This window comes from Balaenoptera acutorostrata, chromosome 4, assembly GCF_949987535.1.
Source record: "Balaenoptera acutorostrata chromosome 4, mBalAcu1.1, whole genome shotgun sequence".
NCBI classification, from domain to species: domain Eukaryota; kingdom Metazoa; phylum Chordata; class Mammalia; order Artiodactyla; family Balaenopteridae; genus Balaenoptera; species Balaenoptera acutorostrata.
Window position 1 is genome coordinate 145557070 of NC_080067.1, and position 134846 is coordinate 145691915.

The window sequence follows — 134846 nt, forward strand, 5'->3', positions numbered from 1 at the left end:
ACCCAATGGGTAGATGGGAGGCAGGATTAAAACCACTAACGTCGGAACTTCCCTGCCGGTCCAGTGGTTCAGACTTCGCCTTCCAATGCAGGGGGTGTGGGTTTGATCCCTGGTCCGGGAGCTAAGATCCCACATGCCTCGCAGCCAAAAAACCAAAACAGGAAACAGAAGCAATATTGTAACAAATTCAGTAAAGACTTTAAAAAAAAAATGGTCCACATCAAACAAATCTTTTAAAGAAAAAAAAAAAAACAACAACATCCAGAGCCTGCCCCGACAAATCAAATCAGAATCCCTTGGACGGGTTTTCCTAGAGGTTGTATTGTGTGCTCAACCGACTGACACCAAATTAGATGAGAGCTCAGCTCAACCAGCAGCTGTCGGCCCAAGGCTCACTCGTCACCCTGGTGTGAGCGTCAGGACTCCTTGGGGCATGTAGGCATCTACGCGCATTGAATCACATTTTTTATTCAGTTCAGCCTAAGACACATTTCTTGCCTCCAAACAGGGCTGGCGTCATGGCCACAGGTCCCTGCCCCCAGGCGGGCCCACTCCTGTTTTAATGCTCTGCAGTCACCATCTTGAAATGCTGAGTTTTTTTTTTTTTTTTTTTAACGTCTTTATTGGAGTATAATTGCTTTACAATGGTGTGTTAGTCTCTGCTTTATAACAAAGTGAATCAGTTATACACATACATATGTTCCCATATCTCTTCCCTCTTGCATCTCCCTCCCTCCCACCCTCCCTATCCCACCCCTCTAGGTGGTCACAAAGCACCGAGCTGATCTCCCTGTGCTATGCGGTATCCATCCCTCTCTAAACAGTGCGCTGTTTCACCTGCTGGTTGTGACACGGCAGCAGAGCCACCACGGGTGTGCAGAGACACACAAGTCTCATCAGCCCCACGCCGTCCACTTTTATCCATTAACCGTGTGGACAGAGTCCTGGCCGGGAGGGCAGCCTGGGAGGGAATGGACACCCCAGGTAGTGTATATATGGTATATGGTAGTGTATATATGTCCTTTGTCATTCACTATAATACACTCTATGGACGCTTTTAGTTTTATTTATCTTTGCTATTGTTTCCTTCAGTTGTTTTTCATTTATTTCTGATCTGATCTTTATGATTTCTTTCCTTCTGCTAACTTTGGGGGGTTTTTGTTCTTCTTTCTCTAATTGCTTTAGGCGCAAGGTTAGGTTGTTTATTCGAGATGTTTCCTGTTTCTTGAGGTAGGCTTGTATTGCTGAGCTGTTTTGAACGTGGAGCCCGTTTTTCCTTTTGCTTTGGGTCCTGCTCCTTGTGTGTCCAGTTCTGCCTGCAAGGCCGGATCCTGTTCTAGGCCTACCCAGGAAGTTAGAGCTGAAAGTGGGGTGTCCACGAGCAGGGCGGCCACCGTCTGTAGAAGGAAAGGCCGGCCCTGCCAGGACCTCCTATCCACCACCAGCAACTGACCGTGTGAGCCAGGGAGCCGGGCACAGAGCTGCCTGCGGAGGAGGGAGGGAAGCAGCCCTGGCCATGGGATCATCCTGAACAAGCTCATGACTAATAATAAGTAACAAATACAGGGAGCGGTGACATAAAACATGGCTGTACTTTAGGCTGTAGAGCAAGGCTAGCTGTATATAGAACAGGCATCCAAGAAGTGGAGGGTCCCAGAGCTCTGAGCTCCGGGCGTGGTGGGCCTGTGCTAATTCTGCTTCTGGCTTTCACTGGACATTCAGCAGCTGAAGCACTGACCCCACAGCTCCTGCAGCTTCCAAGCTAAGACATGGCCAGATACTCAACCAGCAGTAGCCAGCGTTCACTGAAGGCTTCCTTCATTCCAGGACAGTGCTGCATGTTTTAAATAAATTCTTGCAGTTAGTTCCCGTCATGGCTCCATGAGTTGGCTATGAACTGACCCATTTTACAGATGAGGAAATGGAGGCTCGGAGAAGCTAAGGAACTTTCCCAAGGTTATGTAGCCAGTCAGCGGGTGATCGAATGTGAACTTGGGTCTTCGGCTTTGGAGTCTGTAACTTTGTCATTCACTATAATACACTCTACGGTTGTTTTGAACCATAAACAATTGACATATGGCCACACACTGTCAATGTCCTCAGGCAACGTGCGACCCAGCGCAAACTGAGCCCATCCACAGGGGCTGTAGAAGGTCAGTAGACCCACAGATAAATCTAGACCGTTCTCCTTCCTGCAGATCCTTGTGCTGGGCGAACAGCTCTCTTAAGGAGAGAAATGAGGAGAAAAAAGAACAAAAGAGTGGCAGCTCTGTAAGAACAGCATGAGTGGGCGTGTTGAATGAAAGCTCTTGCCTTTCTCCCTCAGCCGGCTTGCTTAGCAGGTCAGGTGGCCAGTTTGTTGGAAGCACCTTTTTAAAAGAAAGGTGAGTGTGGACAGCTGCTCTCCAGATAATTCAACTGAGCGGGGCTATTGCTATTAAAGCCACACCATAGATAATGCCGCTTTTCTCAGGAATCAATTTGGGGGCAGGGTCAACTGAAAATGTGTAATCTCAGATAATAGATCATAAACATTCTGTTCTGGAGCTTCTAAATTAAGGCCCTGCACCTGCTGGAGGGCTCCAGTGTTAGCACCAGGCCTGCAGATGGCTTTGTCTACCGGCCATCCCTGGATTTCCCCAATAAGATCCCACTCTCGACTTTGCCATCTGTTTCTCCCTCTTTCTTGGTGGAAATCTACCGCCTCCTTCAACCAGTGCATGGAAAAGTACACGGTCAGTGCCACACGCAGGGCTATAGAAGCACACATATCCCACGGTGATTTCACACCCTCCAGCCTTTCATCATTTAAAAAAAAAAAAGTCTGTGGGCAAGGAGGCAGGAAGAATTGTGAGCCCCAAAGTTGATGACTCATTTCAGAGAGAACTGGCAAGGCCATTTCTGAGCAGGTGGGTTGACAGGACACTGGCCGATGCCGCTCTGCGGTCACTCCTGCAGGCTCACGTTCATTCGTTCAGCCCATATGACCGAGCACTCACTGAGCCCCAGGGTGGGTTGAGGGCACTGGGGAAGTAGCAGCAGCACGAGAAGCAAAGCCCCAAATTCGCTCTCCCCTGAGAGCGTCCACTCAATGCGGGTCAGAGAGGCAACTGTTAGCAAAACCCTATCACGTGGTAATGAGTTACGGGATAAAGAAAGCTGGGGAGAAGGGCCTGGGGTAGGCGCTACAACTGCGATTAGGGGCAGCCTCCGGGGAAGGTGGCAAAGCGCTAAAGGAGGTGCAGAGGAGACACGAGGTTGTCTGGCGACAGCGGTCCCAGCAGGAGGAGGGAGCAGCGTGGTTAGAGCTGGGCGAACAGGCCAGCAGCAGGGAGGGGACGGGGGTCCACGGAGGGCCCGGTGGCCTCCACGAGTGACGTGGCAGCCGCTGCTTTGTGCAAAGAAGGCATGGGCTTTCTTTCTAGCAGGCTCACTCTGGCTGCTGGGTGGAGCTGGCTGAGGAGGTGGCCAGCTGGGAGGAGGAGAGAGAGGAAAACGTCACAAAGATGGGGTACAGGGGCATGGAGAGGAGAGCAGGGTCTCGCTGGGTGTGGACGGGATGTGATGGATAGAGAGACTGTAGCGACCCCTCCAGACTGTGCATTCCTCTCCGCACCCCCGGACGGTATCCCGACCTGGGAGTCTCAGCAGGAAGTCTTTCCGGGGTGGCCCGGGGGTGGCAGAGTCCCCATCTGTGTCTGTGGCCTGTGGTGACTGGCGCCCAGAGCTGTGGCAATGTGCTTCCCGGCAGCCCCAGGATTAGGTCATGATCTCTGTTTACTAACAGGAAAGAACACTTGGATGGAGGATTCAGCTAGCTGGAAATGGGAGCCATGGTCGCACTTTTGCCTCTCCCCGTGAGGCCACCCTGAGCCCCGGGGAGAAGAGCCAGGTACAGACCACAGCTCGTAACCCGATTCTCGTTTGCACTAAAGACGGGCTGTTTTTTAAGATCATGATTAGAAATGAGTAAACGGTAAGTTCCAAGGCCTTCGGGGGTTTATCGTGCAGGGCTTATCAAAATAAAATAGAAACCGTTCACGTGGAGAAAATGTTTCCCTCCTCATCCTCAGACTTCCAGGCTTGCAAGCATTTCTTTTAAACAAGCAATGTGTTGATCGCCTGAGATGAAGAAGCAATTGAGCTCAAACCCCAAATGCAAACCAGTTCAAAGCACACATCTTGGCAGGTGCTACGTGAGTTAACCTGGTGGGTTTTGCATCTAGTCCTTGAACTGTTTTCCAATTAACAGAACACAATTCCGTGTCATGTTTCGGAAGACGCTGCTCTTCTTCACTGGAGGTCTTTCAGGCATGACTCATATTAAAATGAGGTTGAGAAGTTTGCTTAGTAAAACCTAGTAAAATGCCTGGGATGCCCTGAGCTGTCGTGTGAAGGGGGGTGGAGATGTTAACCACAGCTGCCACTAGCCAGGCAGTCGGAGTGGCTGGAGCAAACGGTGGACCCCAAAGCTGTCTCTACATCTTAACCCTCAGACTTTGTAAATGTGACCTTATTTGGAAAAGGGAGCTTTGCAGATGTGATTAAGTTCAGGATATCAAAATGAGATCAGCCTAGATTGAGGGTGGGTCCTAAATCCAGCACCAAGTATCCTTATAAGAGACGGAAGACACAGGTGGAGGCAGAGACGGGAGTGATGCAGCCGCAGGCCAAGGGATGCCTGGAGCCACTAGTAGCCAAAGGAGTCAAGGAAGGATTCTCCCCGAGAGGGGGCATCACCCTGCTGACACTTTGATCTCGGACTCTGGCCTCTGAAACTGTGAGAGCATAAATTTCTGTTGTTTTAAGCCACCTAGTTTGTGGTGCTTTGTCACAGCATCACTGGGAAATGGATACAGTTTCCAAAAGGGAACACAGCCCTTCCAGTACCTTGATTTTGGACTTGTGCGGCCCCAGGCAGAGGACCAGCTTAGTCATGGTGAGCCTCAACTTCTACCTGCAGAACTGGGAGGTAATAAGTGGGTGTTATTTTAAGCCACTAAATTTGCAGTCATTTGTTACAGCAGCAACAAGACCCTCACATGGTAGGATGTCGTGTGAGTGACCAGAGGGGCACTGGCCTCACTGGAGGGTCAGGGAGGCCTCCTTGAATGGGTGGCTTCAGGCTGAAAATGAAGCAGTGGGTCTTGGAGAAAGTCATGCATGGGGGTCTCAGGGACCCGCGGGCATTGAGCACAGAACTGACAGCCTCCGTTTCCATTTATAAGCACAATCCCAGGGCAGGAGAAGCTGCCTAGGGTCCCGAAAAGCAGAGAATAGAGAACTCAAAGGTCCGGGGTGAGATGGCAGCCTCGACGGATACTGAAGGCAGCCGTGACCTGAGAGGCTCTGCAAACTGTCTCGCCAGCCCAGAGGTCGAAGGCGTTTGGGCCACGGCGTTTTACGTGGTACTTATGGTGACAGCCCAGGAAGCCCAGTGACTGACAGCTCCTGATGTAACCCCAACATTTCTTGGGTGAAGTCAACCGTGGCCAATGGCACTTTCCTGCGGGATCCCGCCTCCCTGGAGACTTTCTGGGTGAGTACAAGGCAGGATGCTGGCTTTGAAATTTCTCAGCAGCAACTAATTCCCCAAGAAAACCATATTGCCCCAGATTCTTTCCAAATGAAATTCAAGTCTGCCTGAACGCCTGTTCCAAAGCATGTTATTTAGACGCCGGTGGCATTAAGCGAACTGGCAGCTCTCGAAATACTTTGGTAGCTGGCTGGAGCTGCGTGTTTTATGGCCACCATCACACTAATCCACAGCATTTGCATAGGGCCTAAACCAGTTCCTAGAGGCTTCCCCCGGAGCCAGGTCCGTGGACCACCAAGGGGACCCCACCTCCCACAGTCAGTGAGGTCTTGTCAATATTCTGAATAAGTTGGGGGGTTTTAAAAATTTATTTTTATTGAAGTATAGTTGATTTACAATGCTGTGTTAATTTTTGCTGTACAGCAAAGTGATTCACCTATGCATATACATATACTCTTTTTCATATTCTTTTCCATTATGGTTTATCGCAAGATATTGAATACTGTTCCCTGTGCTCTACGGTAGGACCTTGTTGTTCATCCATAAAATATATAATAGTTTGCATCTGCAAATCCCAAACTCCATGTTGGGTTTTTTTTAATATGTTTGAGTAACATCTTTTTCTAAAACCAAACAGATCACTACGTAAACTGCAAAATCTTCATTACATCGTTCCAGCCACAACGAGGCGTTCTTGGTGACGGTTAAACTCAAATATTAGCAGTGTTATTCTGTCCTGAAGAATGGGTCCAAGAGAGGGGTCAGGTCCAAGCTGAGGTTTGCTCCTGCTGTGATGTGAGAACTTTTTCCATCATCTTTGACCTTCCCCCGCTCACCCTCCTTTCCTAGGTCTCCATCAACATGCACGCGGAGAATGCGGGTTGGAGTTTGGCTGAAATCACAGCCCCTGAGACCTGAGGGCCTGGTGGGTATTTGTCTGCTGAGTACAGCTGGAGTGAGCTTTTTCAGGAGGAGCAGGAAGAGAGTTTGCAAGCCAAAGAAAATTTAACTTGGGTGTGTGATTGACAGTGGCTAGTCTAACACCTGCTACTGCTTCCAAGGTTATATTCTGTTCGTCCAGAGAAAAAGTCACAACAAATCAAGCAGCCGCGTCACTGGTGCTTCTCTGACTCTGTCTCTGGTTGGGGAGCTGGCAGTGGACTTCAGTGCCCCCGACCCCCTACCGCACCCTCACCCCCGACCCCCTTGCCGAATTCTTCTCATCGGCCAACGTAACTCGTGCTTGTAAGAGACATGTGGGCCCCTGAAATATCCCTTAGATTCATTTTGGTATTTCTTGGTGGGATTTAGTTATATGATCTTTCTTCTCTCCACCTTGATTAGTTTCCTAATGCGGCTGTAACGAACGACTACAAATGTAGTGGCTTAAAACAAGCCAAATTTATTAACTTATAGTTATGGAGGTCAGAAGCTCAAAAATTCACTTCACTGGGCTAAAACCGAGGTGCTGGCGAGAGCTGGTTTCTTCTTGAGGCTTTAGGGGTGACTCGTCTTTGCCTTCTTCAGCTTCTAAAGGCCGCTGCACTTCTAGCCCCTTCCTCCAACTTCAAAGTCAGCAGCAAGACCAGAGGTTCCTCCAAGCTCTGTCTCTTTGCTTCCATGGCCCCATCACCTTTTGCTAATTCTTACCTGGCTGCCTCACTGTTATAAGGACCCTTGTGATCACATCAAGCCCAGACAAATAATCCAGAATCGTCTCCCCATCTCAACATCTTTAACTTATTCACGTCTGTAAAGTCTCTTTTGCCATGAAAGGTGACACATTCACAGTCCTTAGGGATTGGGAATCCACGTCCCCCAAACAACCCAGGGTCCCAGCCACAGCACACGGGGCCTCGCATGTCAGGGGGCACTAGGAGGGAGGGAGCAGCTGTGGGCTCCTGGTCTGGCATCCCGGCATGACAGCACTTACGGTCCAGCTCTCCAGAAAATCCACACACCGCCACCACCCTATAAGTGTCCTTTCTCCTGCCCAGCTCAGTGTACTGATCTGGTGTTAAGAAAATGTGGTCACTAGAAACCCTGTGCTGTGGATGTCATCCCAGGAAACAAACACCCACTAGAAAGCTCTATGACACCTGCAGATGCCACCTGCCACATCCGCATTCTCTAACCCACATCCTTGTGGGCTGTAAGCTAATGCTCTGCATATCTGGGCAGCTGTCAACAAAACTTATTCTAAATCCATCCCCTCTCTCTGGCCACCGCTCCCCCTGGTCCAAGCTGCCATAGTCTCTCGCCAGGACAATGGCAGCAGCCCCTCAAACCATCCTTCCACTCCCCCACATGGCCCTGTATGCCACTGCCCCACGCAGCAGCCAGAGTGTGTCCCCAAAATGCACATCCGTCGTGTCATTTGTTGCTTAGAAACTCCCAGTAGCTTCTCACCACACATAGCGTGAAAGTCAGCAGCTTCAAGCGGCCTCAAAGCCCCATGACCCGGCCAACCCTATCCCACGCCGCCCCCTAACTCAACCCCTGCAGCCCCAAGGTTTCCTTTCTGTTCCTCAAATAACACTCACTCCTGCATTAGATCTTTGGCCCCAGTGGTTCCCTCTGAGCTGAATCTGCCCCCCAACAGCTGCCCCTTGGCCTGTGGTAGAGTGTAGACCTTCCCCATCTCCAGTCCGTTCGACTTTGAGGTCTTCTTCCTACAGAAGCTGAGTGCTGTGGACACAACCGTGTCCCCCAAAGTCATATGCGGAAGTCCTGACCCCGAGAACCTCAGAATGTGACTTTGTTGGGGAATAATATCCTTACAGATGTAGTCAGTTAAGATGAAGTCATTAAGGTGGGTCTTAATCCAATATGACAAACGTCCTTATAAAGAGGGAAATTTGGACACAGAGACAGGAACACAAGGGACAACATGATGTGACGATGAAGGCAGAGAAGGTGTGATGCCAGCAAACCCCTGGAAGCTGGGGTGGGGGGGCGGGGGGCGGTGAGCCAGGAACACGTCCTCCCTCACAGCCCTCAGGAGGACCCAACTCCGCTGACACCTCGGTCTCAGACGTCCAGCCCCTGGTGTTGTGAGACAACACCTATCTATTGTTCAAGCCACCCAGTGTGTGGTGCTTCCTCACAACAGCCCTAGGAGCGCTGCAGTGGGAAGCCAACCACCACCTTTCCCAACCCCCAGGGCTGGGATTCCATGCACTTGCAGGAGAAGGGGAGGGGGAAGGGGGGAGGGGAGGGGAGGGGGAGGGGAGGGGGAGGGGAGGGGGAGGGGAGGGGGAGGGGGGACTGGAGCTGTCCTGCAGCACAGTGATGGCAGCACGGGGACCGGAGTGGGAGTCCTGCCCAGCCTCCAAGGCTTCTCTCTGGGAGCAGTGGCCAGACCCAGCTTTGGGGGCCTCCAGGGGCATTTCCAGGAGCTTCCAGATCCCTGGATGCAGCCTCCGACGACTTCCTGAGCCAGGCTCCCCTCACCGGCTGCTGGGTCCCCACCTTCCTGGTAGCGGCAGTATGTACAGCTCCTGGTAGGCCATCTGGGTGGCCCAGGGCCTTCAAAGGGTTCTGAAAGCACCTAATTCCCCGCATGAAATCCCGTTCTGCTTAACATGACCAGAATGGCCGCCTTTCTGAAACTGAACCAACCCGTAGCCTCCACTTAGACTCAAATGCCACTCTCCTTAAAGACTCAACTCCACTCTCGCTTAGTCTGCTTTTTGGTTGCCCTCAGTGACGTCTAACAGGTCGTGCTTCCGTGTCTCTTGCCTGAATGGTGCAAACACGGACCTTGCCTGTCTCACTGTGCCATGTCCCCTCGTCTAGCACAGGGCTCGGCTCACTGGGGCGCTCCCTGGGTATTTAGGGAAGCAGCGGGTGAGGGTAGCAGAAGATGCCACCCCTGAAGGCAATCTCTTTGGCGGAGGATTATTTTGAGCTGGTTATTTTTGAGAAACTACAGACAGAGGAAAAGCTCTGAAAACAGAGTAGAGGTTATCCTTGTGCAAGGAAAATTTACATGTATAAAGGAAATCTCCATTTACAAGGGTGCCTCTCTCTTTACCTGGAAGAGAAGGCTGATTCACTTTGCTGTGCGCCTGAAACTAACACAATATTGTAAATCAACTATACCGCAATAGACATTTAAGTAAATAAATGAAGAAATCCATTCATGAAATATTGGGAGAAGCTATGTATAGTATTGATAATAATAAAAGTTATCAACTTAAATAAATACTAAATAAATTACAAGAAGCTCTTGTAAATGGAGAAAGCCCGACTTAAACCTGCAGAACAATCTGCCCTTGTAGGACACTTTTCCCATCACCTCCTGTAACCGGCCTCCCCTCTCCCCAACCGCATCTTTCTTTGTCTGTAGCTGAAGATGGTTTAGAAGGTGGTGGCTTGGGCCATCCCGGGGGGGTTTACTCATTTTCCTTGGTATCTCCCGTGTATACAGGCGGTATACATCTTAATACACTTCTCTTCCTTTTCCTCTTGTAAATCTCTTCTATTACTCTGGTTTCAGCCAGAACTCAGAAGGGCAGAGGGAACATTACAGGAGGGGAAGAAGCAATTTCTAAGTTCAGCTTCTCCTTTAAGAAACTTCCAAAGGCATTTTTAGAACACTTGAAATATTTGAAAATACATAGGTCATAGGTGAAATAAATTATGCTTGAGAAGGCACTGCAGAAACGCGCCAAGTGTCCGTGGGCGGTGGAGTGAAGAAGGGCCCCGCGGTCCGGGCGCCGGCGGCGAGCGGGGCTCCTTGGCGTCCCGGGCGGCGCCGCTTCGGGGAGGTAGTCGGGGCGGCGCCAGGCAGGACCCAGCGGCGGCCGGGTTCCCGCTCCTGAGAGCGGACGGTCACTGCCCGGCGGGGAGGGCGATGGGCCCGCTCTTCCGTGGGTCGCGGGCGCCCGCGGGCTCGGGGCAGGGGCTCCGCTGTCGCCCCCGCTCTCGCCGCGGACCTCGCTCTGGGCCATGGCCAGATATGACGGGTGATTACCAGGTCCCTGTATAAATTAATTCTTGTCAACTCCATGCGATTTGAAGAGAAAATGCCTGCTGTCATACCTAGTGAAAGTAACGGGCTTTCAAGAGGTAGTCCATCAAAAACAAAAAACAAACAAAAAAAAACCCCAGACTTTCCTTGAAGCTTTTTCAGAAAAAGGAAACCAAGAGAGCCTTGGATTTCACAGATTCTCGAGAAGAGGAAGAAAAACCTTCTGAACGTACAGGATCTGAAATCAATCGAGTTGTTCCTGCAGCACTCCTCACCTATCAACTGTGAGAAGAGAGAAAACTTGTTACCCTTTGTGGGACTGAATAACCTCGGCAATACTTGCTATCTTAATAGTACACTTCAGGTATTATATTTTTGTCCTGGTTTTAAATCTGGAGTGAAGCACGTATTTAGTATTATTTCAAGGAAGAAGGAAGCCCTAAAAGATGAAGCCAGTCCAAAAGATAAGGGAAATTGCAAAGAAGATTCTCCGGCAAGTTATGAACTAATATGTAGCTTACAGTCCTTGATCATTTCAGTTGAACAGCTTCAGGCTAGTTTTCTCTTAAATCCAGAGAAATATACTGATGAACTTGCTTCTCAGCCAAGGTCACTACTTAACACACTCAGGGAACTCAGCCCTATGTGTGAAGGATATCTACAGCATGATGCACAGGGAGTATTACAGCGCATGTTGGGAAACATTCAAGAAACATGCCAACCCCTAAAAAAAGAAGTAAAAAATGTGGAAGAGTTACCTACTAAGGTAGAAGAAAAACATCAGAAAGAGGAAATGAGTGGTAATAACAACATGGAGATGGACAGTATGAGGCATTCTGAAGACTATAAAGAAAAATTGCCAAAAGTAAATGGGAAAAGGAAAAGTGACACTGAATTTGGTAACATGAAGAAAAAAGTTAAAGTCTTTAAAGAACGCCAATCTTTGGAAGAAAACCAGAGACAAGCCAGATCAAAAAGAAAAGCTACAGTTGATTCATTAGATGTTCCTCCTAAAATAATCCCCAAGTACATTTCTGAAAATGAGAGTGCGAGACCCTCACAAAAGAAATCAAGAGTTATAAAGTGGTTAAAGTCTGCAGCTAAGTAACCCAGCGTTATTTCTAAATTCTGTAGTTTGGGTAAAATAACAACAAACCAAGAATCCAAAGGACAATCTAAAGAAAATGAATATGATCTTGAAGAGGACTTGGGGACGTGTGAAAATGATAATACAACTAATGGTTGTAGACTTGAATCTCCAGGGAATAATGTTATGCCTGTAAATGAAGTTAAGCCCATAAACAAAGGTGCAGAGCAAATTGGTTTTGAGCTAGTGGAGAAATTATTTCAAGGTCAGCTGGTATTAAGGACTCATTGCTTAGAATGTGAAAGTTTAACAGAAAGAGAAGATTTTCAAGACATCAGTGTACCAGTGCAAGAAGATGAACTTTCCAAAGTAGAGGAGAGTTCTGAAATTTCTCCAGAGCCAAAAACAGAAATGAAGACCCTGAGATGGGCAATTTCACAGTTTGCTTCAGTGGAGAGGATTGTTGGAGAAGATAAATATTTCTGTGAAAATTGCCATCATTATACTGAAGCTGAACGAAGTCTTTTGTTTGACAAAATGCCTGAAGTTATAACTATTCATTTGAAGTGCTTTGCTGCTAGTGGCTTGGAGTTTGATTGTTATGGTGGTGGACTTTCCAAGATCAACACTCCTTTACTGGCACCTCTTAAACTGTCACTAGAAGAATGGAGTACAGAGCCAACCGATGACAGCTATGGATTATTTGTAGTTGTGATGCACAGTGGCATTACAGTTAGTAGTGGGCATTATACTGCTTCTGTTAAAGTCACTGACCTTAACAGTTTAGAACTAGATAAGGAAAATTTTGTGTTCGACCAAACGTGTGAAATAGGTGAGCCAGAACCATTGAATGAGGAGGAAGCAAGGGGTGTGGTCGAAAATTATGACGATGAAGAAGTGTCGATTAGAGTCAGTGGAAATACCCAACCAAGTAAAGTTTTGAACAAAAAAAAATGTAGACGCTGTTGGACTTCTTGGAGGACAAAAGAGCAAAGCAGATTATGAGTCATACAACAAAGCATCTAATCCTGATAAAATTGCCAGTACAGCATTTGCTGAAAATAGAAACTCTGAGACTAACAATACTAATGGGACCCATGAATCTGATAGAAACAAGGAATCCAGTGACCAAACAGGCATTAACATGAGTGGCACTGAAAACAAAATTTCATATGTAGTGCAAAGCTTAAACGAGTATGAGGGGAACTGGTTGCTTTTTGATGATTCTGAAGTGAAAGTTACTGAAGAGAAGGACTTTCTGAATTCTCTTTCCCCTTCTACATCGCCTACATCTACTCCTTACTTGCTGTTTTATAAGAAATTATAGAGTGAGTGTATTTTCCTTGTGTATATATTAAACAGACCTGGACAAACATCGGTAAATTGATTACATCAAAGAAGTCTTTAGCTTATCTTTTGAAGCTTTTGGATATTATTGGTCTCTCTACGTTTTTATATAAATAGTGAAATTTGAATTATTGAAAACCATGTTAATTTTTAGAATTCATTTTCCTTAGTGGAGACTAGTGATTGATGCATTAGCTTCTGGGAACAAACTTGTATAGGTTCTTAATTGAATTATTCAAAATGGAAGCATTTAAACACTTTGAATTTACACCTACCTTTCGTGTTTGCTTTTTCAAATAAAGTGCTTGTATTTGTATCTCCATATTTTGGAATAATTATCTACATGATGTTTATAGGTCCTGTGGTTTTTCAGCTAAGAAGCAGAATCTCATTTCAGTACATTTAGTTTTGTAAGTCATGAAGCCAAATCTTTGATGGGCTGTATTAGAGGCACATGATGGGCTGTATTAGAGGCACTTGTATGTATTCACAATAGTGCACATTTTGTGCCTTGAATCACTTTGAAAAGTGTCTCAGAAAACCTGAAGAGTCAGTCCTCTTCTATCTTCACAAGAATTTTATATGTATTTATGAAAATGATTATGTATTCTAGTAAATCTTTTCCAGCCTGGACTAATTTGTATCTCTTTGTAGTCATGCTCTGCATGATCTGTATTTAGTGCATCAAACTTAGAGATGTGACCTTAAATTTAATTTTTTTAAAAAAAACCAGGAGGTCAATAAAATTTAAACTGCTTAACAACTAAAAAAAAAAAAAAAAAAGAAGGCACTGCAAGAAACTAAAAAGAGAATTGCCATATGACCCAGCAATCCCACTCCTGGGTGTATATCTGGACAAAACTAGAATTCAAAAACATGCATGCACCCCTATGTTCATAGCAGCACGATTTACAATAGCCAAGACACCCTAAATGGAAACAACTTAAATGTCCATCAACAGATGAATGGATAAAGAAGGTGTGCTGTATATACAAAATGGAATACTACTCAGCCATAAAAAAGAACAAAATAATGCCATTTGCAGCAACATGGATGGACCTAGAGATGAACATACTAAGTGAAGTAAGTCAGAAAGAGAAAGACAAATACCATATGATATCACTTATATGTGGAGTCTAAAATATGACACAAATGAACCTATCTATAAAACAAAAAAAGACTCACAGACATAGAGAACAGACCTGTGGTTGCCAAGGGGGAGGGGATGGGTGAGGGAAGGGCTGGGAGTGTGGGATTAGCATATGCAAACGATTATATAGAGAATGGATCAACAACAAGGTCCTACTGTGTATCACAGGGAACTATATTCAATATCCTATGATAAATCATAATGGAAAAGAATATGAAAAAGAATGTGTATATATGTTTAACTGAATCACTTCATTGTACAGCAGAAATTAACACATTGTAAATCAACTATACTTCATAAAATAAATTTTAAAAAAAAGAAGACACTGCAGCTGCTATCTTTTCTCCTCTGCTTTAAAATGTCATGTTTTGCCACTTCAAATAAGAAACTAACAGTTCCAGAACAGTGAGGGAGTTTCCTTCTCTTGAAAAAGTCGTAGGAATAACTGAGGTCCTTTAAGAATCTGTGGGTCAAGGGTAGAAACTTGACATCTCGACATCCAGGTTACTGAAATCCTGACTGTGGTCATTTCTGACACATTCACACACCTCTCACTTTGTCTAACTCCTCGTAGGAGCCCTACCCCTCTGACAAATGAGAAGCTTCACTTGGAATATTATGTTTTTATTAAAAACTCAACTGGGGCTTTCTAAGGGATGATCTTACCCTAAACCAGGCTGAGCAAACTATGGCCCACCTGTTTTTGTAAAGAAAGTTTTATTGGAACACAGCCACGTCCATTTGTTGACACATTGTCTATGGCTGTTTTCCAAAGATGAGCAGTTGGGACAAAGACTCGATGGCCACAAAGCTTAAAATATTTACTCTCTGGCCCTTTAGAAAATGTTTGTGGACTCCTGCTCTCAACACACCTCACTGGCCAAAGGGCCTCTGGCCCAGCTTGTGGTTTCTGGGAGCGGTGGAGGCCAGCTGTGCTCGCTCGCATCCCATCCCCCCACCTTGCTGGGGAGATGGGAGCCCGCCCTTCCCAGCCTGTGCGACCCGTTCTGGCCCATGAAATACAAATAGAAGTGATATCTGTCACTTCCAGGCTGGGGCAGTGACAAGCCCTGTGCAATTCTCCACTCTCTTCCTTCCCCTGTCACGTCAATCAGCAAACTTCCAGCGAGTGAGGCCAGGGACCCTGAGTGACAATGTAGAGCAGAGTTCCCACCGCTGCTGACCTAAGATGGGCTTGCAATGAGCAAGAAATAAACTTTTACATATTATGCCACTGAAATTTTGGGGCTGTTTGTTGCAGCAGCGTAAGCCTAGGTTGTCCTGACTATTACAGTGGTCTTTGGGGAAAATAATTTATTTGCATTTTTCAATGATTAAAAGAGTGTGTTTGCCCCAAATCTCAAATGGGCATTTATTTATGAACTTGCCCAGAGAACAACTAAGCTCAACAGTCTTTTTTTCCAGCAAAGATGGCAATTCATTAGTACCTCTAGGCAAATTAAAGACTCCCCAAGACTCTGGCCTCTCCTGCAGGCCACTGGGCCGGTAAGAGCACATAAATGGACACCTATTAGTATGACTACAACTTCTACTCCTAATAATAACTGTGCGATGAGAACATTTGAAATATGCCAGGCACTGTGGCAACTGCTTTCCCAGCATTACCTTATTTAATCTGCACAGTGTCCTACGAGGTAGGGATTATCCTGGTCCCCATTTTATGGATGAAGAATCTGAGGCGTAGAGAGGGAAAGTGACTTGTTGAAGGTCACCCACGGCTATCAAATGATAGGACTTGGATATAAACCCAGGTTACTTTTGCAGAGTCAGAGAAAAAGCAGAAAATGCAGGAAGTAAGGGACACTACTTCACATCGTGTCCTTGCAAAGGGGGGCAGGCTGAGAGACACAAAGATGGCCATCTGGGGGAAGCCTTTCCCCGACTGCAGGAGGGAAGTGGCCGGCTACCTGCAGTTGTCCAGCCAAGAAGGCCTTGGGGACATGCACATCAGGCTCTGCTTTTCTTTCCATCGGCAACCTCAGTGCCACCCCCTTGAAAAAAATGAGAATATGAAAATAACACTATTTGATTTAGAGTTGATTTTCTTAATCTTTTAAAAATGTGGCCAAAACCCTCTTGCTCCTTTTATTGATCTGAAACATGATGTCTAAGTAGGAGTTTGTCAACTTGATGTGCAAACTTAACCTTTTCCTTCAACCAGATTATGTCCCCAAGCCTCTCCTTGGGAGAAATTCTGGAACCTACACTGCTGCCCAGCCCATCTGTGACCACACCTGAATCACGGCGCAGGTATGGGGGGCAGGGCAAGCCTGAAGGGTACATCCTCACAGTAACGAGCAATCCCTGGCTCCTCCTAATTTCTGGGATAGAAATCTCCTCTCTTCTGGCCCTTGACATCACGACCACCACCTTTCCTACTGTAGACACTTGTTTTTCATGTTTCAGTGATTTTGTTCTGGTTTTGAGATTTTGGGGGGAAGTTTCATGACATTATTAAATAACCAGGAGGTCCTGTTACCTGACAGGTCCTCTATAGAAAATCATCACCCTGGGGAGAAGGAATGAAGGCAGCTAAGGCATCTTTCCTCATGAACTGGAATCGCAGTACCTCCCCTACCCCAAAGTGACCAGACCAAGAATCGAAGGGTGGTTCTTATTATACCTTATGGCATTGTAATCCAGACTCGGTCATTTTGGGGATCATAGTTCTTAGCACTCTGGCTTGTGTTTTGTGATTATGAAAACATCCACTTGAGTCCTGGATGGGTCATGATGCCCTTAAGCCTCTAGGTCCCATGTCTTGAAGCCACATGAAAGTTCGAATGTTCTGGTCCAGAGCAGAGAACATCAAGAGGCCAGACACATTGCACAATATCTTACAATGCACAGGACAGCCCCCATGACAAAGAACAACCGGGCCCAGAATGTCAGCAGCACCGAGGCTGAGAACCCCGGGGCTAGCTTAGTGTGTTCAATAAAGAAATGAGAGCCACGATTGATTCTGGAATTCTAAACCCTTAGGAGAGCCAAACGCCAGTTTCCACCCTGCTGGGCAATTACGCCTGGGCAAAGAGAGCTAGCAATCTCATAAAACTAGCCCTCAAATTGTTGTGGTTAACAGGCTCAGACCTCAGGCTGAGCAGGAGAAAAGGAGAGCAGCGCCCACAGAAGCCAGACAGGGCACCTTCGCAAGGAGCAAGGACAGAGGGCAGGGAAAGTGCAGCTGGGCTCAGCCCCACGGTTCCCGCTGGGTTTGCGGAGAATACAATCTCCTGGGCCATCCATAAGCATGACATCATGTTCAGGAGAAAACAAGTGAAGCTGAGCTGGCGATTTAAATAGGCTCAGTCATCCACCAAAATCGGAAGACGAGTGTTATTTTATTCCAGTAAAAACCCAGTGACGTATGGCTATGTTACTCTCCATGGTGACTACCTCTTTTGGCTGATGAGGTTTGGGGAGGTCCAATGACACGTGAGAGGTTGCCCAACCCCCAGAGACAGCCCCAGGCAGCCCCAAGTCTGCCTTCTGGAACATTGGCCAGTCCACACACCTACTTCAAAGCCAAGGGGGAGGAAGGATAGCACAGACTCAGCTGTTTCAAACCCTTTCTGTCCCGGGAGGCAAGGTGAAGCTCTCATCTGACCTCATACTGGGCATCTTCAGAGTGGGCTTTGTATGGAGTCAGCCTTGACCTTGACTCACATAGAGGACAGAGCCTTGGAACAGCCTTTAACAAACAGGCCATGTGTCTAGACCTGGAGGCTCCTGGTTAGGGCCAGTGATGGATTTGGGTACCAAGGGGTCCACTTCATTTGAACCAAAGAGGTCGTGTCAATTTCAGAGCCGTTCGCTCTTAAATCACGCATGCTAATGTCCTTCTATGTCTCTCTGGGAGGATCATCTGAATGGGAAATGGGATCAGAGCTTTGATCCTGGATTTTTTTGTCATTTATTCTCCCAGTTCCTATCAATGTTTTTGCCATAGTCTCTTCTCAGGTCCTATGAAACAAGAGCTGGATTGACACAAACCTGTTTTCAAACAGAAATGAAGAAACAACATTAAATGTTAAAGATTCTGTCTTACCCAAAGGCGTCCTTGCTTACCATGGAAATGGCACTAACAGCTCCTATACCTGTTTTGTGGACACAGAAACGGAAAGCTGCTCTCTAGATAGGATCCTGCACTCTCTTTACCTGTAAACCCCATGGCAGCCCCACTCTTGAGACTCACACCTCACAGGGCTGACATTAACCACCCTTTGGAGACCATCCTTTGTGTCAGGGCCTGGGCTACAGAGAGTCTCCACAGACGCTGAGAAAATGAAATGAACGATGTTAGCTCCATACCTGGTACTGCTTACCTGGTGGGCGCTCACCTTACAAAAGGGGGTGTGGCAAAGAGGTGAGGGTATCCATTAGAGCTGGATTGCTGGGATTAAACCCCAGCTCCACCCCTTAGAACCACGTGACCTTGTGCCTCAGCCTCTACTTTTGTTGAAAGGAGATAATAACCAAGCCTGCTCCTGGGGTCAGTGTGGGGATTTGCTGGGTCAGCAGGTGTGAAAGGCTCAGCCTGGGGCTGGCCCAGGGGAGCCTCAGAAACAGCAGCTGTTACCGTTCATCTTCATAATGGCCCTGCAAGAGGATATTCGGGGGCCTCATTACAGAATAAGAACCAGAGGCTCAGAAAATGTATGTGACTCGCTCAAGGTCACACAGCTAGTAAGTGGCAAATGGGTGCAACCCCAAAACCAAACACACTTCCCCAAACTCAGCCAGTGAGGGGGTCAGCATGGTGGGTGACCAGCTGGGAGGAGGGGCTCCCTTTGCTTTTGGCAGCTGTACAAAAAGTGTGTTTTTGTTGTGACTCTAATTTGCTTTTAATGGAAATCTAATTTTTTGAGTCTAAAGGAGATGATGTGATACCAGGCAGCGCCTTTGCTTTTTTGGGGGGGGGCAAAAGCCTAAAGCATCAGGATGCAGCACTGCCTTGCAGTGGGTGTACAAGAGTATTTGTGGGCTTGACTTGAAAATCTCTCACAGGAAGGGTTAGGACTCAGTTAAATTCCCCATTGAAATGCTGGGGTAGCAGATTTATTAGAGAGAACGCTGGGGAGAGACCCCAGTGGCTGCTGATTGCTTCACTTCCTTATGTCTGGCGGTGTCACTGCATCTGAATCTGCCCTCATAGACAAGTGGCCAGCTGAGTGCAATCCCGCCCACCCCATGGTCGGGGGTGGGTCTGACATCAGGAGAGGGGGTGGGAGTCTGGAAAGGCAAAACCAACACCCCCTCCAAGGGTAGAGGACTGGCCATCCTCTGGACCCAAGACTCATTACCCTCTCCTCCCGCTGAACCTCCTAATCTCCCCATGGCAACCAGACTACACCACTGTATGGCCCTAGTCCCCATCTTCCTAAGATTGCCTTTATTGGTGGGCAGTTCTCATCAGGGCTAAGAGAGTAAGTGATGTGTTCTCTCAGCCTGGCGACAAATGTTGAATGGCTGAAAAAAGGAAGGAAGGAAGGATGACCTGGTCTGACATCTTTCTGCTCAAACAATAAAAAGTCATTGCTTTCATCAGGCTGCTGTCACCAAGCCCACTTTCCTGCCCTCAACTCCAGGAAGCCAGACTTCAGCTGAATCCTGACCTCACCCAAAGGCCAAGCCAGCAGACCTTTTTTATGTTGTTGCTGTCCTTGCCAACCTGAGCATTGGGGTCGCTGAACAAGGAGAATCAGTGGTTTAGAAGAGCCCATGCCTGGCCGGTCTCAGGCAGTCTGTGAGGACAGAGCAGAGGAGTGTCCTGCTGGGAACAGTGAACACAGCCCTTGCCGCCTGAGGTGTGTGCACACACACCTGCACTCAGGTTCCCCACAGCCTGGCCCCAGGCTAAGCTCCGTTCCTTTTACTTGGTGCACTGGAGACCTTAGCATCTTAATCATGGCTGTTTTAAATTCCCGCTCTGATGATTCCATCAGAGCGGAATCATCTCCCATATCTAAGTCAAGATCTGATGCTTGTTCTGTGTCTTCAAACTCCTTTTTGTCTTTTAGTGTGTCTTGTAATTTTTTATTGAAAGCCAGACATCTTGCGCTGGGTAAAAGGACCCAATACTCATTTCAGGGAGGTTTCTGCTCATGCATTTCTGCTCCCAGGTTCTCTGTATCTGGTTGTTGACTTTCAGTTTGTTAAGTGTTTCTCTTGTTGTGTGGGTGAGAGGGATGACCCCCAAGCTCCCCACGTGCTGGACAAGAAACTGGAAGTCTAACCATCGCTTTCACGGCCAACACAGCCTCTGAAATCTGTTATGGCACTGCCTCTGAGCCTTGGATGATACTGTGAACTCCACCTGGGGGTCCTGTCCCCTCCCTTCCCTCCAGTTCTCCATTTCCAACATGCTTGAGGTCTGGCTGAAGGCTTGTTCCTGCAGCAAAGTCTTCCCTGACTCCCCCGCTGGAACTTTCAGCAGCACTGCTCCACCTCCCTCTGGGCACAGCAGATGCTCTGCTTCAGGTAGTAACGCTGCTCACTAGGACTGTCTCTCTTATGAGCCTGAAAGCTCCTGGAGCACAGAGAGTCCTTCCGCCCCCAAGAGTGGATGTGTGATAGATACTGATCAGACAAATAAACGTGACTTTAAATTCCCATCCTACAGCCAACCCGTGTCATAGGCATCTCCAAAAATGTACTATCTTAAGTTTATCAGAATAGACCACCTCACACCGGTCAGAATGGCCATCGTGAACAAGTCTACAAATAACACATGCTGGAGAGGGCATGGAGAAAAGGAACCCTCCTGCACTGTTGGTGGGGATGTAAATGGGTGCAGCCACTGTGGAGAACAGTATGGAGGGTCCTCAGAAAACTAAAAATAGAGTTGCCATAGGATCCTGTAATCCCACTCCTGGGAATATATCCAGAAAAAAACTCTAATTCAAAAAGATGCATGCACCCCTATATTCATAGCAGCACGATTTACAATAGGCAAGACATGGAAACAACCTAAATGTCCATCAACAGATGAATGGACAAAGAAGATGTGGTCTATATATATACACAATGGAATACTACTCAGCCATAAAAAAGAATGAAATAATGCCATTTGCAGCAACATGGATGGACCTAGAGATGATCAAACTAAACAAAGTAAGTCAGAAAGAGAAAGACAAATACCATATGGTATCACTTATATGTGGAATCCAAAATATGACACAAATGAACTTATCTGCAAAACAGACTCACAGACATAGAGAACAGACTTGTGGGAGGGGCGTGGGGGAGGGATGGATTGGGAGTTTGGGGTTGGCAGATGCAAACTATTATATATAGGCCGGATAAACAATGAGGTCCAACCGTATAGCACAGGGAACTATATTCAATATCCTGTAATACATCATAGTGGAAAAGAAAAAAATAATAAAAATAAAAAATTTAGGTTACCAGGGTATCTTTTAGGGAAGCGGCTGTCTCTGTTTATCCAAACATCTCAATCCAGCTGCTCGGGGTAGAAATTGAGAACCTAAGGACATGGGTTAGTGTAAAAGAAGGAGGTAAATTGCAGCACTGGGGGTTATCTGAGGAATTTGGGAAGGAGAAAGAGCCAGGAAGGGCTTTTTCAAGGAAGGGGAGATGGTGAAGGAGCCGAAAACCACAAGGAGGAGGTGAGTTGCAGCTGAGCAAATGGCCCTGAGCAGAGGGGGACTGTTTTGGGCACAGAAATAGTTCTTTCCAAAGTCATTGGTGTTGCTGGAGCGTAAGTGCTCCAGCTCCCCAAGCCACTGGCCAAATCACACAACGCTTTGCTGAGTTATTTGTAGAGGAAAGATCTGGAACTCCATGTCTGGCCACCCAGCGTGCACACCCACCACAGTGAGAAACGGGGATGGCAGAAGAAGCTGATGAGATGGTCCCTGAAGGGAAGCAACTCAGCTGAAGCAGAAGCTCAGAGAAATTGGACTTCCCACAACCTGCAGAATGGGTTTGTTGCAGCCTAGAACTTCAGAGGCTGGGTGACCACAGTTGACATCTTCGGCACAGACCCCCACACCAACAATGAGCAGAGGTGCTTTGAACAGTCGCCCTGCAGAGGGAACCCGCGGGTGTGGGCTCTGACCGTGAGTGAGGGTCAGGACTGGCCTCGGGATGGAGCATGGAGGAAAATACCACCCACACCACAGAAAAGCCATGTAGAGGAAAGAGGCCTCTGCCGGTTTGCTTTATTCCACTGTATTTTGCAAAGCAGACACAGCAGTGACTTCATCTGACCCAGGGAGAGGACCAGGAGGGATTTGCAGCTGTGGTCTGTCAGCGAAAAGCAAGGCAGCCAATCAAGTCAAGGGCAAAATACTCAAGCCACTGTGTTCATCAGCCGGCCTCTCCTGGTGTGGGTCTGGTCAGGGGACCCACAGTGACCCGCCATCCCTGAGAGGCAGAGCCTGGGCTCAGGGCTGACCCAAGGGTGGGTGCTGCCCTAGGATGGTTGGCCTGGATGTAAAGAGTCTCTCTCTCTCATCTCTATTATTTGTCCCTGGAGCCCAGGTTCTGAGAAACCTGCACCCACAGATTCCATCTGTAAATCTTGTAGCCAGACTCCCCCCAGTAATCTCATTGTCCAATGCAGGGAAGAAAGGAAAGACAATCCCCAAACACATAATGCACGTTAATTAATTTCAGGGAGACATCCCCAGAGATTGCATGGAAACTCTACAAAAGCAAAACAAATCCAAACCAAAAAAAATCCCTCGACCAGAGGCCAAAGTGCTGAAGTCAGTTGTGATACAACGTGAGTAATTTTTCTTGGGAAAACAAAGAGTCATATAACACAAGCTTTTAAAGAAAGTTACTGAATGTCCTCAAGCAGCTTCAACAACAGAGCTCGGTGGATTAAAATCTGTAACTGTACCTGCAGGTGTATATCAAGTTCAGACATCTGATTCCAGTTATCAGGCCCTGGCAAGGCTGGCAGGCTCAGTATTAGACATAACCATTCTGCTTAATGCTGTTTTCAAAGTCCATGCAATGCACTGCTGGGGTTGGATTTCATGTTTAGGTTGCCTGGCTTTCTTTGTTCTTAAGAAAACAACCAACCCATACCAGCGGGCCAAACATTTTAAGAATTGTGAAATCATAGAATGTCAACCCTGGGAGGCAGCTCAGAAATCCGGGCGCCAGTCCCTCTAGTTTTCAGACAAGGTAACTGGGAAAGCAAGTGGCCTCTTGGGCCAGAGGAGGAAAGAGTCTACAGGAGAGACAGGATAACCCTCGGCAAAGAACCAAATTCCAGAGCTTACACGAAATGGTGCCTCCAAATTTCACACCACCTGGACTGAACAATAATAACACCTACTACTTGTATGATTTTTTTCCAGTTCATAAAGAGCTCTCAATTGGAATCTCTTTTGACGTTCAAAATAGGCATCTAAATGCATGTATTACGATTCCCATTTTATCGAGTAGAAAACTAAGACTTAGAGAAATTCAGGGATTTGCCCAAGATCTTAAGACTTGGGGCTTACGCTGAAGTTAATAGTATCTTTTACTAGTTTTGAGAGTTGAAGGGTCACTAGTATGAGCCATGACTGCCCCAGGCAAACCAGGGGACCAGGTCACCCCATCTATGACATCAGACCATGCCAGTCCCATTGGGCTACATTGCTCCCAATCCCACCATCCACTGCATTAGACCTTATACTTTTCAAAGGACGTTTATGGTTCTCTGGAGCTAAGTGACCCTGTGAGTTAGGCAGGGTAGGCGTGTGGGTCTTTTCCACAAGAGGAAAGAAAGCATCCAGAACTGGGTTTTTCAAGGCCATGTGGACTTTAAGCATTACGGCCCAGGTGCAAAGCCAGTGTCTCTCACTCCTGCTCTGGAATCCTCTTCCCCACATGTACTTCCTCCACCCATGAAAGTGCGGAAGTAAAAGGATGTATTAACAGACTGTTAACATATGAAACCAAAACAGATTCTTAAGAAAGAGGGAGAGCGGCTGGGGAGGGAAGAGACACCTCCCTGGAATCAGGCCTCCAGGCGAATTCCCGGAAGGCCAGCCCGTGTGTGTGTGTGTGTGTGTGTGTGTGTGTGTGTGTGTGTGTGTGTGTGGGTTCTGGGACAGCAGGCCCACCCATTGAACCTGGGGAGATTAGAAGGGTCCTAATTCCCCACAGACCATGAAGCCCACGGCCAACAGTCCCCTGAGAAGAAAGTGTCAGCCTGGTTATGTTGGCCTTGGGGCCAAATCACATCCTGGCTTGATGGAGGCCCTGAATCTGGCTGCCCATAGGAGTAGCCTGGAAGAGGAGGCCCCTGGGATCTAGGAATCAGAGGCTGGTTTTAACCAGATCTCCAGGTGGTCCCAATGGGCAGCCAGGTGGAAACCAAGGGTTTGAACTAGATTCAACTGGTATTACAATATATGTAATAATAACTTCTGAAATCTTCCTTTTATTTCAAATGAGATAATGAACGGAAAACCATTGAATCCATTTAAAAATAAATAATATAATTATTATTTTTACAAGACAATTTTAGGCTATTTGGGTAAAGCATGGATTTGAACAGCAGAAGGACCCAAGTTGAGGTGCTGGCTCTGACCCTAACGAGCTGTGGGATCTCAGGTAAGTCATTCGATTTACCCCAACCCTGGTCATCCCAACAGGACAATGATGATGATGATGGTAATTATGGTGATGGTGATGATGACGGCGATGATGATGATAATGGTGTTGGTGATGGTGATAATGATGATACTGATGGTGGTGATGGTGATGATGGTGATGATGATGGTGGTGATGATGATAATGGTGATGGTGATGGTGACAGTGATGATGATGATAATGGTGATGGTGATGGTGATGATACTGATGGTGGTGATGGTGATGGTGGTGATGATGACAGTGGTGATGGTGATGGTGACGGTGATGATGATGATACTAATGGTGGTGATGGTGATGATGGTGATGATGATGGTGGTGATGATGACAGTGGTGATGGTGATGGTGATGATGATGATACTAATGGTGGTGATGGTGATGATGGTGGTGGTGATGATGACAGTGGTGATGGTGATGGTGACGGTGATGATGATGATACTGATGGTGGTGATGGTGGTGATGGTGATGATGATAATGGTGATGGTGATGATGATGGTGGTGATGATGATAATGGTGATGGTGATGGTGACGGTGATGATGATGATACTGATGGTGGTGATGGTGATGATGGTGGTGATGGTGGTGATGGTGATGATGATGGTGGTGATGATGATAATGGTGATGGTGACAGTGATGATGATGATACTGACGGTGATGATGATGATACTGATGGTGGTGATGGTGATGATGGTGATGATGATAATGGTGATGGTGATGATGATGGTGGTGATGATGATAATGGTGATGGTGATGGTGACGATGATGATGATGATACTGATGGTGGTGATGGTGATGATGGTGGTGATGGTGATGATGATGATACTGATGGTGGTGATGATGATTGGCTGAGCACTGCAGAGCTATTGTAAGAGTCAATTATAACATGTATATAAATTGCCTGGTGCATTGGGGGCATTTAAAGAATCGTAGCTTTTAGAAATATTGTTTTGTTATTATTATCCTTGGTAATTTGGGCAGTTCACACTGTAAAGTGCGGGATTTTTACTTCTCTCACTGTGTCACCATATTTGCCACCCAGTTTAAGCCAACACATGTAACTGTATTTTGCCATGCACTCTGCACCCAGCCAGGCCGTCTGCAGCAGCATTTTGCTGTCCTGCGACCAAGGCAATCGAAAGAGGATGGGGTAGTCCTTCTACTGAGTGTTTTCCCAGGTCAGGTTCAGACCCAGACCTTCTGGGGGAGGTGAGGGAGTTCAGTGAAATCCCTTCCCATGAGTCAAGTAGGAGAATCACCATGACAACCAAACCTAAAACAGGGTAAGCATTTGAAGGGCGCAATAGGAGTTCAAAGGTGTGATTGGGAAAGTCTGATGGAGATGGAGGCATCTTAGCTAGACTTTGATGGACAGGTGAGATTCATGCAGGGAGGGGTGTCTGGAAGTGCTCTCTGGGCGAGGGGAACAGCAGGGTAAGAGCTCAGAGGACAGGCAGGTGGCCCCAAGCCTGGGCAGTCGGGAGAGCTTCCAGGCCTGATCAGTGGTGCGTCCACACTTGGGAGAGAAGAGAGGGTGGAGAGGGTGGGGAGGGCGTGAGGCCAGCCCTTCCCATGCCACTCAGCCTCCCCAGCAGATGGGGCTGCCAGGAAGCCAGGGTGGGGCCCAGCTCCTAATCCCCTAAGGAGGGGCTGACCCTCAACCAACCCTTTGCACAATGGCGCATCAGACTTTGTCCTTACTGCTTCTGGTCTTTACTTATGCTGCCTACATTCAGAGCCAAGGATGTCCCAATGGCCATGGCTTTGACTTTGCAATTCAACCACAACCAGCCCCGACTCTGAATATCCAGAGGCATTTACACCAAGAGTCATCAGAGTTAGACTAGTGGGTACCTGGATGCTGGAAGGTGTTATGGAGGCACTGGACAGACTGGCCCAGGTGAGAAGCTAGCAGGAGGTAAAGGTGACATCCCAGCCATGGTACGTCTGGTGCTCAGCACTGGAGTCATGATTGGATTGGCCAAAACTGGGAGTTGGTTTTCAGAATGACAGTCCACAGCCTTCCTAACTTCTTTTAAGACACACTGCACCTTGGTTTAGCACTCAGGCCAGGGCAGGGGTGGGGAGTTTCCTTCGGGAGCCCAGCTTCTGCAGCATCGCCCCTCATCCCGCTAGACAGGGACTTGCGTTGAGTTCCTGAGTGGCTTTGGCATTGAACACATTGCTTGGCCATCAGAAGCCCTGCATTTCAAGACCATGAACTTCAAGAGTCATAGTAAATGTTGAGTGGTCCTTTCTCGGCAAGAGATTGGGTGTCTCAGTTGAAGAGAGAGGAAGGACGTGTGGAAAGGAAAGCAAAGCAATGGGTGTTTGGGGTCTGATCCCATTCCCTGGACCTCAGGCTTCCTAAGGGCAGGCCTGGGGTCTGGTCCTGCTCCCTCCTTGTTCCCCCATGCCTGGCACTTGGAATTTCTCAGTGAATCATGATTTAATGATTGGGGGTGGCGGCTTGTGTAAGTTCAGGGCTCCCACCTCACCCATCTGAGTGTCTAGCATTTACTGGCATTTTGGCAAATCCCCATTTGGCTCATTGCTAACTCCCTTTCCCTGGATGCTTCCTTCCCAGGGCTGGGAGGGAGTGTTTACAGAGAGGAATCTGAGAGACCCCAGACCTCTGACATCTCTGCTGTGCCTGGGTTAGAGGGACCAGGCACATCCCCACATTTTCAGGAAAACACAGAAGTCACAAACAGGCTATTGACCTGCTTTTTCATAAATGAGTCAAGACAACGGAGGGGAACGATGTCCCCAGACACTGGAAGCCCCCAGCCCTTCCCAGGAGCGGTGGGACCCCAGATCGACCCTGCCCTTGCAGTTTGGTTTGTGGCAAACTGTAAATGCAGAAGCAGCAGCTTCTCCGTGAGGAAGCCACCCAGGGGTGCAAAAAGGAACCCAGACTTCATGAGCATAAGGAGAGGGCCCACAATCGCCCCCAGCCCCCAGCTGCCTCGTGACTCTGGGACACACCCCCGGCAGGATCCCTGGCTGGACGCCAGTAGACCTTCCATCCTCTGACTTGTGTGCTCACCCACTGACCAGTCCTGGGCCTTGATCACACACTCCCTCAGTTTCCCCAGCTATCAGAGAACACGAGAAAGGGTTTTCCATCCTTATCTGGACCAAGGATGCGCAATGATGATTACCGTGGCTTCTAAAACTTGCCTACAGCTTGAACCTGCCCCTCCTACAAAGGGCAAAGTTCATGAAAGCAACAGCGCCACCTCCCCACCCCATCCCTGTCAAGCCCCATCCCCAGCCAAAGGTGCTAAGCTACCCTGAGCAGAGCCCACTGCACTATCTCCTTTCAGGTGTGCCGGCCATGAACTCCTCTGGCCACTGGTGTCCACTGTAGCCCCTCCACACCCCCGTCTCTTCCAGCGCCAGCTGCCACCTCACCCAGGACCCCAACAAGGTCTGCTCAAGCTGTCATCATTGGAGCGTGAACTTCTGCCTCCGTTTTGAATGTATTTTCACTGGCGTCATTATAAAACCAAGGTGGATATTAAAGAAATCCCCCAACTGCAAGAAAATGGCAGAATTGGTTGGTCCAATGGCCAACAGGTCCTCTTCCCTCCAATCTGGGAACACGGATGAAACTCGGTCAAGTGGAATGCCCCCAAAATAAGAAGTTTAAGTTCATTTTACTGGCTAGTTCAAGGAGACCTTCGCAAAAGCTGGGCATTTGTGGAATAAGCCCGGTCTACCTTCTTGCCCTAGTCAGTGCAATGGAGTGGATATAATTTACTCTTGCTTTTTTGAATGAGGACGGCCGCCCGGAGGTCAGGGGTCCATGATGACCCCATGGGACTCCTAGGTGGAGCTACACTTGGCCACTCTCCCGGGATTACTCAGAATGTGGTTGGATTTTTTAAATCTCTCTTCCATTTGTCTGCCTCTCATTTTCTTCTTACTCCACAAAATTATTTGTTGAAAAAACTGTCTGGTTAATTGAGGATTCTGGTTAGTTGTCATGCCATTGATATAGGTAGTATTATAAGATAAATATAAACATTGGTCTAGAGCAGTACCACCCAGTAGAGCTTTCTGTGCTGAGAGAAACGTTCTCTGTTTCTGTGTTGTCCAATATGGTAGCTACTTCCCTCCATTGCCATGGAGGAACTGGATTTTAGATTTTATTTAGATTTAATAATTTTAAATTCAAATAGTCACATGTAGTAAGGGTCTAGTATCCTGGATGACACAGGAAGGTCTTGCAGGTCAGCTGATGAGAGCACCGGGAATGAAGCTATCTGGATTCACTCCCGGACTGATTTGTGGATGAGAGCAAGTTAATCTCTCTGAGCCTCCATTTGCTCACCTGTAAAATGGGAATACAACAGCCCTATACAACCTCCACGTGGTTGTGAGGACTTAGTGAGACGATTCACAGGAGCTCCAGGCTCCATGTCAGGCACAGTGCAGTTTCTCCAGGAAGCCCGGCTTTGTGGTTCTGCGGCAGCCCAGTGAGGGGCGGCAAGATGAGGAGACTTTTAGTTTCTCCACTCTCCTGGTTTCTACACTGCATCACTCCTATAGACAATTTCTGATTCGGGTGTTTTAGTGAGCTGAATTGTACCCTCAGAAAAGATGCCCAGGGAAGAGGCCACATGAACAGAGCCAGAGATGGGAGTGATGCAGCCACAAACCAAGGACTGCCTGAAGCCACCAAGAGCTGGAAGAGGCAGGAAGGATCCCCTCCTGGGCCTTCAGAGAGCTTGGCGCTGCTGACTCCTTGATCTGGGGCTTCTGGCCTCCAGAACTGTGGGAGAACAGCTTTCTATTGTTTTGGGCCACTTTGTTACAGCAGACACAAGAAAAAGCCCAGGTGCAGGTAGGTTGCCTTGCTGAAAACCAGGCTTCATATTCGATGTCTTGTTTCTTTGGAAAAACTCCTTCAAATGGAGTGGACCCATTATACGGGCTTAGACCCGTATAAAAAGAACCAACTCACTCGATTGGGTTTGACTCCTTGGAAGGGGGTAAATTTCTAGCCTCATCACGAGGACCCAGTTCAACCAAGAGACCTTAGGGAAGATAAGCCAGGACTCAGAAATGGCAGGAGGTCAAAGGTCATCAGAGCCGCAAGGCCAAGCAAGGATCTGCACACAGGAGAGCAGGGGCAAGGCAGCGTCCACATGTGTCTGGAGCCGTCACCACCGGGGCACAGAACACAGGGGCTTACCTGAGTTAGAAGTCCAGCCGTCTATAAACTTGGATGGGAAAGAAATTTTACTGTTATTTTCACTGACCTCCAGCAGAATGTAGCATTTCCCTGCTTCAGAAGCACAGGCAACGAAGCCCACAGGCTCTGCCACGCCTGTGACCACCGAACCCACAGATATTTTCATATTGCATTGCTGCCGTTGCAAGAATCTTACATACCTTCCATGCTTCTCTCTCCTTTGAAATGATGGTAGTTATTCGACAGACCGCTCGATCTTGTTTTTAATGTATTAATAAAGAAGCACATGGATTACCATTTCACAGTTCTGGTTTTTTGTAATATTTTGTGAACTGTGTTTCAGCATAATGGTTTCCTTGGTAACCCTATATAATTAAGTCCTTATTCTGAGAAGCCATCCTAGGCTTCTCCAGGCTGCTGAAGGAATCCTAAGGAGTCTTAAGCACAAAGTAGGTTAAGAACTCCAGATTTAGACCTGAGAAACCTACACAAGTGCTGTTGTGTCTCTTTCAACATAAGCTCTGTGCGGCTGGAATTTTTAAAGATTCACTGTCACATGAAGAAGACAGGTGATCTTCTTCTTCACTAACCAGAAGCAAAGAGATGTCTCTCCATCTTTGTAGAACAATGCAATTGATATATAGCCAATAATCTCCACCAGATCGACACCAGTCCACTGCCTCAATGGAAAAGGCATATTCATCTTCGTGAATTGTTGTATTGTGACACTGTCTCATTTCCGGGAATCAGAGGGTAAAAATGATATGTGTTTGTGGTTTAACATTTGGAACTTTGCTCTGGCTTTGCCGGTGACAGCCAACATCTGCAAATTATTATGTGCTTAAAAAAAAAATCAACTGCTACCACAAGCTGCAACCACGGTCCCTGGGGCGGCGGGGGGGGGGGGGGGGGGGAAGGTCTCCTGCAGGCCCACAGGGAAAGTTCTGGGGCCAGGAGGTGGCTGGGTCAGGACCCCGGAATGCCTAGGAAGCCCTTGAAGACATTTGTGAGTACAGCTGGCTGCACCCTACGTGCGTGAGTCTCTTGGTTCCCAGGTCGTGGCTCACTGGTCATTCATTCATCTGTGAGAAAAAAGGGAAAAAAAACTGTGGCTGCCCAAAATAAAAATTACTCAGCGTATTCACATCAATGTCAAGAGTCATTTGGTCCCTAGACCCATTTTTGCCCCAGGCCACCAGAACATGTGAGCACAGTATCCTGGGGGCTTATTTCTAAATGCAACCACAGAGGCTCTGCCAGTCAGGGATGATGGGTCACACAGTTTGAGAGGCCCAGGCCGGGTGCCTAGAACTTGGCAGGACCCAGCACCTCACCCAAGAACCCATCCCTTTGCTAGTCTGAGCCGGCTGGCTCTCATGACAGACTTGGAACAACAGAGCAGATGTTTGTGTGGGAAGGAAACCACACCTGACATCTGTCCTGCAGTGGGGAGATCACTGCAGTGTGGGTTCACAGATAGCGCTGGAGTTCCCTGGGGGGGTGGGGCGGGCAATTAGCTGGCTGCATCACAAGTAACCTAATTATGGGGGAAATGGGATAAAACCCCGAGTGATAAGCAGGGCGACTGCTCCAGGTGGCTCTGCAATTTTTCCTGTTAATTTTCTCCCTAACTCACACGAATGTCATAAAGGTTATTTAAGAAGAGCACAGGTGGACTCATGTCACGTGTGAATGGACAAAAAGGCGTTGAGTGTCGGCTCATGCATGGAAGGGGAGGAGGGAGGAGTGGCCCATTGGGCGTAGAGTGAAATTTGAGGACTCTGAAAAGAGACCAAAAAGGGTTTTGGTGGAATCAGACACACATTGCAAAGCAGTGTATCACTGTGACCCCAACTATGGTATATTTATTTAGATGGATTATATAAACGATGAGGATGTAAGGCAAAGGAGGGATTCCAGGAATCCTTCCTGGAAGAGGCGAGCTCTTAAAAGAGATGATGTGCACAGTTGGGGGACAGACATAGGGAAAAGAAAGGGCACTAAAGCCAAGGAAAGAGTAGGAACAGAATTGAAAAACCCAAAACCAAATGGCTGAAAGACAAGAAACCCGACTCAAGGATGAGTGTCCTTCAGAGATGATGCCCAGTGGGGGGACAGGGTGGGGAGGGTAGAGGATGTTCACCCCTGGCTGTAAGCAAAGGTCTGACAGACCCCCAACCTTAATTTGTAACCCATGTCAAAACAATCGAGCCTTCCATTAATGTCACCCAGAGTCCCTATGACGCCAAATGTATAGACACCTGTATACCCGGTACACCTAAGCCTGGTGACACCTAGGATTTCCACATAGTGGGCAATGAATAAACACTTCTGTCTAATTTAAGAACTTTGATCTTAAACTCATCACCTCTTTTTGCTTGTGGATGAGCTGAATGAAGTAGAGTTGAACGATTGAGATTGGGAGTTATCCTAAGTGATGGGGAACATACCTGATTTTTATTTGAATGCATATAAGATCACACTAAACTCACTTTGTAGTTTCAGAATATACAGCAACTGATGGAGTTGGAGGGTGGAACAGAACACACGTCACCCTTGAGCAGAGTGTATGTGAAAGACACATTTCCTAAGAGGGTGGAGGCTCCTCTGACCTAGATATTAGACTGACATTGGCATCTTGACTGTCCTGATCTACTCACCTTGATGACAGAATCTCAAGCAATTATTTTAATTTGAGACTTCATAATGACAATCAAGAGTATGACCCCTCCCGGGGAAGGCATTGTATACAGAGTGCAGTCAATATATACTATATATTATATACAGAGTGCAGTCAATATATAGTATATATTATATACAGAGTGCAGTCAATATATAGTATATATTATATACAGAGCACAGTCAATATATACTATATATTATATACAGAATGCAGTCAATATATATTATATATTATAGACGGAGTGCAGTCAACAGATAATGTAACGGAGTTTTTATCTACACACACTGACACACACATAGGTTAGGAATACCTGAAATGTATTTCTGGTGTCACCAAGCCTATGGTGGGTGGCGGAAATAGCTCCCTCCTGGGTCTGGCCAGGTACTCTTCTTATTTTTGTGTCTAGAGTCACTAATCCTGGTGAACCATCTCTGTTTTTTGTATCCCACTCCGCTGGTTGTTGGAATAGCCTCTTTCTTGAATTCAGGACTTGAAATTATTGCAGACCACCCTCAGTCTTTTTGCTGACCATCAAATGACGGCCACTCTGTTAGTTTCCTGGGGCTGCTGTGACGAAGCATCACAGACTGGGTGGCTTAAACAACAGGAATTTACCTCTCAGTTTGGAGTCCAGAAGTTCAAGATCAAGGTGTCAACAGGGTTGGTTCCTCCTCAGGGAGGTGAGGGAGAGAGAATCCGCTCCCCACCTCTCTTTTAGCTTCTGGCGTTGCCAACAACCCTCGGCATTCCTTGGCTGGTAGACAAATCACTCCCATCTCTGCCACTGTCATCACATGGCATCTCCCCGTGTGTCCTGTGTTACTGCTTCTCTTCTTATAAGGACACCAGTCATATTGGATAGGACCCATCTTAAGCCACTATGAGTGACCTCATCTTAACCAGTTATATCTGCAAAGACCCCATTTCCAAAGCAGGACACGTTCTGAGGTATCAGAGGTTAGGACTCCGACCTATCTTTTGGCGGGGGGACACAATTCAACCCATAGCAGTCCTGCGAGTGGATGGTCCTCAGTAACTGCGTATAGAGACCTACTCCCTGCTGTTTCTAACGGATGCACTCTTCTGTCTGAGGCTGAAAATTAAGGAGACCCCCTCTCTGCCGAGGTATCCCACCCACAAGTCATTGCTGTAGCTGCTCGCTGCTATAAGATTCTTTCACTCTCTACAGTCCTGCAACAAAGGGTTGCATTTTGTGTCTTCACACACACACCCATACATAGACACCAGGGCTTTTGGCAGGAAGGGAATAACACCTCAGCTAAGTCTATTTGAAAGAGTCTCCCTGCACCATATTTAGCAAAACCAAAAGTTAAATTTGAATTTCAGATAAACAATGAATTACTTTTTTAGTATAAGTATATCCCAAGCAGTATTTGGAACATACTTATATTGTAAAAATAATGAAATCTCAATGTAACTGGGTGTCCAGTATTTTATGAGGCCACCCTCCCCCCACCACCATGTGACAATGGTTGATGTGGGCCATGTGGTCATCCCCCACCCCATCCTCTGTCCTCTCCCCATCTTCCTTGTAGCCTGGGGGCAAGGGTGCTACAATATGTGAGCAGTGGCAAAGGGGACCCAGGTGGAATTTAAAACGTGTAGCAGATAATCCCCAAAATAAGTAGTTCACGTGGGTGGGCATTTCCAGTTTTACATAAAATCGTTTCAGAATAACACACGTGATGGTTTTCAAAGTCGATTTTCATTTGCAAATCGCTCTGACAACTCTCTCCAAGAACTCGCCAAGATAATCCTCCTCCTCAAACCCTTTCTTCTTATCCAAACCTGGTCAGAATGATGTTCTTGGTCTGGGAAGCCTTTCTCCTCTCCTGCCCCGAGCAGTTAATGCAGCTGGAGATGGTTTCTCGGCGGCAGCATGAGCCAGGAGCTGCCCTGAGGAAAATCAGCTTGCCTTCTCGTCCCTTGCCTCTCCCCTCCAATGCCCATCCCCACCCTCACCCCCACCCCAGGGCTCTCCACCTTCATGGTCTCCACCAATGGCTCTTCTAGACACATTTGGGATCGACCCACCGAGTAGCGATAGGAAGAGTTTTCAGTCTGGTTCTGACCACAAGTCCGCTTTGGAGCTCTAATCCTTCACATGCACTATTTCTGCCCCTCTGTTGCTCCATCTTAAAAATGAGAATAGAGCAGGACAGGAATAAAGACACAGACGTAAAGAATGGACTTGAGGACACGGGGAGGGGGAAGGGTAAGCTGGGACGAAGTGAGAGAGTGGCATGGACATATATACACTGCCAAATGTAAAATAGATAGCTAGTGGGAAGCAGCTGCATAGCACAGGGAGATCAGCTCGGTGCTTTGTGACCACCTAGAGGGGTGGGATAGGGAGGGTGGGAGGGAGACGCAAGAGGGAGGGGATATGGGGCTATATGTATATGTATAACTGATTCACTTTGTTATACAGCAGAAACTAACACACCATTGTAAAGCAATTATACTCCAATAAAGATGTTAAAAAAAAAAATGAGAATAGAAATGTCCCTTAAAAATAAGGCTTTTTTTAACTGTGAGAAAGCATATAATTTTCTAAAACCGCTGACCTAAAATCTGATTGCTAATTTCCAGGATAGTACTGTATGTATTCCTGACTTTCCTGTCTGTACCTTCTTCAGGCCACACCCATCCACTGCTCTACTGTTGTCTCTCTCTAGGCTCGAAGAACTAACCACTGAGATATACTGGAAAGGTACCACCACCCTCCCCACTGGGCTGGTGGCGGCCCTTTGGTTTATACCTGAACATCACTGGCAGTTTGGAATCCGACAACCCTCCCTTACCCACCCCTGGTCATGGGTAAGCTTTGCATCGCTTCTGACTTTTTGCAGGAATGTCCCAAAGCACAAAGAAAATTGTAGGTGCCCAAGACCATGGATGCAGGTACAGGTACAGTCTAGGTGTCCAAAGCTGTGCTGGGTGGAAGAGACAGTGAGTAGGGGGGATGGATGAGCACTTAGAGGTAGTAAATATGAGAGAGGTAGGCAGCAATACACATGGAAATTGGTCCACCAGGTGAGTGGGTCTGCCTTGCTATCTGTCGAATAGATGTCCTTAGAGGTGGGAAAACTGTTCTTCCGACTGGTTGCCTGGAACTAGGCTGAGCCTGGAAGCAGAGGCCTGGGTCTCCACCCGCAGAAGAATCGGAGGGTCCTTATCTGAGGTCCTTGCTATGACCCCTGACACCCTCTCTAGCCATCATTTTCCTCTCAGGATTACCGGTCCCTCTAACAACAACAAAAAAAAAAGTGATGAAGGTGACAAGTAATAAGTGAAAGGTTATTCTTTCTCAACTAGAAAATCTGTATCAGCATCTCTCCCCGCGAGCCTGGGCAGATGAGGCTAAGGAATGGTTGAGTGGATTATCCCTTTTAACAGCATCCCGTGGTGGTCACTGTGGTCTGAACACCAGGCTGGTGTCAGGCTGGTGATGTCGGGAAAACAAAAACTGCAAGAACATGAGCGTAAGATTAGCACCTGCAGGGGATTTGTTTGTTCACATCAGGGTCACGTGCCCTTTTCACGTCCTGCTCTAAGAAATTCCCACACCGAGGCTCAGAGGGAGGGGGCGTCAGCAGCGTCTAGGTGGCTGTCCATCCCCTCCAGAATGTTTCTCCTGCACTTCCTGATGGATGCCGTGGGAGTCTGGCCCTTTCCCGGGAGTGTTTCTATGGAGCAAAAATGCACAGACTAATCGTTGGGTCACCTGCCCTCTTTGCATCTTCTAGGGAACCTTTGCATCAGCCTGTACCCGGAAGGACTTTTTCTGCTCATTTTCTTCTTGACTTCTTTCCCCCAAATCCACTGAAAACACTTAAAACCACTATTTCACTGACTTTTTTTCTGAATCATTGGAGAAAGATCCCTTTGCCGAGAGCTCTGCCAGTGAAAGACACGGAGCTGGAATCAAAACCTGGAATCAAGGAGCCGGACAATTGGTCTAGGCTGGAGACCACAGCCACAAAGGAAGAACGCAGCCCCTGTACCTCCCGGGGTCCCCTGTAAACAGAGGGGCTCTGTCTGCAATGAAGTGACCAAAATGCGGCTGGAAATTGCACTTTGGAAACCAGAAGTAGAGGGCTGACTAAGCCCATCCTGGCTCTGCGTGCGCCAGACCTCAACGGAGGGAGAGCCGCCTTTCCGAGAGGGGGTGGCCTGTCCAATTCCTTCCACAGGTTTTCTTCACCTGGCAGCCAGTAAACGCCCTGATCGACTGATACAGGGCTCCTCAGAGAAGCCCACCTCTATTCCCACCTCCCCACACACAAACCTCTTTGCCAGCTTGCAAAAGTGCGTGCCAACACAACAGTGTGTGCACGTGTGTCTGTGCATGTTTAATAAAACACGGCCTGTTTACAGTCGGCCGAAGGCTTCGGAAATCAAACGTGGCTTTGAACTTCTCACTGCAGAGAGTCCACTTTGAGGAGAGGCCTTGATTGACCAGAACATGGGACCGGGAGCCTGGAATGTGGACCATCCAAACCTGGCCCCAGCCCTGAGGCACGGATCACATGGAGTATTTCATTTCTCTGTGTTTGTTTTTTCTTGCATCAACAAAAATGTAGATGTAGAAGGGAGAAGAATATGAGACCAGAAAGGCTCATTATTACCTGAACAAGAGGGTCATTGGGATTGACTAAAGTCATAGCAATGCTTTGAAGATTAATGGGCCCATATAAACGTTAATTTGCTATGAGGTTTCTCCTAAGAAATTAAACAGAGCACAGAAGGCTTGCATATAAAACACAGAATGGAGTCCTCAGCTATAATTAGTGTCTATAAAGTTCTCTTTATCGGATTTAGTTGATGCCATTGCAGGAGGGGTGGTGAAGAGCTATGCCAGCACTCTTTCTTTCAGGCGAGAAAGTGGAACTTCGGGTCGCTAAGTTCATCTGAAACCGCATGGGAAGCAAAAACACCAGGGTGAGGGGTTAATGACAGTCCCAGAAAGGGGAATCAAATGGAGCCCCTTGGGGAGGACTCAGGGCCCTTGAGGGGACCTAGTAGTTGTCCAAATACTACTCAGCCATAAAAAAGAAGGAAATTTTGCCATTTGTGGCAACATGAATGGACTTGAGGGCATTAAGCTAAGTGAAATAAGTCAGACAGAGAAAGACAAGTGCTGTATGATATCACTTATATATGGAATCTAAAAAAATACAACAAACTAGTGAATAAAACAAAAAAGAAGCAGACTCAGATATAGAGAACAAACCAGTAGTTACCAGTGGGGCGAGGGAAGTGGGGAGGGTCAATACAGGGTGGGGAGGAAAAAAAGGGGGTTATTATGGGATTATATGAAGTCATATGTGTGAAAGCTTTGAAAATTGTAAAGCTCTATAGAATGTAAGGAATCTTTCATTCAATAAAAATAATAATAAGGTAAAAAAAAAGCTATGATTATTCACCATCAACCATAGCATGCTTGCTCTGTCCCATCTGCTTTAATGAGGACGCAACCCAAGGTGGTCCAGTAACCACAGTCCTTTCAAGGGGACCCTAACTAAGGACCCAAGAGCCGGGAAATCCCACCTCCCCGCGAAGTCAGGGTGCTTCTTGTGGGGACACATCTGACACTGATTGACAGTGAAAGGGGTTCAGCTGACCTTGAAAATCCTCTCAGGGAAATAAAAACTAAAGCAAATGAGCAGAAGTTTACATCAAGCTCAGTTTCACCAACCAGTAAACAGCACAGCCTAACTGTGGTCCGAGGGTCCCTGCGACCCAGAAGGGTCTGACCTCACGACATCTTCTCACGCCTCCTGGACACTTGCCCTCTGTGCTGGAATGTGGCCATAGAGGTGGCTGAGGTTTGAAACCCAATGGGGAACAAGGGGGAAAATCAAGAATAGGTGAGTAAAGGGTGACAAATTTCAGGGTATTTAGGTGACATTTACATACTCTACGGAGGTGCGCAAGCATTACACAAATGACGCACATAGTGTGTGCCTTAGCTACTGTTGTGTTGAATTGCATTGCATCCCCCTACAAATTCCTATGTTGAAGCCCTTACCCCCAGCACCCCAGACTGTGACTGTATTTGGAGATCGGGTCTTTACAGAGGTGACTAAAGTAAAATGAAGCCATTAGGGTGGGGCCTTAATCCAATCTGACTGGCGTCCTCGTAAGAAGAGAAAATCTGGACATAGAGACACCAGGGAGGCTTGGACACAGAGGGATGGACACGTGAGGACACAGGGAGAAGGCAGTTGTCCACAAGCCAAGGAGAGAGGCCTCAGGAGAAACCAGCCCAGCCAACACCTTGATCTGGAACATTCAGCCTCCAGAACGATGAGGAAGTAAATGTTGTTTAAGCCACTCAGTTTCAGGTATTTGGCTATGGCAGCCCTAGCTGACTAATACAGCCACCATCAGAGAGCCAGAGGCCACAGGGCTCCCACCAGCCTGGACACCTTGGGCACCAAACTCCCACCTGCGGTCCTGGGAGCCCTGCCGCCACCCCCGGCTCCAGAGCACAGCCCAAGGCCACAGTTCCATGGTTCCAGGAACCTAGTGGGCAGCACAAGGCAGTAAGGAGAACACTCATCTAAGGCGTCACCTCCTCTAGGCGGCTTTCCCTGATTGCTGCCCCTCCCCGGGGCTGGGCATCCTGCATCCATCCTTCAGCCTCTCCAAGAACACTAGAATCCCATGCAGAGGACCACTTTCGGCGCCAGGTTGTAATTCTCTGATTCCCTCAGCCCAGCCCCAGGAAGCCCCGGTCCTGTGCCTTTTTCTCATCCCTGTGTCCTGGCACCTTGCTCAGCACCTGGCATTAGGTGCGCAGGGCTCTTTATTCCAACAGCTACCAACTGACCGTGACGTGCAGGCCCTGGGGAGAGAGCGGTGTCACACATGTCTGGTCCCCGCAGAGCTGACATACTAGGGTAGGAGGTGGCCGAGCCCAGAGGCCGACCCACGTGGTCCAGCCTTTGTCATCAGGGAATGTGTGAGGCATGTGGGACCACAGGATCAAGCCCCTGATCTGTTTAGGATGGCCAAGGATGACACCCCCAGGGGTGCCCCACGGAAGCTGAAACCTGCTGGAGGAGTAGGACATGGCCAGGCTGGGGGAGGGAAGAGTGTATCAGCAAACGGAACCACATGTGTGACAGCCCAGAGGTGGGCAAGCGCAGTTCCAGTAGCTGGAAGAAGTTCAGGATGGCTATGGGGCAAAGCTACGCGAGCTAGAGAGAGAGCTTGGATGGGGCTGGACAGGTTAGTAAGGCAAGGCTTGAAGCCCCTTTGTCAACCAGGGTCAGGGTTGTGAGAACCTACTGAGAAAGGAATGGCCGCAGGGGAGCAGCCCCCGGGGGTTTTCTGCTGGTTCCCAGCCCTCTGGTCCCACCGGCCAGCGGTCTACAAATACCATGACTCCAGTTCATGGCATTCTGCCCTGAAGGACATCCACGGATGTCCCAGGTTATCCATCATCACTGGATGAGGCTTCAGCGGCACGAAGCCTAGCAGAGCCCCCTGCAGGGCTCTTCACAGAGGTGGGGGGTGGGGTCCAAGGCAGAGGCCATAGGCTGACACTGACCCTCAGGGCTTGCAGGCAGGCTAGGAAGGGCAGGAGCTCATCTGATCTGGGGTACAAAGCCCTGTCCCCTCCTCTCGGAGGCCTCATTCCACTCCCCCTCCTCCACCCCCCCGAAGTAAGAGGGTCAGATGGGAACATTAGTCACATCAGCAGTCAGACACCAGCCCTGTGCTCCAAATGAAAGAAGCACTAGGGACCCGGGGCACTTTATCACAAAACGGCCAATCTGGTCTTTGCTCTGGGAGGACTCCAGCCTGTGGCTCATGGAGATGAAGATAAGCTTCTGCCCAAGTGGCAAGTAACGGCACAGTCTGGTCCCCAGGGTATGAACTTAGCTGGCTTTCTGGAAAGGGAAAAATATCACACTGCTAGATTGTGCTTGGCTGCAAAGAATAGCCGGTCATAGGGGGTGATTCATTCAAGAGTCAGGCTGAGCTGGGACAAGGATACCAGAAGCTTTCCAAACAAAAGAAGGAAAAGGCCAGGATAAGGGTTTGGGACATTCCGCCAAAAAATATAGAGGAAACGATCATTTCCAAACTGCTCTTGAACCTGCATTTCCCCAGTATTTGTAAGAACTCAAGCCTGTTCCCTCCTTCTACAAACTGTGCCAACCTGATCGGGGGAGAGTCATAGTTTACAGAATTTAGTGTGTGTGGATGTCATCTCTCCTACAGTTACATCAATAGCACCATATTTTGTTGATATTTTGACATGAAAACACAATGGTTGGCTTTAGGAATGTTTTTTAATCAAGTGACGTAAAAATATTGAAATAACGTGCCAAGGATTATTTAGAGTTCTTCTAGGATGCTGAAGAGATGGGAAAAATCATTTCTAGAATAAAATTATTCCACAAAAGTGTTTAACATTTTGGCAAAATTAGCACCATATGATGCATGTAGTGAGAGGGTGATATCTCTCCGTTGCTTGACTGAATCAGTGAATCAATAAATCACAGGCACTCAAGAAATATTTGTTCAATGGTTAAGTGAGTGAAAGAATGAATTCAGGGGCTAGGAATGGCATATTCAAATTCACATAATAAGGAACCCTCATAATAAGTGTCAGTAGTTGCACAATTTATTGTTGACACCCTAAATTCTGAAATGTAGTACATTCTACATTTTCTTCTTATTTCCTTTTCTGAGTTTCTAACAAATAAAACAAGACATTCTTGGGTACAAATAATCCCTGGCAACCCACCCTCGCATACATTCTTTTTCTTTGTTATTCTCTCTGAGCATCTTTTCTTGGCCTCCGCTCGTCCCCAGATCATGTCCAGACAGCTACAGGTTCAAACTGCCCTGAAGGAGTCTACTAATCCAGCCGTCCACAACATGCCCCGCATCTGGGTAGACCCGTTACCTTCTTCAAAGAGGCTTTCATTTTATTTTAATAACCAAATGTGCTAATTCAGGCATCCTCTCTCTCTCATACACACACATACATGTGTACATGCATGCACAAGCCTGCACACACACGAACACCCACCCAAGCACGTGCACACATGTGCACACCTGCACACATGGACCCCAACCATGGAAACCATGGTCCTCGCCTCCGAGAGAGGAACAGGTGAGTCTGAGGACCTGCCAATGACGGCCAACACCTGAACTGGCTCAAGATTTTCTCCCCAGTCCAGAGCTCTCCCATCTCCTGTGCTGGGCGGCCACCCGTGTGTTCCGAAGAAACAGGCTCCAACTCAACTTTCCCATTCCCTGACCCTAGGTCAGTCCTGATTCTCTCTGTGATGAAGTTAAGACATTTGGAAAACAGTCAACATGAATGCAGGCCCCGTCCTGAGGCCTGGAGGGCCGTATCTCAGATGAGCAAAAAAAACCCCAAGAGGCTTCTGAGGAAATGTGGCGCGTAAGTACAAAGAGACCTCACGTTCTGGCTGAGTCTGGCAGTTTCTTTTTCCTTCCAGAAAAACTTATTCATCACATTTGCCAAATGCCAATATCCTGACAATTGATAGGATTAGATCATGTTACATGAAGAGGAAGGAAGTCTGTTAAACTTCATACACATGTGTTGTCTCTCTCTCTCTTTCCCTATGTCTCTTTTTCTCTCTGTGTGTCTCTCTCAATCTCTCTGTCTCTGTTTCTGTCTCTGTCTCTTTCTCTCTCTCTCTCTCACACACACACACACACACACACAGCACTGCACGTCTGATTCACTCACACACCAGCCTCCTGCCACCTCCTGGCACCTCCCTTGGACCGGCCCACCCACAGCTGACACTATGAAGTGACGAAGTGTTCACGCTCGGAACACCTCCCCTCACCACCTACCCCAGCCCAGGCTCCAGCTCGGAGAAGGCGTGGAGAGCATCCCCATGTGGCCGAGTGCAAGGCCATGGCCGCAGACAGAGAGGATTAGATGTGTCAGACAGCCAGGAGAGGCTGCGGCCGGAATGGTTCTGGAGTCCCTGGCTGCAGACACCCTTGGGTCTCAGTGCTACTCATCAAAGCGATGACCAGAGGAGATGCTGGTCTGCAGAGACCAAGACCAATGAGTGCAGTGTGGGGCATTTGGGCTTAAGAGGTGATCAGAGAAGGAAACCAGCAAAGATTATTAGAAAGGAGAGATTTGGAAAACCTTCCATTCAACAAACTTTTGCCCCAACAGAGCACTTTCTATTTATCAGGTGATGATTTAGTCCCTGGGGCTTCAGCACCGAACAAAATAGACAGAAATCACACCTTTATGGGGTTGACACGGGGATGAAGGGGGCTTTGGGACAGACAAAGGACAAGATAAATAAAACATGGTATCCCAGATGGTAATAAAGCCTAAAGAGAAAAATCAGGCAAGGAAAGAGGAAAAAGTGTTGGGGGAAGTTGCAGCTCTAGGTATTGTCCTGGTTCAGGCTACTGTAACAAAGCACCACAGACCAGGCTGATTCAACAACAGAAGTTTAATGTCTCATAGTTCCAGAGGCTGGTAATCCAAGATCAAGGTGCAGGCAGGGCTGGTTTCTTCTGAGACCTCTTGGCTTATAGACCATCATCTTCTCCCTGTCTTCTTACATGGTCTTCCCTCTGTGTGTGTCTGTGTCCTAATCTCTTTTCTTATAAGGACACCAGTCAGATTGGATTAGGGCCCACCCTAGTGACCTCATTTTACCTTAATTATCTCTTTAAAGACTTGATCTTCAAACAAGGTCACATTCTGAGGTACTGGGGGTTAGGACTTCAGCATATGGATTTGGGGGGGACATAATTCAGCCCATATCAGGTACGGCAGTGGCCGCATGCTTGTGTTTGCCCCTGTAGATTCACTCTCCCCGCTTTTCCACTCTGCACTTTGCCACAGGATCCTGGGGATGAAACGCATCAGTGGCCCCCGCCTGCCAGCCTCTGTTGGGAGCACATCAGAAGATCACAGAGAGGAGGGTATTGTGGTATTTATTCCCCCCCCCCCGCAACCTTCCCTGCTGGGTTGCTTCAGAGATGCACTTCCTTGAGCTCTCTCTCCAGGTTCTGTCAATGATAAAACCGCTCCCCCCACTTTCGGCCTTCGGACCAAGAGTCAGCAAGGGCTCCCCACTATTGCTGGTCCTGGGGTGCTGCACCACCCTGCCTCCAAGCTGGTAAATTGTCCGTTTATTAAGTTCTCCTCAAACTAGCCCCCTTCAGTGGGCCGCCTAACCAATACAGCGAGCCAGGGCAGGCTTCCCTGAGAGTCAGAGGAATAAAAGGCAAATCAAGAAAAAATGGTATCCCAGAAGCCAAGACAACTTCAAGAAGGCGGCTGTGATCTATGGTAAGAGCTACAGAGAGTAAGAACCCGCCAAGAGGCGATGAATAGAGAAAGACCCAGGCCCCCTCAGCCGCAGTGGTGGGGGACAATAGAGTCAGGACGCTCCTCAAAGCCAAAGAAACTCTTGGTTAAGGAGAAGGGGAGTGAATTTCATAGTAAGCACACACACCAAAAGCCTTATCTACCCTGCGATCCAGACACAGTGAATGAGAAGCTGTTGCCTTGGAACGTTCAGCCTCCCCAGCTTTGCACGCAGCACACATGTACGGGCGTTGCACGTATGTGTGCATGCGTGCGTACAAACATGCACCAGCAAATGAATGAACTGTCCTTGGGGCCTACCACCACAGATGTTATTCCTTTAGTAAAGATGTGTATCTCCCACTTCAAGCCAAACAATAGATATCAATCTAGCTTTGAAGATAAAGCCTTAGTTATTCAAGCTACGCCTCTCAGAAGATGTGCTTTGTATTACCGCTTAATTTATGATACGATCTCTGTAGGTTTGGTGCTGACGTGGTAGGAGATCTCCTTTTCAAAAGTCCTTTCTTTCTTAATAGACTTTATTTAGAGCAAAATTGACTGGCAAATACAGAGTTCCCATAAGCTCCCTGCCTCCACACCTGCACAGCCCCCTTACTATCAACCATCCCGAACAATTATGTCCATTTTTTAAATATGTTTTAATCCATTTAACCAACCATAGAGTTTTTCCAAAATCTTTCTGACAATAAACAGCATTAATATGTGCCTATTGGCTAAGAATAACAAAAAGATTAAAGACTTTCTTACAAATAGTTCTCAAAGCCAAGAGTTAGGCATAGGATAGAGCATCAAGCCTCCCCACTCTGCCTTGGCCATTCCGCCCTGTTAACCACAGCTGATACTTTCAGTGGTTTCAGCCACTTGCTTTCTGGGGCCTCACAAAAATCTTCCTTTTTGCTCCAGTTCTAAGAAGGAGTGTTGGCTTCAGCAAATCACAAACTCTCTGGGCACACCGGGGAGGCAAGGAACCAGCAAGAGGTGAAGGCCCTGCCTCCCCCTAGAGACAGAAGAAATATGGTACAGAAACATTTTTGCCTAAGTATAACATTGCCCAGCCAATTACAGAAACAAGTTTCTTTCCTTCAAAGAAAATTCTAAAAGAAAATCTTTTTTAAAACATTGGCATCTTATAGCTCAACTAGCCAGCCTTCCAACTGCAGGTAAAATCAGAGACCAGCTTCAAAAATGGATAAAGAACTTGAACAGGCATTTCTCCAAAGAAGATACATAGGAAATTCCCCAGTGGTCCAGTGGTTAGGACTCTGCCCTTCCACTTCAGAGGGTTCGGGTTTGATCCCTGGTCAGGGAACTAAGATCCCATATGCGGCACAGCCAAAAAAAAAAAAAAAAAGATATACAGATGGCCAATAGCACATGAAAAGACAGGCAGCATCGCTAATGATTAGGGAAATGCAAATCCCACCATGCAATACCACTTTACACCCATTAGGGTGGCTCCTATTAAAAAAAATCAGAAAATAACAAATTTGGTGAGGATGTGGGGAAACTGGAACCCTTGCGCATGGCTGGTACGAATGTAAAATGGTGCAGCTGCTATGGAAAATAGTATGGCCGGTCCTCAAAAAATTAAACGACATTACCATATGACCCAGCAACTCCACTTCTGGATATATACCCAAAAGAATTGAAAGCAAGGACTCAAACAGATATTTGTACGCTATTTATAATAGCCAAAGGTAGAAACAACCCAAGGGTCCATCAGTGGATGAATGGATAAAGAAAATGTGGTCTATCCATACGTACAATAGAAGAGTATTCAGCCTTAAAAAGGAAGGAAATTCTGACGCCTGCTACAGCATGGGTGGGCCTGGAGGACATTATGCTCAGTGAAAGAAGCCAGACACAGAAGGATAAATTCTGTCTGATCCATTTCTGTGAGTAGTCAAATCCATAGAGACAAAAAGTAGACTAGAGGTGACCAGGGGCTGAGGCAGGTAACAGGGGGAGTGAGTGTTTCATGGCATGATGAATGAAAAGTTCTGGAGATTTTCAGTTCGTGATGAATGAAAAGTTCTGGAGATGGATGGTGGTGATGATTGCACAACAATGTGAAAATACTTAATGTCACTGAATGGTATGTGCAAAAAAGGGTTAAAATGGTCAATGTTATATGTGTTCTCCCACAATAAAAAAAAAATTCAACTCTTTTAAAAAAGGTCAGCAGCCTTTTTTACGCCAAGTCTTTCCTTAGTCCATCCCATCAGAGCAGGGCGGGGGCAAGGAGGCTCCTGGGTCACCGTGGCCTCAGGTGGGGCGGGCTCTGGCCGGGAGCTGCTGCCTCCTTCCCCCTCTCCTTCCTCTTACCTGTGCTCACACAGGTAAGTGGTGGAGCCGGCACCCAACCCAGAGCCCCGGCCCTCACTCTACCCGCCTCGTCCCTGCCACCGCCCGATCACCACTCCTCCTGACCGTCTGCTCAGGCCTGGCACAGAGCAGCATTGGTACCCACCTCCTCGTTCTTTAGGTGCCGGCCTTTGTTTCGGGTGTCTTTGATTTTTCTGCGCTAGTAAAAGGAATACCTGAGAAAGGTATTGACAGCCGACAGTAGGGAAAATAAGAAGTGTCCTTTTCCAATTGGAAAGCAAAGTGAAAGACCTCATGGGTGATGCACTTTTTATAGAAACCCATCACATCACAGCATGATTATATTCTCACCCCAGACCTCTTTGGCCCCGAGCAGCACGGCCCGCTAGAGCCACGGTCCACCCTCAGATGGAGCTGCACGTGACATGGGTGAACAGGGGTGTGGCGGGGCCAGCAGCATCCATAGTTCTATTTGACGTCATCATAGGTTCCCACCGCAGCCCTGATGGAGGTCTGCATTTGTAAGAAAAGCCTCATTCTCAATCCCACCAAGTCCTCCGTGGAATGTTCTAGACAGAAATGAAGCTGGCAGTAAGATCGCAGACACTCTGAATGGTTCAGGACCATACAAGGTCATGAAGTCCATTTTCCCGCCCCCAGGCGGGCTCATCATGGATGGCAGTCACCCTGCTTTTACAGATATCCAGAGTGGGGGAGTCAACATCACACCCTGGACGTCGCATCCCGAAAGAGGTCCTGTTTCCGTCCCATCTGAATCCCTCATGCTGCGGGGGGAGGGGGGGTCTTGCTCTCACCTGGCTTCCACCTACTGGGACGGGGGTGATACTCACTCATTGTCCCCCGACTCTCCTGCAGGACAGACGATTTCACCTTGAATCACCTGAGTGACTCTCCTCTGAAGCCTTAAGCCCCACCAGAGCCTGTCACAATGGCAATTGCCAAGTGTCAGATCTGTGAAGATGTGGCATCGGCCATGGGGCAGGACTGGACGGGAGAAGGACGGAGAGGGGTGACGGAGAGAGAGGAAGGCAATAGGATGTGGTTCTCCAAGCTGAGGGACATCGGCATCCCCTGGAGGGCTTGGGAAACTCAGATGTCTGGGCGGCATCTCAGTGCTTCTGATTCAGGAGCTCTGGGTTGGGCCAGAGAATCTGCTCTGCCAACGGCTGGGAGGGGCTGCCGGCACCGTGATGGATAAGGACACCCTCTCAGGAGAAACACACAAAAAACCCCACTGGCCGTCCAGCTTCCCGTGCCAACCTGGCATCAGCATGCTGAGGAATGAATGCCTGACAAACCAAAACCTATCCCAGTATCGCAGGTTTCTCTCCCGTGCCTCCTGCCCACACTGAGAGAGGGGTGGCCGTCCTCTCTGTGCTGTGGCCACGCCCCCCCGTGGTGACCTGTCATCCTCCCACTTCGTTGCAGCATTTGAACAGGGAACCCTAAAACCCATCCCATCAGATCCATCCAGTCACCCCGACTTCCTCCCAGGGGTGCATCCAACTCACCTTCTCAAAGCTGATCCCCAGGGACCCAGGGCATCTCCAGCAGGGACCCAGATGCCCCCAGCAGACCTGCACCTCCTCTGCCCTGGGATAGGCCCTCATGCCCCCCCACCAACCTCGCCCAGGTACCCGCTGTGGGTTCGGTCCTTCCATCAGCCCATCTGACTCCTGCTGCTGGAACCAGGCCCCGTTACTCCTGGGTGTTTCACTGTTTTGCTCCAAATCTCTGCAAGTTGCCCAGGGCCTGCATCCTTGGGGAGGCCCTAACCTCCCTAATTTACCTTCCCTTTGCCCCTTGTGAAATCCTCTACTACAGCCCAGCTGACAGAGTCAGATCCCCTCAGCTGCCCAATACATCTTCCCTCTGGTCCCTGACCATCCTGATCTCCTATCTCCATGGGTCCAACCCCCTCCTGCCCTCCAAGGCCCAGCCTCAAGTCCTCCAAGCATGCCTCCCCCTCGAAGACTTTCCAGCCCCCAAGTATAAAAATCACCCCTCCTCCTCTGGTACCCATAAAGCAGGAACTGTTCCCCAACTATGATTTCTTGTGAGCAACACGTAAAATTAGATAGATGATAGACAGATAGGTAGGTAGATAGGTAGATAGATAGATAGATGATAGATAGACGATAGATAGATAGATAGATAATAGATAGATATACACCATATTGTATTGTTATTTGAATGTATGCTTTCCCAAACTAATCTTCCCCACCCTACCCCTACTGCCCTCACCTGCCAACCCAGGTCCAGAACACCTACTTCCCCTAGACAAACACTCTGAGCTGTTGGAATAACTCATCTATATAATATTAAAATGACTGTTTATAGGTATCAATATATCAGCTCAAGTTTATATCATATTGTAGTTACTACTTACGTGTATATATATTTCTGGCAGGCAGAATAATGCTCCCCCCTCCCCAGATTATGCCGACGTCCTAATCCCTGGAAACTGTGACTTTGTTACATTACATGGCAAAGGGCCTTGGCAGGTGTGCTTGGGTGCAGACCCGGTGGGTATCCTGGGTGACCCAGTTGGGCCCAATCTAATCACAGGTGTCCTGTGATTAGCAGAGGGCCTGTCCCAGCTGTGGTCACAGAGAGACATAACGGCGAGGAAGAAGAGTCAGAGATGGACGGAGGGACCACCAGCCGAGGAGCCACTAGAAGCTGGAAAATGCAAGAAAACAGAATCTCCAGAAAGAAACGCACCCGGTGTTGACACCTTGCTTTCAGACCAAGGAGCCCTGGGTCAGACTTGTGACTACCAGGAAGTAAGAGAAGAAACTTGTGTCGTTTTAAGCCACTAAATTTGTGGTAAATTGTTACTACAATAACAGAATTACTGCAACATTATATTGTGTATATGTGTGTGTGTGTGTGTGTGTGTGTGTGTACGTGCACACGTATCCTTGCTATGCCAGAGGTCTCAAGGACAAGATGATGTCTGATTTGCCTTTGTGTCCCTTACAGAACCCAGAAAGTACCATCATATGGTGGACACTTCATATGTACTTGTGTAATTCCCCCTACCTATGAGTAATTTTTTGAATGATACAGAATATATTGGGGCCAATGCTCATTTCTAGGCTCAGAAAAATGGGAACGGGATGCAATGGGGGGACCTGCTGTCCTCAGGGTAGCCAACATTTCTCAGCTAGTAAGAGGCTTTCTGGGAGGAGCTGTGGCCCAAATCACGAGAATGGCCTTTCTGGCCTGTAATTATTTCACTAGATAATGACAACCTGAAACTCACGCTGCTGCCAGAGTGAGCCCTGGGGCTGCTGTGTCTTGTTCTCGGGCCTTCACCTCCCACTGACCCCACACACAGGCCATAAGCAGCAGCAGAGGCTGAGTAGCTGCAGGGCATCGGAGACAGAGGGAGGGCCCTACCCCGCCCCTACCAGACTGAGTCAGTGGTCAGAGGGACGGGAAGGCCCCGGCAGGTGCTGGGTACCAGGATGCTGGAGGGAAGCCCTGGGTGGGGAGTGGAGGGTGTCCCAGGGAGGAGATACCTGCTGGGAAGCCCTGACACCCACCTAATGGGCAGGACGTGGGGCTCCCTGCTGAGTCTAAAAGCCTGGTCATGGACACAGCATCTGAAGGCCCAGGCCAAACCCGTCGGTCCAGGATGACACTGCAGTTCTACTGATCCCACAGCTGATCAAAAGCGACCTCAGGTCAGGGATAAAGAAACACCAAGACAATAAATATAGAGAAAAGCTCTCATGCTGATTAGGCCAAGGCGATAAGGTGTGCGGATAGTTTCTTGCAGAATCCTTGAAATGTCCGAGACTGCCTTCATCTGATTAATCAATCATGCCTGCAGAGTTAGCACGGCCAGGCAGCAAGGCCTCAGAGGTGACACTTCCAGTCTTGAAGGAGGAAGAATAGATAAGGCCTCTTGGGAATAAAATCTGACAGGTGCTTTACACACATCACGCAATTAATCTTCACAGCAGCTGATGAGGTATCTGCCAGGATGCCCATTTTACAGAAGAATACACTGAGTCTTGGGGCGGTTCAGTAATTTACCCAGGGTCAGAGGTTAAGTGCTCAACCCCGCGTCCTACAGCGGGTGAGCTGCAGGGCCAAGCGTCAGCCCCACCCCAAGCAGCATCCCTCCCATTTCCTTGTGCGGCGGGATCGCCCAGGCAGCTTGATTTCGGGTATGGGGGGGCAGGAGGATATTGTGTTAAGAACTGGAGCTCCAGAACCACACTGCCTCGCTCCCGATTATTTTTCCTCTCTGCCTCAGTGTCCTCAGCTGTAAAATGGGGATGAAGCCTGTATCACGGAGGTCGCGAAGAGTCACCAAACTCGTGCACGGAGGTCACTGAGCGAGGACTGGGTCACAGCACGGGCTCAGCACACGTGAGCTCTTTGATTGACATTCTCTTGGTCGCGGCTTTGGTGCTAAGTAGGCTTGTGACCTTGAGTAACTTACTTTCTTTGCAACCCAACATGAAAGAAGATGACCATCCTTCAGGGAGCCGATTGCGCGGTTGGCAAGTACCCAACTTCCGAGAAAGCAGATCCCCAAAGGAAGAGATGACTCTGCACCCCTGCCCAGGAGAGTCACATGCTCGGAATCCTAATTTCAGACATTGGTCTTTGGTTTCTCAGTCGTTCAAAAGGGCCAATACTGTGAAAATATTCCATCGCTCCCTCCCCATGGCTCAGAAGGTCTTGTCAGGAGATAGTATCTTATAGAGGAAGGAGTCATTTTCTAAAAGTTCCAAGTCCCAGAAACCTTTTTTAAAAACAAAGGTGAAAGGTCGGTGTGGCTCCCTGGGATGGTCACACGCATCTGTCACCCTGTCCACGTCACCATAGCACAGGGCATGACGGCGTGATTCAGGGTACGTGTGTGTGCGTGTGTGATGCCCTCGGAGCAGCCTCGTGCCTGGAGGCACAAATTCACCTGCATTGAAGACAACCCTGGGGGGTGAGAACGGGATCAGCGACACCCAGGTCAAGTACCACAGCTCGGTTGTTGGCTGGGAATTTGCCAAACAGCAACATCTGTTACCAAGGCAACCGTGGTGTCACTACCAATTGAAAGCACTTGACAGACGAGACAATAGTCTCACACCTGCACTCAGTCACTTTATCCTCACCCAGAATGCACGTCTGTGCAAGTCATTAGCCCATTTCTCAGCTGAGGAAACTGAGGCAGCTCAGAGTCATGTCCTGCTGGAGGTCACGTAATGAGAGGCAGAGCTGCGACAGCACAGGTCTCTGACTCTGATCACCCGGCAAAGGCCATTCCGGGCATTGGCATCAAGGAGACACCACTGGGTCACTATTTCTGGCAGTAATTCCATCACTGTCCTCTGCGCTGAAGTCCCCTCCCCCCGACTTCCTCCCTGCCCCTTATCTCTTAAACACAAGCAGCTACCACTACCGGGCGCAAAGGAAAAGAACCAGCCCAACACACCAAGATTTACACATAGCTTGTGACGTGGCCCAGCCAGGTCTCCCGCCTGCCTGCCCGCCCGCACCCGCGAAGGCTTAGCCCGGAGAAAACTAGTGAGGAGGGAGGGAAGGGGAGACCCGGGCCTCTTCCCGACCGTCACAGGAATGTGTTTATTTTTATGCGTTTGGACACCCAAGTCCCTGGAAAAAAGGCTTCCCTGCTGTATTCATATCCTAGGGCCACACAGCAAAGGGACTTTGAACAGCTCTAGAGCCAGAAGTCCCGACATCATGGTGTCAGAGGCCTCAGCCCTCTGAAGGCTCCAGGGGAGGACGCTTCCTGCCTCCTCCAGCCCCTCCAGCCCCTCCAGCCTCTGGTGGCTGTCGGCACTCCTCGGTGGCTCCCGGCTCATGGCCGCATTGCCCCGACCCTTGTCTCCATCCTCGCGCGCCTTCATCCCTGTGGGTCTCTGTGTCCCCTCCTCTTCTCATAAGGACACCGGTCATTGGATGTAGAGTGCACCCTAATCCAGCATGACCTCATCCCCACTTCACAAATTATACCTGCAAAGACCCTATTTCCAAATAAGGCCACAATCTGAGGTTCTGGGTGGACGTGAATTTGGGGGATGGATGTGAATTTGGGGGGTGGGCATGAATTTGGGGGGTGGACGTGAATTTGGGGGGTGGATGTGAATTTGGGGGGTGGACGTGAATTTGGGGGTGGACATGAATTTGGAGGGTGAACGTGAATTTGAGGGGTGGACACAACAGCTTATCAGTGCCCCAGCCTCACCCCACTACACCTCCTCTGAAAAATGGAGCTGGAGAAGACCACCCAGAGGAGCATCAAATCAGCATTCCAGCTCCTGGCAGAGACGAGTCACTCCATCATCAGGAAGGCCAGAGAAGGGGGCTGGGGTCCCAGCACCCCACTTCCTGCCACCTTTCGGCCCTTCTAGTGCTAACGTTTGTATCCATAGATACAAATAGCCAAGAACCTTCCATTTGTGTAACACGCCATCTCCTTCCACAGCTAAAGAACTCTTGGGGTAGTAGAATATGGATGACTTTCCATTTTTTTCCCATGTATTCAGACATGACACAGCACTCCAAAATTTCCAAAGGATATGGATTCGGGGGGGTGGAGGAGGGTGGGATGTTGGCTCATCCAGTTTGACTTACAGAACATTATGGGCGGCCGATCACTTGGAAGAAACACTGCTTGTTGTGTGGTCAAGAGATTCAAGGTTTAGATCAAAAGAAGTGTTTAAAGTATGAAGTATCCAGGGAATCACTCTAACCTTCAGTGAGTGACACCTGATGCAAAAAAAAAAGAATACAGAATTAACCCAAGCAGTGTGAATCTCCACGGCATAGCCAGCTGTCCCTGGGGAACTCTTGACTTTGAGCTTGAAATGTATGTCTTATTTTAACCTAAACTAAACGGAGGAGCTCGCCAGCAGCACAGAACGATGGGAAAGCTCACCCCAGGGCCCTGGCACCTCCCACACTATCCCACCCAGCTTCCCACCCACTCCTTCCTCAGCTGAGAACCCTGCCAGCCTGACCAGGCCCACGGAAGGTTCTGTATTGCCCACCTGCAGCCAGCAAGATCCAGAGCCTCACGTGGACACACACCCCACACAGCGCTTCACATCCAAGGACCGAGGCCCCCGGACACAGCCCAAAGCCACTCAGCGAGGAGAGGGGCTCAAGGTTCAAATCAGCCACTCCTTGCCCCCTCCCTACCCCTCCTTCCTCACTACTCTTAAGGGTATGTGAAGAATTAGCAATGTTTCTGTTGTGGAGTAATGTTTCTAAGGTTGTATTCAGTGGGCTGCGTCTTTTCCAGAAAAATGTTTCAATTTTATGTTTTCATTTCAGTGATAATATAAATGTAAAAAATGATTTTACTTTCACAAATTCACAGTTGAAGGACAGATTCATAGAATAAGACTAACTCAGTGTTTTACAAATGAGAGAATCCTTGATTTTTCCTCCTTTAAGTGGGATCTGAGCATTACTCAGATTTGGAGGGATAAAAAATAAGTGTCAGGATACAATCCATAATCCAGTGGTTCTCAAGGTGTGTTTTCCCATCCAGAAGCATCAGCATCCCCGGGGAGCTTGTTAGAAATGCAAACTCTCGGACCTCACCTCAGAGGTGAGTTTTCTGAACCAGAAACTGAAATCTGGGTTTTAACAAGCCCTCCGGGAGATTCTGCCCCTAAGGAAAGCCTGAGAAAATGATGAATATTCAAACTATTATGCTAGAAACTGGAATTCGAGCAGATCTTGCAGCATTTGATTGAACCAAGGGCAATTTCTGCACATATTTTCACCTGCTGCCTATGTCATTTTGCAACGTGTCCCTTTTGACCAATCACATAACACACAACTCCTGATGCTGCTCTGTGCTGGAGAGCTCACGTCATTCACTGAGCACTTAATCCTCCTAACAAACCCGGTGATTAAAAAAAAAAAACAACTTATTAACTGCATTTCACAGATGAGAAAAACTAGGGCCCAGAGAGGTTAAGCAACTTGCCCAAAGTCACACAGCTGATCGGGACAAAGTTAGAGATGGCATCCATATTGCCTGATCCCCACTCTCACAAGTCATCAACTCTACAGGAAAGAATCATTCGGAGATGGTTTCTAGAATAGAAGAGACACCTATCCTGCAAGGGACTTCAGAGGCAATCAAGTCCAACCCTGAAGGCCCAGGGTCCCCAAGCAGAGCCAGGACAAACCCTGATGCCTGCGACTTCTCGGCTGGCATCCTCCTCCCGAACCATAGTGCACTTTGCACTCAGAAAGGCAATTGGCCCTGGACAGCACGGGAGGGGAGGGCTCTGAGGCCAGGGGTCCGTGGGCACTTCCAAAGCTTCCATGGTTCACAAAACGTAAGAACTAGAGGCCCAACCTAACGTGAACAAGAGAATTTCTGAATGCCAATGGATAATGGGCCAAACAGCTATCTTCTTTGGAGAAGAACGTTTTATCAGCAGTAGGTCTAGTTGTCATAATTCAGCCTTTTCTGAGGAGGTCATGACTCTTCCCGACACCCTGTAGCCTGCTTCCGTTTCCGTCCCACCTGGATGCGGAGCTGTCCCAATGTAACCCTCCTTTTTCTCTTTTTTCTTCCCTGTCACTCTGTCACCTTTGTTTTCAGAACTACTGCCCCCACCCCACTCCCATACCCCACCGCAGTCTCTGCAAGTCTTCTGCTCTACGAAGGGTGAGTTTCCCTTTTTTTTTTATTCTGGAAGGTTCTAACACAATTGGCTCTCTCCTTTATCCCTGGGCTGCAGGACGGAATTTCGAGCTCTGACCAATTTCCTGGCCGTGCCCATTTTTTCTTTAAAAATGTACCTCTAGATGCCCTTATTTGTGTCCACCTCTGCATCCTGAATGACTGTTTCTTCTTGTGTGACCACAATGTAGGGGTTTTTTTAATAGTTGATTTACAATGCTGTTCCAATTTCTGCTGTACAGCAAAGTGACTCAGTTATACACATATTTACATTCTCTTTTTTATATTCTTTTCCATTAAGGTTTATCACAGGATACTGAGTATAGTTCTCTGTGCTATACAGTAGCACCTTGTTGTTTATCCATTCTATATATGTAATAGTTTGCATCTACCAACCCCAAATTCCCAGTCCATCCCTCTCCCTCCCCCTGCCCCTTAGCAACCACAAGTCTGAGCTCTACGTCCATGAGTCTGTTTCCATTTCGTAGATAGATTCATTTGTGTCGTATTTCAGAGTCCACATATAAGTGATATCATATGGTATTTGTCTTTCTCTTTCTGACTTACTTCACTTAGTATGATCATCTCTAGGTCCATCCATGTTGCTGCAAATGACATTATTTCATTCTTTCTTATGACTGAGTAGTGTTCTATCACAATGTAGGTTTTCATCAGAGATTTGTTTTCCCCCAAACACTTGGTCTCAGCACCTGGCCCTTCTGGTCCTGCTACCATGTCATCTTAACAACATGCCTGCGTTTTGCACCTTCGCTACACAAGGCACCTGCCGCCTGACATCATTCCTGCCCCCCAAGAAGGCTTACAAAGCCCCCCAGGAAGACAGGACATATATTCACCCAACAACAAATTCAGGAACATGGTGAGCTCACCCAGTAGCTTATGTAACACCCCTGCTGAGTGAGCCACAGGCCTGGGCTTAGAAAGCACAGAATTATGACAAGGGGGCTATGGGTACAGAGGTCAATCAAGCACTGTCTGAAAACTCAACAAGTACAATGAACTGTTTTTTGATAACATGTAAGGATTAGGATTGTTGGGATTGACGAAACCCACCTTCCTTGAAAGAGTTAGGAATTTACAACACCTTTTTGACAATCGACACCTTTTCTCAATCAACAAATGCCAAGATCCTATGGGTCTTCAAGATGTGCTGAATCACAAGGACCCTCACTTTCCAAAGACCTGGGAGACCCTGGTCTGGGCAGTAGGTGTGTTGGGAGGTTGAGGTCTGAGAGGGGTGGGGACAGGCTCTCCAGGGGAAGGGACTTCTTGGCTTTTGTTTTAACCCCATCCCCCCAACCCGCCGTGCATTTGCTTGTTTGCATATGAAGATCAGAAAGCACTTTTGTTCGGGGCAGCCATTCGCCTGGGCAAGCTTGGCCTCTCAGGACACGGCTCCCCGTGACATCCTCCAACACCTCCAGACCTTGCTCGCTCCCCACCCGGCCAGACAAGATGGGTTGATGGAAAATGCAGCCCCTGGAGCCAGAAGCCTCCCCTGGGGACGCAGGCAGAGCTGGCGGGTGTCCTACACTTGGGTGCAAGGTGCCAACCGTGGGTTCTACCCTGTCCTGTCAAGCCCCCTCTCCCACTGAGGAACACGGATTTGCTCTTTGGAGCTTCCGCAGTGTTTTGGGGTGGGAGGCGGAGAAAGGAAGTGGAATCACCTCAAATGCCCACAGACGACTGATCTGCACAAATGGTAACGTGCTGGGGAGGTAGAGTAGTTCTCGTTGCTCTGGAAGCACGTGAATTGTATAAATAAAAGAGCCGATCGCCAACTTCCAAGATGGGGAAAAGGAGCTGAGGGGCCAACCCCACACACACCCCCAAATAGAAACATTCGTTTTGAATATTCAGACCTGGAGGTTCACCCTCAAGCGTCCTAAGGAGGCCAGGCTAGGATGGAAAGCCGCCCCAAGCTACTCCAGGCCCCTTATTCCTGACGCCGGTCCTCCTCCTGCACCAGCTCACAGAACCTGACCCTGAATCGGCCCCTAAAGCCAGGCCCCCTCCCCAGGCTCAGGCTCACGTGGCATCGGCGCCCACCTGCCCTGCCGCCCAGCCTCCCACGCGACACCCCCCAGCCAGTCACTCCCCCGCTTTGCATCCTTACTCCCCTCGCTCCCGGGTGCGTCCAGGCTCTGGGGAGCAGTGCCCTGAGCCCTCCGGGCCATGGTCCCCCCGCCATCCATCGCCAGCCCCTCCCTCCACACGCCTGCCATGTCCAGCTCACACGGTTTCCCAAACGTGCTGTGTTCACTCTCTGCCTGTTCCAGGAATTCCCTTCCCCCTCGCGCCCCTGGAGACTCCATCAGTCACGCCCTGACCCTTACGGAGCCCACCCTGGAGAGGGCTGGGGGCAGTGGCGTTCACAGGACAGAGGCGCTGTGCTCTCACGGAGCCCAGTGTCTGGGAGAAACTCAACAGTTACCCGCGTGGCTATTTAACCACAATTAATGTGAGTGCAACAAAGGAAGAGAACTCCCTGTGCTACAAGATGACGGGTGGGCCGGGGCCCTGGGGGGGGAATGGGGCAGGGGATGTCACCTACAGGGGAGATAGGGCCACCCTGTTGGAATGAGAAGCAAACGTTCCCATCAGGATGCCTAATGAGCTCCCATCTCTCACCTGGATGGCCACGCATTGGTCATCTGAGCCATCCAGGTGAGAGATGATGAAGGCTTGGTCCTGCGGGAGACACTGGAGGCTGAGCCAGAGGCACAGGACTCAGGTCGTGGGAGAGGAAGGCAGTGGGTATTAGCCAGCATCTCTCAAGAAACCGGACTTAGAATATATTTATAAGGATTTGGCTCCAGTAGTTACAGAGGCTGAGAAGCCCCTGGACCTGCAGTCAGCGAGCTGCAGACCCAGGGGAGCTGGCAGTGCACTTTCGGTCAGAGTCTGAAGAAGATCGATGTCCCAGCTCGAACGGTCCAGCAGAGAGAGCAAATGCTCCCTTCCTCCATCTTTTGTTCTATTCGGACCCTCAAAGGATGAGCTGAGGCACACCCACCCTGGGGAGGGCAACCTGCTTTACTCAATCTACTGATTAAATGCTCAGCCCATCCAGAAACACCCTCACAGACACACCCAGAACAAGGTCTAACCAGAATCCAAAGCACCCTGTAACCCAGTCGCACAGACATTAGCTATCGTAGGGAGTTACGACTCCAAGAAACAGGGGCCTCGTCCCCAGGGGAGGAGCGAGGGCAGGGGAGGGGAGGGAGGCCATGCGTGTGCTCTGGACCCGCTGAGTCTGGGGGCCTGGGACACCCCCGCGTGGAGATATGTCACCCACGTGGATGTAGAGCTCAGATGGGAAGAAGCAGCTGAGGTAAAGCTGAGGCAGCACAGGCACCTGGGGCCCCAGGCTATCACGAACCTGCCAAAGGCAAAAGGGGCCGGAGCGAGAGGCACGTTCAGGACTGAGCCCTGAGGAACCCACCTCCACTGGGGGCCCTGCCACTCCACCTACAGCGGCCCCTCATTCAGCGGCTCGCTCACCCCACAATATAGTTCCGCGTGATGGCAAAGGTGTATTCATTTTAGATGTTTCTGACGCTCCTTTTTAAATCTCCTCCGCTAGTTTCCTGAATGAAAGCATGGATGAATGAATGCTTCCTGCGCCCTGAGCTTTGCCGCTGCAGGTGCACAAACAGCCCATTGCTGCTGGGAGCCCGCCTGCCCCCGCTCGTCATCTCAGCCAGACGAGGGGACCCCGCCTCCCCTGACAGGGGATTCTCTCCTGGGAGAACGCAAGATGATCTCATCACTGTTCCAGGGACTCTTCCCGGGAACGACTCTATGGACAGACTCCCTGGACGCCCCTGGGTAGAGGCGTGGAGGGGCTCGCTGTGGGCCACATGGAAATCCTCCTCTCTAGGTACCTGTCCCTCCCTACCTCCCCAGACTCGGTTTCAGGCCAAGCAAACCATTCCCTTTGCAAAATGTGCCTGTAAGGCAGCGTGGTACACGGCTTAGAACAAATCCAGCAGCAGGATTGGTTGACCTGCACGATCGGGTGTTCACTGCAGGCTCAGCCAGAGAAGCCCTGAGCTTCTGTAGCGATGCTCCCCGGAACGTTCTGGAAACAGCTGTTCTGGGAGTTGCCTTCAGGGCTGGGTTTATGAGACAAGCCTGCTGCAGCCACGCTGCGCGCACACACACGCACACACGCACACATGCTCACACTCACACACTCATATACGCACACTCTCACAAGCTCACATTCATTTTCCCATACATGCTCTCAGGTGCACACACACCCCCACACGCGCACACATGCTCACACTCACACACTCATATACGCACACTCTCACAAGCTCACATTCATGCTCCCATACATGCTCTCAGGTGCACACACACCCCCACACGCGCACATGCATCACCATTCTTCCTAGTGGCACCTCCACTTCTAGCTCATTCCCTTTAGCCTAAAGCCTGTCTGCAGGAGACTAGGGCCCTCCATGTGGGCAGGTGGGGATGGAGGGTGCTTCCAGGGCACAGCCATCAGGAGACAGTTAGATGGTCCTTCGGAATCAGCTGTGGGCAGGTGAGGCGGGTAGCTTCGTGACTGCAGGTTAACCCATCATAGGAAAGCACTGGGTGTGTTGCTTTGGGGCCCTGACAGCCCCTCCACTGTCACCTGCCCTGGCCCTGTATACGGACATGGGAGCCCAGTACAACCTTCTGTCCCAACCTTGTCCACAGAGACACATGGCAGGCAGACTCAAGGAAGAAGAAAGGGCTTTCGTGCCACCAGTTGCAGAAAGAACCATGATTTCACTCTTTGCGAGGGTTCCCTGTGCAAAATAATGTGTGTGCCCCATTCCTGAGAGTGTTTTAAAATTCAAAGAAGTTAATATTTTTAAATGAAAATAGTCATCATCTTACAGGGGTGGATTGGGAGTTTTTCCATTTATTTCTTTAACGTGGCCGTTGTTTCACACTTTTAAAATACTTTTAATGAAAGGCGAAATGTCAGTCCATTTCCTCTGACCTTGCAAGTGGGCCCTGTCTCCACAGCAGGGGCTGGAGCTCCAATTCCTGCATCCACTGACACATTGTCACCAAGCAACCCGGGAGACCGGCTTCAAGGGGCGGGGGTACCTGGCCCTCGCGTCACCCCATGGGTCACCACGCCATGCTTTCCATGAAAACAAAACTTCCAACATGATCACTAACAACCAGAGATTTGCATTTCCTGGCTTCTCGTCCACAGGCACCACCCGTCCCCACAGAAATCTCGTTCGCGGTCACCACCATGCAAGCAAAGGAGAAGTGGGCACTCTGCCCACTGGGGTGGTTTTTGCTTTCCTGGAAAGTCTGATTCATACGCCCTTCTGCTTAAGTCACCCCATAGTATTAGTAAGCAATGTTTATTCAGAGCTGTGTGAGGTGTGTGAGCTGAGTCCAGTGAATGTCACGGATCACATCTTCCTCCTGCGATGAAACCGTCCATCTTCCCTGAGTTAGGGTTGCCTGATGGGAACCATTTTTTTCTCATCAGCACCCAGATGTTTTCCTCTTACTATCCTACTGGACTGTCCCTCGGTGAATGACACAGACTCAGAATCCAGTTACATCTTTTGTTGCCTTCCAACATTTGGAATAAGCCACTTCCTTCCCCAGGGCCTCTGGTCCATCTCAGGTCCCCTGGAGACTAACCAGTTTTCTAACCAGAATACCCTCTCTCACCTGGGCTCTCCAGAGCTGCTTTTTTGGACATCTACCAAAAAACAAAAAAATCCTGCTGAGATGAACTTTTTACCCCTTGGCAGGAGCCTGTAGTGCTTCAGCGAACCTTTGACATAAACAGGGCTCCTTGACCTAAGTCTTCCTATACACGGTAGCAGAGCAGTGATCAAACAGGAGTCTGACAAGCAAGGTTGCATTTTTGGATCCACTGAGGTGCAGCGGCTGGACCCAAGTATTCGCCTCCATTCTTGGTTTAAAAAAAAAACACAGAGTAAAAAATACCTGTGATCATCCACCTGGCTTTGCTGGAAGGTCCTCCCATGTGGATGAGGGTTTGACTGTTTTTCTTTCATGTGTCGAAAGGGAAGTGAACTGATCCCGAGACAGTTTAACCCATGGAAACACCACTCCCAGGGAGGTTATGGGGAGAAATAAACACACACGAGGGGACGGGAGCTGGGTAAGCATAGTGCAGGCAGCGGGACCGCTAACACGACCGCGGTGATGTCTCTCTAACTAGGGGGTGACTCCAGCACTGACATCCAAAGACACTAACAGGTTGAAGGAAAAAGGATCACTTGTCCTGGACGTGTTCCTATCCCATCATCAGCTCTCTGTGCAGTTTCTTCATTTCTTCAAGTCTGACTGCAGGACTTTCTTGAGAAAGCTTCTCAGCTTTCCCCTGCTTTTCCTCCACCACCTCCCACCTGACCTGCAAAATGCTCTGCAGAGGTCCTCCAAGACACACGCTGCAAATTTCTTAAGGAAGTTACACTTACCCAGCTTAAGAATACTCCTTCCAGAAGATGTGGTACATATATACAGTGGAATATTACTCAGCCATGAAAAAGAATGAAATAATGCCATGTGCAGCAACACGGATGGACCTAGAGATGATCATACTAAGTGAAGTCAGCCAGAAAAAGAAAGACAAGTATCATATGATATCACTTATATGTGGAATCTAAAAAAATGATACCAATGAACTTATTTACAAAACAGAAACAGACTCACAGACAAAGAAAACAAACTTATGGTTACCAAAGGGGAAAGGGGGGAAGAGATAAATTAGGAGTTCGGGATTAACATATACACACATATACACAAAAAGCTGCTGTATAGCACAGGGAACTATATTCAATATCCTGTGATGAACCATAATGGAAAAGAATTTGAAAAAGAATACATATGTATAGATGTATAACTGAATCACTTTGCTGTACACCTACAACTAACACAACATTGTAAATCAACCATACTTCAATTGAAAAAAAAATACTCTTTCCACAAAGGTGAGTCGGTACAAAAAATACTGTGTCAGGACCTGAAGCCAACGGTCCAAGGGCAAGGGTGGCAGACTTTCTCTTTAAGGACCAGCTAGTAAGTATTTTTGGCTTTTAGGGCCATTTGGTCTTTTTGCAGCTACTGAGATCTGCCATCAGAGTATGCAGAAACAGCACCGATCCCATGTAAGTGAATGGGCATGAATATGTTCCAGTAGAACTTTATTTATGGACAATGCTAACATTGAAATTTCATGTAATTTCCATGTGTCACAAAGAACTGTTCTTCTTTTGATTTTTTTTTCCCAACCATTTAAATATGTAAAAACCATTGTTAGCTTGTGGGCCATACAAAAACAGAGGGCGGGCTGATTTTGGCCTGTGGGCCAATGTATGCTGACCCCCAGTCTACAGCACTTCTACCAGTAACAAAAACATTATGCTCATGTACACTACATTGTGTATGTTATAAAACACACTCAAAAAATCAACAAGGTGAAAGTGAAAAACATAGAAATAGACATTCTGGAATTTTCTTCCTGAACTCCTCCATCGGATTGTTCTACAGAGTCCTGGAAGTGCGTGCACCCACTTTGGGGATATCTGATCTGGTAAATGAGAAAACTTTTACGAGATTTATGTTTCCTATTAGCCCACTGTTTCCAGAGATCAAGGAATGATGGGGCATTCAACATCTCAGTCTGAGATATTTTGGTAAAATGAAGACATGCTGGCTTATAATCACAAAGCCTAGACGTGAGAAGTGAAAAAGAACTCAGTATTTCAAAATCTGAGAAGGGCTGTGCTAGAATCATGCAGCCCCAGATCAGCAGAAGCACTTCGGTTTGCTCAGGACCAGTTAATCTTGTTCTACGGGAACAATAGGTCTATCAGTTGATCTCGATTGGAGAAGAAGGACACGGCTGCCGTCCACCCACTTCCTCCTTTGCTTTGTGAAGGATTGAAACCATCCCAACTTCTTTTTCAAAGTCTGATAATGAATCTAAGGGGTCAGCTTAGGCTTGGAATAAGCCATTATTGGATGTCCATAGAGACAGTCTGTCTATGGGGGATACATCTGTATTTATCTTCCGTAGCCCATGGGTCCCAGCCCAAATCTGGATCAACCAACAATCTGAACCCCTCAATGATCTCAGGTTTAAATCTGTCCCCCAGAACCAGATGTTGACTCAAGAATGGTGTAAACAGCCCTTCCCCAGTGCCCCACACCCAAGGGGAAAGCAGTGTCAGGACTGCTGTTAGGAATGAAGCAGGTCCAAGACTCATCACTGCTCGTAAGGGTCTCCAGTACCTGTGAAACTGACATCAGGAAACCTGCAAGATCCTGAACGTTCCGAAAAGCTGGCTAGGGTGTTAAGAATTTCCGAGGACCGTGGACATCGCTCCCAAGTGCAAGGTGACCACGTGGCCTGGACTCTCCATGTCAGTGTCCACTGCCAATGTTCCATCTCCTTAGCTTTTACATACCTGTTCTCCCAGATCAGGAAGACAGGCCTTGGTCAGACCATGTGTCCTGATTTGAGGGTGAGAAAATATGGTCATCATCCCTCAGGAGAGGGACTTTAAACATTTCTACAAACTGTGGCAAATGTATGCTCAATTCACTGGCCACTAAATGCTCTATTCTACCTCTTTCTCTCATTTTATGAAGATGTCAAGAGGCCTCGTTGGTCACGTCTGAGAATTTCTGAAGCATCCAAAGTCATGGCCATGACATAGCTCATGGGTCATTAGAAAAATCTGTGGAAAGTCTAAATGAACCAATATACCTTTGGCCTCTAAAGGCTTCTGATGAAAATCCTGGAATTATCTATGTGTTCTAAGAGATGAAAATCGGGACAGCAAAGGGGAATGGCGAGTGGCCACCCTGCATGGGGGAAAGCCCAGTTGCACCCTGCCCCCAATGCCGTTTGCATGTGTGAGTGTGTGTGTGGGGGAGTGTGTGTGTCTGAGTGTGTGTGTGAGTGCATGTCTGTGAGTGTGTGTGCGTGGGGGGGAGTGTGTGTGAGTGAGTGTGTGCGAGTGTGTGTGTGAGAGTGAGCATGTGTGTATGAGTGTGCGTGAGTGAGTGTGTGTGTGTGTGTGTGTGTGTGTGTGTGTGTGTGTGGCGTTCCTCCCCACCACCCCATGCCGCCCTCGGCAGCACGGGAGCACCAGCAGTTATCTCCGCCCATTTAGGACGAACGCCTCCTGGCTGATCCTTGTCTCTCCAGCCCGGAAGAAAGTCATGGGCCTTCTGAACCTCCACTGCCAGCTCAAGCAAGACCAAGACGCAGATCCACTCCCAAATAAATTCCTCTCTGTTGTCCTGTGATGTGCTAATTGCCCATAATGAGAAAATTACAATAATTACGGACAATGACACAAAATCTTAAGCAGCAATCTTTTACTCATGAATTGCAAGGCCTTTCCTAAATGTTAATTAAAGGCCACACCAGCCACCTGAACTAAGGCTGTGTTATCCCACTTTAGAGATGGGGAAAACTGAGGTGCAGGGCGGCACATTTTTTATTCTGCCTTGTAAGACAAAATTACACATTTCAATCCATTTAAATTAAATTTTCCAAATAAATGGCTTAGCCTTTCCGTGGAACGGCAGGTAGCTGTTAAAAATTCACATTTTCAAAGACAGGGGGGAAAATGCTGATGATGAAATTTTATATGAAAATAAGAGGATGTATGCTGTATTTGTAGGATGGTCTCCTTCATGAGTGAAGGGGTGTCTGTTTATGTGTCTGTGCGTCTGTCTGTTGATCAAGACTAAACCATAAAGTTAATAAAGGTTGGTTATCAGTTTCTGGTGGAATTCAAAATGATTTTTTGCTTTATCCTGAAACTTTTCTCTCACTTCTAGATTTTCTACAGTAAACATTTCATCTTTTATAATAAGAAAAAAAAAGATAAATGTTATTTTTAAGACATTTTTAATTTTTTAAAAATAAGTTTTTTTAATGTTAATAGTATATTTTATTTAACCCAATACATTCAAATATTATTTTCAACATGTAATCAATAAAAAATTATTAATGAGATTTTTTTTCATAATAAGACTTTAAAATCTAGTGAGTGTTTTCCACTTACAGCACATTTCAATTCAGATTAACAACATTTCACATGCTAAATAGCTACATGTGACTACTGGCTACTGTACTAGCACTAGTGGTGAATACTCTTGCTACCATGTTCATAAACTCATTTTAAGCAGCTGTAAAAAGCAAATATAGAGATAAAAATAATTTCATAGGAGAATTATAATAAATTACCACCACATAATAGTAGGTTTTGGCCAAACAAATGTTTACTTAAAAGTTATATATACTTCAAAAAAAAAAAAAAGTTATATATACTTCAAAATATATATTCTAATACGTTTCTTCTTCTGCTTATCCTTGGGGGTAGGAAATAATCCATTTGATAGGTGAATATAGAATAAGAACCTATAAATCACATTTAAAATTAAGTTTTTTAAAAGCTTTCCTCCTCCCTGTTTTAAATCAGACTCCTTAACTCTTTAAATGCACTTAGGGAATTTCTTTTTCAACCCTCTCCACACAGTAACACAGATGCCCAGCTCCTTTCCCCTGCGGTAAATTAATAAGCATGACCCCAGGGTGGGCCTCCTGCTGGAGTTGCCACGTGGCTAGAATTCACCTAGAGAGGCTGGAAGTGGCCACAGAGGATGGAGATGAGGCCAAGGGCCAAACTCAGGTCTCGGATCAGGCAGGGAGGGACTCAGGAGTCCCAGGTCCCTGCTCAGCTTGTCTGGAGTGACCTTTGCAGAGGCTGCTTTCCTGGAAACGGAAGCCTGCCCCTGCTTCCCCCTAAGCCCACTCAGCTGTCCAGCGGTCGGGGAGAGAGAAAAGGGCAGGGACATCAAAGACATAGCAACTGCCTGGCGAAACCCTCCCCTGCCAGTCCGGAGGTGTCACTTCCTGCTGTAGGGCAGCTGCCGCCTCTTCCTGCCCTTCAGCTGAAGGGTAAAATGTTCACACCACCTTGTAAATATCACCCTCCACCCTTAACATCCTCGCCCTAAACAAAACAGCAAAAGGGGCAAACCTGACGCCCCTGGGAGAGGCAGGGTGGAAGGGCTCGTGCCCACCAACAAAATCCACCCGCCACACCCCAGAAGGAGAGCAGGTGCTCCGTTATCACTTTTGGATCCGCCCCCAGGTGCTCAGGCCTGCTGCCAGGCGCGGCTGCACGTCACCGGGCACAGGCTGGCTCTCTCTGCAGCCACCGTGGGAATTCTGGCTACACCGGGCTGGAAACACGGGTGCGGTGCGCAGGGGGCAAAGCTGCAGCCCGACTTGTCTGTGGCTTGGGCCTCTGTAGAGCTGTGTCCAGGCAGGTGGATATGCCCTGGTAGATACAGAAATCTGCTGTGTCTGCCTGCTCGGTGTCCCTGTTTCTGCAGGGCTGTAACCATTTTCAAGGAACCTTGTACCAAAGTCCTGTCTTCGTGAAGCTCTGCGTTAAACACAGTTTTTAGTAGTAGGACAGTTCTCCCAAGACCTGCCATGGACCTTGGGCGTGGAGGAAGGCAGCGTGGGCCAGAAGGAGCTGCTGGAAGGGGGCTCTATGGGGGGGGGGGACCCCTAGAGCTTGCCTGACCCCACAGGGTTCAAGTTCATCCCGCTCAGCAGGTGGGTGTTCAGGGCCCTGCGTCCCGGAAGGAAGCCCTGAACACAAACTGCTGCGAGGGGCAACAAGGAGCGGAGTGGGGAGGGGACAGCCCCTCTCACAGATGGCTGGGGGGAGGGGATCCTTGGAGGAGAAAAGGGGAGGGAAGGGAAGAGAGCAAGAGGAAAGCCACGCTCAGGGTCCAGTGGGCTCTGGCTCTAAGCTGCCCCTGAAAGACCCGGGTCTCCCTTCTACCTTCCAAGTCATCCATCAGCATCTCTTCCCTGTCCTTTGTGGGAAGTTCCAAACGAGCAAACACAATCTTCACGCCCAGAGGGTCGCAGCCCAGGTGGTGAGAGCCTTTACATTTTGAGGGAAGATGAGAGCTGGAGGGTGGTGTCCAGCCCTCCCCGCCCCAGGCGGGTGGCCCAGCCTCTGGGCTCAGCCCCTTCCCCAGGGGGCGGGCTCACTTCTCGGCGGTTCCTCCTCGGCAGCCACTCTCTCCCAGCACCTGCCCACAAGGGCCTTCCCCTGGGGGCCACCCGAACCCCGTCTCCAACCTGCACATGGCGTTTCTGGGTTAGCTCAGGCTTCTGGAAGCAGTGGCTCAGGGAGAGTCCCCGCCCCGCCTCAGGGGGTGGCCCACAGGCTGTCACCGTCCACATGAACGGACCCCTGGGGAAAGGCAGTGTCCAGCCGCCATCCCCGCTGGACAGGCTCATTTAGTCCCTGCGGGTGATGCCAATAATAACATCGATTGTCGCTAATCCCACAGCCAGGTGTTTTTCCGTCCCAAATGTGGGACAGGAACAAAGCACGGGGCAGGGAACCCAGGAGCCTGTGTCACGTGACATACCTCTCCACCTCCACTTCCATTCATTTGTAAAGGCGCTGACCAGACACTCACTCGGAAATCCGTTCCAACCGTAAAATCAAAGAGCTGATCATGGGACCTGCAAGCTCTCAGGAGCTGTTTCCCAGAGCTCACACACTCACCCACCACTAGCAACCCAACATCCCCCGTCCGAGGAGGGGGCTGGGCGCTGTCAGGGCTCCACTGAGGCTGGGTCACCAAGCCGGGGAGAGGCTGAGACTAGACGCCCCCCCGAGCCCACACCCTACCTCCCCATCTGTCATGCGTGTAAGAAAAAAAAGCCCCTACGGGCCATTTTCAAGGAGGTTGAAAAAAGAGCAAAGCCCTGCGCCAAGGGCCGGGAAGCGTCTTTTCTAGGAAGAGGCTCGCCCCGTTCCCGCAGGGCCTGCACCTCCAGCCTCCCGTTCCTACCTCCTCAGGGACCAGAGCTGGTAGAGGATTTCATGTCTCTGAAGGCCCAGCTAATACTTCCAGCTTAGCTCTGACTCCAGGGAGAGAAACTGACCCAAAGGGAGGGGGGCATCGTCTTTCTGTGCCACCAGAGAGCACCTGTGAACGTGGCAGTGCCGCGAGCCAGCCAGGGGAGATGCACGGTTAACTCAGGGCTGGCGTGGGTAGGGGCGCTGAAGCGATGATGCAGTCGCTGGGGTCAGAGGCAAGCCCACAGCAGGGCGCCCCTCGGATCCGGGCTTGAACTGCACTCTGGCTGCGCTCCTGCAGCCGCACCGTCTGGAACACAAATGACATCCAGAGTTAAGGAGGCGCAGGCAGCGTCCCAGGCCCCTCTGGGGGTCACTTAGGGCCTGGCCGAGCTGCATACCTGTGTCTCAACACAGGGGCTCAGCTCCAGACCCAAGTGCTGAGGACACACAGCCAAGTGTAGAGAAGGGACGTGAGGCTGGCCACCGAGGTCACCCCGGCTGAGCTTGACAGGCGAAAGCTTCGAGTCCATCCTTTTACAGAGGACCCTGCCGGCCAGGCTGGAGGAAGGCCGAGGCCTCTGCCCCGTGTAGCCCTCTGGAGGCTGGACCACAAAGACGGCCTCTTCCCAGGGTGGCTGGACCTGTACCACCTCGCCTGGTGCCAACAGTCACCCCCGGCCAGCAAGGCATAGTCATGGGATGCAGGTGTATGTGACAGAATATCAGAATTAGAGTCTGTGTTGGTTCCCTGGGGCGACAGTAACAAAGCGCCACAAGCTGGGAGGCTTAACAACCACAGAAATGTCTTCTCTCGACGTCTGGAGGCCGGAGTCTGACTCAAGGTGCTGGCAGGGTCACGTTCTCTCTGAAGGCTCTGCGGGGGATCCTTCAGTGCCTCTCCCGGCTTCTGGAGGGGGCTGGTAGTCCTTGGCTCGTAGACGCCTCACTCCAGTCTCTGCTTCTGTGGCGTTGTCTCTTCTTCTAAAGACACCAGTCATTGGACTAACACCCACCCTAAGGACCTCATCTTACCTTGATGACATCTGCAATGACCCTATTTCCAAAGAAAGTCACATTCAGAGGTACTGAGGGTTAGCACTCCAGCATATATTTGGAGGGACACATCAGCCCAGAACACCTGGGCTCAAAAGAAAGACAACAATACAACTCAAACATTTCCACTGCAATGTGGTAGTTTAAAAATATAGAGAAATAACCCGAAGGAAGATCATTTGGAATTTTTATTTGTTGGACTATTTTGCAGTCGTTAAAAATGATTATTGCGAGGCTATGTGGCCGCCTGACATGTTATTTCTAACAAGGCTGAGTCATACTTGTTAGTACAGTTATGAGAGATGCCTGTCACACGAGCAAGGCCTGGTGGGGAAACAAAAAGAGCTGTATTGGAGGCAAGGGGTTATGGACAGTTTTCCTCTTAGCATTTTATCTTAAACTTCTCTTTATTTAATACATTTTTAAAATTAGAAACAAGGAAGAAACAATGGATTCACATCACCTCTACCACGCAGCTGCTGTGAGATTAGGGGAAAGCGTTTAACTCTGCACACCTCGGGTTTCTAACTGCAGAATGGACAGAATATGTGTCCCTTCAACCTCTGAGAATGGCTGTAGGGCACACGGGCCGAAGTGACCTAAGGATAGGGAACCGCCTTGACAGCCAAGTCCACTGAGCAAAACCTTTCATCATTCCTGTTACTGGGGGGCAAGGCTGTCCTTTTAAATACCTGAGAGTGTTGTGTGGCCGACAGATACTTGCGGCAACAAAGAGAAGGAAGACGAGGAATTAACAGATGTAAAGAGTACAGAATCAAGGTGAGCTCGCCAGCAGACATGAGGAGGGCGGGCAGAAACGCCCAGAAGCTTGGTTCGCTCTCAGTGATTCCCTCCGGCCACCCGAGAACGTGCACTGTGTTTCCCTGGCAGTGCTGGAGCCCATGGGGCCGGCCAGCCCGCCGCCTCTCCACCGGTGTGTGACGCATTCCTTCCGCATCTGCCTATGTGAAAGCATCCCTCTGTGATGAGGGCGGGGCGGTGGTCCACACGGAGTCCAGCGCCAGGAGGGAAAAGCAAGGCCACGTGAGCAGAGCCCTCTTGGGTGAGGGGACATTTGGGCGAAGACGTGGAGAACTGGGGGGCCGTGGGGAGAAGGTTTCATCCGGGAGGACCAGCCCGCAAGGGCAAAGCTGGGATGAGAAGGGCTGGGACGGCTGTGCGTGTATTCAAGGCGCAGCAAGGGGGCCGGTGTGTCTGAAACAGGGAGAGTGCTGGGGGGTGGGGGGAAGAGGTCAGGGAGCCGCGGGGGCCAGACCACCTACGGTCTTGAAAGCAGAGGTCTGGGCTGGGAGATTTTATTCTGCGCAAGAAGGGAAGACGCTAGAGGGTTTTGAGCAGAGTGATGTCTTTAAAGGCTCACTCTGCTGCTGTATGCGGGGGGGGGCAGTTGGGGGGCAGCAAGGCGGGGGCTGGGAGATCAGCGAGGGAGGGACGGTGGCCTCTTGGACTAGGGCGGACGTGGCGGGAGGGATGAGACGCGGCCAGGTTCTGCACAATCCTTAAGGGATTTGCTGGTGGATCAGATGTGAGAGAGAGAGAGAGTCTAGAAGGACTCAAAAGTTTGGGTCCGAGGAACCGGAATGATGGAATTTCCATTTCCTGAGACTGGAAGACCCCAAGAGGAGCAGCCTGGGAAAGGGAGGGGTGGAGAGGTCACATTGGGGGATGATTATGGTGAACGAAGCCTTGGGGTGGGGCAGCGAGGGGAATTCCACCCACGCCGCGTCTCCAGGCTGCAGGGAACTGGCTGGAGCCAGCCTGCTTCCAGAACCGCCCCAGACTGCACTATGTCCAGAACCATGAGAAATTGGAGATGCTCTTCCACTCGGGTTTTGCGCAAATCTCCGAGATGCTGTTGAAAGGAGGACGTGTCATAAGCGTCCCCAGGTCTCTGATAGGGCTGCTTGTCACACTGAGAGGAGGGAAGGGGGGTGTCAGAGCTCCTCCTAAACCAAATCTGCAATGGAGTTTGTTTTTTCACCCCAGGAAAGGGATCCTGAAGGTGGGAGAACAGACAAGATGTTTAAAGACCATTCAGATGCCACAGGTTGCCGCAGTCGGGACCAGTGTGGGTTGTGGGGAGCTGGCGGGGCTCAGAACCAACAGGAGCGCCATGGGTTATGGTGAGAATTCGCCTTATGCGACATTGGAAAAGCTGGGAAGCCTAATGCGTGGGTAAGGACAAGCCAAGCACATCCAGATGCTGAGGCAGAACCGTCAAGGGATAGCTCGTGGCCGGGAGGCAGGAAGCTGTCAGCAGGGCCAGCAGTGGGGACACAGGGATGCAGAGAAGAGCAGAGAACAAGCTGGAACCCACGGGCACCTCTGCTCTGGCCCCTGCTGCCTCTGACCATAATTACCTTCCGAGCCTCACACTAGTTTCTCATGCAGGATTGCCGTATAAAAGGCAGGATTTCCCATTCAATTTGAATTGTGCATCAACAATGAACAATTCTTTAGCATAAGTATGTCCCATGCACTATCTGACACATAATAAGAAACTACTTGTTGTTGATCTGCAATTCAGGCTTAACTGGGAGTCCTGTGATTTTATTTGCTAAATCTTTGGCCAGCTCCTGCCAGAACTCTCGAGGGAAGGGGAATCAGGACAGGGCTCCTGCCCCCAGGTGGTAGGGCAACTGCTGCCAGGGTTGAGTGCTTACCCCACACCAATCCTGCACACACAGCACCTCATCAAATCCCCACAGCCCAGGAGGACAGATTTTACTACTACTTCAGATGGGAAAACTGAGGTTCAGAAAGAAGAAATGATTTACCAAAAATTTTATAAGTGGGAATAATAATAACAGCTAACACGTAAGCAGCAATTACAAGGTCAGGCAAAGTTCTAAGAGGTCTATGCATAAGATCTCATTTAATTCTTTTTAACAACTCTAGGAGGAATTTTGGACCCACTTTACAGAAAATGAAATAAAATCACATTAATAGTAAGTGGTCTGAGGGAGAGGACTGGGGTTGGCTGCGTGAACACAGCCTGAAGGGGGCTGGTGGGCCACAGCTAGCCAGGAGGGAGTCCGGGAAAAAGTCTAGATCTGCCTAAGAGGCAAGAGACCATTGTTTCGGGGTACGTGAGGAGAGGGGGTTCAGAGCACTGCCTAAACGAGCTCCAGAGACAGGCACAAGCTGCGGCTATCAGCATGGACCCCAGAGACGGGCATGAAACGCTAAGGCTGCTGCTGCCACCACCAAGAAGCCTGTGGGCAAGCACAGGTCACTCTCCACACCTCCCCTCCTGGGAGCCTGTGCAGCCTGCCACTGCCAGGGTCCCGTGATGCAGGGACAACTTCCCCGGGGGAACACACGGCATGCCTCAGGCTGTTGCAATGTCACAATGGCCTCTGCCACCACAGGCTCGCCCCGCATTACATACCCTTCCCTCCCCCCAACCTGAGTGAGCCAGAGCCCCCTAATCAGCTGCTCCTTTAACCCCCTCTTGTCTGGGCAAAGAAGACATGCCAGAGGGCGACCTACACACAGAGGCGGGGCCAAATCCAAAGCTGAACTCCAGGAGCTGTGCGAACAAAGAAGAGAAGGGAAATCTCTCCCAGCAGCCTCAGGAGCAGCGGATTAAATCTCCACAATCAACGTGATGTACCTGCATCTCTGGAATACCTGAATAGACAACGAATCATCCCAAATTGAGGAGGTGGACTTTGGTAGCAACTGTAGACTTGGGGTTTGCTGTATGTGACTGACTAGTTTCTGATTTTTATGTTTATATTAGTTTAGTTTTTAGTGCTTGTTATCATTGGTGGATTTGTTTATTGGTTTGGTTGCTCTCTTCTTTCTTTTTAATACTTTTTTATTTTAATAATTTTTTACTTTTTATTTTAATAACTTTATTTATTTTATTATTATTTTTTTCTTTCTTTTTTTTTCTCCCTTTTCTTCCGAGCTGTGTGGCTGACAGGGTCTTGGTGCTCTGGCCGGGTGTCAGGCCTGAACCTCTGAGGTGGGAGAGCCGAGTTCAGGACACTGAACCACCAGAGACCTTCCAGCCCCACGTAATATCAATCAGCGAGAGCTCTCCCAGAGATCTCCATTTCAACACCAAGACTCAGCTGCATTCAATGACCAGCAAGCTACAGTGCTGGACACCCTATGCCAAACAAATAGCAAGGCAGGAAAACAACCCAACCCATTAGCAGAAAAGCTGCCTAAAATAATAAGTTCACAGACACCCCAAAACACACCACTGGAAACGGTCCTGCCCACCAGAAAGACAAGATCCAGCCTCATCCACAAGAACACAGGCACCAGTCCCCTCCACCAGTAAACCTACACAACCCACTGAACAAACCTTACCCTCTGGGGGCAGACATCAAAAACAACAGGAACTACGAACCTGCAGCCTGCAAAAAGGAGACCCCAAACACAGTAAATTAAGCAAAATTAGAAGATAGAGAAATACACAGCAGATGAAGGAACAAGGTAAAAACCCACCAGACCAAACAAATGAAGAGGAAATAGGCAGTCTACCTGAAAAGGAATTCAGAGTAATGATAGTAAAGATGATCCAAAATCTTGGAAATAGAATGGAGAAAATACAAGAAACATTTAACAAGGAACTAGAAGAACTAAAGAGCAAACAAACAATGATGAACAACACAATAAATGAAATTAAAAATTCTCTAGAAGGAATCAATAGCAGAATAACTAAGGCAGAAGAACGGATAAGTGACCTGGAAGATAAAATAGTGGAAATAACTCCTGCAGAGCAGAATAAAGAAAAAAAATGAAAAGAATTGAGGACAGACTCAGAGACCTCTGGGACAATGTTAGACACACCAACATTCGAATTATAGGGATCCCAGAAGAAGAAGAGAAAAAGAAAGGGACTGAGAAAATATTTGAAGAGATTATAGTTGAAAACTTCCCTAATATGGGAAAGGAAATAGTCAATCAAGTCCAGGAAGTGCAGAGAGTCAAAGGAGAAACATACCAAGACACATATTAATCAAACTATCAAAAATTAAATACAAAGAAAAAATATTAAAAGCAGCAAGGGAAAAACAACAAATAACATACAAGGGAATGCCCCATAAGATTAACCGCTGATCTTTCAGCAGAAACTCTGCAAGCCAGAAGGGAGTGGCAGGACATATTTGAAGTGATGAAAGGGAAAAACCTACAACCAAGATTACTCTACCCAGCAAGGATCTCATTCAGATTCGATGGAGAAGTTAAAACCTTTACAGACAAGCAAAAGCTAACAGAATTCAGCACCACCAAACCAGCTTTACAACAAATGCTAAAGGGACTTCTCTAGGCAGGAAACACAAGAGAAGGAAAAGACCTACAATAACAAACCCAAAAACAATTAAGAAAATGGTAATAGGAACATACATATCGATAATTACATAAAATGTAAATGGATTAAATGCTCCATCCAACAAACATAGACTGGTTGAATGGATACAAAAACAAGACCCATATATATGCTGTCTACAAGAGACCCACTTCAGACCTAGGGACACATGCAGACTGAAAGTGAGGGGATGGAAAAAGATATTCCATGCAAAGGGAAATCAAAAGAAAGCTGGAGTAGCAATTCTCATATCAGAAAAAAGGGACTTTAAAATAAAGACTATTACAAGAGACAAAGAAGGACTCTACATAATGATCAAGGGATCAATCCAAGAAGAAGATATAACAATTGTAAATATTTATGCACCCAACATAGGAGCACCTCAATACATAAGGCAAATGCTAACAACCATAAAAGGGGGGAAATCGACAGTAACGCAATCATAGTAGAGGACTTTAACACCTCACTTTCACCAATGGACAGATCATCCAAAATAAAAATAAATAAGGAAACACAAACTTTAAATGACACATTAAAGAAGATGGACTTAATAGATATTTATAGGACAGTCCATCCAAAACAGAATACACTTTCTTCTCAAGTGCTCATGGAACATTCTCCAGGATAGATCATAGCTTGGGTCACAAATCAAGCCTTGGTAAATTTAAGAAAATTGAAATCGTATCAAGTATGTTTTCCGACCACAACGCTGTGAGACTAGATATCAATTACAGGGGAAAAAAAACTGTAAAAAATACAAACACATGGAGACTAAACAATACGCTGCTAAATAACCAAGAGATCACTGAAGAAATCAAAGAGGAAATCAAAAAATACCTAGAAACAAATGACAATGAAAACACAACAACCCAAAACATATGGGATGCAGCAAAAGCAGTTCTAAGAGGGAAATTTATAGTAATACAATCCTACCTCAAGAAACAAGAAAAATCTCAAGTAAACAACCTAAACTTACACCTAAAGCAATTAGAGAATGAAGAACAAAAAAACCCCTAAGTTAGCAGAAGAAAGAGATCATAAAGAACAGATCAGAAATAAATGAAAAATAAAAGAAGGAAACGATAGCAAAGATCAATAAAACTAAAAGCTGGTTCTTTGAGAAGATAAACAAAACTGATAAACCATTAGCCAGACTCATCAAGAAAAAAAGGGAGAAGACTCAAATCAACAGAATTAGAAATGAAAAAGGAGAAGTAACTGACACTGCAGAAATACAAAGGATCATGAGAGATTACTACAGGCAACTCTATGCCAATAAAATGGACAACCTGGAAGAAATGGACAAATTCTTAGAAAAGCACAACTTTCCAAGGCTGAACCAGGAAGAAATAGAAAATATAAACAGAACAATTACAAGCACTGAAATTGAACCTGTGATTAAAAATCTTCCACAAACAAAAGCCCAAGACCAGATGGCTTCACAGGTGAATTCTATCAAATATTTAGAGAAGAGCTAACACCTTCTCAAACTCTTCTCAAACTCTTCCAAAATATCTTCTCAAACTCTTCCAAAGTATAGCAGAGGGAGGAACACTCCCAGACTCATTCTATGAGGCCACCATCACCCTGATACCAAAACCAGACAAAGATGTCACAAAGAAAGAAAACTACAGGCCAAGATCACTGATGAACATAGATGCAAAAACCCTCAACAAAATACTAGCAAACAGAATCCAACAGCACATTAAAAGGATCATACACCATGATCAAGTGGGGTTTATCCCAGGAATGCAAGGATTCTTCAATATACGCAAATCAATCAATGTGATACACCATATTAACAAATTGAAGAATAAAACCATATGATCGTCGCAATAGATGCAGAAAAAGCTTTCGACAAAATTCAATACCCACTTATGATAAAAACTCTCCAGAAAGTAGACATAGAGGGAACTTACCTCAACATAATAAGGGCCATATATGACAAACCCACAGCCAACATTGTTCTCAATGGTGGAAAACTGAAACCATTTCCACCAAGATCAGTAACAAGACAAGGTTGCCCACTCTCACCACTATTATTCAACATAGTTTTGGAAGTTTTAGCCACAGCAATCAGAGAAGAAAAGAAATAAAAGGAATCCAAATCAGAAAAGAAGAAGAAAACTGTCACTGTTTGGAGATGACATGATACTATGCATAGAGAATCCTAAAGATGCTACCAGAAAACTACTAGAGCTAATCAATGAATCTGGTAAAGTAGCAGGATACAAAATTAATGCACAGAAATCTCTTGCATTCCTATACACTAATGATGAAAATTCTGAAAGAGAAATTAAGGAAACACTCCCATTTACCATTGCAACAAAAAGAATAAAATACCTAGGAATAAACCTACCTAAGGAGACAAAAGACCTGTACTCAGAAAACTATAAGACACTGATGAAAGAAATTAAAGATGATACAAACAGATGGAGAGATATACCATGTTCTTGGATTGGAAGAATCAACATTGTGAAAATGACTATACTACCCAAAGCAATCTACAGATTCAATACAATCCCTATCAAACCTACCAATGGCATTTTTCACAGAACTAGAACAAAAAATTTCAAAATTTTTATGGAAACACAGAAGACTCCAAATAGTCAAAGCAATCTTGAGAAAGAAAAACGGAACTGGAGGAATCAGGCTCCCGGACTTCAGACTATAATACAAAGCTACAGTAATCAAGACAGTATGGTACCGGCACAAAAACAGAAATATAGATCAATGGAACAGGATAGAAAGCTCAGAGATAAACCCACGCACATATGGTCACCTTATCTTTGATAAAGGAGGCAAGAATATACAATGGAGAATATACAGGCTCTTCGGTAAGTGGTGCTGGGAAAACTGGATGGCTACATGTAAAAGAATGAAATTAGAACACTCCCTAACACCATACACAAAAATAAACTGAAAATGGATTAAGACCTAAATGTAAGGCCAGACACTATCAAACTCTTAGAGGAAAACATAGGCAGAGCACTCTATGACATAAATTACAGCAAGATCCTTTTTGACCCACCTCCTAGAGAAATGGAAATAAAAACAAATGGGACCTAATGAAACTTAAAAGCTTTTGCACAGCAAAGGAAACCATAAACAAGATGAAAAGACAACCCTCAGAATGGGAGAAAATATTTGCAAGTGAAGCAACTGACAAAGGATTAATCTCCAAAATATACAGGCAACTCATGCAGCTCAATATCAAAAAAACAAACAACCCAATCCAAAAATGGGCAGAAGACCTAAATAGACATTTCTCTAAAGAATATATGCAGATTGCCAACAAACACATGCAAGGATGCTCAACATCGCTAATCATTAGAGAAATGCAACTCAAAACTACAATGAGGTATCACCTCATTGATACCAGTCAGAATGGCCATCATCAAAAAAATCTACAAACAATAAATTCTGGAGAGGATGTGGAGAAAAGGGAACCCTCTTGCACTGTTGGTGGGAATGTAAATTGATACAGCCACTATAGAGAACAGTATGGAGGTTCCTTAAAAATCTAAAAATAGAACTACCATATGACCCAGCAATACCACTACCGGGCATATACCCTGAGAAAACCATAATTCAAAAAGAAACATGTACCACAATGTTCATTGCAGCACTATTTACAATAGCCAGGACATGGAAGCAACCTAAGTGTCCATCGACAGATGAATGGATAAAGAAGATGTGGCACATATATACAATGGAATATTACTCAGCCATAAAAAGAAACGAAATTGAGTTATTTGTAGTGAGGTGGATGGACCTAGAGTCTGTCATGCAGAGTGAAGTAAATCAGAAAGAGAAAAACCAGTACCGTATGCTAACACATATATATGGAATCTAAAAAAAAAAAAAAAAAGTTCTGAAGAACCTAGGGCCAGGACAGGAATAAAGACGCAGATGTAGAGAATGGACTTGAGGACATGGGGAGGGGGAAGGGTAAGCTGGGACGAAGTGAGAGAGTGGCATGGACAGATATACACTACCAAATGTAAAATAGATAGCTAGTGGGAAGCAGCCGCATAGCACAGGGAGATCAGCTCGGTGCTTTGTGACCACCTAGAGGGGTGGGATAGGGAGGGTGGGAGGAAGACACAAGAGGGAGGAGATATGGGGGTATATGTATACGTATAGCTGATTCACTTTGTTATACAGCAGCAACTAACACACTATTGTAAAGCAATTATACTCCAATAAAGATGTTTTTAAAAATGGAGGGATGTATTGGGTAAAGCTATAGAAGTAAAAAAGAAAAATAGTAAGTGGCCTCGTCACTGCCTATCTGAGCACAGAAATGTGGCTCCCGTCTGTTCCCTCACCAGCATCTTAAACTACCACTGAGCCACCACCTCCGCCACCTCCTGCTCTTGGTGAAGCGATATTTACACTCAGGAAGCTCACTGAGTCCCAGCTCCCAGGGAGCTCTTGGGGTGCAGTAAAATGGACTAAACTGACCACGGAAGAGAGGAAACCTCTGTGGTTTGGGAGGGGGCGAGGGAGAGTTCATGCAGGCAGATAAGTGGAGACCGGAACATTGGAAGATGCGGCAAAGGGGAGGTTAACACCCACCCACGTTAGGAAGTGTAAATATGGCAAGTAAACATCGCCAGTCCCTGAGTGCGTCATAGGAGCCAGGTGCTGTATGGAGGAGAATTGAACTACCTTCCTTGGTCCTCATGGTCACTCCCAGAGTATTGGCCCCGTCTTACAAACTGGAAACTGGGGCTTCAGGGGGCCAAGTAGCTTGGCTGAGGGTCACCCCATCCGGAAGAGGCAGATGCAGGACAGGAACCGAGTAGGTGATCCCCAAACCAGCACATCTTTCCTGCCACCATGCTTCCTGGCTCGCTTGTAAGGATGTACGTCCTTAAATTCAAGACAGAGAGGCACGTGCAGTACAGCTAGACCCACTGAAGTATATGTCATCTCTGCTTCTGGGAGTAACGAACCGAGGGGTTTGCTCTGAGAAGCGCGGTCTTCATCTCAGAACCCCGCAAACGCTCTTCCGGGCAGCGCTAAGCAAACTCCTGCTGCCCGGAGACGGAGGGAAGGGGAGCCGCCTGCACTGGGTCCCAGAGAGCTGCGGTCCCCTCCCTGGGCAGAGGCTTCCATCTGGGGAGAGTGGCGCCTCCCCAGGGAGACCACCTCTAACCATCCCTGTTCACAGCATCATTCATTCCTTTCCTTGTTTTTTCTTTTTGTTTGCTTTGTTTTTGTTTTGTTTTGGGGTTTTTGTTTTGTTTTGGGGGGGGGGGGCCGTGCTGTGCGGCTTGTGGGATCTTAGCTCCCCGACCAGGGATCGAACCCGGGCCCTCAGCAGTAAAAGCGAGACCTCTTTACCACTGGACCGCCGGGGAATTCCCTCCTTTCCTTGTAAATCCACGAGTTTCCCAAGAACCCTGCTGGGGGTTTCAGAGCTTTGGCTCTAGGTGGAGAGCCTGGGGTTCTGATCCAGATTTGCCACCTGGGCAACTTGATGAATCTCTCAGTTTCTGAAAAAATTCTGGGGAGAAATGCAGGAAAGAGTATAGGAAAGGTGAGGGAAGGGGATCTGGAGAAAACTTACCAGCCTGGAACTGAGAATGGAAGGACGTCCTCACAAGGCCACCCAAACACATGACGACCAGGGCAGCTCTGAGTTACTGATTCCAGTTAGGATGAGGTAGGCATTCCGTTGTGTCTCAGAAGTGTCAATGGGTCTCCATGAAGCTGGGTTTCTGGGGAAGGATATAGATGATATAGATATAGATATAGATATAGATATAGATATAGATATAGAGATATAGATATAGATATATAGATCCGAGGTCCAAGACCCATCAGGGCCCTTCCCCGTGTTGCTGTATCTTTTGCTCGTTTGCTTCAATCAGCCCTCGGCTCAAAGCGTTTGGAGAGGATCCTGTGAACAGTTTAGGCTAGCCAGCGCCCTGCTCGGTTACAGCATCAACGGCAAGCCTGTTGCTTCTGTCACCGTCCTTCTCTGCACTCTTTGTAGATAGCAAGTCATAATTAAGGCAAGGCCAGAGCCGAAAGTCGGAGGAAGTGCAGATGGAGTCAAACCAGCTCTCAGATCCCAGAGCAGCTGAGAAAAACATCACGTACCAATAAGAACGTGAGCACACCTGCGAGGACAGCCCAGGTCCTTGGTGTCGGCACCGTGACAGAATCTAACCTTTGCTGGTTTTGTTTGTAATTTTTGAATTTTGTATAAGTTTGTGTTCCATTTGAAATATGAAAAGAACTCTTTTAAAATGTAAAAAAGAAAAGGAAGTTTTTAAAAATTAAAAAAGAGAGGGATGTTGAGAACAGCAATTGCCAAGCTTTACTCTGAGCTGCAGACTTAACACCATCTCACCCACACAACACATGATGTTTTCTTTTTTACTAGATGGTGACGCCCTTGGCAATAAAACACAGAACCACACTGCACGGGTGGCATTGACCCGAAGCACTAGCATTGACCCTGGAAACATGGGATCAAATCCAGTCCATTCTGTCTGTTGAAGGAGGTTTTTCTCCTTCTCTGGTTTAAAATAACCCAGCGGATGGCACTTAATTTCAGAAATTGTTCTGTGCACTTATTTTCCCCGCAGAGGTGGGCAGTGTGGGCCTCGGGGGCTCAGTCTGCAGCAGCAGCATGTGGTCGCTTCTGGAAGGTTTCTCCGTGGGGCCCATTGTCCTGACTTGATGGTTCTACACCTCACAGAGGAAAATCGTTATTAATACCCATCTCCAGGTTGGCACAGGATGCCCAGCTCACTCCAGATGCCACTTAACAGTTAATCCTCATGCAAAAGAAAGAGCACAGGAAGTCAGCGTGGTCCAGGTGGAGGAGCGCTGGGGAAGGACATCCCGCGGGGGTCGGGGGGATGCTCATTCATGGTAACCATGACCGAGTTCCTAAAGCCAGCCTGCAGAGGACTGAGAAAGAGCAGGTAGGGCACTGATAGAAAAAAACTTGTGATTCAAAAAGAGTCATGTGCCAAAATGTTCATTGCAGCTCTATTTACAATAGCCAGGACATGGAAGCAACCTAAGTGTCCATCGACAGATGAATGGATAAAGAAGATGTGGCACATATATACAATGGAATATTACTCAGCCATAAAAAGAAACGAAATTGAGTTATTTGTAGTGAGGTGGATGGACCTAGAGTCTGTCATACAGAGTGAAGTCAGTCAGAAAGAGAAAAACCAATACCGTATGCTAACACATATATATGGAATCCAAAAAAAAGAAATGGTTCTGAAGAACCTAGGGTCAGGACAGGAATAAAGACACAGAAGTAGAGAATGGACTTGAGGACACGGGGAGGGGGAAGGGTAAGCTGGGACGAAGTGAGAGAGTGGCAGGGACATATATACACTACCAAATGTAAAACTGATAGCTAGTGGGAAGCAGCCGCATAGCACAGGGAGATCAGCTTGGTGCTTTGTGACCACCTACAGGGGTGGGATAGGGAGGATGGGAGGGAGATGCAAGAGTGAGGAGATATGGGGATATATGTATATGTATAGCTGATTCACTTTGTTATACAGCAGCAACTAACACACTATTGTAAAGCAATTATACTCCAATAAAGATGTTAAAAATAAATAAAGCGGAAGAGGCTAAGGAAAAAAAAGAAAACACGTGCGGAGATAGGCTCTGTCTCTCTGGCTGCGCCTCCTCCCTCGGCCGTCACTCACCTGCGGGCCCCAGTGGCATCCCTCACCTGCATGACTAGGCTGATGGCTGCTGCCTCCTGCCTGCTCACCTGCTCTGCTCTGGGCCCAGAGAGATTCTCTTACAAAGTCAGTCAGGTGGGAGCAACCCACATGTCCATCCCCTGATGACTGGATAAACAAAACGTGGTCCATCCATACCATGGAATATTATTCGGCCATCAGAAGGACTGAGGTTCTGACACCTGCTACAATGTGGATGAACCTTGCCAACATTATGCTCCGTGAGAGAAGCCAGGCACAGAGGACCCTGTATTGTATGATCTCATTTATATGAAACGTCCAGAATAGGCAAATCCGTAAGGACAGAGAGTAGAGTACTGTTTGCCAGGGGCTGGGGGGAGGGAGAGGTGAGGAGTGATTGCTTGATGGGCTAGGAGTTTCTTTTGGGAGTGATGAATTGTTCTGGAATTAGATAGTGGAGACAGCTGCACATCATGAATATACTAAAAACCACTGAATGATATGATACTCTTTAAAATAAATAGAAGAGTGAATCTTATTTTATGTGACTTTTATCTCAATTTTTTTAAAAAAGTAAGTTAGGACATGACATTCCTTAGCTTCAAGTCCTCAGACTGGAGGCTTCCCCGCCCCCTGTGAGTACAAGGCAGAGCTTCCCCCTGACCCGCTTGGCCCTCCCTGTGTGTTCCCGCTCTGGCCACCTGCCTGCCCACACCTCCTACCACTTCCCGGTGCCCACACTGGCCTCCCTCCTGCACCTGGAACTGCTCAAGCCTGTTCCTGCCTCAGGGCCTTGGCACAGCTGCTCCCTTTGCTGGAGGAACTTTCCAGGTTCTACCATGACGTGTCCCCTCCCTGCATTCAGGTCTCACCTCGAACGCCACCTTCTCTCACACCTTGAGCTAAAATACCTCCGAGCCCCCCCTCCGTGGCCCATTACCCTCGTCTTGCCTCTTAATTTTCTCTTGGGGTCACCCCTACTGAAACCATACATTTAGTCTTTTACGTATCTGGTTGCTTAGTATCTGTGTCCCCCACTAGCAGACCATGACATACGGGAACCAGGTCTGTTCTTTCCACTGCAGCATGCCCAGCATGCAGAACAGGACATGGACTTGCAAAAGGTATTTGTTGAATAGATCCAATAACATAATGCTATCTATTTCCAAACTGTAAAAAAACCATAGCTATTTTTAGTATTAATAATATCAAGTAAAATAGTTCATACTACCTAAGAGAGTCACAGACACAGGTGACAGGGGTTTAAATGAAGGTGAAGTTGTTTCTACCTGGGTTTGGGGGAAACAGAGACAGGGCAAAACGGGAGCTGAGGAACACAGCCCGAAGTCACCAGGCTTGGGCAGGAGACAAGGACTAACTTATTACACTCAGAGCAGAGGCACAGGAGAATGCTGGGTAGAGAATTCAGCCTCGGCCTGGCCTGCCCATTGGCCTTTTTAAAAATCTTTGCCAATACATTAGTTGAGAGTGGCATTTTGTATTAATAACATTTATTTGATTGCTAGTGAGGTTGTTGACTGCTTTTCTTATGAGTATTAGTCATTTCTATCTCTTCTTGTGAATATCTGTGTATGTTTGGTGCTCGTTTTTCCATTGGGTGTTGTTGGCTTAATTTCTGTTGAAAGGGATCCTCAGTAAAGAGATGGGTGCTCCTTCTCACACACACATATACACATATAGATACATATATGTTACAAATGTACAGCAAATAGAGATTCCTAGTTTATTGTTTAGCTTTTAATTTCATTGATGTCATTTTTGGATATGTAGTTGAATCCTTTCATTTTTTCGTTAGGCTGTATCTTTGCTTCTATATCTAGGAAATCCTTTACCCTGAGAACAATCAGTATGCATCTACATTTTCTAACTCTTCTATGATTCCTTTTTTATACTTAACTTTTATACACGTAGAATTTATTTTAATGGCAATATGAATCAAGAATTTCTAAAAAGTTCCCACCCGTTAACCCTGCAATTCCATTTTTGCACTCTCTGCTGAGGTCTGTTTCTCAGTCTGGTACACGTTTGTCCCCTGAGGTGTGCGACTGCTTACCAGCTGAGACTGAGGCCTCAGGGTCCCCAGGTCACATCTTCCTGGGACATCTGTTGTACTGAAAGGCTTTGGGGGTAAGGCTATAAGAGGTCATTTAAGTGATCAGTAATTGAAAGCATTATTTTAACATTAAAATAAGCCAGTCCACTCTAGAGAAGATAAAATTCATATAACATTTTAAGAAAAAAATGAAGACCTCCAAGTTGCTATTAGATTCACTTTAGAGTTAGGAAGGAAAGTTGAAGAACCACTATCCAAAGCAAGGAATATGAGCTATGCACCAAGATTTATTTGCCAGGGTGTTCACTGCAGCGTAATTGGTTATGAAAAAAATTGGAAACAGACTAACAGTATTAAACTGTTAATATCAATTATGATAGCATAAGATACAATATGATGATAGGGATCAATTAAGATCATTTTCATAAAGATGATTTTAATTACAATCATTTTTTCAAAGTTGAATGCAATCACAAGATAATAAGTTTAAAATGTGAGAAACAAAAATTTACCCAGTTTTGTAACACCATCAAAACACATACACATAGAGAAAAGCCTGGGAAGGAAATATGCCAAAACGTTAACAGTGACAGAAGAGCGTATGGTTTTAATTTTCTTCTTTATAATTCTCTGAATTTCCATTTGCTTCCCAGTGATTTTATGACTTTCTTCTCAGAAAAATAAGCTGGGGTTTGTGGTTGATGCTACTTTGGCAGTGGTTTAGAACCGTTTAAGAAAAGAGGCAGAGGCTCTCTTATAAGACATTTGTGGTTGCATTCAGGGCCTACCTGGATAATGCAGGATAACCTCCCCATTTCAAGATCCTTAATTTAATCGCATTTACAAAGACCCTTTTCCCATATATGGTAATATTCAGAGGCTCCAGAGATTGGGGCCTGATATATTTGGAAGCCAATATTAAGCCTACTACAGTGATCATACCATTTTCCATCCCTGTGAGCAGTGTGGGAAAGGACACGGTTTTCACATCCTCACCAACTGAGTGTGTTGACAAACCTTTGGATTTACCAATCTATCAGTTTAGAAATGGTATCTTAGTGTGGTTGTAATTGCATCTCTCTTAACTTGAATCAAGTTTGAGATTATTTTCATGTGTTTAAGGACATTGTGCATATTTTTTGTAAATTGTTGATATTTGTTACATGTCTTTGATAAGGTCGTTGTGTTTGATGTCTCTATATTGATGAACTTATTTATAAAAGGAATATCAACACTTTGTTAGAGGGGAAAAAAAAAGAGAAGCGGCAGGGGGCACTGCCCATGTCCATAAATGGCCCCAGGAGACTCTGGGAATGGGGTCCCTTTTATTTCTTTTCTGCATGTTAGGAACGGTGGCATATTAACATTTTTGCATCTATTTTAGCATCACCCTCTGCCAGCCCCGAGGTTCGGAAACAGCCCAAACAATTATTATGTGTTCCAGAGCAAGGCACACCCCCCTCGGCCGCCCTGCGACATTCACAAAGTGACATGGGGTCGCACTTGTCTGCTACAAGTTTTTTTTTTTTTTTATCCACACACACACACTGTATTTTATTTTTACAAGAGATAAATAGACTGACACCAAGCATTGTACATGGATGACCACAACAAAAGCAACAATGATTGCAATTACTAAACATGAAACACACTCATACTATGTCATAATATTGACATTCAGTCCAGTAATCCTCCACTGTAACAGCTCCTTTACTTTGCAGTGAAAATTGATTTGTATATTCTTTGCCTCTGAGTCCTTGTGGGATTTTTTTTTTTTAATTCAGACAGAAAGTCACAAAAATTATACTCATCCTCATCAGTTCACTCAGTCCCATGTAATTAATTTTTTTTTCATCTTGATCTTTTGTTAGCACTTTTATGAGTTCATCAGTTTTTCATTAGAGTTCTGAAAATGCTTATTCATTCAGTTCAGCAGTACAGTCAGTTACCAGAAACCTGTACTTGTCAGAGTCTTTTCCATGAATTTCTTGAAGATGAAACCCTTTTATAGGAACATATTTGCAAAATCATCAGAGTACACCCAGAACTGTCTGTAAATGACAAAAGACTTAAAAATGACCATGGTTAAAGATTTGATGAAAGTTCATAATAATGCAGTTGACAAGAAAATTAGTTATTACTGAGATATACATTTTAAAGTAATAACTAGAATTATTACTTATAACATTATACCAGAACATATAAGATTTTTAGAAGTTTCCTGTAATGTCTGAAACATTTATATTAACATATTTCCATACATATTTCCATACAAATACAAATATAAGATTTTTAGAAATTTCATGTAATGTCTGAAACATTTATATTAACATATTTCCATACATATTTCCATACAAATACAAATATAAGATTTTTAGAAATTTCATGTAATGTCTGAAACCTTTATATTAACATATTTCCATACAAATAACCCAATGAAAGTTTAGTATTAGTTGTTTTGTTTGTTTTTTTATACTGCAGGTTCTTATTAGGCATCAGTTTTATACACATCAGTGTATACATGTCAATCCCAATCGCCCAATTCAGCACACCACCATCCCCACCTCACCGCAGTTTTCCCCCCTTGGTGTCCATATGTCCATTCTCTACATCTGTGTCTCAACTTCTGCCCTGCAAACTGGTTCATCTGTACCATTTTTCTAGGTTCCACATACATGCATTAATATACAATATTTGTTTTTCTCTTTCTGACTTACTTCACTCTGTATGACAGTCTCTAGGTCCATCCACGTCTCAACAAATGACTCAATTTCGTTCCTTTTTATGGCTGAATAATATTCCATTGTATATATGTACCACAACTTCTTTATCCATTCGTCTGTTGATGGGCATTTAGGTTGCTTCCATGACCTGGCTATTGTAAATAGTGCTGCAATGAACATTCGGGTGCATGTGTCTTTTTGAATTACGGTTTTCTCTGGGTATATGCCCAGTAGTGGGATTGCTGGGTCATATGGTAATTCTATTTTTAGTTTTTTAAGGAACCTCCATATTGTTCTCCATAGTGGCTGTATCAATTTACATTCCCACCAACAGTGCAAGAGGGTTCCCTTTTCTCCACACCCTCTCCAGCATTTGTTGTTTGTAGATTTTCTGATGATGCCCATTCTAACAGGAGTGAGGTGATACCTCATTGTAGTTTTGATTTGCATTTCTCTAATAATTAGTGATGTTGAGCATCTTTTCATGTGCTTCGTGGCCGTCTGTATGTCTTCTTTGGAGAAATGTCTATTTAGGTCTTCTGCCCATTTTTGGATTGGGGTGTTTGTTTCTTTGATATTGAGCTGAATGAGCTGTTTATATATTTTGGAGACTAATCCTTTGTCCGTTGATTCATGTGCAAATATTTTCTCCCATTCTGAGGGTTGTCTTTTCGTCTTGTTTATGGTTTCCTTTGCTGTGCAAAAGCTTTGAAGTTTCATTAGGTCCCACTTGTTTATTTTTGTTTTTATTTCCATTACTCTAGGAGGTGGATCAAAAAAGATCTTGCTGTGATTTATGTCAAAGAGTGTTCTTCCTATGTTTTCCTCTAAGAGTTTTATAGTGTCCAGTCTTATATTTAGGTCTCTAATCCATTTTGAGTTTATTTTTGTGTATGGTGTTAGGGATTGTTCTAATTTCATTCTTTTACATGTAGCTGTCCAGTTTTCCCAGCACCACTTATTGAAGAGACTGTCTTTTCTCCATTGTATATCTTTGCCTCCTTTGTCATAGATTAGTTGACCATAGGTGCGTGGGTTAATCTCTGGGCTTTCTATCTTGTTCCATTGATCTATGTTTCTGTTTTTGTGCCAGTACCATATTGTCTTGATTACTGTAGCTTTGTAGTATAGTCTGAAGTCAGGGAGTCTGATTCCTCCAGCTCCATTTTTTTGCCTCAAGACTGCTTTGGCTATTCGGGGTCTTTTGTGTCTCCATACAAATTTTAAGATGATTTGTTCTAGCTCCGTAAAAAATGCCATTGGTAATTTGATAGGGATTGCATTGAATCTGTAGATTGCTTTGGGTAGTATACTCATTTTCACAATGTTGATTCTTCCAATCCAAGAACATGGTATATCTCTCCATCTGTTGGTATCATTTTAATTTCTTTCATCAGTGTCTTATAGTTTTCTGCATACAGGTCTTTTGTCTCCCTAGGTAGGTTTATTCCTAGGTATTTTATTCTTTTTGTTGCAATGGTAAATGGGAGTGTTTCCATAATTTCTCTTTCAGATTTTTCATCATTAGTGTATAGGAATGCAAGAGATTTCTGTGCATTAATTTTGTAACCTGCAACTTTACCATATTCATTAATTAGCTCTAGCAGTTTTCTGGTGGCAGTTTTAGGATTCTCTATGTATAGTATCATGTCATCCGCAAACAGTGACAGTTTTACTTCTTCTTTTCCAATTTGTATTCCTTTTATTTCTTTTTCTTCTCTGATTGCCGTGGCTAGGACTTCCAAAACTATGTTGAATAATAGTGGTGAGAGTGGACATCCTTGTCTCGTTCCTGATCTTAGAGGAAATGCTTTCAGTTTTTCACCATTGAGAATGATGTTTGCTGTGGGTTTGTCATATATGGCCTTTATTATGTTGAGGTAGGTTCCCTCTATGCCCACTTTCTGGAGAGTTTTTATCATAAATGGGTGTTGAATTTTGTCAAAAGCTTTTTCTGCATCTATTGAGATGATCATATGGTTTTTATTCTTCAATTTGTTAATATGGTGTATCACATTGATTGATTTGCGTATATTGAAGAATCCTTGCATCCCTGGGATAAATCCCACTTGATCGTGGTGTATGATCCTTTTAATGTGTTGTTGGATTCTGTTTGCTAGTATTTTGTTGAGGATTTTTGCATCTATATTCATCAGTGATATTGGTCTGTAATTTTCTTTTTTTGTAGTGTCTTTGTCTGGTTTTGGTATCAGGGTGATGGTGGCCTCATAGAATGAGTTTGGGAGTGTTCCTTCCTCTGCAATTTTTTGGAAGAGTTTGAGAAGGATGGGTGTTAGCTCTTCTCTAAATGTTTGATAGAATTCACCTGTGAAGCCATCTGGTCCTGGACTTTTGTTTGTTGGAAGATTTTTAATCACAGTTTCAATTTCATTACTTGTGATTGGTCTGTTCATATTTTCTGTTTCTTCCTGATTCAGTCTTGGAAGGTTATACCTTTCTAAGAATTTGTCCATTTCTTCCAGGTTGCCCATTTTATTGGCATAAAGTTGCTTGTAGTAGTCTCTTAGGATGTTTTGTATTTCTGCGGTGTCTGTTGTAACTTCTCCTTTTTCATTTCTGATTTTATTGATTTGAGTCCTCTCCCTCTTTTTCTTGATGAGTCTGGCTAATGGCTTATCAATTTTGTTTATCTTCTCAAAGAACCAACTTTTAGTTTTATTGATCTTTGCTATTGTTTTCTTTGTTTCTATTTCATTTATTTCTGCTCTGATCTTTATGATTTCTTTCCTTCTGCTAACTTTGGGTTTTGTTTGTTCTTCTTTCTCTAGTTTCTTTAGGTGTAAGGTTAGATTGTTTACTTGAGATTTTTCTTGTTTCTTTAGGTAGGCTTGTATAGCTATAAACTTCCCTCTTAGAACCGCTTTTGCTGCATCCCATAAGTTTTGGGTCGTCGTGTTTTCATTGTCATTTGTCTCTAGGTATTTTTTTATTTCCTGTTTGATTTCTTCAGTGATCTCTTGGTTATTTAGTAACGTATTGTTTAGCCTCCATGTGTTTGTCTTTTTTACGTTTTTTTCCCTGTAATTCATTTCTAATCTCATAGCGTTGTGGTCAGAAAAGATGCTTGATATGATTTCAATTTTCTTAAATTTACTGAGGCTTGATTTGTGACCCAAGATGTGATCTATCCTGGAGAATGTTCCGTGCGCACTTGAGAAGAACGTGTAATCTGCCGTTTTTGGATGGAATGTCCTATATATATCAATTAAATCTATCTGGTCTATTGTGTCATTTAAAGCTTCTGTTTCCTTATTTATTTTCATTTTGGATGATCTGTCCATTGGTGTAAGTGAGGTGTTAAAGTCCCCCACTATTACTGTGTTACTGTCGATTTCCTCTTTTATAGCTGTTAGCAGTTGCCTTATGTATTGAGGTGCTCCTATGTTGGGTGCATATATATTTATAATTGTTATATCTTCTTCTTGGATTGATCCCTGGATCATTATGTAGTGTCCTTCCTTGTCTCTTGTAACATTCTTTATTTTAAAGTCTATTTTATCTGATATGAGTATAGCTACTCCAGCTTTCTTTTGATTTCCATTTGCATGGAATATCTTTTTCCATCCCCTCACTTTCAGTCTGTATGTGTCCCTAGGTCTGAAGTGGGTCTCTTGTAGACAGCATATATATGGGTCTTGTTTTTGTATCCATTCAGCCAGTCTATGTCTTTTGGTTGGGGCATTTAATCCATTCACGTTTAAGGTAATTATCGATATGTATGTTCCTATGACCATTTTCTTAATTGTTTTGGGTTTGTTTTTGTAGGTCCTTTTCTTCTCTTGTGTTTCCCACTTAGAGAAGTTCCTTTAGCATTTGTTGTAGAGCTGGTTTGGTGGTTCTGAATTCTCTTAGCTTTTGCTTGTCTGTAAAGCTTTTGATTTCTCCATCAAATCTAAATGAGATCCTTGCCGGGTAGAGTAATCTTGGTTGTAGGTTCTTCCCTTTCATCACTTTAAGTATATCATGCCACTCCCTTCTGGCTTGCAGAGTTTCTGCTGAGAAATCAGCTGTTAACCTTATGGGAGTCCCCTTGTATGTTATTTGTCGTTTTTCCCTTGCTGCTTTCAGTAATTTTTCTTTGTCTTTAATTTTTGCCACTTTGATTACTATGTGTCTCGGCGTGTTTCTCCTTGGGTTTATTCTGTATGGGACTCTCTGCGCTTCCTGGACTTGGGTGGCTATTTCCTTTCCCATATTAGGGAAGTTTTCGACTATAATCTCTTCAAATATTTTCTCTGGTCCTTTCTCTCTCTCTTCTCCTTCTGGGACCCCTATAATGCGAATGTTGTTGCGTTTAATGTTGTCCCAGAGGTCTCTTAGGCTGTCTTCATTTCTTTTCATTCTTTTTTCTTTAGTCTGTTCCGCAGCCGTGAATTCCACCATTCTGTCTTCCAGGTCACTTATCCGTTCTTCTGCCTCAGTTATTCTGCTATTGATTCCTTCTAGTGTAGTTTTCATTTCAGTTATTGTATTGGTCATCTCTGTTTGTTTGTTCTTTAATTCTTCTAGGTCTTTGTTAATCATTTCTTGCATCTTCTCAATCTTTGCCTCCATTCTTATTCCGAGGTCCTGGATCATCTTCACTATCATTATTCTGAATTCTTTTTCTGGAAGGTTGCCTATCTCCACTTCATTTAGTTGTTTTTCTGGGGTTTTTTTCTTGTTCCTTCATCTGGTACATAGCCCTCTGCCTTTTCATCTTCTCTGTCTTTCTGTAACTGTGGTTTTTGGTCCACAGGCTGCAGGATTGTAGTTTTTCTTGCTTCTGTTGTCTGCCCTCTGGTGGTTGAGGCTATCTAAGAGGCTTGATGGGAGGCTCTGGTGGTGGGTAGAGCTGACTGTTGCTGTGGCGGTCAGAGCTCAGTAAAACCTTAATCCACTTGACTGTTGATGGGTGGGGCTGGGTTCCCTCCCTGTTGCTGTGGCGGTCAGAGCTCAGTAAAACCTTAATCCACTTGACTGTTGATGGGTGGGGCTGGGTTCCCTCCCTGTTGGTTGTTTTGCCTGAGGCAACCCAACACTGGAGCCTACCCCTGCTCTTTGGTGGGGTTAATGGCAGACTCTGGGAGGGCTCACGCCAAGGAGAACTTCCCAGGACCTCTGCTGCCAGTGTCCTTATCCCCACGGTGAAACAGAGCCACCACCTGCCTCTGCAGGAGACCCCCAACACCAGCAGGTACGTCTGGTTCAGTCTCCCCCAGGGTCACTGCTCCTTCCCCTGGGTCCCGATGCACACATTACTTTGTGTGTGCCCTCCAAGAGTGGGGTCTCTGTTTCCCCCAGTCCTGTCACAGTCCTGCAATCAATTCCCACTAGACTTCAAAGTCTGACTCTCTAGGAATTCCTCCTCCCGTTGCCGGACCCCCAGGTTGGAAAGCCTGATGTGGGGCTCAGAACTTTCACTCCAGTGGGTGGACTTCTGTGGTATAAGTGTTCGCCAGTCTGTGAGTCACCCACCCAGCAGTTATGGGATTTGACTTTACTCTGATTGCACCCCTCCTACCGTCTCACTGTGGCTTCTCCTCTGTCCTTGGACGTGGGGTATCCTCCTTGGTGAAGTCCAGGGTCTTCCTGTCAATGATTGTCCGGCAGTCAGTTGTGATTCTGGTGCTCTCGCAAGAGGGAGTGAGAGCACGTCCTTCTACTCCGCCATCTTGGTTAATCACCTGCTACAAGTTTTTGATCAGCTTCACCTCCAATACAGATCCCTCACCAGGGCAGTTTGTGACCATCAATGTGAGATGGATCTTCAAAGTCGTTCCTTGGTCGGGAAACCTTCGGGAGCACCACGGCCTCGCCTGCTGTCTCTCTGCTGGGGGTGGTACCACCCATATATCACATGTGCCTTCACACACACGACAGCCCAGGGCAGCTGCACACCCGGAACCCCGACCTCAGGGGCAAACGCCCTGGGACCTGCAGGGTTGCAGCAGAGCCAGAGGGACCCTGACCCCCCTGATCTTGCCTTCCAGGCCCTTAGCTGTTGAACACTAAATTATTTAATAAATATTACATGATTCTCTTCTCCACACACACAAACACACACACACACACACACACACACACACACACACGATTAAAAATCAAAGGGAGATAGGCAATTCCGGAAAAGAGAAATAAAGAAAATCATTGTCCAAAGGTAACAGGATATGAAGAAAAGTGCCCCCAGGCTGATCTGCTGAAACATTTTAAGTCAGCAGAACGGAATGGGCCCTCTTTCTCATCTCTTAGCCTGACATTCACGCTTATTTCCTTTCAGCTTCATACCTACACGGGGGAAATGCAGAAAACGATGGGAGTCGCTCCCTCAGCTTGGCTGTCCCAGGACCCCTTTTTTTTTATAATTCCCGATACTCGCAGTTATGCCCCTGACTTGACACAGGAGTACTTTTTGAGCGTTTAGTCCATGCCAAGCACACATGCAGAGAAGCAGTGTAGGTGAAGAACGTAGGTGCTGGAAGCAGATGGTCTGAGAGAAACCAGCACCACCTCTTAGCAGCTGTGTGAACTCAGGCACGTAACCTCTCTGTGACTCAGAATGACCAGCTCCCAAATAGAAAGAATAATCACCCTCCCTCGTAGCTATTGTGAGGGTAAATGAGTGAACACAGGCAAAGTGCTCAGAGTTTGGCCCATAGTGAGAACCATGACACGTTAGCTATTGTTATTGTCTTAACAGAACCTAAGTGTTCTACCTCTGTTCTCACTCACACCGGGGTCTTCAAGGGTTGGATGCCAATGATGATTATCCCTGTTTCACAGCTGTGGAAACAGAGGCTCAGGTCTGTCTGATTCCAAAGCCCTTTCTTCTCACCTTCATACCACGTCTGCCAATAAAACCCAAGTCATGGGCCCTGTGTGAGGTTGTCCAACTCCAGTTACCGTCCCTGCCATCTCTTTACTCCCCTTCCTTCCTCGATCCTCTCCCCCCCTCCTTTTCCTTCTGTCGTCCAAATTACTAACATCTGGGGAAAGCCAGTAATGAACAAAAGCCATCCACCCACCAATTTAGGTCTTCAGCCCAGATCTCCCTCCCAAATTCCAGACTCACTTATTCACCAGCCAACTCAATACCTCAACCCCTGCATCTCCCGACCAGTGTACCAAAAGCTGAGCTCTTTTTACCCAAACTTACTGCCCCACCACTCCCCACTTCCCTTGACTCCAACCTCAGCCTTCTGGTTGCTCAGGCCAAGGGCCTTGGAGTCGTTCTCTACTCTCCTTTCCCTCGCTCTCCCGACCCCCAAGCTCCCCCCTCCACCTCTAAATAGACAGGAAACCCTGCTGGCCCATCCTTCAAACCATATCCAGGACCCAAGCATTTCTCAGTGTCTTGGCCCTTTGGCCACCCTCAGCTCGCTCCGGATTCGCACACCAGCCTCCTGACAGCTCCTGTTCCTGTTCTCATCACCTGTGGTCACCTGGTGTCACTCTTCCGCCCTCAGTTCACTCAGAGTTAAAGGCAGAGTCCTTATAATGGTCCACAGGACCCTCCGTGATGCCTGTTCCTCTGCAGCTCCCCCCCCCCCACCCAGCACTGCCTCTGCCCCAGCCACACGGCCTCTCGGGGACTCGGTTCCGGCTGACCCCTCCTCGTGGAGTACACTTAACCCTGAGTGCTGTCTGGCTCAGCCCCTCACCTCCGTTAAGCTTTCTCTCCACCTTATTTTCTCATTGATGCTTATCCTGACCTACCCTGTAGTGGATCAAATAGTGCCCCTCCCCAAAATCCATGCCCACGTGGAACCTGTAAATGTGACTGTAGTTGGAAATCGGGATGCTGCAAATGTAATTAGTTAAGAATCTCGAGATGAAATCATCCTGGATTTGGGGTGGGTCCTAAAACCAATGACTGGTGTCTGTGTAAGAAGAAAGGGAGATTTGATGCCCAGAGGGACACACAGGGGAAGAAAGCCAAGAAGACAGACGCAGAGATCAGAGTGATGTGACCACAAGACCAGAACTGCTTGGAGCCGCCAGGAGCTTAAAGAGACAAGGAAGAGGCAAGGCTTCCCTAGAGCCTTCAGAGGGAGCATGGCCCTGCGGACCCCTGGATTTTGGACTGCTTGCCTCCAGAACTATGGGGGAATAAACTGCTGTTGTTATAAGTCACCCTGTTTGCTATGGCAGCCCAAGGACACTATTCCACCACTCTATTGACTACTGCAACCTGCCCATCCCCTCCCACCCCCAATAGCCCCACTCCTTCCTACCTGCTCTGCTTTTTCTTTCTTTTTTAAAAATATGTGCATATAGACAGGTATACACCAAAGATACTGCAAATTCAGTTCCAGACCACCAAAATAAAGCAAATATCGGAATAAAGCAAGCCACACAAATGTTTCGGCTTCCCAGTGCATATAAAAGTTATGTTTACACTGTACTGTTGTCTATTAAGTGTGCAATAGCACTATGTCTAAAAAAAAACAATTTACATATCTTAATTGAAAAATACCTTATTGCTAAAAAATGCTAACCATCATCTAAGCCTTCAGCGAGTCATAATAGTAACATCAAAGATCACTGGTCACAGGTCATCCTAACAAATACAATAATAATGAAAAATTCTTCAATATTGTGAGAATTACCAAAATGTGACATAGAAACACAAAGTGAGCAAATGTTGTTAGAAAAATGGCACTGACAGACATGCAGCGCTGCCACAAATCTTCAATTTGTAAAAAAAAACACAATAACTTTGAAGTGCAATAAAGTGCAATAAAATGAGGTCTACCTGTATGTGTACATACACACAAAAACCTACTTATACACATATTATTATTTATTTTTTCTGAACCACTCTAGAATAGGTTATATTCATGGCCCTTTACACCTTAATACTAAAGTAGTAATTTCCTAGGAACATAGATATTCCCTTACAGATCCACAGGAAAGCTACTGAATTCAGAAAACTTAGCTTTGACACAATACTTTTATCCAATCTGTAGTCCATATTCCATTTTCATCAATTATTCTAATAATGTCCTTTGTAGCATTTAATCCCCTTTAATACAGGATCTGGTCCAGAATTTAGTTGTCGTCTCTTTAGCCTTTTTAAATCTCCTTTAACGGCTCAACTTTTCTTGTTTTTCATAATATCTGTAGAATACAGGCCAGTTATTTTACAGAATGTCCCTCTACTTGGGTTTGTTTGATGTTTCCTCTTGGTTAGATTCAGGCCATGCCTCCCAGCTCGATGCAGCCTGTGGAATGTTGTATCCTCCTGGGGGTACCCCATCTGGAGGCGCCCGGTGTCGTCTGCCCTCGACTGGGATGTTAATTCCCAGTTAAAGGTGTTATCTGACACATGCACAGTATTGTCTCTATTTCCCCCTTGCAAATAATGAGTCATCTATGCAATCTGGATGGAGACTAACTCATACATACACTCACATACACACACACACACACACACGATTTAGCATCCATTGACGTTTCTGCTTAAACCAGTGTTTACCATGATGCATGCAACATGATGGTTTTTACAATTGCAACACTTGCATTTCATTTATCAAGTCGGCATCCTCCTGTAAGAAAGTCTTCCTCCCCCCTCATTTGTTTATCAGTTTATCGTCAGTGTAGAGAACGCCCAGGCCTCTGAGATCATCATTTTCACTATGCACTTAAAAATCATTCAACATTTACAGTGGAAGCTGAGCAGTGACTTTGGTTCTCAGTTCCATTTGCACTCTGACAGGAGAAATAGATGCCTTTGCATGCACAAAAATTACTGAGAACAAAAAATAAACCAGGCAACCTTTTAAAATATTAGTCGTTGATGGCTGTATTCCAACTCAGAGAACGTAAGTTTGTAAGCAAAGTAACATTAAAGTTTTAAGAGAAAGAAGTAAATGTTAGGCATTCCTGTAACTAGGTGGAAATGATTGATGATTAGAGCAGCAATGAAACAGTATGTACTGTGTTCCAAGAAACCCAGAGAGGAGGAGGATCACAAACACGGTAGTCGAAGGGCATGGATGAAAATGCATGGGGCCCTCAGAATACTTAGCCAAGGATCACATCAAAGATGACAGAGGTGAGGTTGTTTTTGGAATATATGACAGGCCACCCAGCCAGGGAGAAGATGGGCAATGTTTCCAAATACAGACGGAAAAACTGGCTCCAAGGCCAGATCCTGTGGTGACGGGGGCTGTCGACAAAACAGATGTTGGCAGAAAGCCTGATTCTGATTGAAGTGAAGCATCTGATTAATTCGTGGCTTGCCTCCTTGGAAATTTCATCTCTTACAAGTCTGAGGAAACCCTAGAACAAGGGGCTGGTGGGTAGCACTAGTCCCAATCACCAGGCGGCCACAAAAGCCACCAAACTTGTAAGCAACCAGGATGTCTTTCAATAAGTGAATGGATAAACAAACTATGGTACATGCGTACCATGGAATATTATTCAGCCATTTTAAAAAAGGAGCTATCAAGCTACAAAAAGACATGCAACAACCTTAAATGCATTATATGAAACAAAAGAATCCAATCTGAAAACTCTGCATACTATATTATTCCAATGATATGACATTATGAAAAAGGCAAAACTATAGAGATGGTATCAAGACCAGTGGTTGTCAGGGGTTCAGGGCGGGTAGGAGGGAAGGGATGAAGAGGTGGAGCACAGAGGACTTTTAGGGCAGTGAAACTATTCTGTATGATACTGTCATGATACCACATGTCATTCTACATGGGTCAAAACTCATGGAATGTACAACACAAAGGGTGAACCCTAATGTAAACCAGGGACTTGTTCTAATAATAAAGATCAGTACTGTGGTTGCCAAGGGGTGGGGGAGGGAAGGACTGGGAGTTGGGATTAGCAGAGGCAAACTATGATATAGAGGATGGATAAACAACAAGGTCCTATTGTAGAGCACAGGGAACTATATTCAACATCCTGTGATAAACCATAATGAAAAAGAATATATATGTGTACATATACATATATATTATATATGTATATATGTTATATGTGTATATATAGTATATGTGTATATATAATATATGTATTATATAACGAATCACTTTGATGTACACCAGAAACTAACACAGCATTGTAAATCAACTATACTTCAATAAAAAATAAATTAAAAAAAATAATGATCAATATTGGCTCATCATTTGTAGCAAATATCACACTCTAATATAAGATGTTCAGTACAGGGAAATGGGGGGTAGGGGGAGTGAGATGATATATCGGAAATCTCTGTACTTTCCACTCAATTTTTCTGTAAACATAAACTGCTAAAAGAAAAATCATCTAATATATATATATATGAAGCTATTTTATAATTTTATAGTCTTTATATTTATAATTTTATAATCCAGTATAAAAGCCACCCTTAAAATTATATAGAATTCATATGACGTTGTTGTATATGTTAAAATTAATAGGAGGGAGGGTGGGAGGGAGGCAGACACAAGAGGGAAGAGATATGGGAACATATGTATATGTATAACTGTTTCACTTTGTTATAAAGCAGAAACTAACACACCATTGTAAAGCAATTATACTCCAATAAAGATGTTAAAAAAAATTAATAGGCTAACGATGTCAATATCATCTACCAAATTTGTATCCCACAATATGCATGGCTGTACACTGAGAAGGAACACTTCGAACTTTCAGACTGAAGTGGGAAGTTATTTATCTTCCAACATGCAGGGAGAGGCTAAGGGAAGATAGTAGAATAAAACAAAAGAACATAAATTTTAAATTTTTTAAGGAAAAAATTCATTTGGATGTTTAAGTCTTTCTTAAATGATTGAGTTAAAACCGTTAACTCTCTGCACAATTGTTCCCGACACATCCTGATGAAGCAGAAAGTCTAAAACACAGGGCTGCTCCCCAGGCAGCGTCCTGCCGTTCCTTTAGAATATTCCTGCTTAAATAGAAGCATTTGTTGTTTTAACATATCCTCAGTAAAACTGAAGGCTAATCTTGCAGTAGGACATGGCATCGCATTTTCAAAACTACACACAAAGTACTCTCAGGTGAAAGAGCAAATGCTTACTCAATACACTCTCTGAAATTAAAACTCTTCACACGTTCCAAGAAAAATAGAAGACTTTTTCCCTGGTAGCTCTACCGATCACACTAAAGGTCCTACTTCAGTTCAAACGTAAACACACAGCCAGCTCTGATGACAAAGCTGTTTAAATACTCAGTACCTCTAATAGAATAACTCAAGGGTGCCAGGTTTCATTTACCTTAGATGGGGCTCTGCTTTTCTGGCTCCCGGGCCCCTCCTATCCTAAGAACAAACATCTCGTTCCAGGAAAGATTATGAGCTAATTATCAGGGATTATTGTACAAAACTACTCCTGAGTAGACAGATGGCCTTTTATAGAAAACCAATCTATAGAGTGCATTTAGAATGAAATAAAATTCAAGAAGAGCAGACCTCCATTTTAAAGCATATTCGACCTGACACAGTTAATTAAAAAAAAAAAAAAAAACAGCTATCATGGAACTCTGGTTCCAGGTACAATGAGTTGAGTGCAAGGTGGCTATATTATTTGGGGGCCCATTGCAAAGTGAAAACATGGGACCCCCATTTAAAAAATTAAGAAATTACAACTGAGCAGTAAACCATGAGCAGGTCACTTCTGAGTGTGGGGACACAGGCGGGACGGCACACAGGTGGGACACCAAGGAAGCCTAGACAGGTTGACTTGGCTTGGACCTGTGCTGATGGTCATCTTTGCTGTTTGCGGGCACTGGACACTCACTGGTGCACAGCAGGAATGTTTGAGAAAAGGGGGAATGTTTCAAACCTCTGTCTCCTCATTAATTAAACTAAAACTCTGCTATATATATGTTCACTGTGTAACCATATGAGAATCATGTGATTTTTGAAACATTTTGAAAATGATCATTTTTTAAAATTTTATTTTATACTGAACTTGTGTTAGTTTCAGGTGTACAGCAAAGTAATTCAATTATACATATACATCTATCTATTCTTTTTCAGATTCTTTTCCCACGTATATATAGGTTATCACAGAACATTAAGTAGAGTTCTCTGTGTTATACAATAGGTCTTTGTTGATTATCTATTTTACATATAGTAGTGTGTATATGTTAAGCCCAACCTCCTAATTTATCCCTCCCCCAACCTTTCCCCTTTGGTAACCATCAGTTTGTTTCCTAAATCTGTGAGTCTATTTCTGTGTTGTAAATAAGTTCATTTGTGAAAATGGTCATTTTTGTCAGGACCCCAAATCCTTTTCTTTACTGCTAGGTTTGAGACATCACCAGAACCCATCCCCACCACATCTGCACTGAAAATTTCACTTACCTTCTTTAGCTGCTGTTCCTTGAGAGCTTCCCCAGAGACACAGCAATCCTGTCACCCCAGTCGGCTAAGTACCTGCCCCCGCTTGGCACTACATCCTTCCCGGTGACGGGCTAAACAAGGGGCTGCCTTGGGGTCTAACCTAACGGATTTGCACGCTCAGGCCCTCTCTCCAAGAATGTTCACAGCCCCTGAAACCTGTCCAAAGAAAACTGTAAAACTTCCACCCTTGATCCAGCAGTTCTGAACACTGGGTCTGTGTGTTTCCTTGCTAAAACCAAGCCAATGAGACGCGACGTGGATCCATAAAGGTTGGTTTTGCTGAGCCAACCTCAGCCAATTTTAGTGCGTGCCTTTTTGCATTTATCACAGTTATGCAGTCAGAAAGTCTGACGTCCGTTAAAACTAAAAGGTCATTCACGTCAACAGCAGGACTGTCTCGGTTTACGGTGGGGCTCCTTCTTGTCTAGAAAAAGCAAGGGGCTTCAGTGAAAAGGATTTGGGTTGCTTTCCATCTGGATTTTATTTTAGGTTTTTAATTATTTTTAGACATAGTTAATGTTTGACAAGGTAATACTTGCCTGTTATCAAAAAGTGTGAGAAGGTATACAAATAAGAAGTTTCCCTCCTGCCCCATCCAACAAACCTCCACACTTAGTGGGTGGTTTTACATATTACCTTCTATCTAATAATATTCAGAGATTATTATGCAAATACAAACGGATACTCCCCCTTTTGCACAAACGGTAGCATACCCTATACCCTATTCTGTACAGTTCCGTTCTGAGAGCGCGTTCATAAGTCCAATTTGTTCGTATGTCCAACAAAGTTAGCCTAGGTACCCAACTAACACAATCGGCTATATAGTACTGTACTGTAATAGGTTTATAATACTTTTCACACAAATAATACATTAAGAAAACACAAGAAACAAAGAAAACATTTTAAATCTTACAGTATATTATCGTGAAAAATACAGTCGTACAGTACAACAGCTGGCATACAGGGGCTGGCATCAAGTGAACAGGCAAGAAGAGTTACTGACTGGGGGAGGGAGAGGAGGTGGGAGATGGTAGAGCTGAAGGGTGGTCAGCAATAGGAGACGGAGGGCAAGCTGCAATTTCACTCACGCCTGATGTTGATGGTACAGGTTCTGGGTTTGAAATAAAGATACTGTACTACTGCACTCTATACAGTACTGTACAGTAAAGTACACAAAAGCACAGCCACTTGTAGAGGATGCACACACATGACAACATTCACCAGACACGTGAACTAACTTACGTGATTGGACATGCGCACACACGTTCACATCTTTGAAAGTTCGCAACTTGAAGTTTCATATGCAGGGGACTTGCTGTACTTTCCTTTGTAATTTAACACTCTTTCTTGGAGCCATTTCATTAGTACATAAAAGGCACACCCCCTGTAGCGTTCCATTGTATGTATGGATGTCCCATAATATACTTAACCAGTCTTATTTTAGGGGGACAAGTATGTTGTTGCCAACATTTTGCTGTACAAAATTACCCAAATCTATTTTTCAAATGTGATCTGTTCACTAGTGCCTGAAGAAGCCATCAGGCAATGAAGAAATCACTGCCAATCACACCAGGGCCCCAAGGCATGTGTCTCAGTTGTAAAAAGTGGATTTCCAACAGGGAGCACACATTTTTACCCCACAAAAGTTGGGAACTGAAGATTTTTCCCTCTCCACCTAAGTTCTTCCAAGAATTTTCCTGAGAATTTGCCTCCAATGTAAGGATTGTGAAACCCTCTTATGTCCAATATACAAAAGAATCTCTGGGTATTACAGATTCACACAAGACCAAAGCCATCACACAATTAAAGGGCCCACAGCACCTTTAAATTTCCACTAACCCCCGATTCTTTCGATTCAAACACTTTGTATGTTAAGAGCCATGCAAAGGATAAACTAATTTTAGCAAGAGAAAGCACTCAGCAAAATGACTACCCCATAGCAAGTGCTCAGTAAATAACAGCAAAAAATCAATGAGCCACCTACAACCTGCTTCCTGTAGTCAATAAAATACGAACCACTTAAACACTCAAAAGAGATGAATAAACACTGAAAAGAAAGTTTAATGCCTGCAGCCCACCTCAGTTTTCCCCCACCCCCAATTTCTAGGTTAATGTCTGATGATCTAAGCCAGAGTTCAACCCTGGATCATATCACAGCACTAGATCTGTGGGTTCTAGAATCAAGGCAGTAACTACACCACATCGCCAGAAAGGCCAATGTTGGTGGTTGTCAAAGTGTGGTCTATCCAGAGACCCCCAGGAGTCTCAGACCCTTTCAGGGACTCCATGAGGTCAAAGCCAGTTTTATAGTAACACTAAGACCTGCCTTTCTCACTCTTGCTCTCTCAATATACTGTGGAGTTTTCCAGAAGATTTGTGACAAGTGATATTGCAACGGATTGAAAATAAAGGCAGGAATGAGAAAGAATCCAGCTGTCTTCCAGTAGGCCAGCCATTAAAGAGACTTGAAAAAAAAATGCAAAAGAATGCTGCTCTTCCTAGTAGACAACTTTGTTTTGGAAAATATAGTTTTTTTAATAAAATATATTATTTATGTCAACCTGTAATGGGCCTATTATTTTTTACTCAATAAAATATATTTAAAATTTCTCAGTTTTACTTTCTAATACAGTAAAAATGCTCTGGGTAGCACAGTCCACAAAAACAAAAGCTCTTGGAGGTCTTTAGTAATTTTTAAGAGTGTGAAGGGGTTCCAAAACCAACAAGTTTGAGAACCCCTACCCTGTATGACAAACAAAGATATGCTGGTTATCAGTCCCTTCGCCTGAAGTTCTAGGGGGTCAGCCAGCCTGTGGACTTAGTCACACTTACATTCCCAGCACCCACACAGCACCTGCATGTGGTGGTGCCCAGTGTGTGAAGGAGGGAGGAGGGGAGGGGGCAGAGCAGACCCAAGGACCTTTCCATCAATTATCACTAAGTAGTGCAACTAAGGCAAAGGTAGGAAAACGCTCCAAGAGAATATGGAAAGTTGTTTGGGGTGAATTGCTTACCGTGAAGAAAATAAGCAAATGGAAAAAGACTTGGAGATCTATGTGGAAAGGAAGGGAAGGCAGGAAACACGTAAACAGATGTTCATGTCCCAGCAAGGCTTGTCTGGCGCATCTGGTTCAACCCCTCTCACCGCTGCTGATGCTTCACGAAGAGCCTCTTCGCACGTGACCCACCCCTCAGTCCCAAGCCTGGGCAGCCAGGTGTACCCAGGTTTCTGGGACCACCCTCAACTGTGCACCACACACCCTCACCCACGTGCCCCTATGGTTCTGATAAGAATGTATCTCGGAGGGGAACGGAGTCAAGATGGTGGTGTGGGAAGACGGGGAGTTAGCGTCTCCCCACAACCAAGGGTTCTGCTGGCAGCTGGTGGGGGACACTGACGCCCAAGGAGACGGGAGGAACCCCAGAGTGAACTGGTAGGATGTAGGGGGACTGAGGGGGGAGGAGAAGTGGAGGCCAGACAAGATCGGTGCCCCTGAAGCCCCGAGATCAGGAGACGCGGGTGGGAGGGACTCTCTAGGAAGAGCAGGAGAGGAGAGGAGGGCGATTGCCCCGCCCACTCGGGCGGGGCAGCCTGCTGAGCTCCCAAGCCAGTACCCCCCCTCCAAAGCCCCAGCCAGGCCGCATGGGTCCTGGGGGCATAGGAGGGAGGCCGGGGAGATCAGGAGTGGCAGGCAGGAGGGACCATGCAGGAGGAGCAGGAGAGGAGAGGAGGGCGATTGCCCCGCCCACTCAAGCCCAGGAAGCCTGCTGAGCTCCCAGGTGAGGTCTCCGCCCTCTGAGACCAGGGGTGGGGGTTATGCCTGGGCCCCGTCTGTTCCTTGAGCCTAAACCCCACCCCCCACAGCCCCCAGCACCTTTTCCAGCCCTGTGGGTCCTGAGCATAGGCCCTGCCCACCACCCAAACCTCACCCTTGCTTAGGCCCCATGCATCACAGCCAAGGCCTTCCCCCTCAAGCTTTTTTTTTTTTCCTTTTCTTTTCCTTCCTCCTCTTTTTTACTATTGTGGTACTGATGTACCTTCCGGTTGTTGATTCATCTGTATTTTTATTTTTATATTCTTTCTAACATATCTGTTAGTTTCCTAGTCTAATTTTATTTTTTAATTTGTTATTGTTCTCTCTCTCTTTTTTTTTTTTTTGCCACCCCACACGGCTTGCAGGATCTTGATTTGGGAGCCAAGGGTTGGGCGGAAACTCCTGCAGTGGGAGCTCCAAGTCCCAACCACTGGACTAACAGAGAACCTCAGACTGCAGGGAATATCCATTGGAGTGAGGTCTCACAGAGTTCCTCATCTCAGCACCAAGACCCAGCTCTACCCAACAGCCTACAAACTCCAGTGTTGGAAGCCTCAGGCCAAACAACCAGTAAAACAGGAACACAATCCCACTCATAAAAAAAAGAAAGAAAGAAAGAAACAAAGAAATGGCAAAAAAATATGTCACAGATGAAGCAGCAAGGTAAAAACCTACAAGACCAAATAAATGAAGAGAAATTAGTCAATCTACCTGAAAAAAGAATTCAGAGTAATGATAGTAAAGATGATCTAGAATCTCAGAAATAGAATGGAAGCATGGATTAAGAAAATAAAAGAAATGTTTAACAATGATTTAGAAGAACTGAAGAACAAGCAAATAGAGATGAACAGCACAATAACTGAAATGAAAAATACGAATCAGTAACAGAATAACGGAGGCAGAAGAACAAATAAGTGAGCTGGAAGACAAAACGGTAGAAATAACTGCTGAGGAGCAAAATAAAGAAAAAAGAAAGAAAAGAATTGAAGACAATCTCAGAGACTTCTGGCACAACACTAAACGCACCAATATTTGAATTATAGGGGTCCCAGAAGAAGAAGAGAAAAAGAAAGGGTCTGAGAAAATATTTGAAGGGATTATAGTGTAAAACTTCCCTAACATGGGAAAGGAAATAGTCACCCAAGTCCAGGAAGCATAGAGAGCCCCATACAGGATAAACCCTACAAAAAACACACCAAGATACATATTAATCAAACTAACAAAAATTAAATTCAATGAAAAAATATTAAAAGCAACAAGGGAAAAACAAAAAATAACATACAAAAGAATCCCCATAAGGTTATCAGTTGATTTTTCAGTGGAAACTCTGCAGGCCAGAAGGCAGTGGTAAGATATACTTAAAGTGATGAAAGAGAACAACCTACAACCAAGATTACTCTACACAGCAAAGATCTCATTCAGATTTGATGAAGAAATCAAAAGCGTTTCAGAAAAACAAAAGCTAAGAGAATTCAGAACCACCAAACCAGCTTTACAACAAATGCTGAAGGAACTTCTCTAAGTGGGAAACAGAAGAGAAGAAAAAGACCCACGAAACAAACCCAAAACAATTAAGAAAAAGGTAATAGGAACATACATATCGATAATAAAGTTGAATGTAAATGGATTAAAAGCCCCAACCAAAAGACACAGACTGGCTGAATGGATACAAAAACAAGACCCATATATATGTTATCTACAAGAGACCCACTTCAGACCTAGGGACACATGCAGACTGAAAGTGAAAGGATGGAAAAAGATATTCCATGCAAATGGAAATCAAAAGAAAGCTGGAGTAGCAATACTCGTATCAGATAAAGTAGACTTTAAAATAAAGAATGTTACAACAAATAAGGAGAGACACTGCATAATGATCAAAGGATCAATCCAAGAAGAAGATATAACAATTATAAATGTTTATGCACCCAACATAGGAGCACCTCAGTACATAAGGTAAATGCTAACAACCATGAAAGGAGAAATCGACAGTAACACAATAATAGTAGGGGACTTTAACATCCCACTTACACCAATGGACAGATCATCCAAGCAGAAAATAAATAAGGAAACACAAGCTTTAAATGACACAACAGACCAGATAGATCTAATTGATATTTATAGGACATTCCACCCAAAAGTGGCAGAATACACTTTCTTCTCAAGTGCACATGGAACATTCTCCAGGATAGGTCACATCTTGTTTCACAGATCAAGCCTCAGAAAATTTAAGAAAATTGAAATCATATCAAGCATCTTTTCTGACCACAACACTATGACATTGGAAATAAATTACAGGGAAAAAACTGTAAAAAACACAAATACATGGAGGCTAAACAATGCACTACTAAATAACCAAGAGATCATTGAAGAAATCAAAGAAGAAATTTAAAAAATACATAGAAACAAATGACAACAAGAACACAACGACCCAAAACCTATGGGATGCAGCAAAAGCAGTTCTAAGAGGGAAGTTTATAGCAATTCAATCTCACCTCAAGAAACAAGAAAAATCTCAAATAAACAATCTAGCCCTGCACTTAAAACAACTGGAGAAAGAAGATCAAAGAAAACCCAAAGTCAGTAGAAGGAAAGAAATCATAAAGATCAGAGCAGAAATAAATGAAATAGAAATGACAAAAAAAAAGCAAAGATCAATAAAACTAAATGTTGGTTCTTTGAGAAGATGAACAAAGTTGACACACCCTTAGCCAGACTCATCAAGAAAAAAAGAGAGAGGACACAAATCAATAAAATTAGAAATGAAAAAGGAGAAATCAAAACTGACACTGCAGAAATAAAAAGTATTATAAGAGACTGCTACAAACAACTATATGCCAGTAAAATGGACAACCATGAAGAAATGGACACATTCTTGGAAAGGTACAATTTTCCAAGACTGAACCAGGAAGAATTAGAAAATATAAACAGACCTATCACAAGTAATGAAATTGAAACTGTAATTAAAAACCTTCCACAAACAAAAGTCCAGGACCAGATGGCCTCACAGGTGACTTCTATCAAATATTTAGAGAAGAGCTAACACCTATCCTTCTCAAACTCTTGCAAAAAATTGCAGAGGGAGAAACACTCCCAAATTCATTCTACGAAGCCACCATCACCCTGATACCAAAAACAGAAAAAGATATTACAGAAACAGAAAATTATAGACCAATATCACTGATGAACATAGATGCAAAAACCCTGAACAAAATACCAGCAAACAGAATCCAACAGCACATTAAAAGGATCATGCACCATGATCAAGTGGGATTTATCCCAGGGATGCAAGGATTCTTCAATATATGCAAATCAATCAATGTGATACACCACATTAACAAATTAAGGAATAAAAACCATATGATCATCTCAATAGATGCAGAAAAAGCTTTCAAAAAATTAAACACCCATTTATGATAAAAACCCTCCATAAAGTAGGTATAGAGGGAACTTTTCTCAACATAATAAAGACCATATATGACAAACCCACAGCCAACATCGTTCTCAATGGTGAAAAACTGAAACCGTTTCCACCAAGATCAGGAACAAGACAAGGTTGCCCACTCCCACCACTGTTTTTCAACACAGTTTTGGAAGTTTTAGCCACAGCAATCAGAGAAGAAAAAGAAATAAAAGGAATCCAAATCGGAAAAGAAGAAGTTAAGTTCTCACTGTTTGCAGATGACATGATACTATACATAGAGAATCCTAAAGACGCTACCAGAAAACTACTAGAGCTAATCAATGAATGTGGTAGAGTAGCAGGATACAAAATTAATGCACAGATATCTTTCATTCCTATACACTAAAGGTGAAAAATCTGAAAGAGAAATTAAGGAAACACTCCCATTTACCACTGCAACAAAAAGAATAAAATACCTAGGAATAAACCTACATAAGGAGACAAAAGACCTGTACTCAGAAAACTATAAGACACTGATGAAAGAAATCAAAGATGACACAAACAGATGGAGAGATATACCATGTTCTTGGATTGGAAGAATCAACATTGTGAAAATGACTATACTACCCAAAGCAATCTACAGATTCAATGCAATCCCTATCAAACTACCAATGACATTCTTCACAGAATTAGAACAAAAAATCTTACAGTTCGTATGGAAACACAAAAGACCCCGAATAGCCAAAGCAATCTTGAGGAAGAAAAACAGAGCTGGAGGAATCAGACTCCCCAACTTCAAACTATACCACAAAGCTACAGTAATCAAGACAGTATGGTACTGGCACAAAAACAGAAATATAGATCAGTGGTACAGGATAGAATGCCCAGAAATAAACCCACACACATATGGACACCTAATTTATGACAAAGGAGGCAAGAACATACAATGGAGAAAAGACAGCCTCTTCAATAAGTGATGCTGGGAAAACTGGACAGCTACATGTAAAAGAATGAAATTAGAACACTCCCTAACACCATACACAAAAATAAACTCCAAATGGATTAAAGACTTAAATGTAAGACCATACACTATAAAACTTTTAGAGGAAAACATAGGAAAAACACTCTTTGATATAAACCACAGCAAGATCTTTTTTGACCCACCTCCTAGAGTAACAGAAATAAAAACAAAAATAAATAAATGGGACTTAATTAAACCTAAAATCTTTTGCACAGCAAAGGAAACCATAAACAAGACAAAAAGACAACCCTCAGAATGGGAGAAAATATTTGCAAATGAAACAACAGACAAAGGTTTAATCTCCAAAATATGCAAACAGCTCATGGAGCTCAATATCAAAGAAACAAACAATCCAGTTAAAAAATGGGTGGAAGACCTAAATAGACATTTCACTAAGGAAGACATACAGATGGCCAAGAGGCACATGAAAACATGCTCAACATCACTAATTATTAGAGAAATGCAAATCAAAACTACAATGAGGTATCACTTCATGCTGGTCAGAATGGCCATTATCAAAAAAGCTAGAAACAATAAATGCTGGAAAGGGTGTGGTGAAAAGGGAACGCTCTTACACTGTTGGTGGGAAAGTAAATTGATACAACCACTATGGAAAACATTATGGAAGTTCCTTAAAAAACTAAAAATAGAACTACCATATGACCCAGAAATCCCACTACTGGGTATATACCCTGAGAAAACCATAATTCAAAAAGAGACGTGCACCACAATGTTCATTGCAACACTATTTACAATAGCCAGGACATGGAACCAACCTAAATGTCCATCAACAGACGAATGGATAAAGAAGTTGTGGTACATATATATGATGGAATATTATTCAGCCATAAAAAGGAACGAAATTGAGTCATTTGTTGAGAAGTGGATGGATCTAGAGACTGTCATACAGAGTGAAGTAAGTCAGAAAGAGAAAAACAAATATTGTATGTTAATGCATGTATGTGGAACGTAGAAAAATGGTACAGATGAGCCAGTTTGCAGGGCAGAAGTTGAGACACAGATGTAGAGAATGGACATATGGACACCAAGGGGGGAAAACTGCGATGAGGTGGGGATGGTGATGTGCTGAATTGGGAGATTGGGATTGACATGTATACACTGATGTGTATAAAACTGATGCCTAATAAGAACCTGCAGTATAAAAAAACAAACAAAACAACTAATACTAAACTTTCATTGGGTTATTTGTATGGAAATATGTTAATATAAATGTTTCAGACATTACATGAAATTTCTAAAAATCTTATATTTGTATTTGTATGGAAATATGTATGGAAATATGTTAATATAAATGTTTCAGACATTACATGAAATTTCTAAAAATCTTGTATTTGTATGGAAATATGTATGAAAATATGTTAATATAAATGTTTCAGACATTACATGAAATTTCTAAAAATCTTATATTTGTATTTGTATGGAAATATGTTAATATAAATGTTTCAGACATTACATGAAATTTCTAAAAATCTTATATTTGTATTTGTATGGAAATATGTATGGAAATATGTTAATATAAATGTTTCAGACATTACATGAAATTTCTAAAAATCTTATATTTGTATTTGTATGGAAATATGTATGGAAATATGTTAATATAAATGTTTCAGACATTACAGGAAACTTCTAAAAATCTTATATGTTCTGGTATAATGTTATAAGTAATAATCCTAGTTATTACTTTAAAATGTATATCTCAGAAATAACTAATTTTCTTGTCAACTGCATTATTATGAACTTTCATCAAATCTTTAACCATGGTCATTTTTAAGTCTTTTGTCATTTACAGACAGTTCTGGGTGTACTCTGATGATTTTGCAAATATGTTCCTATAAAAGGGTTTCATCTTCAAGAAATTCATGGAAAAGACTCTGACAAGTACAGGTTTCTGGTAACTGACTGTACTGCTGAACTGAATGAATAAGCATTTTCAGAACTCTAATGAAAAACTGATGAACTCATAAAACTGCTAACAAAAGATCAAGATGAAAAAAAAAGAAATTAATTACATGGGACTGAGTGAACTGATGAGGATGAGTATAATTTTTGTGACTTTCTGTCTGAATTAAAAAAAAAAAAATCCCACAAGGACTCAGAGGAAAAGAATATACAAATCAATTTTCACTGCAAAGTAAAGGAGCTGTTACAGTGGAGGATTACTGGACTGAATGTCAATATTATGACATAGTATAAGTGTGTTTCATGTTTGGTAATTGCAATCATTGTTGCTTTTGTTGTGGTCATCCATGTACAATGCTTGGTGTCAGTCTATCTATCTCTTGTAAAAATAAAATACAGTGTGTGTGTGTGAAAAAAAAAATGTTAGTAGGGTAAAAAAAAAAAAAAAAAAAAAGTTAGTAGGGTTGTGGTCTCATCTGAAGGTTTGACTAAAGAAAGATCCCGTTCCAAGCTTACCCACACAGCTGTTGATAGGATTCAGTTCCTCAGAGCATCAGTTCATCTCTGGCTGTTGACTGACAGTCACCCTCAGTTCCATGTCAAGTGGGCCTCTCCACAGGACAATTCAAGCAAGACAGAAGTCACATTCTTTTATAGCCTAAGCTGGGAAGAGACATTCTGTCACATTTGCCATGTCCTTTGTTAGAATCAAGTGACTGTGTCTAGTCTATGTTCAATGGGAGGTTATTATACAAAGATATAAATACCAGGAGGTGAGGATCACTGGGGGCTATTTCAGAAGCTGCCTACTAAATAAGCATTCTTAAAATTCTCTTCTTCCATGGATTTGTAAACTCCGCTTTGCAGCCTTCAGAGATGTTGGTGGACCTCAGCTGTCTGCTTTTCTCACACCACACCTTCTCCCTCACTGAACTCAATCTCATTACTACTGGTGACTCTGGGGTTCGCTCCATTAGAAGGACTCAGAGGTACCAATATGGCTCGATGACAAGGCAAGACTTATAAAAAGATACAAAGAATAATAGGGTGAAAAGCCATGTATTCATCACACAGTTTAAGAAATAAAACAATACTAATTCAGTTGAAGCTCTTGGTTCCCCTCCCCATTTATAGCCCTACCCTTCTTTTTAGAAGCAACTGCTGTTCTGAGTTTGGTGTTGATTGCTATTATGTATTTCTTCATATTCTTGTTATGTACGTATATATTACATAAGTCATATTTACTGTTGTTTTGCATGTTTTAGCCTTTATGCAAACATAATCATATTATGTGTATTTTTCTGCAACTTGCTTTTTTGCTCATATTATGAGCAAAAAGCATATATTATGTTTGTAAGATTTATTCATATTAAAAAAAAAAAAAAAAAAAGAGACGTGCACCACAATGTTCATTGCAACACTATTTACAATAGCCAGGACATGGAACCAACCTAAATGTCCATCGACAGATGAATGGTTAAAGAAGATGTGGTATATATATACAATGGAATATTATTCAGCCATAAAAAGAAACAAAATTGAGTTATTTGTAGTGAGGTGGATAGACCTAGAGTCTGTCATACAGAGTGAAGTAAGTCCGAAAGAGAAAAACAAATACCGTATGCTAACTCATACATATATGGAATCTAAAAAAAAAAAAAATGGTACTGATGAACCTAGTTGCAGGGCAGGAATAAAGAGGTAGACATAGAATGGACTTGATGACACGGGGTGGGAGGGGAAGCTGGGGTGAAGTGAGAGTAGCATCAACATATATACACTACAGAATGTAAAATAGTTGGCTGGTGGGAAGCAGCAGTATAGCACAGGGAGATCGGCTTGGTGTTTTGCAATGACCTAGAAGGGTGAGATAGGGAGGATGGGAGGGAGGCTCAAGAGGGAGGGGATATGCGGACATGTTTATGCATATGGCTGATTCACTTTGTTGTGCAACAGAAACTAACATGGTGTTGTGAAGCAATTATACTCCAATAAAGATCTATTTAAAAAAAAAAAGAATGTATCTGGGACACATGGTGCTGATGTTGTTGCCCTGGGTGCCCATCACTGAGTGTGCCTGGGCACTTAGCTGAAGAGCTGCCATTTTGCCCTCCTGTGAACACCCCACCAGCAAGGCCTGAGGGCTCCTCTATCCACTCCCCAACCAACACTTGGTATTAGAAGTCTTCCTAATTTTGCCTAATGGATTGAAAGTGATATCTTATTCTTTTACTCTGCATTTTTCCCATTCCCATTCCTAAAGAGTGTCTCCGCCTAAGTTTAAGCACCTTTGGAGGTCTGCCTCTCCTGTAAATCACCTGTTTATATCCTTCACCCTTTTTTCCATTAGAATTTCTTCTTTTTTTAAATTGAAATATAATTGATTTACAATGTTGTGTTAGTTTCTGGTGTACAGCAAGGTGATTCAGTTTTATATATATATATTTTTTTCTTTTTCATATTCTTTTCCATTATGTTTTATTACAAGGTATTGAATATAGTTCCCTGTGCTATACAGTAGGTCCTTGTTGGTTATCTATTTTATATACAGTAGTGTGTATATGTTAATCCCAAACTCCTAATTCATCCCTCCCCCACCCCCTTTCCCCTTTTCGTAACCATAAGTTTGTTTTGTATGTCTGTGAGTCTGTTTCTGTTTTGTAATTAAGTCCATTTGTATCAGATTTTAGATTCCACATGTAAATGATATCATATGGTATTTGCCTTTCTTTTTTTTTTAACCAGTTTCTGAAATAAAGTCATTCTACCAGTTAGTCTATAAGTCTCTGCTGGCTTATGCATTCAAGAGTCTTTTTTATTGAAGTATGGTTGATATACAATGTTGTGTTAATTTCTGCTGTACTTATTTGTAAATAAGTTCATTTGTATCATATTTTAGATTCCACATATAAGAGGTATCATATGATATTTGTCTTTCTTTGTCTTACTTCACTTAGTATGAGAATATCTAGGTCCATCCACGTTGCTGCAAATGGCATTATTTCACAGAACTCCTTCTCTGTCTTACTGGTTTGTAGGTGTTTCTCATATATTCTTTATTAGTTTCAGCTGTGGACACATCTTTCTGCAACCTGACACCTTCTCCAATCTGTTGTCTTTCTCTAACCTTGTCCATGGGGTCCTCATGGGCAATAGGTTTTATTGATTTTGTTTGTTTGTTTGTGATGTGAGCTTTTAAACTTTGGCTTACTAATCCTTTTCCCTCTCTAAGGCCAAAGACATCCTCCTACATCTTCTTCTATTGAATTTATGGTTTTACAGTTCACATTTAGGTCTTTAGTCCAGTGGGAGTCAAAGCTGGTAATGAAGTTATCTTTACATTGCAAACCAAGCCGTGCCAATGTATAAAAACCAGGCATTTCCTTGCAATGGCCAGAGAGTCCCCATCTTGAGCCTGTACCTCTGGGGACGGCTCAGCAGGTATGTTCTAAATTCCAGTGGCTGAAGGCTTTACGGAGGCTCCTTCTAATGGAGCTGTTCCATCCGGAGCCCCCGGCACAAACACCCATGCACGCCTTCCTCCCCAGGACAAACCCCACTGAGCCCCAGTATGTTGGGGCCATCTGAGTTCATGGTTTCCAAGAAAACCCAATTTGTGGTTCCAATGTGGCAGAAGCAGGTATCATCAGAGTAGTACCTGAAATACCTACATATTCCAATAACCAGTGCCTGCTCTCTGCCAGGAACTGTCGTAAGCACTTAGCACCCTTTACCCCAGGATCTTGCTTGTGGTGTAAGGTCTCATCGAAGCCTCAGTGGAGACATTCCAGGGAGTGATGAGACGTGGCTGGTGAGAATTCATCAGGCGCAGAACATGGAGTGACACACATTACACCCCGAGAAACCAATGTCATTGGCCAACCTTCCAGCATCTGCTACAGGAGACCATTCATGGCTTGTACATCCTTTGAGCCCAGCCCTTTGCTTGAGGGTCCTGGTAACAGCGTGACTGCTTGAAATCCAGCTGGGGCAAATGCAGAGCCATGGCAAGAAATGCTCGCTGTTAAGGTTGTAACACAAAGTGGAATCTAAAAAATAAAAAACTCACGAGCTTCCCTGGTGGTACAGTGGTTAGGAATCTGCCTGCCAGCGCAGGGGACACAGGTTCAAGCCCTGGTCTGGGAAGATCCCACATGCTGCGGAGCAACTAACCTCGTGCGCCGCAGCTACTGAGCCTGCGCTCTAGAGCCCATGCTCCACAACAAGAGAAGCCACTGCAGTGAGAAGCCCCCGCGCAACAACGAAGACCCAACGCAGCCAAAAATAAAATAAAAATAAAATAAATAACTTTATAAAAATTAATTAGTTAATTAATTAATCTAAAAGTCACCAAGGGGGGAAAGCAGTGGGGGGGGGGGGGGGCGGTGAATTGGGAAATTGGGACTGACATGTATACACTAATATGTATAAAATGAATAACTAATAAGAACCTGCTGTATAAAAAAATAAATAAAATAAAATTCAAAAAAAATAAAAATAAAAAAGTCAAACTCATAGAAACAGAGAGTAGAATGGTGATTGCCAGGGGCTGGGGGCAGGGGAAACAGGAGAGGCTGGTAAAAGGGTACAAACTGAGTTATGAGGAAGGTCTGAGGATCGAATGTATAACATGGTGACTGTCATTTAGAATACTGTGTTGAATAATTGACATTTGCTGAAAGAGTGGAACTTAAGTGTTCTCAAAAAAAAGAGAGAGTAAATACGTGAGGTGTTGGATGTGTGATAATTAGCAGGATGGTGGGAATCTCTCACAAAGTATATGGATATCTAATCACCATAGTGTACATTTTAAATACATTACAATTTTATTTGTCAACCATACCTCAATGAAACAAAAAATAAAGCTGTAGCCACATGTCAAATGGGGTTCTACCCATCCCCCAGACCTCGACGACGTCAGCTTGGACCCCCAACTCCATGTCAGATGCGACAATGTGAGGTCCTCTCCATTCACCCAATGGTTTCCTGAAGTTTCTCCAGCATGTGAACACACAAGCACACGTGAAAACCCAAGCATAATAACAAATGCTGGAGAGGATGTGGAGAAAAGGGAACCCTCCTACACTATTGGTGGGAATGAAAGTTGGTGCAGCCACTATGGAAAACAGTATGGAGGTTCCTCAGAAAACTAAAAATAGAATTACCATGTGATCCAGCAATCCCACTCCTGGGCATATACCTGGACAAAACTATAATTCAAAAAGAGACATGCACCCCTATGTTCATAGCAGCACTATTCACAATAGCCAAGACATGGAAACAACCTAAATGTCCATCAACAGATGAATGGATAAAGAAGATGTGGTACATATATACAATGGAATATTACTCAGCAATAAAAAAAGAACAAAATAATGCCATTTGCAGCAACATGGATGGACCTAGAGATGATCATACTAAGTGAAGTAAGTCACAAAGAGAAAGACAAATACCATATGATATCACTTATATGTGGAATCTAAACTATGGCACAAATGAACCTATCTACAAAACAGGAAAAGACTCACAAACATAGAGAACAGACCTGTGGTTGCCAAGGGGGAGGGGGTGGGAGAGGGAAGGACTGCGAGTGTGGGATTAGCAGATGCAAACGATTATATAGAGAATGGATAACCAACAAGGTCCTACTGTGTAGCACAGGGAACTAGATTCAATACCCTGTGATAAACCATAATGGAAAAGAATATTTTAAAAAAGAATGTCAGAAAAAAGAAAGAAAAACCGAGCACAGCAAATGCGTGCACATGTGGGCACGAGCATGCCTGGCTATTCATGTGTGCATGCATGAACACACACGGAGAGGTATACACATGAGAGGACACATGTGTATGAACAAGTGTGCACAGTCGCACAAAAGCAACTCGCACAGAACACCCGTTAGGGGTGACTGGCTTCACTGCAGATTGGTGGCCAGAGAGATGGAGAAGGGTTCAAACTGAAGTTCACGTGCAAAACTACCTCCAACTGCAGACCATCAGCCGTCGCAGCACCACCACCCCCGTCCCCTGACCTCTCTCTCCTCCCCCCTCTTTTCTCATCCTCCTCTTCTCATCTCTGAAAAAGCAAGGGGTCTTTCTCCTACCTCAAGTGTCATGGTGTTTTCCAAATATCACGACGATTTCCTCCTTGAGAAGAATTCTGCTGTCAGTCATTCAGATGACCAATGCTTTTAAATCACTTTATATAGTGAGAAGAGAGGTACAATCTCAAGAAATTCCTCTCCTGGACTAGCCTTCCCACGTGGATTCTTGAATGATGCTCTTTGTCACCTGCCACAGAATGTCGGGTACCTCTTAGCTACTTCACCCCTCATGTGTCTTTCAGGATCAGAACCGATGCCAGGAACCCAGGTGTCATGTCAGGCCAAGTCGTTTGCACTCTGCCCAAGAGATTCTAAGAGAACAACACACTGACACATTCTCAACGAACCGATAAGCAGTTCTCAGGGGTGCCAGATAAATGTTTTTCATCCTCAGGATATTTTCTTACCAACCACTTTCTCCACTCCTAGTTTAGTTGCCCGTGAAGTCCATTAGCTTAGAATGGGGGTTAGAAAAGCCCGTGGCAATGACGCAGTAAATTTGGAATCCTCAACGGCGAACGGCTCAAGACACCTACAATTGATATGGCCTTTCAGGAATGTAGATGAGCCTGTAATTTTAAGTACTGAACAAAAGTCTCCATGACTAATAGGGAGAAGAATAATCAAGGGGCAGAGGGTTGTCCTTCCCAGGAAGAAAAGAAGCTTACCTTCGATTTTAAACTAGGTTCATCATGGGTTGTCGCAACTGTTTGATGGATCAAATGTCAGTATTATTTATTTTATAGCTTAAAAAGGCGACATAAATTCTCCAGTTTCACATTTTGCCCCATTGGAATCCACAGTAACAAAAATCACAAAGGAATTTCTGGACTCTTCCCACACATTCATCCAAAAAATTGATAATTAGATCATCAGAATATGGTCCCATGCTTGGAAAGCAGTGACTGTACCAAGCGCACAAAAATTCAGGCTCAGTAGAAACTCTAAACCTAAGGATTTGGGGGATGTTGAGTGACAGCTTTCCAACATTTGCAGAAGCAACTTTGAGACTTGTCACAAGTAAGATCAATTTTGGCAAAGACCTCTCCACATGCCACCTCCTCCAATCCACACAAAGATTGCAGGAACCAGGTATTGGAGCAACATTTAAGTGTCTAATTCTCAGTGTTCTTGACACCTTCACAAAGACCCACCTTAGAATTAATAGTTAGTGTCTAGTTAAATATTGGTTGTGTGTGGTTGGCATGAAGGTGCTCACCACATTTTAAGTAAACAGGCTCTTTTAAAAGCATTTTCCCTTGGGGCGAAGATGCATTTCTCTTGGCCAGGTCTAAGGGAAGAGGTTGGATTCTATTTGTAAGTTTCCAGCTCCTAAGAGCCTCATTGAGGAGTTTGGACCAGTAATGACCACCAGTGTGGTCATTAGTAGTGGTGTGAACTGCTTTCTTCCCAAGAAGATTCTGTGCCAATACCTAACAATGAAAAGAAGAAATACAGAAATACACATTGCGTTTGGAAAAGTGTCCCCATTTGCCTTGTCAATTCCAATAACACATATCCTCCAAGTTACCAAATATTCAGTGTTTCACACTTCAAGGGATGGGCAAGGATTGGCTTTTAGGAAAGAAAACTGGCTTAGGGCATATCCTACAATTGAATTAGACCATATTGGGTGTCTACTCTGTGTCAAATGTTATCTCTAACTAATAACAAACCTACCAACAAGGTACATTGATCCTGTGTTACTTGTCAAGCTCAGAAAGATTAAGTAACTTGTCCAAGGTCAACCAGCAAAGTGAAAGAACCAGAATTCCAAACTAATTTCTTCTGGTCCCAAACTATTGGTCTGTATTAGTCTTCTCAGGCTGCCATAACAAAATATCACAAACCAGGCAGCCTGGACAATAAGAATTTATTTTATCCTAATTTTGTTTTTTTTTTTAAAGCACTTTATTTTTTTTAATTTTATTTTATTGTTTATTTTGGCTGCTTTGGGTCTTTGTTGCTGCGCACAGGCTTTCTCTAGTTGGGGCGAGTGGGGGCTACTCTTCATTGCGGTGCACGGGCTTCTCACTGCAGTGGCTTCTCTTGCTGTGGAGCACAGGCTCTAGGCACACGGGCTTCAGTAGTTGCAGCATGCGGGCTCAGTAGTTGCAGCGCACAGGCTTAGTTGCTCCGCGGCATGTGGGATCTTCCTGAACCAGGGATCGAACCCATGTCCCCTGCATTGGCAGGCAGATTCTAAACCACTGTGCCACCAGGGAAGTCCCTATTTTATCCTAATTTTGGAGGCTGAGAAGAAGTCCACGATCAAGGTGTCACATTGTCGGTTTCTGATGAGAGCTCTCTTCCTGGCTTGCAAACAGCCAAGCTCGCTGGTGTCTCTTCTTACAAGGACACTAATCCTCTCAGAGAAGAGTCCCACACTTACGACCTTGTTTAACCTTAATTACTTCCTTAGAGCTCCCAGTTCCCATACAGCTACACCAGTGGTCAGGGCTTCAACACAGGAATCTAGGGGGACACATTCAGACCATAACATGGTCTTTCTACTACATCATGTGGCCTCTCTGTATCAATATATCAATTAGAGAAAATACACTAAAATTTTGGATATTTTCAGTCACAACATTACACACTAAGACTCAGGTCTTCCCTGGCCTAAATATTTTCAACCATTAAATTTTTTTTACCGTTAAATCAGGAAGCAAGAACACAAGTTAGCAAGATAGAGTCAATCTTTTTCTTGACAACTTCTAAGAATTTTTTTGTATCATTTAATCTCAATTTTAATCTTCTGTCAGTTTTAGATATTACAAATACTTTCTCCTAGAGTGACACTTGCATGTCTGCCTTATCTTCTTTACTGAACAGGTCTTCTTTATTGAACAAAAATTCTTCTGTTCATTTTAATGTGCTATACTATTGGCGCGGACACATGTGGAAGGACAAAGGACAACTTGGAATTTTGCTCCGCTGGGCTCAGATGACTTTCTCCAGTTCAGTAATCAGCAGGACTTTGTCTAATTGCACAATGCCAGCCATGCCAACTAAATCTGTTCCTTGCTCAGAACACTGTAGAATTAAGATATTCCCAAAAGACTAATGAAGCACAAATCAATGAAAGACAGGAAAAAATCAGAGTTGCTCCCAGCTGTGAAAGACATAATCTTCCTTTAATATTTTGATTCCCTAGCAGAGCAGAAGTCATTTTTCTCCATGCATCACACTCAAAGGGACTTCAGACAGCATCATGCTCATATTGAAGGCTCCAGGGATTCACAGAGAGGCTGGCCTGCTTGTTACGATGACGCAGAGGGACAGGAGGCAGCTGTGATATTGATCGCTCCCAGCCCGGAGATGCTTTCAGAGATAATGGGAATCAGAGCTGAGTTTTGAAAAATGAATGGCCATAAAGAACAGTGGTTAAGACCATGGGCCTTGGGATAGACTGACATGGCTTCAGTTTCAGCTTCCAGCACTTTCTAGCTGCATGACCTTAGGCAAGTCACTTAACTGACACGGGGCTAGAGTGAGCCTTGGAAGGGAGCTGTGTAACAGGGCTTGGATCAGCCTGGCACTTGGTTTTCCACTTGGAACAAGTATTTGTGGGCAAGAGAGAATTTACTCTTGGGAGTAGAGGTTCCACTGCAAATTAAGCATCTTGACCTCAGGACAGAGAGAAGACTTGCTCCTTCTTCTGGGCTCAGAGGGGAGGATGCAAAGCCCCGCTGAGAAGCTGAATGATAAGAGAGCCCCTGTCATGGTGCATCCAGCACTTTGGAAGGACCATTTCAAGTTCCTCCCAGGGCAGGAGGGGAGGTTGTTCCTCATAGTGTCTTTTTTTTTTTACTTTTTTTATTTTTTATTGTGGCAGAGTATACACAACACAAAATTTACCATTTTGACCATTTTTAAGTGTAGAGGTCAGTGTCATTAAGCACATTCTCATGGTTGTACAACCATCACCACCCTCTATTCACAGAACTTTTTCATCATCCCAAGCTCAAACCCTGTCCCATTAAGCAGTAACTCCCCATCCCCTCCCCTCTCCCCTGGAACCTATTACTCTACTTTCTGTCTCTATGAGTTTGGCTACTCAAGGCATCTCATATCATGTAGAATCTTTACAGAATTTGTCTTGCTGTGACTGGCTTATTTCACTTATCCTAACGTCCTCAAGGTTCATCCCTGTTGGAGCACGTTTTAGAATTTCACTTCTTCTGAAGGGTGAATAATATTCATAATAAGGAATAAGGCTGGATAATCCTATGGATGGACCACATTTTGCTTCTCCAATCATCCATCGATGGACACTTGGGCTGCTTCCACCTCTTGGCCACTCTGAGTGACGCTGATGAGCAAAGGTGAACAGGTACCTGCCCACATCCCTGCCACCCCCCACAGTGCCCTCCACCCGGCCCTGGCCCTGGAGATTGTCCCTGTATCCAGGTTCTTTGATGACACCAATGCCCAGACAACTTCCCCTCAGGTCTCAGTAAAAGCAAGGCTGACTTCATGTCCTCCCTCTGTACTCATCTGAGGAGGTGACTATTCTGAGAAAAGTTCCAGAACAATTCTCGGGAGGATGTCTTGGGGCCGCAGCAGCTGGGAAGGAGACCTGAGTTGACCCCCTGCTGAGCAAGTGCAGATGACACACTATCAACCTATCACCTGAATGTCACAGAGAAGCCATTGCTTATCTTTCTTGCCAGACAATATATGGGGACCTGCCTTAGGAGGACACAACATTTTTTTCCTGGTGGTTGTTAGCAGATTAAAAGCCATGCAAACCTGAGATAATTGCATCACACCCCATAAATTATTAGTGTGTGTGCGTGTGGCAGTAACATAGACCAGTACCCAACAGCACTGAGTAGAGAGAATGACCTAGAATTTCCTGGTGTTTCCAAAGTCAGATGACCTCTAAGCAGGAGGGCTCCACTCAAGCCTGGTGACCACACCTATGACCCTCTGGGGACTGTGGGTCCCAAGCCAGAGCTCAGCACTCCTCCAGATGGGCGATTCACATCCACCCCCAGATGTGAGCCCAGATGGCTTGGCCACCCATCCCTAGAGCAGAGGTTTGACCAGAAGGTCTGAAGGCATGTTGGGGAAGCTAGTAAAATAGTCTTGTTCAGGCTTCAGAGGAAACAATAGGCCTTTGACTAAACAAAGACCCTGAAAGAGCTACACACTGAACTGCTAGACTACATGCAGGTCAGCAGAAATGGTGTTAACAAGTCTTGGGAACCAACAGATAAAGAAGGGAGTAAATCACGAAGCTTCTTGGGCCTTGGGGATCTGGCTAGTTCCCGGGGATCAGGGAATATTCTGAGACTTACAACTAAAGTATCAAAGCATTTGCAATAATAGCCAGAGCTACATATTTGCACACAAGCTGATATTCATCAGCGTTAAAAGCAGGACTCCTTTGGGCAGCACTCTGAACTGTCACCCATTGGGTGGACGCACCGCCTGGGACCTTCCCAACTGGGACTCCAGATTGTTGTTCAAGGGATTTCCCAGCTGCTGCTTGGATCTGGAAGTAGGTGTCAGCCCAATTCAGTAATGTATGCTTTGTTATATACTCTGTTAATGTTCTTATTCCTTTCCTTTTAATGATTGTATATTGAAATTAAGTTAAATCACCTTCTATTAAAAATTTGATTGAAGCTGTTTATTTGTGTGAGACAAGTGATTATCTTGCCAGCAAATCCAATGAACCCTAAAACCAAAAGCAGGCTTTTGGCCAAAAAGGGTAGGGATGGAAACATGGAGGAGGGGATCAAAAAGTCCAATATTTAATTGGTGACCAATGTACCTATTATAAGAATAAAGCAGACAGCTACATGGAAACATAGAATCCAAAAATTCTCATGAATTGGTACAGAACATGAGAAAATCTAATTGAAAAACCCTCCAAGACCAGCTCCACATTGGTACCAGAACAGTAGAACATGTCCTGCCTCTCCCCCTCCCTGGAGAAGTCAATGCCCCAGTGGGGGAGGGCAGTTAGGAAGGAGCTGGCTGGCAGAGTAAAGAAAGAAGAACCAGCCCCCTTCCCTGTTTCCCTTTCCCAAGGCTGGGGAAGGAGTGAAGTGAGGGGTTTTCATGAGTACATGGGGCTGGACATGTGCTAATTACTGATCTGAGACCTTGAGGGAAATAAGATGCCCAGAGAATTTTCACTGATCTGAAAGTAACCAGAAGAGCCACGGGGCCTGCCCTGATTCCAAACAAGGTGACAGGAAATATGCGCCTGTATTACAGGACGAGATGCAGAAAAGAGATAACCTGTACGCCCTGCTCATTCACGGTAGGAGCCCTGAGAGCTTCCAGGAAAACCCTCCCTAGCTGGCAAAACAGATAACAAACTATTTAGAAGTAACTCGGGAAACGTTTCAAGGCAGGGCGTTCAGAGAGCTGGAAGCACCTCTGGGCTATGAGATCAGGAGCCTCCAGGCTGATTTGGTCTCTGATTCCAGGTAGCCTGGTGGGGGGGGGGGTTAAAAAATAGTGACCCGCCCCTCCAGGCTTAATCATTCTCAAAGTTATTCTCACATGACTGCAGTGCACTCAGGTGTCAGGTTGCCACATAAAATACAGGATGCCTGTTGCAGCTTGAATTTCAAATAAACATGACGAATTTTTTAGTATAAGTATATCCCTAACATTGCAAGAAACATACTTATACTAAAAATTAGTCACAATGTATCTGAAATTCATATTTAACTATGCATTTTGTATTTTTAACAGCTTTATTGAGGTATAATTTGTATTCCATACAATTCACCCATTTAAAGAATATAATTCAATGGTTTTTTGGTATATTCGTAGAGTTGTGCAACCATCACCACAATCAATTTTTTTAGAACATTTTCATCACCCCAAAAAGAAACCCCATGCCCATTAGTGGTCACGCTCTACCCCTTGCACCCAACCCCACTCCCCAGTCCCTGACATCCACTACTCTACTATTTGCCTATTCTGGACATTTTATATAGATGAAATCTTGCCATACATGGTCTTTTAGAACTAACATACTTCACTCAGCATAATTTCTTCAAAGTTCATCCATGTTGTAACACATGTCAGTACCTCGTTCTTTTTTATTGCCCAATACTACTCCATTTGACGGATATAACACACTTCATTCACCCGAACATCAGCTGATGAACATTGAGCTGTTTCTATTTTTGAGTTATTATGAATAATGCTGCAGTGAACATTTGTGCACAAGTTTTTGTGTGAATATATGTTTTCATTTCTTTTGGTTGTATACCTAGGAGTGGAATTACTGGGTCATATGATAACTCTAACGTTTTGAGAATTTTCCACAGCAGCTAAACTAGTGATATTTTTTTTATATTCCCACCAGCAATATACAGGGTTCCAATTTTTCCACTTCTTTACTACTCTTATTAGTTTCTGGGCTTTTTTTATTATAGCCATCTTGGAGGGTATGAAGTGCTTGCTATCTCACTGTGGTTTTGATTTGCATTTTCCTAATGGCTAACAAGCATCTTTTTATGTGTTTTCTGGCCATTTGTGTATCTTCTTTGAAGTCATATCTATTCAGATTCTTTGTCTATTTTTCAATTGGGTTGTTTATCTTTTTATTATTGAGTTTAAGGGTTCTTTGTGTATTCTGAATACTCTACTTGTATCAGATATATGACTTGAAAATATTTCCTCTCATTCTGTGAGTTGCCTGTTCACTTTCTTGATTGTGTCCTTTGAAGTACAAACATTTTCAATTTTGATGAAGTCTAATTTATCTACTTTTTCTTTTGTTGCTTATGCTTTTGGCGTCCTACCTAAGAAGGCTTTACCTAACCCAAAGTCACAACGATTTACCCTTTGTTTTCTTCTAATAGTTTTATACTTTTAGTTCTTACATTTAGATCTATGAGCAAGTTTCGTATATGATATAAAGAAGGGCTTCAACTTCATACTTTTTTTTTTTTAAAGAAATTCATGTTCTTTTATTTATTTATTTATTTATTTATGACTGTGTTGAGTCCTCGTTTCTGTTCGAGGGCCTTCTCCAGTTGCGGCAAGCGGGGACCACCCCTCACCGCGGTGCGCGGGCCCCCCACCATCGCGGCCCCTCCCGCCACGGAGCACAGGCTCCAGACGCGCAGGCTCAGCAACCGTGGCCCACGGGCCCAGCCGCTCCGCGGCATGAGGGATCCTCCCAGACCAGGGCTCGAACCCGTGTCCCCTGCATCAGCAGGCAGACTCTCAACCACTGCACCACCAGGGAAGCCCCCAACTTCATACTTTTGCATGTGGACATTCAGCTGTCCCAGCACCATTTTTTCAGGCATCCTGTATTTTTATTTGCTAAATCTGGAAGCCCTAGTCAGAGGTTTAGCCACTGGAACAAAGCTTGGAACTCCCTAATCCTTGGCAGATTCGGGTTGATCTTTTCTGGGGGAGGTGCTCACCCCCTTCTTTCCTCTTAGCATGAATTCACATCTTCCTCCAACTCTTGCCCTTAAACACTGGGTGGGAGCTGCCGAGGACTGACCATGGGCTGGCCTCTGTTAGCACGTGCTGGCAGTGGCACCATTGTTGATGTTCCAGAGTTGACACAGCCCTCGTTGGATCTGGCTTCTTGGCATCTGGTCTCACCCCCTGTTCTGCTTCAAGTTGGGCGCTCTAAATCCCGAACCAGCAACTGAAACTCAAGAACGTTTCTTCTTCCCGTAAGCAAGCTCCCACCCCAGGTCTCTGGTGTTTCCTCCGATAGAAGGTGTGGACTTTTCCAAAATGGTGGGCACCAGAGGGCCTTTCATCTCTGTCCCAGCCCTCTGGGCCATGGCAGCGGCGCCCTTTGGGCTCTCTGTGCTCTGCAGTTAGACAGTCGCCCTTCCTGCCCTCTGCCACCTCAGTTCCCACAAATCCCCTTCTTGTCCATAGGCCATCGGCCAGATTGCACAAAGGTTTCTGCCTGTGAGAAGTGAAACACTTGTTGGACTGTGTTTCTATGAGCTGGCATTGGGGTAACTCATCACAGCCACTCTCTGTGAAAAGACCCAGCCCAGTAGCTTTTGCCGGGCCCCCTGCCTGGCACTTAGCCTGGGCGCCAACCAGGTAATTTACTTTAAGCTTCAGACCCGACATGGCTCATAACTTTCTTCTGAGCCCCTGGAGTCGCTTCCCCAGACCAGCTCTGTTGTCTACACAAGATGACTTACTCATTAGCAAGAGTGAATAATGCCTAAACACACCACTGGATTTTCCCACAAAGCCCTACTGGGGTGTGCATGACAGGGCATAATCTCACCTGCAGAGCTGGAATTAGGCAAGCATCTACGATGCCTGGAGTGTCTTGATTCATACCTGGGAATCGTAAGTGAACATCTCCAAGGCCCGTAGAGCCAAACTGGGGGGCGGGGGGCAGGCAGAGGGGCCCATTAATACATTTCTAGGTTAACAGAAGTCTCAGTGTCTCTGAATGACCCCTGGGATGAAAACAGAAGAACCAAAAATATACCCACCTTTTCCATTCAAGACGCTTTTTTTTCTACCTTTGCAGTGGAAAACATCATTAAACTTTCACTTTGTTAATTAAACTCATCATCACAATTACATCTCAGTTTTGCTCTTACCATGTGTATCAGCTCAGGGTTCTGACCAACAGAACCAGCTGTGTGTGTGTGTGTGTGTGTGTGTGTGTGTGTGTGTGTTTAGAGACAAACAGGCAGACGGATTAATTGATTTCAAGGAATTGGCATATGCAGTTGTGTGGTCTGGCTGGGCAAGTCTGAAATCTGTAGGGCAGGTTGGAAACTCTCGGGCAGGAACTGAAGGTAGAATTTCGGTCCACGGGTAGAATTTCTCCCTCCTCAGGAAAGCCTCAGATGTGTTTTTACATCCTATTAACTGACTGCATGAGGCCCATCCACAGCATCGAGGATAATGTAATCTCCTTGACAAAATCAACCGATCACTGAGGTTAAATCAGCATCATACCTACAAAATATCCCCACGGCAGCGCCTATATTATCATTTAATGAAATAACTAGGTACCATAGCCAGGCCAAGATGACACATGAAACTAACCATCAAACCATGAAATGTTTTTCTGTCATCGGAGGAGGAACACTGGCACCATTTCCCAGATGAAAACGCTGAGACACACACCAGGTGAAGCATCTGTTGGCCAACCCGAGATCACACAAACACAAGTGGCTGAACATAGGGGGTGCTGGGGATCTCTAACCCAGGCCCTGGACCAATCCTGCAGAGGACTCAGAACTCATCCAAGGGTCCTCGGGCCAAGGCCAAGCATGGGCATCCCACCTACCTCCCATCTCCCCTTCTCATCACCCTCCCATTTCTGATCACGTCTGTCACCTGCCTAGAACTCAGTGGCTTTGCAGCAGTAATAGGAGAAAGCCCACATTCCTTGCATAAGGCAGGAAGCCATTCATGACCTGGTCCTGGCCTGACTCACCAGCCTCCTCTGCTATTGAAGTTACCTCCCATCCTTGACCTAGGCAGTGACACACCAGAGCACGTGGGCACCCCGCAAACTCCAGCTCTGCTCTGTCTCAGTGCCTTTGCACCTGCCATTGCTTTTCCCTGAATCCCCTTCTGGCTTTGACCTCCTGAAACTCCCACTTCATCCTCAAAACCCATCTTGGCACCATGACACCTGAGAAGCTCACTGACCCTCTCCACCCTCCAAGTCTTTTCCCCCAAACTTAGCCCCCATGTGGGGGAGATCAGGGACCCCTCCCCCATGCTCCACCAGCACTTCCCACCCTCGTCTGTCTGCTCTGTTCTTACCAGAGTGTGATATAATCGAGCTTTTATATTCCATAAGCTGAGACATTGAGAAACTAATTAGTGCCCTGCCGTTCTTTTTCAGCGGGAAGAGAGAGTTACTATAGACCAGAAATCAGCAAACTGCAGCCCACTGCCTGTTTTTGCGAATAATGTTTATTGGAACACAGCTGTGACCACTCATTTAAGTATCACCCATAGCTGCTCTCATGCTATAATGGCAGCGTTGAGTCATTGTCTAGATGACCAGCAAAGCCTTAAAAACCTGCTTTTTGGCCCTTTACAGGAAAAGTATGCCATAGACTCACCAGCAAGAAGGTACTTTTCCTCCTGCCCCTCAGGAACGCAGGCATGCTCTTCAGTTCCAGAACTCCTTGCACCTAGGGGGCTAGCAATCATTGTGGGGTTTTCAATGTTCATTGCAGCAATATCTACAATAGCCAAGACATGGAAGCAACCTAAATGTCCATCGACAGATGACTGGATAAAGAAGATGTGGTACGTATATACAATGGAATATTACTCAGCCATAAAAAGAATGAAATAATGCCATTTGCAACAACATGGATGGACCTAGAGGTTATCTACTAAGTGAAGTTAAGTCAGACAGAGAATGACAAATGATATCACTTATATGTGAAATCTTAAAACAAACAAACAAACAAAAAAAGGTACAAGTGAACTTATTTCCAAAACAGAAAGAGACTCACAGACATAGAAAACAAACTTACGGTTGCCAAAGGGGAAAAGGGGGTAGGGGGAGGAATAAATTAGCAGGTTAGGATTAATATACACACACTACTGCATATAAAATAGATAACCAACAAGGACCTACAGTATAGCACAGGGAACTCTACTCAATATTAATAACCTATATGGGGAAAGAATCTGTAAAAGAATGAATATATGTATATGTATAACTGAACACTTTGCTGTACACCTAAAACAAATACAACATTGTAAATCAACTGGACTCCAATAAAATTTTTAAAAAACCACTGGATTGTTCCCTTTAAAAGGATGACTTTTACAGTATGTGAAAAAAAAATAGTTGTGGGGTTTCAAGTATGGCCCATGAAGATCTCCCCAACCCTGGTCTTTGCTAGGTGGAGGCTGTCCAAGAAGGGGCAAGGCCGTGGAGGCAGAGTCTCAGGGCATTCCCAAAGTGCTTAAAATCTGCACAGACCTGATTTAACTGCTGGCTCAGTCCTTATTGACTGGTCGCCCTCAATGAAATTCCATGGGAAAGACTCCACAGACTAAGAGGATCTCTTCCAATGATGTTGAGATTCTTGGGAATCTGATGAGGCAACTAGAACAAGTGCTTGTTCTGTGATGCTCTGGAAAGGCAACATCCGCTATCCCCTCCTCCAGGAAAAGGTCAGCCCAAAAAGGGTCGAGGGAGAAAGGGACAAATCCCTCCTTCTCCTCCCATCAACACATACCCAAGTCTCTGGAGGGGGTGTCCCAGGCCCTAAAATTGGCCATGTCTTGGCAGCGAGAGGCCCCACGAGGAGGTTGGCCTCCCACTAGAAACCACAAATCTACAGTGATGGTAGCCAGGATCCAAACAAGGAGACATTCAGATGCCATTTCCACCCATTGGAAGGTGCTCAGCTTCCCAGATGAGTAAATGACTCTAGTAATTTCAAGTCAGAACGAGAGCCCCAGGGGAAACCTTCATCTGGATGCTTCCCCAACATAACTGAAGCTGTCTGCCAACTTTCTGAAGTCCTAGGTGCGGGACAGACCCGCATTCTCTGCAGGCAGGTCTTAAAAGGAGAGTTCAGCCATGTCCAAGGACTGAGAGATTGGTCAATATCCCCATTGTGAGATGGTCAATGTCTTATTGGTCTGCCCTTTCTAGGTGGGCAACTGGCATGATATATGTGTGTACTCTGGTGGGGATCCCGTTCATGTCAAATATCTACTTTCCCAAAAGGTGGCACAGACCCCCTCTTCCTGCCAACCCAGGAGAATTTCCCTGGGATTTCAAATTATTTGCAGAGCCATGTAGCCATTTATCTCATCGATGCCATCTGAAGCTTCACAGAGGGAATCTGGCAAAATCACACACTGCTCAAGAAAAGCAAAAAATAGTCCATCTTCCCCCTCCCCAAGGGAAGCCAGAAATTACACTTGTTTTTCCAAGACACTCATACCAGAGGCGTTACAAGCGACCCAGAGAGATTTCTCATCAAAGGGATTCAAGACAATGACAATTTCCAACATGATTGGAATTGCAACTGCAGAAATGACTGCTCTGCTACTCAGAAACTTTTTAATTGCCTTGGCTGATCTCTACCCTTGCTTCCAGTAATTTTATTACTATTATTGGGTTTTGGTTTTTGTATATAAAACATCTCAGGGTGTTTTCAACAGTCGTCATGGAGAGTTGGCACCAGAGAGACATCCTGGAGAAAAATTATTTCAAAGGCTCGTGTCCTCTAGACAAACACACCAAAAAAAAAAAAAAAAAAATTTGCAAGAGAACAAGAAAGGAACTTTAACGACAAGAACATCATGATGTGATCTATAAATTCATTTCTCTCTCTGGCATCCATCTGGAGCCCTACCATCTGCCATCACCTACAAATTATTGGCTTTTATGACAATGTTATGATTATACATGACAGCAAATATGAAACTTGAACAAATTAACAAAGCATAATTAACACAACTGATAAGTGATCAAAAAACAACTGCAAATAAAAGCTCTAATGAGTGGCGGAAGGCATCAGGGAACCCGTCTACACGCATCTGTTTGGAAACATCTTTGTATTGAGGCCACTTGTCAGCTCAAACGCACAGGCTGATTACAAATATCAAGAGACATTTCATAACTTCTAAGCAAGTTTAGAGAGGATGACTCCTGAATAATAATCCACAACGTCACTTGACAAGTCCATACAAGTTATTTAACGTTGGGTGTGAAGACAAAGCAGTCTGCATTTTTCAGAAATGTATACATGCATAAGACCTGAAACACTGTCTCTTTCAACTATAAGGACCATATACATATTTGGAATCAGGTGAAAAATGGACAGGACACAAAATACCATGAGGCTGTGCTGTGGAAGAAAATGTGATCTGTGCTCCAAGACTGCAACCTACATTACTGGGACTGCTATTTCAGGAAGTACGAGAAAGGAAGTGCAGAATTCCAAGAGCCATTTCTTCTTTCTAATATGATGCAGCTTTGAGAAAAGACATCAAAGAGAAGACCAAGGATCAGAATAGGGAAATCAAACCATCAGGTTTGTGAAGTGTGCATCCTTCCTTGGGCCTTTCTAATGTCTATGCGAAAAACTCGACCTTCCTTTATCTTGTATTTCCATCCATCCATCTCTCTCTGGGAGACAAGGGGCACCGGTGGGTGACTTGTTTGGGACCGCTCAATCCTTGACCATCCACGCCTCTTGCACGATCATTTCATTTGTTTCTCTTTCCTCCCTTTTAGGTGCTACTTGAGCATTTTTCCTTTTCGATGGTCTCCTTTTAGAAATTTAGAACATCCCAATTTTAAGTCTCATCTGTCTTTTTTTTCCCCTTTATTAAATTCCAAGTTCTGCTGGAAAAACTTGAGGGAGAAGCAATCAGGAGAAGAAAAGAATATTTAAAAGAAAGTGAAAAAAAAGAAAAAGCTACTATCTCAGCAGCCAGAACAGAGCCGGGAAGATGGACCTCACGTAAGCTGCAGAGATCTCAGTCACATGGAGATGAAAGAAGCTGGGAAGGTCCCCTGCAAAGGAGAGAAAAGTCCTTTGCTCCCAAGGGCAGGGGGAGGGTTTGGTTTTATTGCACAGCTGTACACCTGTTTGCTAAGTTCTTTTTACCTGTGTGCTAATTTTAACCTCTCCCTTCCCCACCTGTCCCCATGCCCTTCCGTACACACTGAAGATTCTCAACAACAAGGACGGAGAAGCCAGGATGCCCCCTTCTGGATCCTTCCAGCCTAGCCTGGAAACCTCTTTCAGAGGCTCTCCAGTTCCTGCTCCTGACCATCCGTGAAACACCCCTTCCCCCTCTGCGCTCATCCTACAAAACAAAACGTTTCAGGACGTCATCAGAGTCCTTGGCCAGTTCCCAGGGGTAGGGGTGGGTTCCCCGTGAGCCCCCTCTCTCCTGTGTGTTGATCTCCTGCTGTAACAAATGACCATAAGCACAGTGGCTTAAAACAACACGAATGTGTCATCTTACAATTCAGGGGTCAGACATCTGACATGGGTAGCACCAAAAACGAGGTCTCAGCAGGGCTGGTTCTTTCTGGAAGCGCTGGGGACAATCTGTTTCCTTGTCTCTCCGGCTTTCTAGTGGCTGCCTGCATTCCATGGCTCCTTCCACCATCTTAAAGCCGACAGCAGAATCAAATCACCAGGAGCTGGCACGTGGAGGAACCATCGTTGGCTGGTAGGTGTTTTCGTGCCTGTGATCATTTCCATTCCGGTAGGGAGAGTTGAGAGTGGCCCTCGGTTTTTGATCTGGGCAACTGGGAAGTGTCCTTTATTGAAACAGAGGACAAAGTGTAAGTAGAGGGTTTCATGAGAGTAGGTCATAATATTTCCTTATTCATTAGTAACATAATTATTCACTGATGCAAGTAAGTATTAATTTATTTTGGATACTAACAAATCCATAATAAATGAATATTTACTTACTCATTCCTTCCTAACTATTACTTGAGGCTTCTGTGTGCCGTGCGGTGTGCTCTAGGCACTGAGTAGACAGCAGTGAACAAGATAAATAACATCTCTGACTCGGGAGTTTCATGTCTTTTGCTATGAAAGTGGCAGGCTGACTTGTTAGCTTATAAGTAGGGTAAAATCTAGGGCCCTTTGTAGTTCTTGACAAAGTAAAAATGAAGAAACAAACAAACTCATAGAAAAAGAGACGGAATTTGTGGTTACCAGTGGCAGAGGCGAGGAAGGATTAGATTAAGGCAGTCAAAAGGTAACAAACTCCCAGTGTAAGACAAATAGGTACTAGGGATGTCATGTACAAACGATCAATATAATGGACACTGCTGTACATTATATATGAAAGTGGTTAAGAGAGGAACTCCTAAGCGCTCTCATCACAAGGAAAAAATTTCTTCTATTTCTTTAATGTTGTATCTATCTGAAACGATGGGTGTTCACTAAACCTACTGCGGTCATAATCTCATGATGTATGGAAGTAAATTATCATGCTGTACACCTTAAACTTATACAGTGCTGTATGTCAATTATATCTCCATAAAACTGGGAAGAAAAAAAAGGTATACGTCTTAAGACCTTTATACAGAAAATTTAAATTTGGCCTATGAAGCCAGACCAAACACTGAGAAAAACTTTATTAACAAGATATTAATTTTAAAAGTCTTTTCACTGAGTCAAAAAGCAACTGAATCCCAAAGAAATGTAATAGATACTAACTCAATATACTCTGATTTAATAAAAAGATTATTTTCCCATTCCTGGGATGGTTTGGTTTACCAATCTGCAGGTTGGCCAGCGTGACAGAGAATGCCCTGTGTCCCAAGGGGCTTCTGCTTCCGAGACACACAGCTGGACCAACTCCCCGGTCCCCTTTGCAAACAGGTGGACACGTGATGGTTCTGGCCAATGGAACATGAGCAGAACACATGCCACTTCCTGGTCTGACCCTGAAAAATCTTCTGGGAAATCTTTCATATGCTCTCTTGCCACATCTGCTGAGTGGAGAGGATGCCAAGGCCTTGGAGAATGGCATGGCCATAAGACTGAAGGAGCCTGGGTTCCTGAATGATGCTGTGGGGCACACTCCCTTCCCACCAAATTTCTACCACCAACTGGACTTCACGTGAATACAGAATACATTCTGTTGCACTAAGCCAGTAAAATGATGGGATTGTTTGTTACGAAGGTTAACTCCTGGTGACTCATTCAAACAGTTCCTGTATGTGGATCTCAGAATTGCCTCTCTCTCTCTCTCTCTCACACACACACACACACACACACACATTTACAGACACAGATAAGTGACACAGCTGTGCAGAGAGAAATCCCAGGACATGGTCACCATCTACTATCACACTTCATCTTCTCTCCCCAAATCTTGCAGGGCCCTCTAATACAGAGAAATGTTGAAGATTCGTGTATTATAGTTGCTGTTATTTTTAGCCAGTTATATAAGTTATAAAGTTACATAAATTATATATGACCATTCTTGCTTGTGGAAAAATACCGTAAAATGATGTTTGGTTCAGAAGGAGGTTCAGATTATCAACAAAGGAGATATTGCTAATTTAACCATCTTCCTAGATGCTGAGAATTCAGTGTCTGTGAACTTTGGGCGATTAATGCAACAGAGTGTTCCCTGGCACTTTCTTTACTGACCAGACAGTCTCCACTTTGGAAGCTTCAGTGGACACATGGCAAAGCGTCTAAGTCCCAAATTAAGACTTTCAGCTGCTTTGGTGTTAATTTAAACCAGGCCCCTCAGTCAAAATTGTCTTGAACTAAGACACTCCTTTATGGGTGGGGAAGAGACTAACCAAATGCACAGTCTTTAGCCTGGCTTCTGCTTCCTCCTTTTCTGACCTATAGCTATCTGAGGAATGGTTCTAGAATGGGATTAATAAAGATTTAATGTGGCAAATAAATACATCTAAATCAGAAAGAAAGAAGTGACATTGTCTCTGCTTGCAGATGACATGATTTCATGCAGAGTAAACCCTAAAATTTCCACCAAAGAAAAACTGTTACAACTAATAAAGGAATTCAGCAAAGTTGCCAGATACAAAATCATCACACAAAGTATATTAACAATGATCAAGGCAGAAAGGAAATTAACAGTTTCATTTATAATAGAGTCAAAAATAATAAAATATTGCTAAACGAAATTACAGAGGATACCAATAAATGGAAAGATATCTTGGGTTCATGGATTGGAAGAATTAATAATGTTAGGATTTCAATACTACCTTGAAAACTTTATGCTAAGTGAAGTAAGTCATCACATGAGAACAAATATAATGTGATTCCACTTATATGAGGCCCCTAGTGAATAAAATCCATAGAGAAAGTAGAATAGTGGTTGCCAGGGGCTGGGGGAGGGGACAATGGGGAGTTAGCATTTAATGTGTTTCAATCGGGGAAGATGGGAAAGTTCTGGACACCAGTGGTGGTGATGGTTGCACAATAAAGTGAATACACTTAATGCCACTGAACTGTACACTTAAAAATGGTAAAAATGGTAACTTTTATGCTATGTATATTTTACCACAATAAAAAAATGAATTACTGTTATGAGAAAATGGAATGTAAGTAAGAGAATAGAACTATACCATGCAATATATACACAAATATATTAAAAAAATTAAAACCAGAATAGCTACACTATTATTAGATAATGTAGACTGTAAGGCAAGAAAAATTACTAAAAATAAAGAAGAATGTTTCACTTAAAAAAAATTTTTAAAGCGCAATACAGCAAAGGCTTATTGAACACATATTACATGGAAAGCCCAGGGCTCTGCACTTAAAAAATACTGTGGGGGGATGGGGGAAGTCACAGCCCCCACCGACCTGTCTCCTGCGGGGACTGCGCTTTG

The 134846-nt window shown here is 45.3% G+C and overlaps 1 protein-coding gene and 1 long non-coding RNA gene across 2 annotated transcripts; one reads left to right on the plus strand and one right to left on the minus strand.

Moving 5' to 3' along the window:
- The first annotated feature begins 10566 nt into the window (after window positions 1-10566).
- LOC103015589 (ubiquitin carboxyl-terminal hydrolase 1-like) lies at window positions 10567-12976 on the plus strand. The gene is given in 4 exon segments (XM_057545699.1): window positions 10567-10620; window positions 10623-10777; window positions 10779-12543; window positions 12545-12976. Coding segments are annotated over 4 exon segments (2355 nt in total). The 3' UTR covers window positions 12926-12976.
- A 54870-nt stretch (window positions 12977-67846) lies between these two features.
- Window positions 67847-100459, minus strand: LOC130708121 (uncharacterized). Its single transcript, XR_009008189.1, has 3 exons — window positions 100215-100459; window positions 79972-80122; window positions 67847-68297 (listed from the first exon to the last, which is right to left on the minus strand). It is a non-coding gene; the product is annotated as an uncharacterized LOC130708121 (long non-coding RNA).
- Window positions 100460-134846: the final 34387 nt, after the last annotated feature.